We start from the raw sequence: 110,204 nt of genomic DNA, 5'->3' as shown, positions 1-110,204 counted from the left end.
CACCAAAAATCTAAATTCAAATGTCAGGCCAGGCATTGTCTAACAAAAACCAACAGCATGGTTTTAGAGACCAATAGACTGGCATCTGTTCCAGTACCGGTTGGACTCTGTCCTGGGAGTCAGACGAAAGGTTGTTGAAGGCGTAGTGAACCTGAGTCCTCCTACACAACAATATGGCCGCCACACCTGCAGGACAAAGCACACACACACGAGCATGTGATAGACTCACCTATGAAAGTTAGGCTGAAACCGTGTGCGTACCTGTGTGTAAATATGTGTACCAGTGGAGGCTCCTCAGAGGATGAAGAGGACTATTCACCTCCTCAGTGAATTTCATAAAAATAAAAAGTTATCCTTCATCCTTTAGATAAAACTACACTAAATATCACACATTGTTTTGCGATGAAGTTCTACAGTAGTCTCAGCGGCACTCTGTAGGGTAGCACCATGGTGTAGACGGAGGACAGCTAGTTTCCGTCCCCCTCTGGGTACATTGACTCCAACACAAAACCTAGGAGGCTCTGGGTACTCACCCCCGTCTATAGACTTACACAGTAATTATGACAACTTCCGGAGGATGTCCTTCAACCTATCAGAGCTCCCCAATCAAAGGATCAAAGAATGCATCTAGTACTGCAAGAATAAACTACAGCTAGCTAGGACTGCAGTGGCTAAAATGTGGTGAGTAGTTGACTCAAAGCGAGAGTCAACGACCAGCAACACGTGCCAGTATTGTGGAAAAACTCAATAATTATACCCATTCCTAAAGCATCTAATTCCCTCTGGGCTGAATGACTACCGCCCTGTCGCCTTGACATCCTTAGCAATGCAATGCCTTGAGAAAATTGTGAAAAGTCATGTTCTCAGCGCCACCCAGAAGCTCCTCCATCCGTTTCAGTTTTTATTGGTCACATACGCAGATGTTATTACGGGTGTTGCGAAATGCTTGTACTTCGAGCTCCGACAGTGCAATAATATATATCAAGTAATATCTAACAGTTTGACAACATAAACCCAAAATACACATACATCTAAATAAGGAATGGATTAAGAATATATACATACATATATTTCAGAGCGGCATTGGACTAAGATACAGTGGTATAGTATAAAGTACAGTATATACATATGAGATGGGTGATGCAATATTTACAAACAATTAAAGTGACTAAGATACCGTAGAATAGTATGGAGTACAGTTAACACATGTGAGATGAGTAATGCTAGATACTGAAACATTATTAAAGTGGCTAGTGATCCATTTCTAAAAGTGGCCAGTGATTCCTAATCTACGTCTATTTGTCTACATTTTTCTGATGTGCTAGTGATGGTTGTTTAGCCATCTGATAGCCTTGAGATAGAAGCTGTTTTTCAGTCTCTTGGTCCCAGCTTTGATGCACCTGTACTGACCTTGCCTTCTGGATGATAGCGGGGTGAACAGGCAGTGACTCGGGTGGTTGATGTGCTTGTGTCACGCCCTGACCTTAGAGATCCTTTTTATGTCTCTATTTTGGTTTGGTCAGGGCGTGAGTTGGGGTGGGTGTTTTATGTTTTGGCCGGGTAGGGTTCTCACACAGGGACAGCTGTCTATCGTTATCTCTGATTGAGAATCATACTTAGGCTGCTCTTTTTCCCACCTGTGTTTGTGGGATGTTGACTTTGTTTAGGGCACATAGCCTTTAGCTTAACGGTTTATTTGTAGTTTTTATTGTTTTGTTCGGCGTCATCTTAAATAATGAATATGTACGCTCACCACGCTGCACCTTGGTCTTCCTTCTTCAACATCCATAACACCTTGATGATCTTTTTGGCCTTCCTATGGCATAGGGTGCTGTAGTTGTCCAAGAGGGTGGGAACTTTGCCCCCAGTAATGTGTTGGGCAGACCGCATCACCCTCTGGAGAGCTTTGCGGTTGTGGGCGGTGCAATTGCCGTACCAGGGGGTGATACAGCCCGACAGGATGCTCTCAATTGTGCATCTGTAAAAGTTTGAGGGGTTTAGGTGTTAAGCCAAATTTCTTTAGCCTCCTGATGTCATGCTGGTGAATGAGGACCCAAAAGCGACTTGGCGAAAACAGAGTATTTAATCCAGAATAAACTTTACAAAACAAAAAGCATAATACTACACGTAAAGACGAGAACAGACTGGAGACTTTAGAACCTCCTGAGGTTGAACCTAGCAGACTCAGACACCTGCTCACCACGCAGCATCTGAGGGAAACACGACACGACAGGGCAAAACATAGACACAGCACGGTGAATTATAAATGGATCCGACAGGACAGGAACGGAAAACAAGGGAAGAAATAGGGACTCTAATCAGGGGACAAAATAAGGAACAGGTGTGGGAAGACTAAATGATTGATTAGGGGAATAGGAACAGCTGGACCGAACCTAATAAGACCAGCAGGGGAAACGAACAGAAGGGAAAGCAAAATGACAAGACAATATTTGACACCTGAGGTTGAAGTTCACCACACTGTCTATGTGGGTGGACCCCTCTGCTATTTCCTGAAGTTCACGATCATCTCTTTAGTTTTGTTGATGTTGAGTGAGAGGTTATTTTCCTGGCACCACACTGTGATCAAGGATTTCTATAGGCAAAACTGCTTCTCCAATCTTCATACTGTACTGTCTTTGGTTCTAGGTCGATTTTCAACCATTTTGAATGAAGTGCCGTTTGGAAGCCAAATGATGCGGCATTTTTAATCAAGCAATCAATCAATCAAACCTAGAGAAACCTAGAGAGGACGCAGGCTATGAGCGGTGGCCAGTCCTCTTCTGGCTGTGCCAGGTGGAGATTATAACAGTACATGGCCAATATGTTCAAACATTCATAGATAACCAGCAGGGTCAGATAATAATAATCACAGTGGTTGTAGAGGGTGCAACAGGTCAGCACCAGTAAATGTCAGTTAGCTTTTCATAGCCAATCATTCAGAGTTAGAGATAACTGGTGCGGTAGAGAGATAGTCCAAAACACCAGGTCTGGGACAAGGTAACACGTCCGGTGAACAGGTCAGGGTTCCATAGCCACAGGCAGAACAGTTGAAACTGGAGCAGCAGTACGACCAGGTGGACTGGGGACAGCAAGGAGTCATCAGGCCAGGTAGTCCTGAGAAAGTCCTGAGAAAGAGAGAGAGAAAGAAAGAGAAAGAGAGAAAAAAAGAGAATTTGTGTCATGCGGGTGAAAGAGGACCCAAAAGCGACTTAACAGAAACAGAGTTTATTCAAGTCCAAACAGAAAACGACAAATCCTGAATCCTTAACAGGAAATGTCCAAACAGGGAATAACAGAAATCCTCTAATCTGTAGAGGGGAATAACAGGAGAAGCGGCCACAGACTGCAGGTCGCTTCGGGTAGGCGCAGGCCGTAGCTGACAGAGACACCTGCTCACACGCAGCATCTGATGAAGGCAAAAAACACGACAGGACAGGGCGATACACAATCACAGCACGGTGAATTCTAAACAAGGAACCGACAGGACAGGAACGGAACACAAAGGAAGAAATAGGGACTCTAATCAGGGAAAGGATCGGGAACAGGTGTGGGAAGACTAAATGATGATTAGGGGAATAGGAACAGCTGGGAGCAGGAACAACGATAGAGAGAAGAGAGAGCGAGAGAGTGAGAGAGGGAGGGGGAGAGAGAGGGATAGAAAGAGGGAAAGAACCTAATAAGACCAGCAGAGGGAAACGAATAGAATGGGGAGCACAGGGACAAGACATGATAATAAATGACAAACATGACAGTACCCCCCCACTCACCGAGCGCCTCCTTCGAGGAGGAATCCTGGCGGCAACGGAGGAAATCATCGATGAGTGAACGGTCCAGCACGTCCCGAGACGGAACCCAACTCCTCTCCTCAGGACCGTAACCCTCCCAATCCACTAAGTATTGGTGACCCCGTCCCGAGAACGCATGTCCATGATCTTATGTACCTTGTAAATAGGTGCGCTCTCGACAAGGACGGGAGGGGGAGGGAAGACGAACGGGGGTGCGAAGAAAGGGCTTAACACAGGAGACATGGAAGACAGGATGGACGCGACGAAGATGTCGCGGGATCGCACAGCGACAGGATTGACGACCTGGGAGACACGGAACTCTTACGAAGCTGTCGTAAGAGGAAGGTTGCGAGTGGAAAGCCACACTCTCTGGCCGCAACAATACCTTGGACTCTTAATCCTGCGTTTATTGGCGGCTCTCACAGTCTTCCCCGCAGACAAAGGCAGACCGGTAATGAAGTCTAAGGCGATGTGAGACCATGGTCGAGAAGGAATGGGGAGCGGTCTGAGACGACCGGCAGGAGGAGAGTTACCCGACTTAGTCTGCGCGCAGTCCGAACAAGCAGCCACGAAACGGCGCGTGTCACGCTCCTGAGTCGGCCACCAAAAGCGCTGGCGAATAGACGCAAGAGTGCCTCGAACACCGGGATGACCAGCTAACTTGGCAGAGTGAGCCCACTGAAGAACAGCCAGACGAGTGGAAACAGGAACGAAAAGGAGGTTACTAGGACAAGCGCGCGGCGACGCAGTGTGCGTGAGTGCTTGCTTAACCTGTCTTTCAATTCCCCAGACTGTTAACCCGACAACACGCCCATAAGGAAGAATCCCTCGGGATCAGTAGAAGCCACAGAAGAACTAAACAGACGGGATAAGGCATCAGGCTTGGTGTTCTTGCTACCCGGACGGTAAGAAATCACAAACTCGAAACGAGCGAAAAACAACGCCCAACGAGCTTGACGGGCATTAAGTCGTTTGGCAGAACGGATGTACTCAAGGTTCTTATGGTCTGTCCAAACGACAAAAGGAACGGTCGCCCCCTCCAACCACTGTCGCCATTCGCCCAGGGCTAAGCGGATGAGCAGTTCACGGTTACCCACATCATAGTTGCGCTCAGATGGCGACAGGCGATGAGAAAAATAAGCGCAAGGATGAACCTTATCGTCAGACTGGAAGCGCTGGGATAGAATGGCTCCCACGCCTACCTCTGAAGCGTCAACCTCGACAATGAATTGTCTAGTGACGTCAGAGTAACGAGGATAGGAGCGGACGTAAAACGTTCTTTTAGAAGATCAAAAGCTCCCTGGGCGGAACCGGACCACTTAAAACACGTCTTGACAGAAGTAAGAGCTGTGAGAGGGGCAGCAACTTGACCGAAAACAATGAAACGCCGATAGAAATTAGCGAAACCTAAAAAGCGCTGCAACTCGACACGTGACCTTGAACGGGCCAATCACTGACAGCTTGAACCTTAGCGGAATCCATCTGAATGCCTTCAGCGGAAATAACGGAACCGAGAAAAGTAACGGAGGAGACATGAAAAGAGCACTTCTCAGCCTTTACGTAGAGACAATTCTCTAAAAGGCGCTGTAGAACACGTCGAACGTGCTGAACATGAATCTCGAGTGACGGAGAAAAATCAGGATATCGTCAAGATAGACAAAAACAAAGATGTTCAGCATGTCTCTCAGAACATCATAACTAATGCCTGAAAAACAGCTGGCGCATTGGCGAGACCGAACGGCAGAACCCGGTACTCAAAATGCCCTAACGGAGTGTTAAACGTTTTCCACTCGTCCCCCTCTCTGATGCGCACGAGATGGTAAGCGTTACGAAGGTCCAACTTAGTAAAGCACCTGGCTCCCTGCAGAATCTCGAAGGCTGATGACATAAGGGGAAGCGGATAAATTCTTAACCGTTATGTCATTCAGCCTCGATAATCCACGCAGGGCGCAGAGACCGTCCTTCTTCTTAACAAAAAAGAACCCCGCCCCGGCCGGAGAAGAAGAAGGCACTATGGTACCGGCGTCAAGAGACACAGACAAATAATCCTCGAGAGCCTTACGTTCGGGAGCCGACAGAGAGTATAGTCTACCTCGAGGAGGAGTGGTCCCCGGAAGGAGATCAATACTACAATCATACGACCGGTGAGGAGGAAGGGAGTTGGCTCGGGACCGACTGAAGACCGTGCGCAGATCATGATATTCCTCCGGCACTCCTGTCAAATCGCCAGGTTCCTCCTGAGAAGTAGGGACAGAAGAAACGGGAGGGATGGCAGACATTAAACACTTCACATGACAAGAAACGTTCCAGGATAGGATAGAATTACTAGACCAATTAATAGAAGGATTATGACATACTAGCCAGGGATGACCCAAAACAACAGGTGTAAACGGTGAACGGAAAATCAAAAAGAAATATTCTCACTGTGGTTACCAGATACTGTGAGAGTTAAAGGTAGTGTCTCAAATTTGATACTGGGAAGATGACTACCATCTAAGGCAAACATGGGCGTAGGCTTGTCTAACGGTCTGAAAGGAATGTTATGTTTCCGAACCCATGCTTCGTCCATGAAACAACCCTCAGCCCCAGAGTCAATCAAGGCACTGCATGTAGCACCCGAACCGGTCCAGCGTAGATGGACCGACATAGTAGTACAAGATCTAGATGAAGAGACCTGAGTAGTAGCGCTCACCAGTAGCCCTCCGCTTACTGATGGGCTCTGGCCTCTTACTGGACATGAATTAACAAAATGTCCAGCAACTCCGCAATAGAGGCACAGGCGGTTGGTGATCCTCCGTTCCCTCTCCTTAGTCGAGATGCGAATCCCTCCCAGCTGCATGGGCTCAGTCTCAAAGCCAGAGGAGGGAGATGGTTGCGATGCGGAGCAGGGAAACACCGTTGATGCGAGCTCTCTTCCACGAGCCCGGTGACGAAGATCTACCCGTCGTTCTATGCGGATGGCGAGAGCAATCAAAGAGTCCACATCTGAAGGAACCTCCCGGGAGAGAATCTCATCCTTAACCACTGCGTGGAGTCCCTCCAGAAAACGAGCGAGCAGCGCCGGCTCGTTCCACTCACTAGAGGCAGCAAGAGTGCGAAACTCAATAGAATAATCCGTTATGGACCGTTCACCTTGGCATAAGGAAGCCAGGGCCCTAGAAGCCTCCCTACCAAAAACTGAACGGTCAAAAACCCGAATCATCTCCTCTTTAAAGTTCTGGAACTTGTTAGAGCAATCAGCCCTTGCCTCCCAGATAGCTGTGCCCCATTCTCGAGCCCGGCCAGTAAGGAGTGAAATGACGTAAGCAACCCGAGCTCTCTCTCTAGAGTATGTGTTGGGTTGGAGAGAGAACACAATCTCACACTGCGTGAGAAAGGAGCGGCACTCAGTGGGCTGCCCGGAGTAGCAAGGTGGGTTATTAACCCTAGGTTCTGGAGGCTCGGCAGGCCAGGAAGTAACAGGTGGCACGAGACAGACTCTGGAACTGTCCAGAGAGGTCGGAAACCTGAGCGGCCAGGTTCTCCACGGCATGGCGAGCAGCAGACAATTCCTGCTCGTGTCTGCCGAGCATGGCTCCTTGGATCTTGACGGCAGTGTAACGAGCGTCTGAAGTCGCTGGGTCCATTCCTTGGTCGGTTCCTTCTGTCATGCGGGTGAAAGAGGACCCAAAAAGCGACTTAACAGAAACAGAGTTTATTCAAGTCCAAACAGAAAACGACAAATCCTGAATCCTTAACAGGAAATGTCCAAACAGGGAATAACAGAAATCCTCTAGTCTGTAGAGGGGAATAACAGGAGAAGCGGCCACAGACTGCAGGTCGCTTCGGGTAGGCGCAAGCTGACAGAGACACCTGCTCACACGCAGCATCTGATGAAGGCAAAAAACACGACAGGACAGGGCGATACACAATCACAGCACGGTGAATTCTAAACAAGGAACCGACAGGACAGGAACGGAACACAAAGGAAGAAATAGGGACTCTAATCAGGGGAAAGGATCGGGAACAGGTGTGGGAAGACTAAATGATGATTAGGGGAATAGGAACAGCTGGGAGCAGGAACGGAACGATAGAGAGAAGAGAGAGCGAGAGAGTGAGAGAGGGAGGGGGAGAGAGAGGGATAGAAAGAGGGAAAGAACCTAATAAGACCAGCAGAGGGAAACGAATAGAATGGGGAGCACAGGGACAAGACATGATAATAAATGACAAACATGACAATTTGAGGGAGAATAATTTGAGAATAATCAAATGTGCTTGCCTGCATCGTTTCAGGGGTCCAGCAAAAACTGCAGGATCGTCATTGACTGTACTGACATAGAAGTTGCTAATCAAAGTCAGATGGATCTACAGAAACAAACCTACTCTGTGTACCGCTCAATGCACTACTTCAAGCTACTCATGGGTGTTGCACCGAATGTGATGATAACATACTGCAGTGATCTGTATCTGTCGGACAAAGCCATTGTCCAGAAGTCAAGGTTTGAGAAGATCTTCAAGTCTGGAGACGTGATCTTGGCAGACAAAGGCTTCTTGATCCAGAGCTTGATGCCTGCAGGAGTCACTATAAACATTCCCCCATTCCTGAACCACAGAGGGTTCACAGACAGTGAAATACATCTCACAAAAGACATAGCAAGAAACAAGATCCATGTTGAGAGGGCAAATGCTTGACAAAAATAGTCAGAAATCCTGAGATCCTTATGTTGTTATAATAATGTGCTGGTGCAGACTTGCTGTGCACTTGTAAACCTCCAAGACCGACTCATCAGAGAAGTAGCTGTTGATTGGGAAACAAGAACAAACAATGAGGCATGAGGATGGGTGTTGAGGGACCACTAGTCACATTGTCCAATGTGGGTTTGCGTTATAAACAATGAGTTCTCTGTCCAGATAAAGAAGTTGATACAGCATTGAAACAGACCAACCACTGACCAAATGTCTCTTTATTTTCCAGTCCAACAGGAGTGCGTCCCTCTGGTGATCCGAGCACAAGCATCCAGTTGTAGAGATTACAGCAGATCGAGCCTGTGGATGGACAGGTCAGTATCTCATCAAATGTGATACAATATTGTGTAGAACAGTGAATTTCAAGATATATCTGTGCAGTATGTTTATCATTAGGGATGCACAATATATCGGTAAGCATATCAGAATCGGCCGATATTAGCTAAAACCGCCAACGTCGGCAACACCCCAATGTCTAGTTTAACGCCGATGTGCAAAACCCATGTCAAAGCTAACGTGCATACCTAAATAACGTAGGTAGATGATGTGAGGATGCCACAAAAAAATACAACGCTACACTTGCAACAAAAAATTGTCTAACATAAATCATGTAGCAGATATAGGATATGGTAGAAAAAGTAGGTGGCCTTTTTTGTAACTACAGGCTGGAGATATGTATGACAATGTAATGAGACGGACACTTTTTACATTATGCAGGTTTATCCAATCAAATAGCATAACCTAAATGGCGCCCAATCAAATAAAAATGCTTTGTCCTGTTAACAACAAACAACATATCCTTAAAACAGGACAGGTCAAAGTAAAATGGACAATATGGAATGGACAATCACAACTGTTGTCCAGGAGTTTCACCCCCATTGTTATGATCAGTGGTTTCCATCAAGTCCATCAATTTTTGATAAGCTGACCATTGCGAAAAAAACTAAAAAACTAAAACTAATTTTAACTAAAAACTAAAATTTCCCGCTGTGTAAACACATTGCAAAGAGGCTCACAATACCTCCTGATGACGTTGGGTAGCTGATATTCCGAGCTTAAATAGACAAATTGATCCACATTTTTGCAGACATGGTAGGCTACACCCCAGTAAGTTCGAGCCAATGTCTTTTGGACATATTTTTGGGGTTCTTGATTTCCTCATCCACAGACATTGGTTTTTGGTCTAGTCTAGACAAAATCTGAGCCAATCATAGATGTCTATCTTTGGTTCAGATTTGGTGCGGTCCAGACCAGCCTTGATTTCAACGTCCACGGACATAGATTTTTTTTGTCCGGTCCAGATCATATCTGAACCAATCATAGACGTCTATGTTTGGTTCAGATTTTGTCCAGTCTGGACCAGCCTGGATTTGGCCCAAACATAAACGTCTATAAATTGAGCGTTTCAAATTTGATTCAGAACCAAAAATTTACCTGATTTTCAACATCTGGAAAATACGCTCTTTCAACGTCCTGGAAAAAAGAAATATTTTAAATATATGGAAAATACATATTTTCATTTTTCATCAGTTTAACCTGATTTCAATATCCAGAAAAATCACATGACAGAGCCAGGTTCCCTGATCTGTCAAACGTGAAGTAGTATGATTCTGTGTTTTTCCATGTAAAAGCGATTGCTTTTGATAAAAACGCTTTATCTGCCTTCCCAATGAAAACTATTTCGAAAATTAAATAATTTATTTTATGGATAATAGATAATATAATAATAATATATGCCATTTAGCAGACGCTTTTATCCAAAGCGACTTACAGTCATGTGTGCATACATTCTACGTATGGGTTAGATCTTGTATGAGTCTGGATGATACACCATGGTGCCTTATAAACAAAATGATTGAGCGGCACAAATTACTATTCAAGAGTGGCAGGGGGAAAATGGCGGAATTGGATGAACAATTCAAATCAAGCAGCATGTCAAACAAAGTTGGTGAAGATGAATGTTGTGAATGGACAACAGTAGTGGAGGATACTTGTATGAATGATAATGACCTCTTGTTGGGATGTGTATGTTGAGTAAGGATGCATATGTGGGAGACCCCTTTGAGGTGTCAAATGGTGAAGTATAGGCTGGGAAAAGTGGAGTCTGTCAGAGTGTCCAGGAGTGGTCTTATTTTGAGTAATTGTATTTCTGAAGAAAAGAAGAATATTGCAGTTAGCCTCAAAAGAATCCGGACAACAGAAGTTTTGTGTTTTGAGCTTCGGAGTAGAGCACCAGTCAAATGAGTCCTTTCCGGGGTGACAACAGATATTCAGGTTGAATCCCTGAAGAGAATTCCCGGTGTGATTGGTGCCCCGTATCTGACCCGCTGGGTAAATGGAGAAAAATAAGAAAGTCTGTCAGTGTTGTGTGTATAGGTGGCAGGGAAGTCAGGCGCAGGAGAATCATACTGAGTGTAATGGAGTTATTTAATAACAATAAACGAAACATACGCCAAACACTAAATGTAACAATAAACAAAGTGGGTACGGGTACGAGGACCCGTCACGCACGAACACAACACTGAATAAAAACAATCTCTGACAAAGACATGAGGGGAAACAGAGGGTTAAATACACAACAGGTAATGAATGGGATTGAAACCAGGTGTGTAGGAAGACGAGCCAAAACCAATGAAAAAAAATGATTAATGATGGCTAGAAGACCGGTGACGTTGACCCCTGAGCACCACCCGAACAAGGAGAGGCTTCGACTTCGGTAGAAGTCGTGACAGTCAGTCCTGTTGTTTTTTTGATGAAGAGCAAATACCTATGCATGTGAAGCTTGGTTATGTAAGATACGCTGTAAGAGCTTTTGTCTCCAAGCCATTGCAGTGTAAGAATTGTAATGTATTTGGCCATGTTTCAAGTGTGTGCAGACGGACAGAGTTTATTGAAGAACGGTGAGTAGAAGGACTACGGTGTTGCAATTGGCGTGGGGATCAATCGAATCTCCTATGCGGAAGCAATTCAAATAATTGAGAAAACAAGTGACGATAGTGAAGATATGGTAGTGGACGCATCACAGCCTGTATTAAATGTTTGCTGCTAGGAAAAAGGTGGATTTTGTGGCATTCATTGACACAGTTATAAACTGTACGGCACAAGTCTCAAAGAAATCGAAGTAACTGAACGTTATTGTGGCTGCTGCAGAAATTCTTTGGGGACTCAGAGGCAGGACTTGCAGAGAGATCTGCGTCACAAATAGAACTGACTTCTATTTTACAGGCTGTCTACACCGCTCGCGTTGCATCTGCGTTGCCAAGAGCTAAAATAGAAGTCAGTTATATTTGTGATGCAGATCACGCTGCTAGTCCTGCCTCTCCCATCTCCTCATTGGTTTATAGAAGCAGGTACCCATGTTGGTGACTGAAAGACGAACGAGGTCAGTGGCGGTAATGCACCTAATTTATGAAAGTTGCCAATCGCAATATAAAGTCTAGAGAAGAAAAAGCCTAGAAGATCTCAATGTTTATATCCCAGGACAAATTAGCTAGCAACAGCAAGCTAGCTAAATTGGACATATTAGCTGGCAAGTGCAAGCTAGCTAAATAGCCATAAATGTTTAATGCTTTTCGACCTGTCCCCAAATGAATGTAAATGGTTCAGAGTTTGTTTTGATATTTTAACCTGTTTGGTGTAAGGGGAAAAATAAATGTATGCACGATGGTGCACGCACAGCCGGTTTGGGTTCCGTGTTAGCCCACGGCCCACGGCTCGTTGGTGCGAGCAAGCAGTGTTGGTGCAATAATTGAATAATATATAGATTTCTAAATTTATTTTGTGACGCAAGCGTCACGTGCGTTGCAAAAGTCAGTAGTTGTAGTCAGCCTGTTACAGTCGACTACTCTCTACAATGTCTTCAGCCCAACTCTCCCATATGTCATTGAACTTTTACTGCTTGTATCTCGTAATCCAATCACTTCAATGCAAGAACTGAAACCCCATTGTCATTTGTTAATTAAAATAACTCAACCCCTGCACACAAACCCCATTGGCTATTTGCAACCATTTAAAATCTAAACTCATTAACACATACATTTGTCAATACACCACATTTTGGTATTTTGTTCCATTTTTGCGAATCCTGTCTCCATCCCGGACAGTAGGCGGCGGAGCGCATATTCCATCTCACACACACAAAAATGTTTTATATATATATATACACCATAGAAGAAAAAGAGTGTGTGTGTGTGTGTGTGTGTGTGTGTGTGTGTGTGTGTGTGTGTGTGTGTGTGTGTGTGTGTGTGTGTGTGTGTGTGTGTGTGTGTGTGTGTGTGTGTGTGTGTGTGTTTACGCCGCGTTGAAATTTGCTGAACACATCAAATTAATAGGAGAGATCTAGCTGAGAATTGTTCCTCGCTATTGAGTTTTATAACGTGAACATCCTGCGGGTTGTCGGACAAGGAAGATGTCAGATCCCACGGTGGCTGATACTCGCCGGTTAAATTCAAAACCTCAGGACCTGACGGATGCTTATGGTCCCCCCAGCAATTTTCTTGAAATGGATGTTTATGACCCCCAAACTGTTGGAGTCGGGCGGAACCGTTTCACAACGTACGAAGTCCGTATGCGGGTAGGTTATTATAGCTAGAAGTCTGTCGTCACGACATTGTTAGCTAGCTGAACATGTTTGTAGCTTTTGCTAAGGTTAGATGGATGAAAATCGAGGCCCAGGACTTGTTCTGGCCTACTAGCTAGTTAGCTTTGTGAGCTAAGGAAGTGTTTAAAATTGCACGTCAGGGAGCCTTTTTAAGCGAAGATGGGTTAGCTAGCTTGCTAGCTAGCGTTTACTTGATGGCTGTCTATTGACGAGAATATATAATTTTATTGTTTTTGTTTTCAATAAATGCAGACAAACCTGCCGATTTTTAAGTTGAAGGATTCTACTGTGCGAAGAAGATACAGTGACTTTGAGTGGCTGAAGAATGAGTTGGAGCGAGACAGTAAGGTGAGTGAAAGATTGTAGCTATGGCCTGCCTGATTAATCAGACTGTGATACACAAATTAATTTGAGGGGTGGCCTCCACCAATTTCTGTTTTTAGCTCTTGCCATAGGTTGTGATTCAGATCTGGACTTTACGCTGACCACTCCAGAACAGTCCAGCGTTTCTTTCTGAATATTTCCAAGGTTCTGTTGATGTGTCTTTGGGTTGTTGTCCTGATGGAAGACCCGCAACCTTCAACAGCGACAGTTTTTGGACACTTGGTTGGACATTGCACTCCTTGACACATTGATAATCTGATGATTTAATGATGCCTCCTCAGTACCAGAGACAGCAAAGCAACCTCGCAAACCTCTCCCATGTTTGATTGTAGGGAGGGTGTTCTTTTCTTTGAATGGTTCATTTGGTAAACATAGGAAGACCCCACTGCTGAAGGAGACCCGAGGAAGCCTGATTGAAGAAAAAATATGAACCAAAATTACAGCTCTTTGGCAATACAGATCAGCGCTGTGTTAACTGACGACCAAATGAAGCATTCCATGAAAAGAACGCCCTCCCTACAATCAAACATGGGAGAGGTTTGATAATGCTATGGGTTTGTTTGGGGTTGGTTGTTTTGCTGTCTCTCGTACTGGGGGCCTTAAGGGTGTGAAATCAGCTGATTATCATGTTTTGAAGTCCAATGTTCAACCCAGTGTCCAAAAACTGGGTCTCCATTGAAGGTTTTGAGTCTTCCAGCAGGACAATGACCCCAAAACACACACCAAAAACCCCCAGGGATGGTTCAAGAAGAGATGTTGGACTATTCTGGAGTGGCCAACAACAGCTTTGAAATTTAGGCTTACAAGTGTTTTGACAATGCAACGGCTGAAGATGTGTTTCCCAAAATGCCACGAAGAAAAAGCGTTGTTGAGGCATTTGATACTGATAGGATTGAAAGAAAGCCAGCTCTGCTCTCAAATCCACTTTCTCCATTCAAAACCTACCTTCGCATTAGAATTGTTCCACAATAGTGATTGATCAGCTCCTAGAGTCCGATTCAGACTTAAGGAGTGTACACCTTTCCTACGCACTTCTCAGTAGCTGGTATTCAGACTTACCTTACGCAGGTGCGTGATGGGCTTTGCAGGCGTGGTTGCCTTGCGTGCGCTGAGTACATAAAATCAACCGCTGAAAACCTTCCCACTTGCTGGCCAACAGATTCTCATGGAGTTCATTCGAGTTTCCAGTACATTTATCTAAAGCCACCCTTTTCAATTTGGTGATCCTTTAATTATAATTTTCTCGACAAATTGATTACTATATGGAGAGAACGTGCATATTCGTCTACTTTTCAGGACCAATTTGGTTGTTAAAAAATAAATTAAAAATATATTATTTAGGGTTAGGAAGTATTTATATGAATAATAAAAAACTGGTTTGAAAAGCCTTTACACACTAAATATATTGGTGAATCAAAAATAGTGGTTTGATTCATCCAGAGTTGCCGTATTCAATTTTTCAATCATGGCACAATGAGAGGTGAGAAAAGTGTACAACAGGGCTTGCTTGAGCAGTAGTCTTATACATCTACCCTAATCTTCATTAGTCATGGAACTGTTGTCAACGGTCCAGTCGTTGTGTGCCAGATTCAGGTTTAAACTGTTATGTTTGGTGTGCGTTCCATAATGATTCAAATTGGCTACATGTCCCAAATAAGTACACAACTTTGTAATACATCAGCCTAATATGATCCACTATTGCTATCGATCCTCAGGAACAACCACACGAACGTGACGGAGGAAAGAAAGGTTAACTAACAATGGAATGGAATGATGGAAAATGTAAGGAAACTAACACTAGTTGTGACAGTTATAAATATATGCAAATAACCAATTTTCCCTCATTTTCTTGGAGGCACAGAGCAAATTTGAGGTTTTGTGAGCGGAAACTTGAACATTGTGAGAATTTTCTGCAACTTCCAGTGTGTGTTTACAGTGAACACTGAGGCTGTACCCTTACAGTTTAGACAGTATTCAATAGGCTATTGTAGCTATTTGAGCATAATGAATGCCTACAAACAAAACCAATGGAGCAAATCACATAACACCTTCACATGGAAATAACTTTTGATTTCTATGATATAGCCTACAGTAGTTTGACATTAATTCAATTATTTTTTTACTTGGTCTGTAACACCATGGGCCAAATAGGTGACTGTAAATTGTATTGTGTTGTATGATGCAAGACACCACTTTATAAAATGAATTATTAATATTATTATTCAGAGAATTAGACAATGTAGACTACCCTTCTGCCTATTGGCTTATTTGCATATTCCAGCCTGTCTGAAAATACAACACTGACCCTTTAATTAAGATCTAAGCTTTTTACCTGACTTTTCAAAGACAGCTTGAATTGTAACCTACTTGTTTTGTGTTCTTGTAGGAAGCAGTAACTTCCCATTGCTGACCTATACTTATCTATAACTGGGCGAATAACTCGCTAACTAGCAAAGAATATCAACAAATGTGCACACGCACGGCTCTGCACTCTTAAACTAATCCGAAAAGCACATTCACTTGTGGGTTATTGAAAGACAGCTCGTGGGTTACCCCCGCAAATAGAATTCTTCTGTTGTGCTCTGCCTACAAGAAAATCAGACTCAATCTTGCGAAGTTGGGTTTGGTTTGTTGCAATGAAAAGGGGCTGATATAATGTTGATTCGTTCACAGAAAAGACATTGATCTATATTGTGCAAACAAATGGGGCAAACGCTTTGAATTTCAATCTCTTGCGTCTCTGCGCGGCATGGCATTTCTTCTGAGCGGCAGTCCTGGAGGAAGTATGCGGCCGCTCACACGCTCAGCTTAGAGGGGACATTGGGTATAACGGACGTTGGCTACCGACTTAGGCTTGGACGGTATCCAGATGTTCATGCTGTCCTTCGCTCATCCTGGGATTTACAGTATTACCGGCAGAGCACACAAGGGGGTGCTAAAAATGCAAGAAAAGCCCATTGGGCCTCTATTACCAGAATTTGAACAAAATTGCCATAAACTAATAGCGAAATCACATAAATCGCAAAATGCTAACATGCGAAAAATGAACAAATCCAGCTCATAAAGGGGTACAAGCTAGGCTTGTAACAACCTCGGTGAGTGTGGACATTTTATGAGCAAAATTGTGCAAATGAACAGAGTTGTGATGTATGCTTTTCTGAAGGAAGAGCAGCATGTGTACACTGAGTAGAGTGGAGGAGAAAGAAAATGCTAATAGGAAGCACACAGGAAAAATGGCAATTACTGAACTTATCCAGAGCTCTTTGATTTCTGCCAGAAGTCCATTATAAGATATCTGATGGCTAACATTTAGTAGTGAATTGCATACACATGTAACTTCATCACCTCGTGTGCCTCTCAACAGACTCGTCAATTTAAAAAAAAAAGAGCTCTTTGGACTCACCAGCTCTCACTTTCTCCCATTGTGCTATTTACAAATGTGACTGGCTCAACTGTTCTTGAGAAGTACGTATGGTAAGCTTCATTATGTAAAATAATTTGCTGGGTAAAATCTAAGAATGCAATCTGCTTTACTCCTAAGGTATTGCACAAGTTGACTGCAGGTATTAACTTAAGTATCCAAAAATATATAAATGCAACATGCAACAATTTCAATTGAGTTAAAGTTCATATAAGGAAATCAGTCAATTGAAATACATTTATTAGGCCCAAATCTATGGATTTCACATGACTGGGCAGGGGCGCAACCATGGGTGGGTCGGGGATGACATAAGCCAATTGGAAGGAGTTTTTCCCTCCTCAGTTTCATCAGCTGTCCAGGTGGCTGGTCTCAGACGATCCCACAGGCGAAGAAACCGGATGTGGAGGTCCTGGGCTGATGAGGTTGGTTGGACTTACTGCCAAATTCTCTAAAACAACGTATGGTAAAGAAATGAACATTCAATTCTCTGGCAACAGCTCTGGTGGACATTCCTGCAGTCAGCATGCCAATTGGATGGTCCCTCAACCTGAGACAACTGTGGCATTGTTGTGTGACAACTGCACATTTTAGAGTTATTTTTATTGTCCCCAGCACAAGGTGCATCTGTGTAATAATCATGCTGTTTAATCCGTTTCTTGATATGCCACACCTGTCATGTGGATTAATTATCTTGGCAAAGGAGAAATTGTCACTAACAGGGATGTAAACATTTCAGGGATTTTTTTTTTCCTGCTCGTGAAACACGGGACCAACATTATACATGTTGTGTTTATCTTTGTTCAGTATAACAACATTTTTTTGGGGTTGTTTTACGAGTGGTCTGAGGCAGTCGGTAAATAACAAGGATTTTCAAGTGAAACTTTAGTAACGAAGGTTTTGGGAAGCTACTCAGCATTCTAACTATGACCTAAGCCATAAGATGCTTTTAGGAAATCGGCCGTGATCTGAATCACATCTAAAACCTATGGCAAGATCTGAAAACAGCAGTTGGTGGAGGACACTGTAAAACATTGAAGAATTAGAGCAGTTTGCTGCTAAAAGTGGGCCAAAGCAGCAAACTCAATGATGGCTACAATGAGTTATCTTGGCCAAAGGCTGTGCAACCAAGTAAAAGCTCCATGGTGCCAATTTTGTCCATGCCATTTTGTTTTAATTTTAAAAATTCAAATTTAACTTAAGTTGACAAAAATACAATTATTTTGCAATGTTAAATCCGATTACAGGATGTGGTGACCCTTTTTTATTTTTTTTTATTTTTTAAACTTATTTTAGAAAAGAAAGGTGGATCTATTTAAGAAAAGTGCCAGGGTGCCAATATATTTGGCCTCAACTATATCTACACTACACAATAGGATTTTACTCCATGGTGATGTCTCCATAAGTTAGGCTAAATGCATTTAGCTAGAGCAATAATTAATGAACCATGATTAAGTGAATCTGCTATGTCCTAAATGCATTGCTATTGATTTTCTTCCCCCAGATTGTAGTGCCTCCCTTGCCTGGGAAGGCACTGAAGAGACAGCTACCTTTCCGTGGGGATGAAGGCATTTTTGAAGATGCTTTCATTGAAGAGCGGCGTGTGGGTCTTGAGCAGTTCATCAACAGGTGGCCCTCAATTTATTAAACATTACAGGTGTAATGATGTGAAATAACCTGCATCAACTTGAAGTTTTTTTTGTGGCAGATTTGAAATGGGCTTCTGCTGGTGTGGGTCATTTAAAATGCATTCATTTCTAGACACCATTTTTGAACTGCACATAAATTATTTTTAATGAATTAATGTCTTTATATATTTTTTTCTAGAATTGCAGGTCACCCTCTGGCCCAAAACGAGCGCTGTCTTCACATGTTTTTGCAGGACGAGAGCATCGACCGCAACTACGTTCCCGGAAAGGTACGTCTGTAGGGTTTGGAGTTGGGGTTGACAATGTGGTGTGGAAATGACTGCTTTCTATTCTTGACCCTCTGCTCTGCTCTTTCGTTGTTGTTTATACACAGAGCTCTTTTGCCATTCACTTTTATTTGATATTTTGTATATAATATTGTGTAGGAATATATACAGTGCCTTCGGAAAGTATTCAGACTGACTTTTTCCACATTTTTCTAACAGCCTTATTCTAAAATTCCTCTTTGCCTTGATCCTGATTAGTCTCTCGGTCCCTCCCGCTGAAAAACATCTCCACTGCATGATGCTACCACAACCATGCTTCATCATAGGGATTGTGCCAGGTTTCCTCCAGATGTGACGCTTGGCATTCAGGCCAGAGTTCAATCTTGGTTTCATCAGACCAGAGAATGTTGTTTCTCATGGTCTGACAGTCTGTTTCTTTTGGTAAACTCCAAGCAAGCTGTCATTTGCCTTTTACAGAGGAGTGGCATCTGTCTGGCCACTCTACCACAAATGCCTGTTTGCTACAGGGTGCTGCAGAGATGGTTGTCCTTCTGGAAGTTTCTCCCATCTCCACAGAGGAGCTCTGTTGAGTGACCATCGGGTTCTTGGTTACCTCCCTGACCAAAGCCATTCTCCCCTGATTGCTCAGTTTGGCCGGGTGGTTCCAAACTTCTTCCATTTAAGAATGAGGGAGTCCACTGTGTTCTTGGGGACCTTCAATGCTGCAGAAATGTTTTGGTACCCTCCCCCAGATCTGTGCCTCAACGCAATCCTGTCTCTGAGCTCTATGGACAATTCCTTCGACCTCACGGCTTGGTTTTTGCTCTGACCATGTACTGTCAACTGTGGGACCTTATGTAGACCGCTGTGTGCCTTTCCAAATCATGTTCAATCAATTGAATTTACCACAGGTTGACTCCAATCAAGTTGTAGAAACATCTCAAGGATGATCAATGGAAACCAAATGTACCTGAGATCAATTTCAAGTCTCATAGCAAAGGGTTTGAATACTTATGTAAATAAAAATGTAAACATGTTTATGCTTTGTCATTATGGGGTATTGTGTGTGCTGTAGCTTGCTGAGGAGTTTTTATTTAATCCGTTCGAATAAGGCTGTAACGTAACAAAATGTGGGAAATTAAGGGGTCTGAATACTTTCCTGAAGGCACTGTATGCTAAGTTATGTAGTGAGTTTACTGATTTAAATGTATTCTCTCTCTCTTATGCAGGTATGAATGAAGTAAGTTTGACTTTTTTTGACACTCTAAAATCTCTTCGAAGTTTTAGAACATAGCATGGACACAATCATTAGTTTAAAAAAAGGTGGACCCCCTTATCCCGGGGGGCTAAAGGTCCCGAAGCGTCTGCACATGTGCAGGATTCTCTATTTACACAGCTTCTCTGCTCTACTCGTAGAGAACAAGCTTCTCTTGCAAATGGTGATTGTTCAATGAAGTTAGATCAAAGGGGAATCCGTATCTGCAACATCACGTTATGATAGTATTGTACATAACAGAATCGAATATGATAGCATAGTTTAATGTTACCGTAAGACACAAATTACTGCATTTCTTATGAGATTGTAAGGTGATTGTGCGAATGGTCACTTTTTTTCCCCGTCTTTTTATGTGGCCACAGCTCAACAGTGCGCGCCACTGGGCAAAATGTAGACTGCAGTTTATTAACGTCATCGCCTCAGTTTGCTCACCGCACATACCAGTAATTGAAACAACACTGTACATAACCAAGAAGATCTTATATTATGGATATAATGCATATTCCCATGAAACTGATTGAGATCCAGTGGTTGGTATGCAGATGCTGCATGGACATTTCACCAGTCAAAACTTTTTAAGAATTATAATTCAAGATTGACAGTGAGAAATGTGAAGGGATGGTAACCACAAAAAAAGAATATTCGTAAAGAAACACAGAACATGATACGGATCTTTTCAGGGGGGCAGAACAGGACAGTTGCCTACGAATCCGCAGTCTCGGGGCCCCCTCGACAAACAAAAAAGAAACGAGTCGGACCTGACACTTTGAGGATAAAGCATTTCACCATTTTTGCAACATCTCTTTCAGTAATGGAAAGACCATCTGATCATGGCACGCAATTGTTTGGACTCCAGATCCAGTAATCCAGAGGCAAGACGTGCCGAACGCAGACCAGGACTCGTCTGTTTTATCACCTCTGCCTGATTAAGCATACCGCACCCTATCCCCGTCGTGGTCGCAACCACCTTTGACAGCTGCTTGCGTCACTCTCTAATGCCTTGTACTGTATACAAAAAGTATATTCTGCTAGTTGCCCCAGCAACAATGGTGCATGTCCCTCTGCAGCACTGTATTGGGGCTGTTTACTCCAAGAACACTAAATGGGGGGTGTGACAGGGAAGTTGGTGCATTGTTGGAGATGTATAAAAATACATGAGAAATAGTGTTATCCCATCTTAAGTATTCAATCATCATGTCTCTGTCCCTTCATACCCACAGTGACCAACATTGTTCTTCCAATTGTATGTTTCCCATCTCTGATGGATGTCAGTAAATGATACCTTCCAAAGTTAAGCAAAACAACTATTTTAAATGGGAGATTTACTTCCTGTAGCATGACATTCCATGTTTCTTTGCACGTCAACATGCTCTTAGTGTGATTTTTTTTTTTTTTTTTTTTGTATTATGAATTTTTTCTTTCTGTAACTTTGCCTTGAGCTCTGCATAAGTTGTCTTCAGTCTGCTTATGGAATGTCAGGTAATCAAACCACTGTGAAAACAAGGGGCTGATCAATAATCCACACATTTGTATTGATAAAGCTTTCAGCATGAAGTTTATTGACCCAAAGTATTCTTTAAATTGCTTTCTGTCATGTCTTTTACCTCTTCATCATTATGTACATTTAATCATGCAGATTTCAGTTTTCATATAAACTGCCTTGTTTGTACTATCAATAAAATCTCTGCCTGCTGTGCCATGTCCAAAACAGTCTTTTCAAATGAATTTCAGGGGATTGTATATGGTTCTCATTTGTATCTTGTATGTTTTATTTTTTTCTTTTTATTTTTTAACTTTGTTAAAGTTGAACCTCTTCAATTTAATTTAGTAGCGTACTCCAGGAATCGACAGGATTAACAGGGAGGGGAATGTAGTCAGGTGGATTAAATGTACCCCAAAAATAGCTTTTGATGTGTGCCTTGACCTGTAAAGTGCATGGTTCAAAAATAACAAGACACAATTTTCCCAAATAACCGTCTGTTAAGTTTTAATTGAAAGTAGCATTAAGACGAGTAGGATTTTCCACTCCTTTGTAGCCACCCGCATATGCAGTGGTCACTTAGTTACATTAGCAGGGTATAAAATGTGGGTGGAGGAAATGATCTGCAAAGGGCTGTTCATGAACAACTGTTAATAGGAATCAGGGATTGACATTAAAGTCTGAAATGCACTTGCCCATTGGGCAAGTCAAGGGTATTTTGGGGGGGGGGGGCTGACTGAAGATTATAATCACTGGCCCAAAAATGTAAAAATATATATATAATCTCAGGCTCAATTTGCCTGTCTTTCACTTAAACAATGGGTAAGAACCATTGTGTCTTGTCATTTTTAGGCTATTGGAATTCTTTGCAGTTTGGTTGTTTCCATTATTCTTTTTAAATCACCTGCCCAATGGGGAAACTTCAGAGCAGGTTCAACTTGCTTGACTTCAGTTCACTTGCCCCAGGCATTAGGACAACCCTTAATGTCAAGCCCTGGCCCTGGGAATGCCAGGGTTACAAACACAACACACTTTTTCATTCGAACATGCATTCATGTCCCCATGTCAAATGTCTTGGACTATAGTGCTATACAAAAATGATAATGTATGTGTGGTCATCTGGTTGTGAAGTAAAGTTTAGCTTTTGCAGAACCCATGACGAAAACTAGAGTGCACATTTGATGCCAATCGAGACTGACTCAGAATATCTACTGAAGGCAAAAACCCACAAGGCTGTCTTTGATCTCCAGGCCTTGTCCTGTTCAATGAAAGCAGACAGAATGGATGAGCTGTATGGGACAGCAGTGAGATTAGCAGTGTTATGTTAATGGTGCAGATGCAGATACAATCCCAGAATGTAAGGCTGTAGCCTGGTTTTCAGCGGTGACGCTTGTTTTATTTAGGGAGACATGCAGTTTTGTTAGCTTGATAAAGTGGAAGTTAATTGAAAGAGCAACTCCATGCTGGCCTGAAGGGAGGCAGATGTCACTGAGCAAGGACAATAGGTTGGGTATTACCCAAAGTTAAAGGGCAATTCCGCCACTTTTCAACCTCATATTCATTATCTCAAGCATAATACCCGTGTCTACATAATATGAAAAAGGCAAGACAGAAGGTCCTAATTACTGCTTCTCTGTAACCACGTTTCCATCCAGTTTTTATGCCAGTAAAATCATAGCGAAAACTGAAAATATATCTGTGATTGAAACAGGACGCTTCGTTATTTAAAAAAAAATGCAGACAGATAATTTGTTAGTTCGACATGATGGGATATTTTTGGGTCGGTAAAATTAATTATGCGAGAAATGGCAGTGGAAGCACCTTTTATGTGCAAATATTTCTATGATAACCATATCGAAGTAAACTTGGAGTCACGTGACTCGGGAAAAGATGCAGGTTATCAGGCTACAGATAAAATAACTTGAACTTCACAGGGTTGTGAAAAGTGCACGTTAATCTTGATGCGGGGCGGCAGGGTAGCCTAGTGGTTAGAGCGTTGGACTAGTAACTGGAAGTTTGCAAGTTCAACCCCCCGAGCTGACAAGGTACAAATCTGCCGTTTTGAACAGGCAGTTAACCCTTGGCCGTCATTGAAAATAAGAATAGGTTTTTAACTGACTTGCCTAGTTAAATAAAGGTAAAATAAAAAAATGCTCCTTTCCAATAAATATCTATCAATGCTTGACTGACGTTTCATAAATAAAAATATTCTCGTTTTTAGGCTACACATAATAATCTCATCATGTAGATTAGTCTACCTGCACTGTTTGGCTAGAGTGCAAATGCCAAGACCATACATAGTAGGTACGTTTGCTATTCAACGCAACAGTTTTCGTGACAAAACTGTCCGTGGAGTTAAAAATGTGATTGAAACACATTGATCTTTAGATTATTATTTGGAACATGAGCAAAAAAAATACATTTTGTGTGAACTAAATCATAATGCAGTGAAGTCCGTTTGGTGGAAACATCACCAAATATTTTCTTTAGGAATGTAGTTAATTAAAAATAGTAAAAAATAGAAATGGTAAAGTACAGATACCCCAAAAACTACTTAAGTAGTACTTTCAAATATTTTTACTAAGGTACTTTACACCACTGGTCGACGCTGATATTGTGATGGGGAGATAATGAAAATGAGTTTGAAAAATATTAGAGTTGACCTTTCAACTCAAAATATTACAGTAGAAAGAATAATTGTGTTTTCTTCTTTCCTATCATGGTCTGATTGGTGGGAGTAATATACCTCTCCTGTTGTGGAGTTTGCATGCCAGTGAGATTTCAGGACTGGGAAGGGCATATGTCATACCATTAGTATAGCCTCATTAAACATATGGTCATTGCACATCTAACACTCCAGACAATGGCATTGAGTGCAGAGATGAAGAAGAACAATCCCCCCCCCCCTTCTATTAATCCGGTTGACAAAGCTACAGCGGATATAGTGAAAAGCCCTTGGAGCTAGCGCAGTTGCTGGAGTGAAAGATCTTAAAAGGGGAATGATATGCACTCACACGCACAACACAACGGACTTGAAAGGGCATAATGACTGCGGACACCTTTCCTGGATTTGTAGTAGAATTTCTCTGAATTCTGCTTTTAAAAAACAAAGTAAAGATCAAAGTGTGGGTCTATCTCAATCATTTTCAAAAAAACTTCCTCTCCCTGTTGCATTTCCTTCATTTGAACCGACGCGAAAGGAGTCGAGAAATTTATGCGTAATTGCGTTTCGCCTCGTATGTTTTAAGATCAGTGCAATTGGTGGCGGGGAAGCGAATCGAGGAAGCCACTGTAGTACATTGGAGATGCAACCTGGAATACATGAATGGTTTGCGCCACCCGACATAGGCGAGGGTTGTTTATACTACGAACATCTACGTCACTGTGTCCGCCCTGTTAACCAAAAAAACCGACACAAGAACTAAGGAACGCGGGTTGTTTCATCAGCGAACGTGAAGTCAACTGTATTTGGTCGTGTTGTCGAGCCTTCGAACATTCCAAAGTCAACCCAAAGGTAAAGTAACAAACACCACACATTTTTTAAATTGTACTGAAAAGTATGTGCTTACGTTTCGATGTGGTGGTCCATGTGTAGAGACTCCGTAGTCTTTTACTCGCGCTCATTCTGACGTAATCATACCCTCGTGTGTTGTCAGAAACACTTAACTTTAGCAAACTATTATAACGATATTCCCTTTTAAAACCGTACATTACTGGTTACGTATTTTAGGGGTTAGAATAGTCATTAGGCTGTTTATTTTGAAATAAATAGGTAGATGGGTACCTAAGGTTTTCCAACAAACGTTAGTTAACAATACCATTGCTCGCGAGGCGGTTGTTTTTAGCGGGGAACGTTAATTTAGCCAGTTAGCATATTGGCATTTAACGGTAGCCAGCTAGGTAACGTTATAATCGAATATGTGCTGTGTAAACTACTAGTTCGTTGCAGCATCGTGGATTTATATTGTCGGGTGTAAAAACTGCCGCGTGCAATCATTCATTGTTTTACTTGCTAGCTACCAAACAAAGTCCTCGGTCAACTAGTTCAATTTACTTTGCTAGCTAACGTTAGTTAGATAATGTTATCTAGCTATAACTATCGTCAGGTAGAAATGTACACATCAGCGAACTGTAGGCATGCATGTGTTCAACCTGTAAACTTTATCTTAACAGTGGTAAAGGAACTGGTTTGTTAACTAATCACAAAAACGTTCATAATATACCAGTCTAGCTAGACAATAGACGGGTCCTTGGCTTGACTACTGCAGCTAACCGCATTATTTTTTAAACATGTTGCATCAGCTATTGCATCAGCTTGAGTACGCTAGCTAGCAGGATTTTATAGTTGCTGCTGTTAACTAGCCACAACTAGCAAAAAATGTGTTGCACGTCACATTCACCCTCAGGACTCCTGGTCTCTGTGTTGAAAGTTGTTCGCCCTCAGACTCATGTCAGACGGTTGTTCATGGATCGCCAGCCCAATATGTACTCTTAAAGGAATATAAACTTTACCGCCTTACTTAGTAATTGTTACATGTGCAGGTTGGTCGTCATGCAGAGGAACATTTTTGTTTTATTGTAAGGGGGATTGAATGCATTTATTTGGTCACCCTAGTATTCTAAGCTGATGGATGGAAATACAAATTTGCTGGGACATTTTCTGAAATGTTCAGGGGCAAATTTGCCCCGAGCTCTGTGTAGACTGGTCATGGCAGAGGCATTGGACATTGAGGAAGAAGGAAGGGATCGTGTTGGCTCTGTTCCAGTGGCTTGAAGTTCACTCATAGCAGTAGTCCTTTTTTAACTAGAAAACGGATTGCACCATAGCGTCAAACAGCTAGACAACCATTGACTGTCTGTGATGCATGAAGTATGCCGCCCATCACATCGCTCCAAGGGTGACCTCGCCCACTGAGATTAATATGCTGGTGCAGAGTGCCCTTTCAGCATTCTCAAGTATCCACTCCCCCAATGAACATCTGAAAAAGCATATAAAAGGGGCAAGAAACACCATGTGTAGGTGTTCAAATAATTTCCTTTTCTGCTTAACGTTTAATATATGGTAATTGTACCCACAAATTGCATGGTGAGCCAGTTTGTCAAATGATTCCACCTGGTCATGAAGTCAGCAGTCATTAGTTGAACATAAAATGCAGGGCTGGAGTAAAGCTGTCATTTTGAGGCGTTTTCAAATCTGGTTATGTTATACAGTGCACCCATTAATTGATATGCTTTTTACAGTGAACATTGTTGAAGATTATAGCAGTGGTGCCTGGACTTTGCAAACTGTTTTGCAAGCCTGTCGAGGACAAGTGACAGGCAGAACCACCCGTATCACTCACGTTCTCTGTCACACACTCCAGGACTGAGAGGTGCAAGAACGCTCTTTTTAGGAACCAGTAAATTGTGGCGTGATTTCGGCGTAGTGCATCTTTAAGATATTTGGGCTCAAAACACGAGGAGACTGTGAAATAACTTATTTATTGAATAACATCTCATTAGTCTATTGCACTTTACTAAAGCACTGCGAATTACTTTACAAGAATATACATGTTTTTTTTCTATTGCATGCCACCAACTGAGTAACGTAGTGGCACCCGTCTAAATAATGTCAAGGGTCTGGGTCGGATTGGATATGATTGTTATCTCTGGTATGTATTACTTTAACTGACTTGTCCGGAAGGGCCTGTACGGATCTGAACACGATAATTTTTGCTGCTGCTCTTTCTTTTCATGAGTGGGGTGTGGAACGTGTAGTTTGTTGTTGGCCAATCATAAGTCATCAAAGTGGCAATAGTCTACCGTCATAGAGCCTCCATGTGTGGCCAAAGTAAGGAGATATCTAATCAATGGAAGATTGAATGAAAAATTAAAGGAGAAGGATATGCTGAGAGCGAACAGGCTGCTACTTAATTTTTTGAATGGAGTTATTTGTAATTGTAGGATGACAGCGCACAATTTTAAAATATATATATTTTTAAACTTGGGGGGGAGAATACTTTCTTGCCATAGCTCTGACTGGCTTTAAACATTCGCTTGTCTGAGGTGTCGGACTAGAAAACAGTTGCTATCAGATTTGACCGCTGTGGTTGGTCGCTCAAAATTATGGGATGGGGCTTAGCATAGGCTAAATTTTGGGGAGGTGCTACCTAAATTGCTCAAATCTCAATTTAAGATACTGACTTTATGACAAATTGTGCTATTTACACTTTGTAGTAAATTCTTACACTGGTTTTGACTGTCAATGTAACATCGGTCATTTTGAAGCAGAGAAGTAGGTTTTTGAGGTCAGCTGCCTTTTAATAAATCTAATCTTAATTGTGTGTAATTATTTGTCTAAATTTGGTCCATATCCATGTATTTCAGTGTCTAATGCTAGGTTTCCATCCAATTCGGCAACATATTTTCATTCAAATGGTCTCAAACAAGTGCTATGTTCCCACCAAATGGACTTATTGCAGATACAAATCAGTGGGCGATTACAGTGCACACAATATACCTTTTCACTTAAGTTTTTATGTACTGAATAAACATCTAAAGTTCAATGTGTTTACATCGCATTTTCAACTCTCGATAGTTTTGTCACAAAACTGTTGCGCCAAATAGCAAATGTCCCTACTCTGGTCTTGGCACATGTGCTCTAGCCACCAGCTTGCATTGTGGGTAGGCAAGTCTACATGATGACATCATCAGTTTGGATAAGTGAGAATGTTTTTATTTGTCAAGCATCACTTGTCAAGTCTCCAGATTCAGACCCTCAATATTTCTTGGAAAGGAGCATCAAGATCGCCATGCACTTTCACCACCCTGTGAACTTCCTCATAAGTTATTTAATCTCTAGCCTAATAAACTGCATGGTTTTCTAAGTCGCTCTGGGAGGACCACACACCATATCATTGCGTGACTCTACGACCATTTCTTTCATGATTTAATTGTACAGACAAAAGATCCCACCATGTCAAATGAACATATTGTACCAAAACAACATCCTATTTCAGTCATAGCTGTTGTGATTTATTATTTTATAAGGTTTGACATAACTGGATGGAAACTGCCACGAGGGAATAAAAATAAACGTGATCCTACCTACCAGTGAGCAGGAACACTAACCAATAACGGAATCCACTCTTTCCACTTTATAGAGTATCATAAGTTAGCTAACGATGAGGGCCTAGGTCTTAACTTTTGTTTATTTCATATGCTATCATAAAGCCTAGGAAGCTTAGGACACCCTGATAACAAACTAGGCTAATCATAATACCGTATCGTGATGGCAGAGTTGAGGCTAGACAGTGAGTAAAAAAAAAAAAAAAGTGCTTTGTGTGGAGTGAGCAACAGTCTGTAATGAGATTCAGAGCTAAGATAATCCTCTTAGTCTGTTGCAGCATGTGCTTTGGAAAAGCTCAGTGAGGCAAATAATATACAGTATCTGCGGAAGCTTCCGCTGGGTGGTTACTTGTGTGCTGGAAGTCCTAGTTAAAAAGCCTTATAACATACACCTAAATCTAATCTTTATGGTATTAGGTAGCAATACCATGGCTCTCTTGTCCCCCTGCAGCAGAGGTGAGCAAATATTTGGAACATCGAATCGCAATCAAATTACAATATCGAATCTTGATACATTTCGTATCGGCACCTAAATATTGTGATAATATCGTATTGTGATGTCCCTGGCAATTTCCAGCCCAAGTATTAGGCAATTAGACTAGGCCTAGTTTTTAATGCTTTTTAAGTGGTTGAAGTACTCCTACCCATTGTATACTATAGCCTACCTATTACAGTAAAAGAGTCCCATTAAACCCTTTGGAGCCTCCAGGCCAACGAGCATGCCTGATTTGAGCATCCAGGTGGTAAATTAGAGGAGCTGCGTGTTGGTGTCTTCACAACCTGGTCTGAAGTTGCCGCTGTTTCACAGAGGCCAGCCACCCCTCGTGAAGACCACAAGGAAAAGATTAGCCTAGTTGGTCTAGGTGACGCAGGGTGGCCTACCTCCAGAGCTTACTGTGTGGGCAGAACAGACTAAACCTCTCAGGCGCCGCACATTAATCGCAGGCAGGGGGACTCCCAGAAGTGAACCTTTCCCAGGGCTGGAGATGATGCCTGCCCTGCCCGCCGGCCTCCTAAAACAGCTAATGCAAATCTTTAGGAGAGCAGACCCTGTATGCGGTTTCAGTCTTGCCTAACTATTCCGTTGTTCAATCATAATCCCTGGAGAGCACAGCCATGGTGTGTTTAAAGAAATACATTTGTTTTATTTTATTTTTTAAACACTGGTTTAAGTTACAAGGTGGATATGCCAAGCCCATGCAGACTTCAGTAAGGAAGCCATTGTGCATGTCTAAGTGCAGGATGGAATGTAGTTGGTTGCACCATTATGATCCAATCACGGACGCTAGCCCAGGCTGACTGCCCGATCAAACCAGCGTTGACTATTTTCCCTGTAGACAGTTTGACAGTGACAACAATGCCTGATACATGAAAGTTATTTTTGAACCGTTTTAATTTCCTGTTACCTTCAGAGACCAGGGGATATGTTTATTTTATACTGACATTCCTCCTTTTTTTGTTCTGTGTTTGCAAATTGTTTTCTCAATAACCTTCCGGTGATTGTGCAGTGTCCTATGGATAACAACGTAGAATGGGCCGAAAACATTTATTATTATAGGTGTTAAGAGGCTAAGCTACACCTCCAAGTCACCAACCTTTTGTGGAGTGTTTGGTGTGCTGCTGAAGAGGCAGTGTCTCAGATATCTCGAATAAGCAGTAGCCATGATGACCTTACGGTTGGTCGGGACAGGGACCAGACGTTCTGTGCAACGTGCTTAATGTCAACATGGAGCTGTGTGGACAGCTGCCGCCAGTTAGACAAGGTCATGTGACCAGAGCCTCCGATGCTTATGAGGTGGTTGTGTGTGAGTGTCCCTGCAGTCTGGCACCTGCACAGATAGCGATGCTGTCTGTCCTTGAGCTGAAGGGGGCTGGGGTTTGTTGTAACTGGTGCTATCAGTATTAGTCAGCGATGCCTCTAGTGATGCCAAAACGCTACGTCGCTGATGTGAATGCTATGATTTTGTTGTCGTTAACACGAGATTGCTGAGCAAAAGTTTTGCTTGAAATGTTGTGCTGTTGTCACTACTTTTTTTATGTGGGACTTGCTAGATGTAATAGAATGTGGGATAACAATTTGAAGACTTGTTATAACACTTGAGTTGTGGCGTGTTTCTGCTAGTGTAGGGCCAATCTACTGCCTAGCTCTTGGAGGAAGGCAAATGAACCATGTGAACTTAGATGAACCAGATGTTTCATATCTATCTAGGCTAAATGCCAAGTGGTTGTATCACTTAATTTGGTTTTGAATTGTAACTCTGTATTTTGACATGATGTGGGCCTCTATTCAAGATAGTCTATTGCGTACTACCATGTAATAAACTACACAATGATTGTTTCTGATGACTAAAGGTGGTCGGAATGTGGGCAATTCCATGGTAATGGAATTTCGCCGAGACTCAGATTGTTCACTTTGAAACGTATGCCAAACCACCATTTTGATTTCAAAGTTGAACAAATCATCGCGCTCTATGGACAAGGACTACTTTTAAAAATTATTGTGTTTTTTTTAAATAAATGTACACGCATTTTACACAAACACATTTTATAAGAAGAACTGCAGGTATAAAGTTTGCTAGCAGAATACAACCAAGGGAGATTTTACTGTAATTCTGTTACCAAAGTTTGCAAAAGTTGTTAAACTTTTGGTTTGGCATACATTTTTAAAGTGAAGAATCTGAGTCATTGGGAATTTCCCATGTCTTTTAAAATTGTAGTCCTCCAGTAAGGTTATTAGTGAATAGCGAGGCACAGAGAGATTGGTGTTCACTATCGTGTCTGCTTATCGAAGCTCTCTACCGGTCAGGTCATGTTTAGAAACATTTTTTACAAAGCACTATTGAAGGTGGAGAAATGTAATTCTGGGAAGACTAGCAGCATGCTGTTCCTTAGAAGAATGTGGTTTGCTTGTCTGGAAACCTGCAGGAGGGGAATTAAAACATTACTGGAATTACCCGAGTAGGAGGAACCAATACGAGTGTGGCACCATACAGAAATGTAACGTATCAACTTGACTAAATACGCACATGAGAGCTAATCGGTCAGTTCGATATCCCAGAGACGGTTGGTTTGCAAACAAGGGATCCGCACGAAACAAAGTAAAGCAACAACAGCTAGCTTAAACTTTCGCCTAATCTGCTTCCCTTCTGTTTGATCATAGGAACTCTCCTGCTCCGTCTTAACTCTTCGCCACTCTGAACAGTCAACCCCTTCAGCTTTGCAGCTCCCTCCGCAGACGCGACCATGGTAGACAAGATGGCCTCCTTTGGCCGGATCTTGTTGCGACGCAGGGTACTGGACTGCTCTGATGAGGGGAGCCGATTCGCCCGCTGCCTCTCCACACTGGACCTGGTGGCCCTGGGGGTGGGCTCTACGCTAGGGGCAGGGGTGTACGTCCTAGCTGGTGAGGTAGCCAGGGAGAAGGCTGGTCCTGCCATCGTGCTCTGCTTCCTCATCGCTGCACTCTCCTCCATGCTGGCCGGACTCTGTTACGCCGAGTTTGGCGCCCGCGTACCCAAGACTGGTTCGGCGTACCTGTACAGCTACGTGACGGTTGGCGAGATCTGGGCTTTTATCACGGGGTGGAACCTCATCCTCTCCTATGTCCTCGGTGAGTTTGTAGATTGGAAATTGCTTCTGTTTTCAAATGCTTTTGCGTTGAGCCACAATGTTCACTGTGGTTAGTCTCTAGTCTGCCTTATCCTCTTGAGTTTGGTCAACGGTTTCCATGACTTTAACTTCTTCTTCTTCATGGTCCTTTTTTAGGTACAGCCAGTGTGGCCCGAGCCTGGAGCTCTAATTTCGATAGCCTGGTGGAGCAGAGGATATCAGACTTCTTCAGGTCGTCCATGGCCATGAGCGCCCCGGGGGGGGTGCTGGCTGAATACCCGGACCTGTTTGCGCTCATCCTCGTGCTCTTATTAACCGGTGAGGACTTCAGTCAACTAAAATGTATAGTGCTGGGGGGGCAACACATAAGTTATAGCCTCATTGTAAAAGCTTGCATGTAATGTACATGTACCTAATGCGACTTGATTTGTGTCTCGTAATGCCATACTGTTGCTTCTTCCAGGGCTGCTGGCGTTTGGAGTGAGTGAGTCGGCTCTGGTGAATAAGATCTTCACAGGGGTCAACCTGGTGGTGCTGGGCTTCGTCATCGTCTCAGGCTTTGTGAAGGGAGACACAGTTAACTGGAACCTTACTTTGGAGGACTTTAACAACGCCAGTAACACCAACATGTCCAGCTTATCCAAAGAGTGAGTCCTCCAATACAGATTAATACCGGCTGAGATTTAGCCAGAGATTCCATTATAGGGCACTACCATTGACTAAATCATGCTTTCATGTGTCTAGCTGTGTTTTAATCTCTGCATTTGGCTTCAGAAATAAAACCATATAGTTGACGCGTCTCCCTGCCGCCTCTATGTCCCTCAGGGTTGTGGATAAGACGTTTGGCACTGGTGGTTTTGCTCCTTTTGGCATCCGTGGCATTCTGTCTGGTGCTGCCACGTGTTTCTATGCCTTTGTGGGGTTTGACTGCATCGCCACTACAAGTGAGTTATTTACTGTGCTCCAAAGCTAAACATTAGATAGGACCACGTTGTTTGTTCTCAGTAGATTGAGCGCTCACTTACATGCCACTTAATCAAAATGTAACTTTTTTTTGAATATGGTGGCTAATTTTCGCTAAATAGTTGGAATGTATAGCTGGTTGTTACTCTTATAGTTCCAGGCAAATAAATGTTGTGCCTTGCCCCCCCCCCCCAGGCGAAGAGGCTAAGAACCCAACTCGCTCCATCCCTGTGGGCATTGTGGCCTCTCTGCTCATTTGTTTCTTCGCCTACTTCGGGGTGTCTGCAGCCCTCACACTCATGATGCCCTACTACCTGCTGGATACCAAGAGCCCCCTGCCAAAGGCCTTCATCCACGTAGGCTGGCCTGCTGCTCACTACATCGTGGCTGTGGGCTCCCTCTGTGCTCTCTCCACCAGGTCAGTTAGGCCGATAGACCGCACTATGGCTACTGTTCTGTAGCTCCCTTGTCTTCTACACTCCTCAGTACTTGGTGTTCTTGTCAAGCTATCAAATGCACTCCCTTTGTTATGTGTGTGTGTGTATATAATGTTGGTTTTGTTGTCCTCCTAGCCTGCTTGGGTCCATGTTCCCCATGCCGAGGGTTATCTACGCCATGGCAGAGGATGGGCTCCTGTTCCGTGGCCTGTCCCGCATGAACACGCGTACCAAGACGCCCCTGATGGCCACCATCGTCTCTGGCTGTGTGGCATGTGAGTTCAGCCCTCCACCCTCTGTTCATTCATCTGGTTCTGCTCTACTACCTCTGGGTTCCACTGTAGTCAACTCCTGCTGTTATGTTTTTGTTTATGTATGAAACTATGAATGTGCAGCAGGAGGGAAGCCTGTCGAAATAGACCCTTTGATCAGTGGAATGCTTTTTAGAAGTGTTTTTCTTTTCTCTTTTCTTCATTGTTTTTGAATGCCAGAATAACTAGAGTAAATAACCAACTGAGAGGATGTGGATTGTGTTTTCTATAGTATGTATGATGGTAATGCTCATTGTCCCCTCTCCCTGTAGCTCTGATGGCCTTCCTCTTTGACCTGGCTGCCCTGGTTGACCTCATGTCCATAGGGACACTGCTGGCCTACTCACTAGTGGCCATCTGTGTGCTCATCCTCAGGTGGGTGACGACTTGTACCGCTTTTTCTTTTAAATATACTATAATGCCTAACACTGCATTTTTTTTGGTATTGAAATTATGATTTGTCTCCAATTATGGGATTTGCTAATGGTGTTTGACATTCTCAGTGCGATTACATCTCATGGTCCAGGAAACTGACCTGTTCTTCCCTCCTGTCCGTGTGTGTCCAGGTACCAGCCAGGCACCCTGAGCTCGTCCAGTCAGAGTGAGAAGCTGGTGGAGCTGGTGGGAGGGGAGAAGGTGGCCGTGTCCGGGCGAGACAGCGGTGACGAGGACGGCCTGGATCTGGAGGACCGACCCCTCCGGGAGAAGTTCACCCCCCGCCGCCTCCTCTTCCCCAGTGGGAATCTACCCACTAAGATCTCTGGGAACATCGTCTATGCCACCACGGCCATTATATGTGAGTGACGCCTCTTCTCTTATGGCGTTGTAATGCAGTTGACCACGGGTTGTTTTCAAAGCGGCTCTTTTTAGAGAAAGCACATTTTGATTCTCTCTTCGTCCTCTCTAGCGGTGCTCATCACTGTGCTGTGTGTGGTGTTGGCGGGGAAGCTGGATGAGTTGATCGAGGTTCAGCCTGTGTGGGTCACAGTGTGTGTAGTACTGGCCTTGCTCTGTGCCCTTTGTGTCGTCATCATCTGGAGGCAACCCGAGAGCAAGGAAGCTCTCACCTTCAAGGTTAGTTTCTGGATACTGCAGTGTTTGTTCACGGCTTATAACCAATTCATAATACAACTTGTACGCAGTAAAACAACTCACGTGTTTCACCCCCCCCCCCAGGTGCCCTTGTTGCCTTGGCTGCCTCTGTTCAGTGTCTTCGTCAACATCTACCTCATGATGCAGCTGGACCTGGCTACGTGGTGCCGCTTTGCTGTTTGGATGGGCATTGGTAAGTTAGATTACATTATACAGAGTAGGAAATGCTTCTAAATTCACTATCGAATCACATGTTAATCACGGAATCAGCTGTAGTGGAAACCGTCTGCCCCATGGTCAATGTAATTGCAGTACATATTCTGCTGTTCTATCGCACGTGCAATGATGCTGGGGGGGTGGGGACTGTTTGTTTGTAACTTTGTAATATCACAAACCTATGTGACAGATTCACAATTTTAAACATTCCCTCTTTAAGTCAGTCAACTTAATTCCTCTCTCTTTCTCCTTCCCTCAGGATTTGCGATCTACTTCTGCTACGGGATCTGGCACAGCAGCGAGGCAGTCAACAGCACCCCCCGGAAATACGAGCCTGCCCTCCAGACCAAGAAGAAGCCCATCTACCTGGGGAGAGACGAGAGTGAGGCGGAGGGAATGAGCCCCTGAACGGCTAGGGGCTGGAAGAAACCCCACACGGTATACCACTGAAGGGAAGGCAGACAATTCAACTGACACTGCAATGTGTGTCTCTAGATTGGTTACCTTTCATTTTTGGGAGATCTGTCTTACACTTTATTGGACAGTTGATGAGTAATACTTTCAACACTTAAAGTTGCTATTAACATTACTAGTGATTTTTAAAAAATGTATTTATTAACCGTTAGTCTCTTGCTAGTTGGTGGCCGTGCCTCCAATCGTTAGCCCCCCCCCCCAGGGCCTCCAGCAGCAATATGCTGTACAGGATCTGTTGGTTAGGGCCATATGTATTACTGGGCACCAGTGTGTCTGTGGGGTTTACAGTCGTGGCCAGGGTCTCCGTAGACTTGTTAACCGTGCCGAGGCCCAATGTGGGCATTTTGTTTTTGGGATGACTGTCGTAGATGAGCTGTCCTCCACCTGCCAAAGAGCAACCGATTTAACAGTAGTACCTTGTGCACCTAGTTGCAGAAATTAGAATTTTTGTTGTTGGTGTCAGCTTCTTCAGTAAGCTGCATGAGATAGAAATATCACCATGGAGACCTCAAACTACATATCCTATAATGTTAAAGGCATTTATGAACAATCTGTTGCCGGTGATTCTTTCTGTCGTACAGGTTTTCTTCGAATGTATGGTAAAAATAGTCAAAGTAATGATGTATGTTATCATTTTCATGGTGATGTAAGTCCCTGTGTTACTTGCCTCAGGTCCATCCAAAGAATTGACTGAGGTAAAAATCAACCTTTTGGAGGGTGATAACGCATCCCAGCACCTCTGCACTGTCTCCTGAATAATCTTTAATTTCGGTATCATCATTGGGGCTGTTCTGTACTCTTGTAAACCCCTTTTATATGCATTTCTATTTATCTCTGGAGTTTTGATTGACACATTTGAGCTACCCTTTTTATATGTAAATACTTGAGTTTGAGATCTCTGCCTCGATTGCTTGAGCTGTCTACAGACGTAGATTTAACTGTCAAACAAAGAAATGACCCGCGTGATCTAGACGATGCGCTGTATTGAGTCTTTTTTTTAAAGGCAGCGATTTTAATCCTGGTCAGCTATTACCACTAATATTACTTTAGTTGTAGCTTCTTGTGAACCTATTTTCACAAACATTTTTAGTTTCCATTGAAACTTGTTCTTGGCAGCTTGGCTGTCGAGTTTGCATCATTTTAGTCATCTATTTTCCTGCTCTGCCCTTCAACTGACTTTAATCGAGTAATGTGCTTTTTATAGATGTTTTGTGTTCTTTACATGTACTCTTGATTACCCTCTTGCTTTTGTGTTACTGTATATAGCAAAACTTGCTTCACCAAATAATTGACAGGTCTACTTGTGAATCTATTTGTTAATAGTCACTAGTTGTGGTGCTGCTTGACCAAATTACATTTAGCTTTGGAGACACTGGTTCAAGAACATGAGTATGACCAGCAAAAACTGGTCTCTAAATTTGAACTTTATTTGCTGATCTCCAAAGACCCTGGAGATGGCGAGGATAATTGATAGATATGGTATTGTAGTACAGTAATAACTGTAGATAATCACTGTAGATGTACAGTGTGTATAGCTGTATTTTTATTAGCAGAATGCTGTATATTATACAAATGGATATGTTTTATAGTTGTGCTTCTTGGCATTACATTTAACATCATTTCTTGAGGGTTTGTTAGACATCTCCAAAAGAAACCGTTTCCTAAAAATGCCTACCACCTCAAAGATCCCACTGGCTGGTAAACCAAGACACAGGTTTTATCTTCGGTTTTATATACTGTAAATACATTGCATGACCAAAAATATGTAGACACCAGCTTGTCAATCATCTCGGTCCACAATCATGGGCATTAATATGTAGATGCCCCCCCCCCCTTTGCTGATATAAAAGCCTCTACTCTTCTGGGAAGGGTCTCCACCAGATGTTAGAACATAGCTGTGGGGATTTGCTTCTATTCAGCCATGAGCATTAGTGAGATCAGGCACTGATGTTTGGCAATTAGGCCTAGCTCGAAGTTGGCGTTCCAATTCATCCCAAAGGTGTTCGATGGGGTTTAGGGCAGGCCTCTTTGCAGGCCAGTCAAGTTCTTCCACACCAATCTCGACAAACCATTTCTGTATGGAACTCGCTTTATGCACGGTGTGCATTGTCATGCTGAAACAGGAAAGGGCCTTCCCCAAACTTGCCACAGTTGGACGCACAGGACCGTCTAGTGTCATTGTATTCTGTAGCATTGATTTCCCTTCACTGGAACTAAGGGGCCTAGCCCAAACCAGAAAAAAATGCCCCCGACCAGTATTCCTCATCCACGAAACTTTACAGTTGGCACTATGCATTCAGGCAGGTAGCCTTCTCCTGGCGTCCAGATTTGTTTGTCGGACTGCCAGATGGTGACGGGTGATTCATCACTCCAGAGAACGCTTTTCTACTGCTCTAGGGTCCAATGGTGGCGAGCTTTACACCGCTCCAGCTGACGCATGGTATTGTGCGTGGTGATCTTAGGCTTTTGTGCGGCTGCTCGGGAATTGAAATCTATTTCATGATTCTCCTGACAGTTACTGTGCTGACGTTGCTTTCAGAGGCAGTTTGTAACCCTGTATTGAGTGCAATCCTAGAACAGACTATTTTTACGTGCTTCAGCACTCACCGGTCCCGTTCTGTAAGCTTTTGTTGCCTACTACTTCACGGCTGAGGTGTTCCTGTAGATGATTCCACTTCACAATAACAACACTTACAGTGGACTGGGGCAGCTCTAATGGCAGAAATTTGACAAACTGACTTGTTGGACAGGTGACATCCTATTACGGTGCCACGTTGAAAGTCACTGAGCTCTTCAGTAAGGCCATTCTACTGCCAATCTTTTGTCTATAGAGATTGCATGGCTGTGTGCTTGATGTTATACACCTGTCAGCATGGGAGTGGCTATAATAGACAAAGCCACTATTTTTGAAGGGGTGTCCACATACTTTTGTGTAATTGCCTGTACAAATGAGCTGTATTTTCATTGTTCTTTTCTAAATAAAATGGTTAATTATCAATTCTATGCCTTTTTGATTCTCAAGAATAAATGGAATTGTTTTAGAAAATTCATAATCCTATCAAGCGGGGGAGGGAATACATCCATAAAACAAATTGCTCTCATCTACAGATCCACAACTTTTGAATGTTGCATGTACAGGTAACTGCCAGAAGAGTTTCAATGTGCCATGAAGGGATGGGAAACCATGTACATTGTTTTTAAACATTTATTGATGGTCCCTAAATAGCCCCATTGAGATACCCAATGTGCCATGGTCAGTGCTTCAAATGAATGATTACTTGGGTGCTGCCAGATGTGGGCAGGATTGAAATAACCCAAGGAAAATGTACGTACCCTTCCTGTTACATACCCTTATTTCGTAAAATTATCTTGCAAATTACGTTTTGAAAGAGACTGACTTTGACTCAAGTTATCCTATTTACACTTCGTAGTCAATTTTGACACTAGAATAACCAGAATAAACTCGTATTGATGCCACAGGCCATTTTCAAACTTTTTTTTTTGTTCAGTCGCTCTTAATTTGTTTCATGTGATGAATATGATGTGTTCAGATTCTCCTGGCCTTGGTCTGTGCCCTTTTGTGTCATCTGGAGGCAACCTGAAAGCAAGGAAGCCCTCACCTTCAGGGTTTGTTTCTGAATACTTATTGAAGGTGTAAACAACAGGTGCAGTGTTTATTCATTGGTTTTCAACCTTGTCACAGTTTTTTATAATTCAGCTAGATATGCAGTAAAATGATGACTTGTGTTCTCTCTCCTTTCTAGGTGCCCCTGCTGCCTTGGCTTCCTCTGTTTAGTGTCTTTGTCAAAATCTACCTTATGACGCAGCCAGTGGTGTAAAGTACTTAAGTTAAAATACTTTAAAGTGAAAACAGCAGCTACTCGGCCTCCGACCACAAGGCACTACAGAGGGTAATGTTTACAGCCCAGTGCATCACTGGGGCTGAGTTTCCTGCTATCCAGAACTAGGCGGTGTCAGAGAAGGCCCTACAAATTGTCAGACTCCAGCCACCCTAATCAGACTGTTCTCTGCTAATAATGTACTTTTTACTCCATACAGTTTCCCTGACACCCAAAAGTACTTGTTACATTCTGAATGCTTAGCAGGACAGAAAAATATCCCTGGTCATCCCAACTGCCTCTGATCTGGCGGACACACCAAACACATTCTTCATTTGAAAATGTCTGAGTTTTGGAGCGTGCCCCTGGCTATCCGTAAATTTAATAACTTGAAAATGGTGCGGTCTGGTTTGCTTAAATCAAGAGATCTGAATACTTTCCAAAGGTACTGTAAAAGTATAAATAATTTCAAATTCCTTATACTTATACAGTACCTTTGGAAAGTATTCAGACCTCTTGATCTCCCCCCACACACATTTTGATATGTTATAGCTGTATTCTAAAATGTATTAAATATTTTTTCCTCAGAAATCTACACACACTACCCCATAATGACAAAGCGAGGGAAAAAGGGTTTTATACATTTTTGCAGATTTATTCAACTTAAAAAAACAGAAACCGTATTTAAGTATTCAGACCCTTTGCTATGAGACTTGAAATTGAGCTCAGGTGCATCCTGTTTCCATGGATCATCCTTGAGATGTTTCTACAACCTGATTGGAGTCCACTGGTGGTAAATTCAAATGATTGGACATGATTTGGAAAGGCATACACCTGTCTATTTAAGGTCCCACAGTTGTCAGAGCAAAAAGCTAGCTATGAGGTCGATGGAATTGTCCGTAGAGCTCCGAGACAGGATTGTGTCAAGGCACAGATATGGGGAAGGGTACCAGAAGGACAACCATCTCTGTAGCACTCTGCACCAAACAGGCATTTATGGTAGAGTGGCCAGACAGATGCCACTCCTCAGTAAAAGGCAAATGACAGCTTGCTTGGAGTTTGCCAAAAGAAACCTAGACTCTCAGACCATGAGAAACAAGATTCTCTGGTCTGATGAAACCAAGATTGAACTCTTTATCATGAATGCCAAGTGTCATGTCTGGAGGAAACCTGGCACCATCTCTACGGTGAAGCATGGTGGTGGCAGAATCATGCTGTGGGGATGTTTTTCAGTGGCAGGGACTGGGAGACTAGTCAGGATTGAGGGAAAGATGAACAGAGCAATATGCAGAGAGATCCTTGATGAAAACCTGCTCCAGAGCACTGAGGACCTCAGACTGGGGCGAAGGTTTTACCTTCCAACATAACAACGACCCTAAGCACACAGCCATGACAACGCAGCAGTGGCTTCGGGAAAGTCTGAATGTCCTTGAGTAGCCCAGCCAGAGCCCGGACTTGAACCCGATCTAACATCCTTGGAGAGATCTGAAAATACCTGTGCAGCGATCCTCCCCATCCAACCTTACAGAGCTTGAGAGGATCTGCAGAGAACAATTGGAGAAACTCCCCAAATAGGTGTACCAAGCTTGTAGTGTCATACCCAAGAAGACTCAAGGATGTAATCGCTGCCAAAGGTGCTTCAACAAAGTGCTGTGTAAAGGGTCTGAATACTTGTGTAAATTTAATATTTCCCATTTTTATTACATTTACATTTAAGTCATTTAGCAGACGCTCTTATCCAGAGCGACTTATTCTTAATACATTTGCAAAAATGTATTAAACTGTTTTTGCTTTTTCATTATGGGGTATTGTGTAGAGTGATCTATTATTTTTTTTAATCAATTTCAGAATAAGGCTGTGATAAAATATGGAAAAAGTCAAGGGGTCTGAATACTTTTCCCGAACACACTACTTTTGATACCTAATTATATTTTAGCAATTACATTTACTTTTGACACTTAAGTATATCTAAAACCACTTTTTCTATTAGACCTTTACTCAAGTAGTATTTTACTGGGTGACTCACATTTACTTGAGTAATTTTCCATCTTTAATTTTACAATTGGGTACTTTTTCCACCGCTGGATGCAGCTGGACATGGCTACATGGTGCTGCTTCGCTGTGTGCATGGGCGATGATGATTAAGATTAAATTATATACACATTCAATAGGAATTCTTTCTAGATCCACAGTAGAATCCCGTGTTTTTGTCACCCTGTATTTGAACCATATGTGTCTTTAACTTTTAATGTTGCGCCTTGTGATTGTTACCGTCTAACCATTTACAAGGCCAACTCTTTCGTGTGTGCTGCCCTCTTGTGTTTATATATGGCATTGCAGCATTACACTAATGGAGACTACAAACGGATGTTTTCGTATCAAGTGTTCACAATTTAATAGGGAGTTAGTTCATAGTATCTTTGTGGTACAAATAGATACATCACCGACATTACATTAATTTAGTCTCCATGTGTCTGACCTGCTTGTATATCCAGTTTCACTTACGGAATATCAAATTCTTTCAACTGCTTGTTGAATAAACAGTATGTTTTTTTCCAGGCTGGGGGAATATCTAAGTCATTGGGGTTATAAGTGTGCATGCAGAGGTAACTAACACTGAACACATGTATTTTGGATGGGCATCATAGAGCATTGGTAATACTGACCATGCCTTTGCTGAGATTAAATGTTTATTCCTTACAAGCATGAGACATCAAACCTGCCCCTTCTATGCACCCCAAACCTATACAACGCTAAAGGAACATGGCTTTATGTTTGTTTCAAATAACATTTACAAGTCACATGAAATGAATTGGAAATCCATCTTTGCTTTGACTAGAGATATAAGTCGCCATTTCAAACGGCCACATGACGTTGTGCAGGTAAACTCCGTCATCCAGAGCCTCCGGTGTCTAGCAGAGATCATGAACTACGGAGAGCTGTCTGTCTGAATGTTCTCTCGACATACCCTATATTACAGTCAGTCAGTGGTTTAGAAAGAAACATGACGGTTGTTTGGCGCCAGTGCTGTGATTGTAAAATGAGCAACTGATCTGGTACCTGGCTTAAGCAGAGAATGGAGACAGGAGTCCATTCAACAACAGACTGCAATGTGTCTGGCACATGTAGGCTCAATAAGCATGTAGGGTATTTAGGTTCCGGATGACAATAAAAGGTTGCGGACGTTCATTTCTCATATACCTCCTTTCATATGATACATGGGTATGACTTCAGTGAAAGTGGGGGAAACCAAAACTCTCTTAATACCCGGAACAGAGCAACACCCATTTCAAAGCCTTCTCACTTTCCACTCCAGTTACTGTATGATACATCCTACAAATATTGAAACATATGGCATTTTCTCCCCATATTGTGAGAAAGTAAAACTGGAATTCTATCATGCCAATATTACCCTTCATGTTCTAGACATAAATACACCCAGTACACTCTGGCTATTTACAATATGTTATATCAGAAATCCATTAAGACACTTGTAATTCTTTGGAAAATCAAATGTAAAATGGGTGAAATGCAACTATACACGTGCGGCAATAAACAACCCTCTTGTTCAACACATTGTGAGCGTTTGGAGGACGGTAAAAATGAATGAATGCATGTTGTAGCGTTCCTTTAGAGCAAATGGTTAGTTTCTCGGTGCATAGATACTTTGAACCCAGGAGGCTCCTGATTATTGCTCTCAGACATGGTCTGCTTGCAGAAATATGGACATGGGGGCCCTTGAAGCAAAGAGGTGTATAGCTTACCGAAAAGTTTTAATAAGGTGGGTGGAAACTGGCATTGAGGAAGAAAACTGCGAAGGAGGTACTAAGGGTTGAGGTTGGAAGTCTTAATGGTTAGATAAAGCACATGGCTGAGTCTAATACACTGTCAAAAAAAATAAAAAAGGTGGGAAGATGCTGTTGTTCTGCAGTGCATTTACTGATTGTAATGATAACAAATTACACTTTGGTTCATTCAACCTATTCTATAAAATTTCCCTGAAATCAAATAACAAATTTGACAATCCAAAATATTATTGAATGAAAGTTCTAAATTGCTTTCAACACCTCATGAGCGAGCGCATGTGCATTGAAGAGCGGTGGGGCAATGTAGCGGCGGCAGCCTATCAAAAGCGCTGGAGGTATAGCTTATTGGGGGGCGTGGCTTTCAGTTAGTTATTTTTGCCCACCTTTGAGAGTAAATGTCGTTCCTGTTATTGTGGTCTATTGTATCTGTTATTCAAACTCGTACACTGACAGCATCTGTAATGATACTTGCATGAGTGCATATGGTACTAAAGAGCCTGTTAAGATTTCTATGTTAAGGTAGCTAATTCTTGATTATGATATTGTGGCTACTAAATGTATAAAGAATATGTTTGGAAACATTATTTCAAGCTATCGAACCAACTTAATTTCTTGATTTACAGGGAATTGATTTAATTGGATTTGGATAGGTAATTCCAAATTAAAAAGTGAACTTGGAACAATATGAAACAAATTGGTTACATTTACATGAAATATGAATTTGTATTTGTTATTTATTAGGTTTAACCGAAAGGGGGAAAGTAAGTTAAGTTAAAAAATACATTGCAACTTCAAATATAGGTTTGGTAATAATGAAATAAAACTGTCGTCATTGAATCATATACAGTCGTATGAAAACGTTTGGGCACCCCTCTGAGGCTGCATAATAATTTACTCTGTCGTCACAGAAAATGATCACAGTGGCATGCCATTCATTTTCTAATAAAAGCTGAGTACTGGGGTATTGTCCAGACAAAGATTTTTAGTGTAGCAATAATGTGGGCACCCTTGTCATTCTGTTGATTTGAATACCTGTAACTACTTAGCACTGATTAATTGGAACACACCATTGGTTTGGTGAGCTCATTAAGCCTTGAATTTCATAGACAAGTGCATCCAATCATGAGAAAAGGTATTTAAGTTGGCCAATTGCAAGTGGTTGTTCTCTTTGACTCTCCTCTGAAGAGTGGCAACATGGGGGCCTCAAAACAACTCTCAAATGACCTGAAAACAAAGATTGTTCAACATTATGGTTTAGAGGAAGGCAAAAAAAAAGCTATTGCAGAGATTTAAGCTGTCAGTGTCCACTGTGAGGAACATAGTGAGGAAATCTACCTTTGACTCATTCCTCTCTGCCTCCTTCTTTCCACTCCTCTCCTCTTTTGACCTCACCCTCTCACCTTCCCCCCCTACTCACAAGGCAGGCAATACGCTCGACCTCATCTTTACTAGATGCTGTTCTTCCACTAACCTCATTGCAACTCCCCTCCAAGTCTCCGACCACTACCTTGTATCCTTTTCCCTCTCGCTCTCATCCAACACCTCCCACACTGCCCCTACTCGGATGGTATCGCGCCGTCCCAACCTTCGCTCTCTCTCCCCCGCTACTCTCTCCTCTTCCATCCTATCATCTCTTCCCTCCGCTCAAACCTTCTCCAACCTATCTCCTGATTCTGCCTCCTCAACCCTCCTCTCCACCCTCTCTGCATCCTTTGACTCTCTATGTCCCCTATCCTCCAGGCCGGCTCGGTCCTCCCCTCCCGCTCCGTGGCTCGATGACTCATGGCGAGCTCACAGAACAGGGCTCCGGGCAGCCGAGCGGAAATGGAGGAAAACTCGCCTCCCTGCGGACCTGGCATCCTTTCACTCCCTCCTCTCTACATTTTCCTCCTCTGTCTCTGCTGCTAAAGCCACTTTCTACCACGCTAAATTCCAAGCATCTGCCTCTAACCCTAAGAAGCTCTTTGCCACCTTCTCCTCCCTCCTGAATCCTCCTCCCCCTCCCCCCCCTCCTCTCTCTCTGCAGACGACTTCGTCAACCATTTTGAAAAGAAGGTCGACGACATCCGATCCTCGTTTGCTAAGTCAAACGACACCGCTGGTTCTGCTCACTGCCCTACCCTTTGCTCTGACCTCTTTCTCCCCTCTCTCTCCAGATGAAATCTCGCGTCTTGTGACGGCCGGCCGCCCAACAACCTGCCCGCTTGACCCTATCCCCTCCCCTCTTCTCAAGACCATTTCCGGAGACCTTCTCCCTTACCTCACCTCGCTCATCAACTCATCCCTGACCGCTGGCTACGTCCCTTCCGTCTTCAAGAGAGCGAGAGTTGCACCCCTTCTGAAAAAACCTACACTCGATCCCTCCGATGTCAACAATTACAGACCAGTATCCCTTCTATCTTTTCTCTCCAAAACTCTTGAACGTGCCGTCCTTGGCCAGCTCTCCCGCTATCTCTCTCTGAATGACCTTCTTGATCCAAATCAGTCAGGTTTCAAGACTAGTCATTCAACTGAGACTGCTCTCCTCTGTATCACGGAGGCGCTCCGCACTGCTAAAGCTAACTCTCTCTCCTCTGCTCTCATCCTTCTAGATCTATCGGCTGCCTTCGATACTGTGAACCATCAGATCCTCCTCTCCACCCTCTCCGAGTTGGGCATCTCCGGCGCGGCCCACGCTTGGATTGCGTCCTACCTGACAGGTCGCTCCTACCAGGTGGCGTGGCGAGAATCTGTCTCCTCACCACGCGCTCTCACCACTGGTGTCCCCCAGGGCTCTGTTCTAGGCCCTCTCCTATTCTCGCTATACACCAAGTCACTTGGCTCTGTCATAACCTCACATGGTCTCTCCTATCATTGCTATGCAGACGACACACAACTAATCTTCTCCTTTCCCCCTTCTGATGACCAGGTGGCGAATCGCATCTCTGCATGTCTGGCAGACATATCAGTGTGGATGACGGATCACCACCTCAAGCTGAACCTCGGCAAGACGGAGCTGCTCTTCCTCCCGGGGAAGGACTGCCCGTTCCATGATCTCGCCATCACGGTTGACAACTCCATTGTGTCCTCCTCCCAGAGCGCTAAGAACCTTGGTGTGATCCTGGACAACACCCTGTCGTTCTCAACCAACATCAAGGCGGTGGCCAGTTCCTGTAGGTTCATGCTCTACAACATCCGCAGAGTACGACCCTGCCTCACACAGGAAGCGGCGCAGGTCCTAATCCAGGCACTTGTCATCTCCCGTCTGGACTACTGCAACTCGCTGTTGGCTGGGCTCCCTGCCTGTGCCATTAAACCCCTTCAACTCATCCAGAACGCCGCAGCCCGTCTGGTGTTCAACCTTCCCAAGTTCTCTCACGTCACCCCGCTCCTCCGTTCTCTCCACTGGCTTCCAGTTGAAGCTCGCATCCGCTACAAGACCATGGTGCTTGCCTACGGAGCTGTGAGGGGAACGGCACCTCAGTACCTCCAGGCTCTGATCAGGCCCTACACCCAAACAAGGGCACTGCGTTCATCCACCTCTGGCCTGCTCGCCTCCCTACCACTGAGGAAGTACAGCTCCCGCTCAGCCCAGTCAAAACTGTTCGCTGCTCTGGCCCCCCCAATGGTGGAACAAACTCCCTCACGACGCCAGGACAGCGGAGTCAATCACCACCTTCCGGAGACACCTGAAACCCCACCTCTTTAAGGAATACCTAGGATAGGATAAGTATTCCCTCTCACCCCCCCCCCCCCCTTAAGATTTAGATGCACTATTGTAAAGTGACTGTTCCACTGGATGTCATAAGGTGAATGCACCAATTTGTAAGTCGCTCTGGATAAGAGCGTCTGCTAAATGACTTAAATGTAAATGTAAATGTAAATGGAAGACCACAGGCACAGTTCTTGTTAAGGCCAGAAGTGGCAGGCCAAGTAAAATATCGAAGAGGCAAAGGCGAAGGATGGTGAGAACGGTCAAAAACAGCCCACAGACCACCTCCAAAGACCTACAACATCATCTTGCTGCAGATGGTGTCGCTGTGCATCGTTCAACAATTCAGCGCACTTTGCACAAGGAGAAGCTGTATGGGAGAGTGATGCGGAAGAAGCCTTTTCTGCACACACGCCACAAACAGAGTCTCGTGAGGTATGCAAACGCACATTTGGACAAGCCAGCTTCCTTTTGGAATAAGGTGCTGTGGACTGATGAAACAAAGATTGATTTATTTGGTCATAACAAGGGACGTTATGCATGGCGGCAAACGAACACAGCGTTCCAAGAAAAACACTTGCCGCCCACAGTAAAAATTTGGTGGTGGTTCCATCATGCTGTGGGGCTGTGGCCAGTGCCAATACTGGGAATCTTGTTAAAGTTGAGGGTCGCATGGATTCCACTCAATATCAGCAGATTGTTGGGAATAATATTGAAGAATCAGTCACAAAGTTGAAGTTACGCCGGGACCGGATATTTCAACAAGACAACGACCCAAAACACTGCTCAAAATCTACCAGGGCATTTATGCAGAGGAACAAGTACAATGTTCTGGAATGGCCATCCCAGACCTGAATATCATTGAGAATCTGTGGGATGATTTGAAGCGGGCTGTCCATGCTCGGCAACCATCAAACCTAACTGAACTGGAGATATTTTGTAAGGAGGAATGGTCCATAATACCCTCATCCAGAATCCATACACTCATTAGAGGCTATGGGAAGCGTCTAGAGGCTGTTATTTTAGCAAAAGGAGGCTCTACTAAATATTGATGTGATTTTTCTATTGGGGTGCCCAAATTTATGCACCTGTCTAATTTTGTTTTGATGCATATTGCACATTTTCTGTTTAATCCAATAAACCTAATTTCACTACTGAAATATTACTGTGTCCATCAGTTATTTGATAGATCAAAATGAAATTGCTGATCCTAACACCCAATTATTTATAAATGGAAATTGTCAGGGGTGCCCAAACTTTTTCATACGACTGTATTTGGTTTCAACAAATGTGTTGTTTTTCAATTGAGAAACCCTAACTTAGTTACTTGTAACCAGTTGGAGTAAAAAAAGTCATTTAAAAAAAAGTAGTTTTTTTTTTTTTTTTTTTTTTTACAGTGTAGGGCGGGAAGAAATATCGGACATGTTGCGTTATGCAGAATGTTGCTTATAATCGTGTTAAAACTACAAGCATACGACCATACAGTATGGAGGTCTTAAGACACCAAAGGCAAACAACCCTAGTGCAGCCGACCCCATTTAAAGCTTCAGTGTTCATCAGGAGGCATATGGGTAGATGTCAATGTTTAAGGGTTGCGCGTACAGTTTAAGCCAACGGAGTACATAAAACGGCTTTCTCACGAGACACATTCTCTGTAATGATTATGATCGATGGACAGGGTAACTAAAAGGGGTGATATGTTGTACATCGACCTTCTGTCACCAACTGTGCATTTAATATGAGCAACGAGGACGCAAACCGCAATAAAAAAATTGATGTTAGGCATTTCACAGTGCATACCCACACTCAACGGTACACATTCCCTGTGGATACTCATATAGAAACACAGTTGGCAACTGAATCGGTACACATAAACTTTGGTTCCATCTTATCTATGATCAAAGGGATGGTGGCAATGATGTGTTCCTTAGGTTGTTCATGTGTCTGGTGGTGCCATCGGTCTCACAAACTAAAGCAGAGGAGGCATTGCACACTACAGTGTGCCATTCCCCGCATGCTCACGCAGTGCTAATACAACATATGTGAATTGGATCTTTCCATAGAGAGGGTTTAAAGAGAAGAGCTAGATTTGGTGTCCCCTTGTATTGCACACACCAGCCAGAAACAGACTGGAGAGGTTAGGTGTCCTCTCCGAAAGTTGTGTGAGCGCTCCAGACTCCAGGACAGACTTGTAAAGTTTGAGGTGTGTTCCTTCCGTAAGGGCATAACTACAGAGAGGATAATCTCACCATAAAGCAGGGCATTTCTTTTCTTTCAAGTGCATCTAACAGGTAAGACAGAGGCGAGGAAGGTTACTTTGGCAATTGGGTCGTTTCACCATTTCGGTGCCTTTTGAGAAATGTAACTTGGTACATTTTTAGAGGAGGGGGGGTGGTTTCACCTAATTTTAACATTCTGTCATAATGTGACTGCACATGTTCAATTTCATTAAAAAAAAAGTTTTCCCATTACTATAGCAATGGCCTATTAAGTGCCAAATAGGGTTGACCATAGCAGGGTTGACCATAACAGGGTTGATGATTTCATCTGAAATGGAAGGGGCAATGGAAGCTTGTTGTGTGCACAGGGATTGGCAATTGAATGCGAGCTTCACCCCCACCCCCCCAAAACAAATATATATATTTCTAGCCTGTCTATCTATGTGACAGGGTTGATGTGTTGTGCTCGACCCGCTCAGTTTTCCACCACAAAACACCAGAAAATGGCCCAAAATTGTAGAACCAGCTCACCTGCTTTTACTCTATGATTTCACTATTAGGATGTTCAATGTTTCTTTAAAAGAAATATATATATTAAAAGGAATAGCTTCACCAATATTAAAACGGGAGTTCAGTTGACCTTAAAATGAGGGACGGACATAAACACTAATCACATGAAATGAATAATAATCTTCAGAAATAACTTTGCAAAGTAACAACAACAAAAATTTACTTTGAGAAATGTCGGGATTAAGTGGGTTAAAATCCTAGAAGAGACACGGGGTTGAGAGAAGGACATGTCAAAATGCAACAAGCTATTCAAATTCAATATTGGGGCACAATTTCTACTTAAAATATCCAAGGGACACAAAAGGCACTCTTTTCATGGAACGACCCAAATCGCTTTGTCCATTTTTGCTCCAGTGGTAGACTAGAGCTGATATGGCCTTCCAGTATTCAGGATCGGAGTGAGAGAGCCAAATAAATGCCAGGTGATAAGACAGGGAGCTAATGGGTCATAATGTTACAGGAATACATGAGCTGAGCGAGGGGGGGGGGGGTAAAGCCGACTAGACAGACAGGACATTCAGCAGAGGCACCGGCGGTCACTCTTGGTGACCTCTTCTGAGGAGTGCACCACATTTGGCACAAAGCCACTTTTCACCCCCTCCCAACCCTCCTGGATGTTGATGTCACCTCTCTTCACGAGCTCAAAGATGTCCTGCGTTAGCTCAGTGAAGGCCTTTTCAACGTTGATGGCGTCGCGAGCCGATGTTTCCACATAGCGCATGCCATAGGCACCTGCCAGCTTCTCAGCCTCCTGCTGGCTCACCTGCCTCTGGGACTCCAGGTCACACTTGTGACCCACCAACAGGAAGACGATACTGTGAGGTTGGACATGACTGCGGGCCTCCTCCAGCCACTCATGCACATTCTGGAAGGAGCGACGGTTGGTGAGGTCAAACAGCAGTAGCCCACCAACAGAGTTGCGGTAGTAGGCCCTGGTAATAGACCTAGAGAGGGTTGAGGGGGTTAAGCAAAGAAGAGAGAGAGAGGAAAGACATTGTAAATATACTTATTGAGAAGTGGGGGAATGGAAAAACAAAGGATGTGTCAGGGAAGTGGTGAGGTTCAAACATCAAGACAAGGAAAGGCTCCGAGATGAATAATACAGAGATCAAAATACTATATTGTTATAACAATACTATTGACAGATGACTATCAACAACAACAAAAAACGTGATTTATTGAAAGACAAATGATTTCGTCTTTACAATGGAAGATTTTAAAAAGTAAAATACAATCTAAAAACGTAACCTGAATCGCTCTTGTCCAGCAGTGTCCCAGATTTGAAGTTTAATGCGTTTCCCTGGCTCTATCTCCACTAGCCTTGAGAAGAAGTCTACACCGACTGTGGGGTCGGACACCTGCGCAAAGCGTCCCTCGGTGAATCGCCGGATCAGGCACGACTTTCCTACTGTCGAGTCCCCAATGACGATGAGTCGAAACTGGTACAGCCATATTGCTTCCATATCTCACAGAATCTATGGCACAAAAAAACGAATAGTAAATGGTCTATAATCAAGTAGACTAGCTTAAATCTAGACTCCTTCGTATCTACAGTACATTAATGATCGCCTATATACCCACTGATTCTTGAATAATATCACTTAAACAGTATATTTCTCATGAGCTTAGTTCAACTGGTGTAAGCTTCCACTGGGCACAGACGTCAATTCAACGTATATTCGTTGAAATGACGTGGAAACAACATTGATTCACCAATGTGTGTCCAGTGGGTTGTTTTACTCCAATGTTTTGTTTGACTCCAATTTTTGTAAACATTGTTTACAAAGTGTTATCCTTATCGGCCTATTTTTTTAATGTAGTTCTGTGATGGGCCTGACAATTTTTTCGCGGCCTATTCGTGATGATGTGTGCGCAACATCCAAAATCGACATGAGTGGTGCTAAGAACTATTACATTTAGAATTTCAATAGCCTACTGCGGACGGACTAATTGCGTATTCTTGAAAAACAGTAGTCTGCCTGCCCTAGCCTACATTACAATGAGGGAGAGGCCGCTCCTCTTTCCAGTGTAAATGCACAGACAGCTCTTGCAAAAGAACACTTGTGTATTCAGCTCCCATAGAAACACCGTTGGTTCTTAACTCGTATATTCAGCTCTCATAGAAACACCTTTGGTGCAAAGCCAATCAAGTGCAATAACATAGATGTTTTAATTACAAACTAAATTAAAAGGGCAGTTATGCACATTTTTATAGACAAACAATAGGCTACATATTGAATACTCATTTCACCCGTGTCAAAATTTGGAAACGTGTTCGGTCTGGGCTACATAAGTCTGACATTTTACAATAAGCCATCTTAATTTAAAACACATTCAACTGATCTTCTTTCCGTCCTTCATAGATTGAGTTACAACGGTCTTCTCTATGGCAATGCCATATTAATCCATAATAAACACAACATCGGCATGTAGGTCTACAACCTTATGTTAAATTACCTTGTTGGATGGGCGATCAACGCCTGGCAATAGCAAACCCCATGATCTTGAGAAATATTTTCTCTCGAAGATGCTCTCTGAAACAGTGATCCCAGGAGGCCTAGCCAAACACCAAGGAGTAATCCGCAAATAGGCCTTGTCCTAGGCTATCATTTTATTTCATTCTACACTGAGATGTGTTACTATACTGCCGAGTTTCATGTGAAATAGGCTAATGGCCGTCTTTAAAACTTGTCGATGGTTTCATTTTATGGTAATTCCATGTTTAAAGATGGAGAGATATTTTTTGAAAATCCGCTGATGAAATGGCAGTAACAACAGCATCACATAGCGCGACTCATCCCTCATCAGCACCATTACCGTAAGAACAGAGACAGCAACGCAGAAAAAATGTCTCCGCAATTACGCGCTGCTCTCAATAGAGGGTGCTACACCGGGTGCTATAAAGGGACATTTAAATGTTGGTATTTTTTTCGTAGATTAGATTCGGGTTATCTTTGTGGGCTACTGTGTAACCTAATGTCCCCAAATGATTAAATAGCTTGTGCGCAAATCCTGCTCTGAAGTAGACCTACAGTAGGCTATTGCAGGGTAGAAGATAATGGGTGTGGCTGAGTCTTGACAGCTTTCAAATGTTTTGGTATCATGACATCATGTAGCAAACTGGTCTCGAAGCGACTGGAGGGAGAGAAACTCATTGCTGGGGTGTTAGAGCTATGGAGTAGACTTTCTTTTGAGGAGAAAGTTGGCCTATGCTGAAAATATTATAAGATTAAAAATTAACATTTCGTGTTGGCTACGGTGGATGGAATCAAATTGGATTACATCATTTGCTTGACTTCATCCTTTGGATATGAAGGCATAATTCCGTATGGGTGCACGGTGACATACGCCTACAGTCAACATTCAATGTTCTATATGGAAACACTTGAAATAATGTAGGCTGTAGTTGGAACGGAATTAGTATTAAATCATAATCTGTCTTTTAGAAAGCCATCATCACTGGCAAATAGTGAATCCTGTGGTGGTGCGTTTTGAATGGGCTGTTGTACAAAGTCAGACCATGCCGCATGAGCATTTGTTCAAAGTTCTCGTTATAGGCGACCTTGGGGTCGGGAAAACGTCAATCATCAAGCGTTATGTCCATCAGATCTTTTCTCAACATTATCGCGCAACTATTGGTGTCGATTTTGCGCTCAAAGTTCTGCACTGGGACAGTGACAAAGTTATACGACTACAGCTTTGGGATATTGCCGGTATGTCTTAACCAGTCCATTTGACTTTGATATTTTACTTTGATATTTGACGTTATATTGTAATACCAGTGGTTTGGACGATTCGTCAGACTTTATTCATGTTTAGCATTTTGGGTAAAATCACATTGATGTTTTCAACAACTCAACAGGCTTATCAATGAATTAACACACTTTTATGAGACTTATATTTGGTTTTATCCATAGATAGCCAATGTTACATTAATCATCCTAATGAATAGTGTATAGTATTTCTCCCTATGGTATTTTATGTGCACTGTGGAGGAATGTTGTCTTGTGTTGGGCTCAGCTGGTGTCATGCTCATATTAGAGAGTCACATGAGCACTGCAGTTATTGCCAGAAGTCTCTCTCTCTCTCTCTCTCTCTCTCTCTCTCTCTCTCTCTCTCTCTCTCTCTTTCCCTCTCTCTCTCTCTCTCTCTCTCTCTCTCTCTCTCTCTCTCTCTCTCTCTCTCTCTCTCTCTCTCTCTCTCTCTCTCTCTCTCTCTCTCTCTCTCTCTCTCTCTCTCTCTCTCTCTCTCTCTCTCTCTCTCTCTCTCTCTCTCTCTCTCTCTCTCTCTCTCTCTCTCTCTCTCTCTCTCTCTCTCTCTCTCTCTCTCTCTCTCTCTCTCTCTCTCTCTATGAAAAACCTGACCTCTCTTTTGGATATGAAAAACCTGACCAGTTTTTGGATTGTGCCAAGTCATAATGCAATATAATTAGATAGTTAAATACACATCGTTCAAGTATAGATAGACCAGTGCTGTGTTCCTCTGACTCTGATGTGTGCTGTTCTTGTATTTGTTTGTCCCAGGACAAGAACGCTATGGAAATATGACTCGTGTGTATTATCGGGAGGCCGTGGGAGCTCTGGTGGTGTTCGACGTGACCCGCGCCTCCACATTTGATGCCGTGCTCAAGTGGAAGGACGATCTGGACTCTAAGGTCACCCTGAGTCATGGCAAACCTGTCCCAGCTGTGCTGCTGGCCAACAAGTCCGATCAAGTCTGCTCCCAGCAGCCCAGACTGGACACATTCTGCCGGGAAAATGGATTTGTGGGATGGTTTGAGACCTCAGCCAAGGTGAGGAAGAAAGATGCTGAAGCTACTGTACTGTAGTCATAGCTTCTCCCAACTGACACATGTGGGCTGCTTCATGGCTGGCTAGAGAGTCTAGGGTTGCCCTAAAAGACATCATGTCTGATCACTTGGAGTGTGTGTGCGCATGTGACAGAGAAGCATCACAATCTCAATGATTCTAAATACATTCCACCGACTCCTGCTGGGTAATTTTTTGGCTGCTAATATTTGACAGTTGTGCCCCTATGGAAGATCACTATGTAGTATGGTATCTCTCATTTTTGGGGCTCCCGAGTGTCGCAGCAGTCTAGGGCACTGCATCTCAGTGCAAGAGGTGTCACTACAGTCCCTGGTTTGAATCCAGGTTGCATCATATCCGGCCTCGACTGGGCGGTGCACAATTGGCCCAGCGTCGTCCGGGTTTGGCAGGGGTAGGCCGTGATTATAAATACGAACTTGTTCCTAACTGACTTGCCTAGTTAAATAATAAGGTTAAATAATAAAAAAACAAATGAAATTATAAAGAGCATACGTTTGACAACAGCCTTTGATTGTCAGCTTGGGTTACTTTAAAGTGTTCAATGAAATGCAATCACACTCGGCTGAATAATACATGAGATCAGTTGGAATGAAATGTTAGTATACCCTGGGGTGTAAGGACTACAGGCTAATTAGCCGAGGGGAATGTGAACAGGAACGTGTGAAATGGTCCAGAAGGCTGTGAAAGGTGTGTTCTCTTCTCACAGACTCAACCTGAGATGAAGGGGACACTCACAGCCACTCTCTAATGAGTTACTCAGTTGGGTGTGAAGGCTGATTGGGTGAATATGTCACTGGGGCCTACCCAACTGGTAGCTTACATGCATTTATTTTTTATTATTTTACCTTTATTTATTTAGGCAAGTCAGGTAAGAACAAATGCTCATTTTCAATGACAACCTAGGAACAGTGGGTTAACTGCCTGTTCAGGGGTAGAACGACAGATTTGTACCTTGTCAGCTCGGGGGTTTGTACTTGCAACCTTCCGGTTACTATTCCAACGCTCTAACCACTAGGCTACCCTGCCGCCCCATAATAATGATAGAAGATTAGCAACATCCTTCTGCCTGAGGTAAGAGGATTTTGAATCCTGAGCCGATCTGGCCAGGGAATACTTCCCATCTGAGATCATTCTAAGATCTATTTGTCATTTAGCTGTACATGATTGTGTCTTCTGTTTCATCTTGTAGGAGAGCACTAACATTGAAGCGGCAGCGAGATGTCTGGTTGAACATATCCTGGCCAATGAAGAGAGTACAGTCTTGGATTCAGACCCAGATGTGCAGGTTCTGCCTGGGTTCAACAGCAGTGTTAAAGAAAGAGTTCGCTGTGGATCATGTAACAAATTCTGACCCATCAAAGAGAATGGAGAAAGAGGAAGATCTTCAAGGGTCTGTACGTGTCTCTCTGTAGTCTGTCGGACCGGTCCAATTAAAGAACATCTTCAAAAGAAGCTGAGAGGGGCCATGGGAGAAAATATGTTATGAGAGAGATGTGGTGTATTTCTCTATGTGGATTTATGATCATGTTTGTGTGAGAAATTGTAAAATAATAATATAATGAGTGGAACATTTATCTTTTCACAAGAAATACATTGTTGTAACTTCTTGGTGTGAACATTTACGTTTACATTTACGTTTACATTTACGAACCACCTCTCTACATTGTGAAAGCAGGGCTCCAACTCATTTCAGTCCCTCAGACAAGAAAATGACAAAGCTGAGAATATCAGCAACGAGATGACACACATTATGACGTCTACGGTTGTATAACCAAGGATGTATGACTGTGTGATATAAAGATGTCGTTTGATTGACATCAGTCTGATACAAAAGGGGTTTTTCTGTTTACAGGAGAGGGACAACACTGCCACAGTGCCTTGGTGTACCTATAATGTACATGCAGTGTAGGCCTATAGCTTTAACTTCATTAAAATGGCTTTGGTGTGGGGTTCAGCAGAGTTGTCTTGTACATTTTTGTAGCCTATTTTGACCATGTCAGTTGTCCAACATAGCATGTTAATGCAACATTGTTACTATGTCATTATATTATTCCTACACAGGTATAAAATGATAGCATTGATGTCAGTTTTCCTCTCATTCTAATCTGCATCCTCCACCATGAGTTGATCACAGGACCAGGCTGGACCAGAAAGGGAGGAGAACCAGTGAATTTCAAACCTTTTCATACAGTCGGTAGCCTATAAAAGGCATATACATCCTGTACAGCATTTTTAAAATAGAGGAAGACATCTCAATGCCAAATCTGACTCATATTAGGGATTTTATCTCACTTGCAGGCCGAGTAGAGTCACATTTGGGACAATATGCCTAAACATTACATGTACTGTATGTCCTACATTCCTATAGAGAGCTGCAGGAAACTAAGAAGCTGGTGCTTTGTGAAAGGTTGTTGTTATAGTCCAATGACAATGGTATTAACATCAATAGCATACTAACCCAGGGGGTTGTCTTCAGATGTGTCTGGATCTGATTGGACAGTACTGCAGAGTCGGACAGATTCCATCCACTTCAAATCAAGAAGCAGCTGCCTAATATTCAGTTGCGGTGTTCCGCTTTAAGATGCCCTCCCCGGACCCTTTCTGTGTTGCCCAATCAACCCCTTTCTAAGTCACCTGATTCATAGGCTACACTGCCATTTTACACATGAAGTTTAAGTGAGAAAAAAAATGAATAACCCAACAAAAAAAACATTTGTAAAAAGATTAAATGCATTCCGAATAAACCATATGGAGCACGTCAATTAAAGGACATGGAAAAACGAGGAGGAGTCACTGCTACAAGAACTCGACACGAACAGAGGGGAGCTTGAGAGAAAATACATTCATATGCTATTTTGTAACGTCTTCAAAATTAGTCTAGCCCCAATCATAACCAGAGAGAACGTCGCGTGATCACCGGCCGAGGATTGGTAGGCTAACTAATCAATGATTGTCTCTCTCCTGATGCTCAATTGTATTCATGCAGGCTACTGTTGCGGCTGTACACTCTAACCGGAATCACCATTGGAAAGCTATTACGCGGATATATTGTAGCATCTCGACCTCCGAACGAATCATTCTGAGCTGATATTGGTGTGGGTCGTTTGGTTTAGGTTTTTGTATTTGTATTTGTGTGGACAATTGGATTGCCATTTCCTTGACTGAATGTAGCCGTCAATTTTATTTGGCCGCCGTATGAATTCTCCCATCGGATTCCCGTCAGTGTACGTTTTTGTTTTCAGACGGGCAGTTTGTTTAGAGGGCACCCTCTCTATCATAACTGAAGACGATTTGATTTCTGATTCCCCAATCACTGCTTTTGGAATATGTCTGGACAGTCTATCACGGATCGGATCGCTGCGGCTCAGCACAGCATGACCGGATCCGCTATAAGCAAAGCCGTCTGCAAGGCCACGACGCATGAAGTCAGCGGACCCAAGAAGAAACACCTTGACTGTAGGTTAAGTACACCACCAGTGCACCGCCGTTGCTACATATTAGCGGCAAAGGCATTGGTTACATTGAATATTCAAGACGACCTTTTATTTGTCGTTATGTACATCATGTTTGGTATGGCCAAGGGTTTATCGAAATGATTCTATTGGGCTATGAATAATTGCGCATCATAGGCTTCAACGGCTCAGTAGTCAATCATTATCATACAGTGTCATTATCCTACGGTAGTCGATCGTGTTGTAGCCTGAACACGATGAGACAAATATATTATTATTACTGAGTGTCATACAAGAAAATCAATCAATCAAATGTATTTAGAAAGCCCTTTTTACATCAGCAGATGTCAGAAAGTGCTGTACAGAGCGAGACTCATCCTAAAACCCCAAACAGCAAGCAAATCAGATGCAAATGCCCACATAGCCTACTACACTTTGTTCATCATTGTATGCAGTAATACTTTTGTAAATGTCCCCTTTTTATAGGCTATGAAAATGTTCATGGCAGCGTAGGTTTAAAGAAGCACAATTGGAGTCAGTCTACCTATTGCAAACCATTTCTTAATTTCCTACTGAGTTCTAGATGAAAATGTGTCTAATTTAGGATTACTACCTTTAGTATATTGTGGTGTATGTAGCCTTTGAGTTTTCTCAGCCACTTCAGTTTGTGATGAGCTCGTGTCCATGGGTCATTCATATTTATTCAGTGGCAGCAGTGTCATAGACCATCTTGAGCTCAACGTGTGTGTTGATCTGTGTGAGGGAATGTGGAACTGGAGCAATTATTGGGTTGAAAGTGTTTTCTCCAAGTTTAACTACTGGTGGTTAGGTGGCTTTATACCCAAATGATGACATGACACAGTCAACATTGTGCCCAAGTCAATCAATTAAGATCAATCAGTCTGGTTCTGGGCTGCAACAAATGCCATAGACCCAGAGGAATGTTTTAACCGTACAATTCTTTGCCCAACCTTTATCCAAAGTAATCCAATTGTGAACATTTTAGTCACCTTAGAGTCACGCAGAGTGGAATGACATAAGCTAAAATCTTGTAGTCATATAAAACTGCCATTTCTCTGAGTGGCATTTGGGAAGACTTTCAAATGTGATTTTAAAAATGTGGTACCCGACTGCAATTTAGTTATTTAAAGAGTGTAATTCCTCTGGATTATCCCGGACGCCTTGATATTCCGTTTATGTTTCCTTTTATGTTCTCTTTTAAGGTTTAGCATAAGCTTAGACTCCTCCTACAGTGAAATGTCTTGAAGGACTGACGACGCAATCATACGAGGTTCATTTTGTTTGACTGTCTTATTTACAATCAGATTTCCAATTTGAAATGTTAATTGCAGGCTTAGTCGCTGTAATTTAAGGCCTAATAAATGAGAGTTAATTCACTAGTAAAAGAATGTCTCTCTTTGAAGGGTGTGAGGGGGCCGAGCAGAGATTCCAACTGCTGCTAGGAATTTTCAGCATGACAATATGTTTTCACTTACACTTGTATTCAGCCTCGACGCGCCAGCTTTGCCCTTGTGTGGGTGCAAGCAAGCTGGGTAGTGCTAGGTATCAGCAGCCTATCCGGGGGGGGTCCTAGCTCATCGACGTCGCAGAGTGTTTGCATGAAGTTCAGCTTCCCCGACTCTGGTCCCACCCTGTTCATGTCTGTCGCCCAGCAGGCTCGCGTCGTCAAAATGGGCCTCCGCCCACTTCGCTTCCATTGGGAATGAATGGTTTCCCGTAGTTTCATCGCCCACGTCGAACTGTGTGCGAGTTGATCAGCCTCAGTGTAGAGTACAGCACTTCTTAAGCACTGTCACATTTTCTCCAATGTCACCATTCTGTGTCGTCGGCAGACCTGATCCACTGCACCAACGAGCTGAACGTGAGTGTTCCCCACCTGGCTGACACGTTGTTTGAGAGGACGGCCAACAACAGCTGGGTGGTGGTGTTCAAGGCCCTCATCACCACGCACCACCTCATGATGTACGGCAACGAGGTGAGTCACCCGCTGACAGACTGGCTTCACTGTTAAAAGTGGTCCTCTTGTCGCTCAGCTGGCGGAGCATGGCGCTCGTAGCGCCAGAACAGTGGGTTCAATTCACGGGACCACCCGTACAAAGAAAATGTATGCACGCACGACTGTAAATCACTTTGGATAAAATAATCTGTTAGATGGGTTGCAGTGTATTATTAGATGTTATTCACTGATTTTAATCTTTCTTCTTACTGTTTATGACCACGCTGCCTCTCTCTCTCTCTCTCTCTCTCTCTCTCTCTCTCTCTCTCTCTCTCTCTTTGTTTCACCAGCGATTAATCCAGTATCTGGCGTCCAGAAACACACTTTTTAACCTGAACAACTTCTTGGATAAGGGAGCATTACAAGGTACTGTTGGGAATTTGTCCGTGGGAAGCAATTCCACGCCACAATGTACATAAGTCACAGGTACAAAACAACCTATAGAAACGTGCAATGCATGAACAAAAAATGCCCCAGTTCAAACTGTCGTTCTGAATGCGTTGCAGAGGTTTGGCTCTGTAAGCCACCAGCTAGAACTTACACGCATAGTAATACAAGTGCTCCCTCTCTGCCAGGTTATGACATGTCAACGTTCATCAGACGCTACAGCAGGTATCTGAATGAGAAGGCCATGTCCTACAGACTGGTGGCTGTGGACTTCACCAAGATGAAGAGAGGGTAAGATGTCCTGTTTGTGGCTAGTGTGGAACACCTCCCCTGTGTCACACTAAGATGCACCAGTAAGCTACATCAGTGGAGGCGGGTCTTAAATAGAGTCACGGTAACTCCGCTCAACTGGCCAACTCATTTCAGCAGACACTTTGGAAATGGTGTGCCTTTTATATTGAGTTTCAGCACGATTGACACGGAGATGCTTTATCTGTTCGTGTTTTGTCCGTTGCTTGCCCTGTTAAAGCGGTCCTCCGTGCCTCTTGTCGACAGGGTCGACGGTGTGATGCGCACCATGACGGTTGAGAAGCTGATCAAGACTCTACCGATTATTCAGAATCAGCTGGATGCACTGCTGGATTTTCAGGTAGGCTGCAGGGGTCCATGGTTTTGGCGTTGGTGGTCCTTAAATGAACACGGGCAACGTGATGACCGTGAGCTGTCTGCATGAACTCTCAATGTGTGGTCTCTCGATCTGTTGTTTTCCCAGGCTAACTCTAACGAACTGACCAATGGCGTCATCAACAGCGCCTTCATGCTGCTCTTCAAAGACTCCATCCGCCTCTTTGCCGCGTACAATGAAGGAGTCATCAACATGCTGGGTAAGTACACTCTATATCTGTTAGATAACTATGGTACCACTATGCTGTTTGTAAGTGTACGCTATATAAAATAAATAGCCCAAGTCTTTTTTTTTCTTTTTTTCAGTTAACCTATCTTCTTCTTTTTTGTATCCTAAAGAGAAATATTTTGATATGAAGAAGAACCAATGCAAAGACGCCCTGGAGATTTATAAGACGTTTCTGAACAGAATGACCAAGCTGTCAGAGTTTCTCAAAGTTGCAGAGGTAATGTTTTCCCTTTTCCACTTGTTTTGAGGAAAGGAAGGTGTCAGATAGATCCAGCAAGAAGGTGGGGCTCTTCTCCCGGACCTCTGCTCCTCTCCCCCTTTCTCTCTCTCGCTCTCTCTGTTGCCGTGTGGTGGAGGCTAATGCTGGTCATGAATGCAGAGGTTAGCCTATTAGTGAGCCTGAAAAGCTCAAGGTGAAGGCCCCTCCATGTGCTGCCTGTTCTGATGCCTGCGTTGCATGTCTTAGCAAGAGGTCCCCCCCCCCTTACTCTTTCCTTCCCTTTCTCTCTTTTCCAATGATGAATGTCTGCTGTTATCCACGTAAAGTACTACTCGCAATTCACAAGGCCCTATTGCAAAGATAATCCGTATCTCTCTGTAGTTTTCTCGTGCATTCTTTTATTGAAAGGCGTTCTTGCTGTCTTTACTGATTTGGTAACTATTTGGAGGAAGGTTTGGGGTGATGGGGGTGTGTTTCTATCCAAAAATGGACTAACGTTGACTTTAAGGGCCCATTTCATTTACTCGTCTAACAATGTGTTTGTCATTTGTTCCCCAGCCTTTTTGTTGTTGTTGTTCAAAGTCAACATTAGTTGTGTGTTGCTGTTGTTTTGGATGTTTCTCACCTTGCAGTCACATGAGTATTACAGCCCAATGTACCCGGCACACCTGTCAGTGGCATTTCAGTGTGTAAACATTCATTTCAAACCCAAGTCTTCAGATCCTGTGCGTGAGTACGTTTGTGTGTGAGTGCGTGTGTGGGCATGCCAATTCCCCTGCCTGTTGTCTTTTTGTTGTTTTGTTTCTAGTCACTGCATGGAGTAATGGATTCTTTGGTTTGATTCTTCTTTCTCCCTCCTCCACACACCTACCCCTCCCCCTTTTGTTATTCTGTGGTTGTGTTCGTTTGTTTATTATGTTTGGTTTTTGTTTGCCCCCCCCCCCTTTTTTTTGTGACACAGCAAGTTGGAATTGATCAGGGTGACATCCCCGATCTCACACAGGTCAGTGGTGCATTTCATCTCAATATCTCCCATGTAGCTCCATTCTGAACGCTCCCATTCCCTACTCACCCTACAGGCTTCCAACCGCCCCCTCCTTTTCTACCTGATTTTACCTCCCTCTCTCTGAGCTCTAGGGTAGAGAGGGCCTACTTCCAAAAAATGGGTTCCTAATATGTGAACCTTGGATTCTGCTGCCCCATATTTAGTTTCCTCATTTTGGAGATTGTGCAAAACACCGTCTTATGTCTTTCGGCAGATTTTTAGGTAGACCGATCCTTTATGTCTTTACTTAGACTTGAGTCTTTTGTATAGTTGAGTCGCTTGTGTAGTTGAGTCGCAGTTTTCGAAAGTTAACCCACAAAAAAAACATATTTATTTTGTTTGATTTTGAAATGGCGCTGAAAAGTCAGGCACCTCTTCAGCCTCTGTCCTAATGAATATGGGCGTATGGTGCTTGTGTCAGGCCCATATAAGCCTTTTGTATGTTAAGGGACGACATCTCTTGATAGAGTTCTTGATTTCTCTCGCAGTTTAACTTTGCGTTGCTTCAAAATGAACACCATTTGTTATCTCTCTTTTTCCCGGAAAATAGCTGTGGGGAGAGCAGTGAATGGTTTCTACCGAATAGGTTTCTGCAAATATTACTTGAATGGTATACACAATGCAATCCTAAGCACTTGCGTAACATCTGACGTGATGCTACAAACACTGGTTGAAGCTTTCTTCAATGACACTAATGGTGTTTCCCTCCACAATAAACACGAACAAATGTTTCTGTCAATTATGTCATGTTTGCAGTGCTTATGAAGGTCCTCTGTATCCCTGTTCAACTAAATAGTAACCCATGTCTTTACTGAGCTGTAGATTTTTTTTCTTTTTTTTCTTTCTGCTTATTTGAAACTTTTAGTATATTCTAGATTTCTCAGAAGGATATCCAGAATTCTCATTATTCTCTCTTATTCCCCCCCAAAATAAGTATATGGAAATTCTTATTTTTGCAAGTTACTGCACGTGTTAAGATTGCATTCTGTAATGAAATGCAGATGTTGGGTTGAAACATGGGTATCACGTGTGGGGAATTGAATTCACTGATCCTTGGTTTATTTAACCATCATTTTGTATGTCTTTATAAAATACAAAGTTCATTTCCCAAGTGCGTGTACCTCATTTTCATCAGACGTTTTGCCTTTCTGTGAGTTAACTCGTTTCGGCTTCCAAACCTTTTTGAACTAGACACTAAAGCTAATGACCAAATTTGACCGTCTGCTAGTAGAATTTCTACGCTAACCTGTAAAATACATTTATGAAATTTGATATTCACGAATGAATAGTTACCCAAATGATTATAGGAAACGGAATCCAGTGGTTAACTCACAATTTATGCACTGGGATGTGTGTGTGTGTGAGAGCATTTATACACACCTGTGAATGGGCTTCTAAGCTCCTTTCCATATGCCAACAGACGATGTGATGTGTTCTGAACCCCACAGGAGCCGACACACTGTACAAGTAACCTCCCAGGCCTGTGTACTTGCTTGCATGAGAGAGGACTGATCTGTGCATGTCTGGCTTGGAGCCAAACCTAATTATACCAGATGTATTGTCTTACGTAAAATACCTGCAAATATGGAGACTAGACTGAACATGAATAAAGCTTAGGACAATGTGCCACTTGGCCGCTGTGTGTGTGTGTGTGTGCGGGCGCTTGTGTCTGTGCGCTTGCGCCGGTGCCAAATGTCTGTGTGCCTGTACGCAAGTGTATGCAAATGCAGTGTGTGTGTGTGCGCACGCGTGATTGTTTTCCCAATTGTTCTACACAGTGCTATCCTCACTTGGTGCATTAATGTTTCCCCATGCCCCCCCCCCCTCCAGGCCCCTAGCAGCCTCCTGGAAGCTTTGGAGCAGCATTTGGCCTCTCTAGAGGGGAGGAAAATCAAGGAGCTCTCCACAGCCACCAGGTAACCAACAAACAGACACACGCGCACACAAAGATGCTGATGTTTCAGGCTTTGTGTCTGAAAGAGGCATTTAGACTGAAGCAGGCATTTCAGAACATTTGTCACTCAGTAAAGCTTTGTTGGGTATGAGGACGAATGTGCAAATGATGCTGTGCCAGTGTTCCACCCTTAGCTAGTATGTCATCTGGACTACAACGGCAATGCGGCCTCATTTATCCTGGATTTGGGAGTGTTTTAATGTGTTTGTGTCAGACCTGTCTACTATATGACAATTACGGCACGCAAGAGTCAGAAACGTTCGGCAAAAAAAGAAAAATAATTATTCATCAGTGGTCAGTCCCAGAATGGCCTTGTGTGACAGTGAAGTGTACGTGGTGGTCACTGATAAGCGCTGTGTGGTCTCTCCAGAGCTAACACCTTGTCCAGTGCTGTGTCGTCACTGTCCAGCACTGGAATCTCCCTCAGCCGCATGGACGAGAAGGAGGACGAGAACAGGCTCAAGGTCAGACAGGGTCACTGTACAGCAACTTCTCATTACAATGTCGATGCGCTACTGTATGAATGAGTCTGAATATATATTATTTTCTCAACCCTGTTGTACTGTCACTTTTTTGCGGCTTGACTTGATGTGTTTGTCCCGGGCAGGACGAGGGAGCCAAGGTGATTGACGCGCAGACGCCGACCGTCTCTCCCAGCTCCCAGTCAGTGGGCAGTGCCAACGGCAGCAGTGGGGTCACAGACCTCTTCTCCAACTCATCTGTTGTATCCGTTACAAATAAGTAAGGCAGACCCTACGGTCTGATAATCCTTGTGCTTGAGTTAATACCTGTGGGTATATTTCACACAGGTTGTTCAGTTTGTATAATGTAACCTGTATGTATCTGATTTTAAAATGGCAGGTGGTTAAATCACTTCACAGTATATTAGTTGGGTTGTTAGTGGAAAGGATCTGTGAGCCACGTTAAAATGGATGGCTGAATGGCAGTGTTCCAAGTGGTTGGTCCTGGCCGCTGTAACTCTCTTCCTCTCTGCCCTGTGGCCTGAAGGGGTCTGCTCTGCTATGATTTTTATCTCTGTCTCTCTCTGCTCTTGTTTCCCCAGCGTGCCAAATCTCACCAGTGACTTGTTCAACCTCCAGCCCACCTTCAACCCGAATATCCAGACCACACACACTGTGCCGTCTAACAACAACGCCTGGGGAGGTGAGGGACACAAAAACACATACTGACACACACACACACACACACACACACACACACACACACACACACACACACACAGTATACTCTTGAAGACTAGTATTGTATTTAAAATGAAGGCAGATACATTGAGCATATTGTGATGGACAGAAATCAGTCACTGCAGGACATAAATAAGATATTAATTGATGTCAACCAAAACCTTTATTAGAAGAAATTAAATGTCCAGTTGTGTCCCAATGCAATTTTTTCCTCTCCTCTTCCCTGCTACGATACCTATCCCTGCTGGATGCCCTCTCTCTCTCTGATTGGTGAGTCAATATGGCTTGTAATCACTCTACTGGACAGCTGACAGGACTGAAATAGCATTACAATATGCCTGGGGCTAGGGTTATTGCCTGTAGCCTGATTCGCTCTCTCCCTGTGTAACCTGCAGCCTGTTTCTCTCTGACCTGAGACTGACTTTGACTCGCTCTCTCAGTGTGACCCAGGGAGTGCTGAGTGATTAACCATTTTTGTTTGTTAGGGTTATTAACCAGACCTGCCAACATGCAAGCATTTAGCGTACCAACTAAGCAATTCTCTGTCCATGAGATCGGAGTGAAAAGTATGCAGCAATGAATATGGCCTGATTAAAATAATATAAATTTATATTTTAATAAAAACATAAATCCACTGAGTATATCTAACATCCCGATTCTCGAGCTGCAACACACATGTACAGAGTTTGTGTCAACGGACATGGAGATTAATACATCCTTATTCGTCTTAGCTACCCCGTGTCTGCCTCTCCTGTTTGTTGTGATGCTGAGTTTGCCGACTGTCAGCTGTAGGTAAACACATGGCCAAATCCCTTTTCGATTCCGTGTGTTGTGGAAAGGTAGACACTGATTGTTTCAAGCTAAAGTTAGCGAATGGTGGACATTCAGTGGGCTCTAAAGTGCCAGCAGTTCACTCGCATTTGCTAGTGAAAGAAAATCGATACAAATACGACAATACCTGGTCGCATTTGTGCGAGTGTGATATACATTTTAATTCTGCGTCCCGTTAGTTGCATTTTCCACAACATTACGAGGATCACGCAATCGGATAGACTGTAATTATGATCCACGTCACAAAAATGCATTATAAAAGTATAATCAAAAATAAATTAAATGGAGTCGGAAGTTTAGAAGACTGCGAGATGATGCCTACCCAATGAGTGTCCGGTATTAGCTATAGAGGCAATGCTTTTAAAAATGCACTTGCACTAGAATTACAAGTTGAATCTCCAATTTGCCGCACGCGTCTGGTACTCTAAAAAGTTGGACAGGGTTGGCAGGTCTGTTAAACAACTAATTGACCGATGTCAGTACTATTACTTGAATTCCATTGAGTTGTGTTTTATTTGTGAGCCCAGTGTGCGGTTTCTCTAGAGAGAAATCAAATCATTCCCGAGAGAAATAATGTCAAGAACTACGTGCGGCGCTGGGATGAAGGGAGTTGTAGTTTTCACGAAGCAAATATTCAATTTATTTCATTGTCAAAGTGTGGTAATTAACGACAATTGCCATAATCCATTGCGCTTGTCGTTTCCGGCTCAGACAGAGACTGATACACTTTTCCGCCTGGTAAATTAGGATTCACACAGACCGCATGAGAGAGGAATGTACACAACACAACGACAGCGAGGAATAGAGACAGTTCGTGAAAGTATGCGTTATCTACCTTGAATAACTAGTCAAATGATTTAGTCAGACAGCTCTGCAGCATACATAGGCAGGCTAGCCTAGCTAAATACCCCACATCCGATGATGCAACCTTAAAATCGATACATTTAAGATTTTGAAATCAACAAAGGACCTTCAATCAATTACAATTTCTCGTCAAAAGAAAATAAAACCAATCAAGACATTTACTCAATACAATTGTATATTTCAAATGATCTTCCTCAAACATTTGTATATCGTCCCATACAATAATCTGTACTCTTAATTTTTTGTTCCTAATTTTGGCTACCCCACTGCAGTTGGGGTCGTGACCCCTACTTTGAATACCACTGTGTTAGATGGGCTGGCTGGCTGCTACTTCCTAAACCGACATGATGTTCTGAATAAAAAATATTAGTCATGAAAATGAAGTAATATACAGAACGGAAATATTGTATTATTTCATAGCAACTTTTCTATTGATGCCTACCCAATGTGGACATGCCAGAGACTGAAATATTTTCAATGTTTTGGCAATTGAATGTTCACTATTTTGGGGTTTGGAATTTCCAGTAAAAAGCTCTACAATAATTTGTTATTTAATTTCCTTGATTCCTTTTTTAAATAATCAAACCGAAACCGAACCGACTTCAAAAAGCACTAATCACTCCGCATTAGCCAGACCTGTCTCTCGCTCCCTGTGAGACCCGGAGCCTGTCTCTCGCTCCCTGTGAGACCCGGAGCCTGTCTCTCGCTCCCTGTGAGACCCGGAGCCTGTCTCTCGCTCCCTGTGAGACCCGGAGCCTGTCTCTCGCTCCCTGTGAGACCCGGAGCCTGTCTCTCGCTCCCTGTGAGACCCGGAGCCTGTCTCTCGCTCCCTGTGAGACCCGGAGCCTGTCTCTCGCTCCCTGTGAGACCCGGAGCCTGTCTCTCGCTCCCTGTGAGACCCGGAGCCTGTCTCTCGCTCCCTGTGAGACCCGGAGCCTGTCTCTCGCTCCCTGTGAGACCCGGAGCCTGTCTCTCGCTCCCTGTGAGACCCGGAGCCTGACTCTCGCTCCCTGTATGGCTCTGTCCTCAGGTTTGGGGCTCCCAGGGGACCTGTTGAAGCCAGCTCAGCCCACACACATCCACAGCCCTGGGATACCACTGCAATCTGGGGGGAAGATGATGCCCACTGACCTGGACTCCTCCTTAGCCAACCTTGTTGGCAGTGAGTCTCTCTTTCCCCCCCTATTTTACATGTAGCTTTGCATATTATAACATTTTTCACTAGTTATAAAATGGTCATACACAGTAATGCTCTGTAACTGCATCTGAACATGTAACATCTTAATCGCTCATATTCCAGACTTGCAGTTCGGAGGAACACCAGCCAAAAAGTGAGTATATGATATTTTAAAAGGAGCTGAGAGCACCTACAGTAATATATTTGGATGTAGCTATTCATCCGAGCATTTATGAATCCTGATCTAATCTGTCTTGCTCTAATGCTGTGGCTGTATTTGAACCCTGTTTGTCCATCAGGCCAGAGCCCCAGTGGGCCCAGCTGGTAGAGAAGAAGCCCACAGGAGGGACTCACTGGCAGTCCAAAACCATGTGCACCAGCCCCAACTGGAACCATCATGCCCCCATGGCTCCTCAACCTATGCCCATACCACAAATGGTGAGACATACACGCCTGGTCACGCTCACCAAATATAATACTGAGAACAAGCCAGCAATGCAGAAGGTAGTGTACTTTTTCCCTTATGAAATCTAGTAGCACACATTAGAAAACCCCATGATCGTCTGAAAATCACATCTTCGAAAAATGGAAGTGGTTATTGCGGCTCTTCCACAGGCGCTGGTGATTCTCATTTGCCCTCTTGTCTATTTGAATTTGTTTGCACTCTAATTATTTGTCTCTCCTCTTCTCATTTCGCGTTTCATCTGTCTTCTCTTGTAAAATTCCCACTGAATTATCCACCATCCATTCCTATCTCCATTTTGCCTCGTTTCCTCAACCCTGCTGCAGAATGGAATGATCTATACTGGCTATGTAAGTACGTGACTCTCTGTAGAGGGAGTCGCTGCATTCTTCCACAAGTCAATTTCTCAGTGTGCTCTACTGGTCTTTCATTTTTCCGTTCCGCCCTTTCTCTCCGTAAGGCTCCGGCTCCAGTGGCTTTTCCTATGACGACACCTCAAGTGCCTGTTTATGGAATGGTAAGGAATGATCTGCACCCGTGGTACAGTACCCAGGTCTAACAGTCGAATCAAATTGTATTTGTCGTCACACGTCAAATACAACAGGCGTAGTAGACCTTGCCCTGAAATGCTTACTTACACGCCCTGAAGCCCTTAACCAAGAAATAGAGTTAAGAGAACATTTACTGAAAAAACTCAAGGAAGAAATTAAATAAAACGTCACACAATATAAAAGAACAATTTCAATATAAGGTCTGGTCTAAGGGGGGGGGGGGGATCTGTACACCAAGACCATTGATACCCAGTTTACATTTCATCTCTCTCTCTCCCTGTTGGAGATGCCTCCTCATCAGATGGGGCAGATGGGTGGAGTCCCTATGATGGCACCACAGCACATGATGTACAACCAACCTGTACTTCGGCACACCAATCCATTCGCTCCCATGCCAGGAGCCCAGGTAATCCCACTGTCCACTCCCCAACCACTTCTGGCATGTGAATCATGAGTCAAGGCATCAGTTCCTAAGTATGTTAATCATAATTGTAATGCTAACTGTTTGATACTTAATTTGTCAATGCTAACTACTGTTTGTTTACCACTAGGTTCTGGAATGATTTAAGATCTTGTTACTATGAAACCTTTGGTATTACAGTATCTGTTTTTTTTATTTATTTTACTGCGATATTTGTAATCCAGTCTCGAGCCTTTTTAAAACTAGACGGATATTATTAAACCGTAACAGGCTTATTTTCCTATGCAGATGCACTTCATGTAGGACTGGGAGCATCTTACCATGACAGTAAAAGCAGAGAGACGAACCAATCCAGAACCAAATGCAACGCGAGGTGGAAGAGAGAAAGGAGCAGAAGACTGTGGTGGAGACCGACCGGTGATGTGTTGGTGTCGGTGCTCTTTCAGTGGCCTCCCTGTGGGATGGAACCTCTGTTACATTCTGCATCATGGCTGATATAAGAGTCCCATACAAGTCCCCGCTCACATTCATTCTGTATTTGATTTGCTCATTTGAATGGGTATCGTTCCGACCTGTTTGAGCTCATGCTGTGACGACAGCCCCCCCCCCCCCATCCGTCAGTGTCAATGGACATCTCTTTCTCTGATAGTTTGCACGCACTTTAATCAAATGTGAACTTTGCCACGGGTGTACATACTCATTGTCCAATTAGGATCTCATTCAAACCACTACAACACTCCTACGTCTTTTCTCCCCAATGTTCATGTCAGAGTTGCGGTAGCTACCGTTTTCATGCGTTTCAATCGGTGTTCACCAAACATTTTGGAGTCGACTCGTATTCATTCCATTTTTTTGTTTTTGTTTCACAACCTGTTATAGTATTGGATAAATGGCTTGGAGACACATGGTTTGTGTACGTGTGTGTGTGCATGTACAGTATATCTGTCTGTGTGTTCATTTGCGGTGCACTCTGATCTAAATGTACAACCGCTATTGTGTCATGTTTTCTTCGGTTCCTGTGAAAGCCATGATCTGTGTGGCGAGGGCTGCCCACTGTGCTCTTGTTCTTAAACGGTGTGCTCCATGCCAACATAGACCTACGGTGTACTCCTATGAAAGAAGTGAAGGCGGCCCACTCATTTCATACGGGAACCGTCGTAGGTCATGACACGGTTCTGCCTCTGCCGTGCCACCCGTTGTTCGCTCTGCTCGGTGCTATTTGAGTTTAAATACGTGATCCATGTTCCTTTAGCCACCACAACGGAGCATGGAATTTCCCGCCATTGCGTTTCGATTGCTTTTTGAAACAGATACACTGTCCTTGTAACGGTCCTACCAGTCTTGTACCCCCCCCCCATGTCGGTGAGTAAACGTTGGGAGAGTGTTCTTTGTGTTTCTTCTCGTATCGCTCCAGGTCGATGCCCAATGAGTTGTCGCATGTGTCATTGTTGTGTTTCTGAGTGGCAGTGTGTTTGCGGTGCAGCTCCCCACCAACCCCTGGAGAATGTTGTTGAGGAGCTCGTTTCTGAGAGACTGCTTCGCGAGACAGTGAAACTGACAATCGCTCCAGTAAGTCAGCAGCTATCTGCCACACTCCAACTCCAGCCCCAGAGAGAGCCCAGAGAGAGCCCTAGCTTGCTGTCCTGGACATTTATTTTTGTTTGCCAGAGGGCAGAGGACAAGCGAAGAGGAAAGTAGAGAGATCTGTAAATGTGATCGAGGGTCATGTCTGTCCAGAAACTCCCCGGTGTGCGTAACTGTGACAGACAGACGACATATATAGCACAAACCCTGGAGGGGGGCGAGCGTTTTACTGCACAAAACTAAAACCATTGCTGGGATGTACAGTCAAAGGGGCTGGGGGAAATCCTTGTTTTTCTATTTATTGTGTTTCTATATTTCCATGCCCTTCCCGGTGAGATAAACAGGGTAGTGTTCCTCAACGAGGCCTCCCAGCTTCTGGTCCTCCGAGGTCAGTGGGGGTCACTGAAGCCATCCAGGCCATCTGGTAGTGTCTATTTAGCCATGAGTAGTAGAGTGTCGTAACGTGTCTCAATACAAGTCGGTCGTCTGTTAGATTTGCTATAGAGCCTCTCATTCTGCTAATCATGGGCTCTGTCAAGACTACCGCATTCCGATGCCCTGTGACCGGCTTACATTTTGTAGATGTTCTTTGAAACGTAATTCTGTCTCAATGTCACCTGTGTCAATTGAATGCTTTTTATGCAAGTTCACGCTGTCCCATAGACCAATTCTGACTGTTACGCTGTCCTCTGTATGTAACCTTGTATGTTTTTTGACATGTGCTCTCTCTGTAAGTGATGGCCCCATTGGGAGACGGGGGTTGTTTATTGCCGTGTCTGTGGTGCGGGTCATTGTGCTTGGCGGTGTCATGGGGTGTACGTCTGTGATGTTTGTGTATATCTTGATGAGGGATGGGGGTGGGGGTGGGGGGGGTGTGTGTGTGTTAGGTTCAACAGTATCACAACTGGTCTACCAAGAGTGTCTTCATTGTGGCAGTGGACACTGTCCTCTCCGTAACAGGAACATTTTGCACCAAAGTCATCAAGCGCAGCTTTTTCTCCGCGGTCACATTGCTGATATCCAATTTGGAGGGATTTGATTTCAGCGACAAGTCTCCTTCTTGCATGATTAGTGTTGTCTTTTTCTATTGACTTGTGTGCCCGGTAAAGAGCATGATCATATGTGAAATTTCACTTGCCGGTGTGTTTGCAAATGTTTAGGAATTTCTCCATGAGATTTTGACTTGCCTCTTTTACATTAGCGTTCATAAATGTGTCCCACCAGATATAACTGTCCTTTTTTTTTTTTTTTTTTGCATTTGAAATGCAATTCAAAGCTCCTATCAAATACCTATTCAGTTACGAGACCACACGTTTTGTGAAACATGAATATAAATGCTATGCATCACCTAGCTAGCTAGACATTCAGGTCTTGTAAACCCCTCCTTGTTAAAACGTTGCTATTTTCAATACATTTTGTTGAGCGCTTGCTCTTTTTCCTTCCGAGTTTTTAGGATTTCTCCAAGTATGTTCAGTCTTGTCCCTCTTCCATTGGATCACGTCATTCTCTGCCAATATTGGTCATCTTCCTTTGCGCTTGCAGTGGAAAATCTGTCTCCCTGATCTTTTAGCCACTGAAGGATGTCAACGTGCATTGTCACTTTTTGCCCGATGTACTCTGGCGATGTATAATGTACATTTATGCATATTTAACAATGAGCACAGTATACCTATCTGTTGGTTACTGTGTTCTACTCCATATTGCCCATCTGAATTTTTTTTTTTTCCCCTTGTGATGAAACGAAGCATTGTCCAGGATGTCCTGTTTTTTGGAAGTGAGGCTCCATACCTCTTTGTTGTTGATTACATCAAATGGATTGATAACACAATACACTGTATTGTCAATGCTAAATTACATTGTTATAAACAATTGGTTTTTCTTTTTAAATGCAGAGGTTGTTGTTTTTGGAAGACAATTGAATAAAATGTCATATGTTGCTCAGGTTATGTCGTTATTCTGCAGCGGTCCTCATCGTCCTGCTCATTGTATCCTTCTGTACCTTTCATCACTTGGATGGAGATATATATATATATATAATATATTATATATATATAATATATATATATATATATATACAGGTAATCACCTTGACAGCGAATATCGGCAGGTTAAAGCATCATTCATACTCGTGAATAATTGTCAGATTGCATCATGCCCGTTGGCTATGAGAGAGCCTTGAAGCACTGTCACTCACAAAGTGTACAAGATGAAGATTGCCACTATGCTGTATTAATCAAAGATCCATACAGTACACTTGTCACATCACAATAGGAAATTATCATTTTCAAAAGCAGCACTACCACTAGTGTTGCGACAACCGCTCACTCTTGACATAGAATCACTGCACCATCTTTATGGTAAGAAATATCTACCTGCTGTAGATAACAAGTCTGGAAACCTAGCTTCATTAATATTTCTGAGAAAAATCTGCCATATCAGAGGAAGTTAGTATTTAAAATACTGGGATCCCTCACAGGGATTTGTTCATGTCAGGCACAGGCTTGCTGGGATATATCAAAACAAATTAAACTCCATGATGAAAAGGTCAGGTGACTAGATAAAAATCAGCCTTTCTCAGGCTCTGAGCCCTACTACAGTATGTGTTGCTGTTAGCTAATTGGAGAGCACAGACGAAGAGAAGCTCATTGGATGGCACATGCACCGCTTGGCAAGAAGTCCTGGGCGTAGGTGCACACAGCTTTGCAGAGGTAGGTCATAGTGCCGTAGCGGCCACTAGGGGCGCTGTCATACAGCAGCCTGCAGATCCCATTGGAGTGATCTTTCTCCAGAAGGGTGTCGTCAGCCCCCAGCACTTTCTGCAGAAGAGGGGAATATGGACACAATGTAAGGATGACATTGCAAAGACAATGTGCTATTTAATGTCCTTTAACATGTGGTGGTTTACAGGAAATGTAACTGAATAGTATTAAATACATGAATAGTAAATGTAACTGAATAACAAGCACAATGAACAATGTAAAATAAACATGTTCCACTGTGAAAATCAATGCTGAAAGAACAGCGGTCTGTTTCGCCAGCAGAGGTGAGACTACCGTATGGCCACTGACTGACCTGGTCGTGGTAGAACATTTCACTGGCCATGTGGACTATCTTATCTACATGGATGACACTGCCGATGCTCTCCAGCTCCACCTCGGCCAACAGGGTGAGCACCATTATGGCCTCCACTAGCAGCTGGCGGTACTCTGGCCGGGGCACGCGATTCAGCACCGTCTCCACGTGCACCGCAAACTTGATCTCACCGGGGGTCATCTGTGATCAACAACCCCCCCAGGGGAGGTGGATAGGAAATAGTGCATCATGTTGTGTGATATTGAACAAATCTGGTTCAGAGGTGAGCATGTGCTTGAATGAGTACAGGAAGGTGAAATTATTTAGATGAAGGAGTAACGTGAAGTTGATGTGGCTCAGCCTGGAGATCTTTTAGGGCGTACCTCTCTGGTGGTTGACGCTGGGAGAATGCACCCCACAATAGATAGACCGTCACACTGAAAAATAAAGTAGGGCAATTACATCTATGAACCAGGTAGAAACAAGTTTCACGGATGCTAATTATACATGTACCAGCTAGAACAAAGTGTTTGGACTACTGTGCAAAGAGTACCAGCACCTGTCGCCCACAGCATCTCACCTTCTGGAGGATGGACCAGACCTTCTGGTAAAAGCCAACAGGGACTCTGTTGAGGGCTCCGTCTAGACGTCTCCTACGTAACCACTGGCCATGGCGGTTGTCTCTCACCGCCATCTTTTCTGTAGCGCTCTGCAACGACTCGATGGATGGGAGTCTGTACCGCTGGAGCACACCAGGGGAAAACAAACACTTATAGTTAAGCTTTCTCTTCATTGTTAGATAGTATAAAACCTCTTGAGTTTATCACATAATACATATTTGTGGTATTGTATTCCCAGAAGTTATGTACAGTACCAGTCAAAAGTTTGGACACACCTACTCAATCAAGTTTTTAATTATATATATATATATATATATATATATATATATATATATATATATATATATATATATATATATATATTTTTTTTTTTACTATTTTCTACATTGTAGAATAATTGTGAAGACATTAAAGCTATGAAATAACACATGGAATCATGTCGTAACCTATAATATTTTCCAAAGTAACCACACTTTGCTTTGATGACAGCTTTGCATACTTTTCTCTTGATGACAGCTTTGCATACTTTTCTCTTGATGACAGCTTTGCATTCTCTCAAGCAGCTCCATGAGGAATGCTTTTCCAACAGTTTTGAAGGGGTTCCCACATGTGCTGAGCACTTGTTGGCTGCTTTTCCTTCACTCTGCGGTCCAACTCATTCCAAACCATCTCAATTGGGTTGATGTCGGGTGATTCTGGAGGCCAGGTCATCTGATGCAGCACTCCATCACTCACCTTCTTGTTCAAAAAGCCCTAAACACAGCCTGGAGGTGTGTTTTGGGTCATTGTTCTGTTGAAAATAAATGATAGTCCCACAAAGTGCAAACCAGATGGGATGGTGTATCGCTGCCGAATGCTGTGGTAGTCATGCTGGTTAAGTGTGCCTTGAATTCTAAATAAATCACAGACAGTGTCGCCAGCAAAGCACCCCCACACCACCTCCTCCATGCTTCACGGTGGGAACCACACATGTGGAGATCATCCATTCACCTACTCTGTGTCTCACGGCGGTTGGAACCAAAAATCGCAAATTTGGACTCGTCAGACCAAATGACAGATTTCCACTGGTCTAATGTCCATTGTATTACATGATTCCATATGTGTTATTTCATAGGTTTGATGTCCTCACTATTATTCCGCAATGTAAAAATAAAGAAAAACCCTTGAATTGTCATGACTCCCGCCGAAGTCGGCCCCTCTCCTTGTACGGGTGCGCGACGTCACCGGCTTTCTAGCCATCGCCACTCCATTTATCCATTTGTTTTGTCTTGTTCCCTGCACACCTGCACACTTTTCATTCCCCAATCACACTACATTTATTTATTCCTCTGGTCCCCCTCATGTCTTTGTACGCGATTGTTTTGTGTTACGTGTCTATGTTGACGCGCTTTACTGGTATGCGTTTATTCCGTGTTCTATTTCACGAGGTATGTCATTGTGTTTATACAGTATTACTGTGACTGTTTGCGCGTTTTCACTTTTGCATTGGCTGGAGGTTGACGCAGTGACGTCCTTCTGTTGGTTTCTCCTGCCTCAATAAAGTGTGCGCCTGTTCACAACTCTCTGCTCTCCTGCACCTGACTCCGCTCCCAGTACGCACGCCATTGCCATGAATGAGAAGGTGTGTCCAAACCTTTGTCTGAGAACGGAAGGATCAAATGCTTTATTATTGAAATATTGAAAAAATACAGACAGAAAAAGACAAACGGCATGATTTGAAGTACTGTACATATTCATATATACAGTAAGGTCCAAAATATTGGAACCCTTGATAAAGATGAGCAAAAAACATGGTATACAATAAATAATACAAATACTGAGCTATATTGCTGGTAAAAAAAGGGAAATTATATTATTTTATACTAACATAATTGCTCAGAGAAAGAGATTCTGTTCAACAGGTAATTTAAAAAATGGGTCCAAATTATTGGCACCCCTGTTTTGAGTATTATAGAATGAACCCGCTTCGTGAGGATAAAGACACAAAGTCTTTTTCTAAAATGTTTTATGAGATTGGAGAACACATTGGGAGGGATCTCAGACCGTTCCTCCATTTAGAATCTTTCCAGATCCTTGACGTCCTTCGACCACAAAAATCAACATTTCGCAATTGCCATCTGTCTCCGGACTTGAAGCCCATTGAAAACCTCTGGTTTATGTTAAGAGAATGGAAGGGTCAAATGCTATATTATTAAAATATAGAAAAAAATAGACAGAAAAAGACAAACAACATGATCTGAAGTTAGATGGGGCAGAGTATTACAAGCATTAGAAACATCAGGCTTCCTGTTAAGGCAAGGGCTGATTTCAAGGTTTTACTGCTAACCTACAAAGCATTACATGGGCTTGCTCCTACCTATCTTTCTGATTTGGCCCTGCCGTACATACCTACACGTACGTTACAGTCACAAGACGCAGGCCTCCTAATTGTCCCTAGAATTTCTAAGAAAACAGCTGGAGGCAGGGCTTTCTCCTATAGAGCTCCATTTCTATGGAATGGTCTGCCTACCCATGTGAGAGACGCAGACTCGGTCTCAACCTTTAAATCTTTACTGAAGACTCATCTCTTCAGTGGGTCATATGATTGAGTGTAGTCTGGCCCAGGAGTGTGAAGGTGAACGGAAAGGCTCTGGAGCAACAAACCGCCTTTGCTGTCTCTGCCTGGTCGGTTCCCCTCTTTCCACTGGGATTCTCTGCCTCTAACCCTATTACAGGGGCTGAGTCACTGGCTTACTGGTGCTCTTTCATGCTGTCCCTAGCAGGGGTGCGTCACTTGAGTGAGTTGAGTCACTAACGTGATCTTCCTGTCTGGGTTGGCGCTCCCCCCCCTTGGGTTGTGCCGTGGCGGAGATCTTTGTGGGCTATACTCGGCCTTGTCTTAGGATGGTAAGTTGGTGGTTGAAGATATCCCTCTAGTGGTGTGGGGGCTGTGCTTTGGCAAAGTGGGTGGGGTTATAATCCTTCCTGTTTGGCCCTGTTCGGGGGTATCGTCGGATGTGGCCACAGTGTCTCCTGACCCCTTCTGTCTCAGCCTCCAGTATTTATGCTGCAGTAGTTTGTGTCGGGGGGCTAGGGTCAGTTTGTTATATCTGGAGTACTTCTCCTGTCTTATCCAGTGTCCTGTGTGAATTTAAGTATGCTCTTTCTAATTCTCTCTCTCTCGGAGGACCTGAGCCCTAGGACCATGCCTCAGGACTACCTGGCATGATGACTCCTTGCTGTCCCCAGTCCACCTGGCCGTGCTGCTGCTCCAGTTTCAACTGTTCTGCTTGCGGCTTTGGAATCCTGACCTGTTCACCGGACAGGTAGCACACCTGTCGCAGACCTGCTGTTTTCAACTCTCTAGAGACAGCAGGAGCGTTAGAGATACTCTTAATGATCGGCTATGAAAAGCCAACTGACATTTATTCCTGAGGTGCTGACTTGCTGCACCCTTGACAACTACTGTGATTATTATTATTTGACCATGCTGGTCATTTATGAACATTTGAACATCCTGGCCATGTTCTGTTATAATCTCCACCCGACACAGCCAGAAGAGAACTGGCCACCCCTCATAGCCTGGTTCCTCTCTAGGTTTCGACCTTTGTAGGGAGTTTTTCCTAGCCACCGTGTTTCTACACCTGCATTGCTTGCTGTTTGGGGTTTTAGGCTGGGTTTCTGTACAGCACTTTGAGATATCAGCTGATGTAAGAAGGGCTATATAAATACATTTGATTTGATGATCATTGGGTGTGGATACTGTCGGAAGATGTGGGTCTGAGCAAGTGTGATGTCATCAATGTATGTAAATGTTAAGTTGTCTTTTGCTTTTGCTTATGTAAAAAATTCCACCCTGTGATTTGACTCGAGGAGGGCAAGTCCATAAGTGCCGGCGAAGGATATCAAGGATCTGGAAAGATTCTGTATGGAGGAATAATCCAAGATCCCTCCCAACGTGTTCTATAATCTCATAAAACATTTTAGAAAAAGGCTCAGTGCCATCATCCTCGCAAAGTATTGAAAACAAAATCTCTTTACCTGAGCAATTGTATTAGTATAAAATAATATATATGATTTTTTACATACAATATAGCTCAGTATTTGCATTGTATAATTTACAGTCTTTTTTTGCGCATCTTTATAAAAGGGTGGCAATCATTTTAGACCTGGCATCTACTGCCATACCCCGTTCAAAGGCACTTAAACATTTTGTCTTGCCCATTCACCCTCTGAATGGCACACGTGCACAATTCATGTCTCAATGGTCTCACGGCATCTACACTGATTTGAAGTGGATTGAACAGGTGACATCAGTAAGGGATGACAGCTTTCACCTGGACTCACCTGGTCAGTCTTGTCACGGAAAGAGCAGGTGTTCCTAATGTTTTGTACACTCCGTGTATATGCACACGTGTACATGTGCATGCTCAATCTCTACTTTCTGTACTCACTGACCCAAGCCACTCACCCCTGATTCAATGTTCTCGATGTCAAGGGAATGCACGGATAAGGACTGCAAAAAACACAAGGTAAAAAAGGCAAATCGATCAGCGGGCACATTAGTACGCCCTCAATGGTATGTCTGTATTGATTACGTAGATCACCATGCAGTTGGAGGCTGTTGGATCTCTGTCATGTTTACCGTTTCTGTATGCAGTCATACATAACACAGTATAGTGTCCTCACCAGCTTCCTCACTTTACTCTGATGTTTGCTTCCGCCCACACGCTTAGAGTTAGGCGAAATATCCTGGATGGCAATGGAGTCTGTACCTGTTGCACCCGGACGCACTGCAAATATACAGTGGGAAACAATGATCCACTTAAAATAAAGAACACCACAGACAAAATGGCTACTTGACAAAATACAAGTAGGATGAAACGGAGAAAACGTACGTGCTGGATTTTGAGCAGCCCTCCGGTAAAGCTACTAATATCAACGATGATCGAAGCCATTGTCACTCACCACTCTTCATCAGGCCAAACTCTTTCCCACTGAGAATGTGGTGCAGGAGGTTCTTTAGCTCTGAAGGGCTCATGTTCATCAGGCACTCCGTGGCCTCCTCGCCTGGAACACGCACAGAGAACACACACTTATTTCTACATGTTCCCTCCTCTGACCTTACATCTCAAAGACACACATCACCTATAAATGATAGAAATGGTTGCTTTAAAAATGTGTCCGACTGTCTGCAAACGTCTAATGTAGTGATGCCATCGTATACTGTATAACATAATGGAAGGAACCATCACTAAGATCAATCTGAAGGTTGTAACATCTGACCCTAGCATTCGTGCTATGTCAGCGCACCAGAGCAGTTGAGAGACTGGGCCAGCTCAGTAGCCATGACCTGGATGATCAGTCCGATCCTGAGACGGAACATCTCACTGAAGAGTTTTGGCTGGGTGCGGATACACATTGCCAGGAACACCATAATCTCCTGCAGGGGGAAAACAAACACCAGCTTACAGCACGCTGAGGCACAAATCAATACTCAACATACCGCTGGGACTAGTAGTCACCATTACATTCAGAATTATAATTTGAATATCTGAGCCACGGGCGTTCATATCGTCCTTACCTGAGTGAGAATGGCGATGGTCAGATTATTTTCACTGGCCACATCAATTAGCTTTGCCAGCTTGTCAGGGGGCATGGGGCTAGGTGGATACAATGACAACATCACTCACAAAGCAGAGCTTGTTTCTGTCTTGTCTCCATTTGGTCTCTTTCTAAAAATATATGCTGAATACTGTCATGAGGGTGCCGGGTGTGTGAAGGATTGAGGACAGTGAGCTCACGCTGAAATGGTCTTCTCCCTTGGCTCAGGGGGGAGACCCACTGTCAGGTGCTTCTGGTGGGCCAGCAGATCTGAACAGGCCTGTCAACAAAGCAAAAAAAAAACACCTAAAGTTCAGAGGTCAAAAAAACATTGGAATGGTATATCTGATCACCTGAGACGTGGCACTACCTTCCTCTCATTTAAGAACTTTGGATTTGATCAACCATGCATGTTGGCTAACCTAAATAACAGTGCATGAATCAACATGAGTAAGGAGGATAAACCGTTATGAACGGATTTGAAATGTGTCTGTGGTTCTGCGGCTAATTTCCGACACCAAGTTCAAGTGTAACCAGTCCTATCAATGGTGTGGTGTGACAGTGAGATGGGCAGTGAGTGGATAGATACCTCATCCAGCTCCTCCACTTTCTTCCGGAGCATGCCAGAGATCATGCGGACGAGGCCCCAGTGTTTCAGGTTCCCAGCCTTGTCGTACAGACTGCTCAGCAGCCGTCTAACAGTGGAGCCTTTACCGTGCAGCTTAGTGTCCCAGTCCATACCCCTGACACACACACGCACACACAGACAAACACAAATCAGCCCTCCTCTACAAAATCTACCTAGCTAGTATGAACCAGCAAAACCAACCACTCATTAGGTATCGGGAATTTGTGGTTTAGAATGGGTCCTTACTTGTCTTTGAAGAAAATGTAGAGGATGTCGGCCTGATCCTGAAGGTTGTGGGTCTGCTTTAGCACCTGCACCAGGGCCTGGTAGTCTATAGCTCCAGTCGTGTCCCTGGGCAGATTCATCTGGGCTGGAGGTGTGGCATTGGAGCCCTGAGAGACAGAGACACGGGGCACAACTCAGTGTTGTGTGGATACAACATCACACTGGTTAACAATCCGCAGACATGACATTCACAAGGTACAATGCCATACCCTGCCATCCACATCCACCAGGTGGAGGTTTGGCTGACGGGAGCGAAACAGTTTAGTTGGGAGGTACATGTGCACGTCTGTGGAGGGAGAGGTCAGAGGAACATTGTCATGATACCCAGATGGTGACCGTGTGTGTGTGTGTGTGTGTGTGTGTGTGGTTTATCTGAAATACATTTCAAGAAAATAACAACAAAAAAAGTCCTCCACAAAACGACAGATAGTATAGAGTAGAAGGCACGTGGCTCACTGTGGATGTCGAGTTCCCGTGCTTTGTGCACCAGTGAGACCATCTCACGGGTCTTTCTGGCCAACGCCCGGAAGCGGTTCAGACCGCCTTTATGGGAGCTGATCTTTTCGCTGTGTTTCGGTATGGACAGCAACTGGTCCAGATACTGAGCCAGGTCATCCACCTCTGAAAAGAGTGGGACACACGCGCACGCACGCACAGGTAAATGACCTTTCAAGGAATCTATAAGTATGCTTACAAAATGAGCGACACGTGCAGCCAGCCAGTACACTGTCAGTTAGCCGACTTGTTATCAGTCAGCTACGAAGACTCCAGTAATATACAGAAGAAATGTCAAATGTAAGAAAAAAAGGTCACAGACAACCAGGAATTCAGTTTCCTTTACGAGATGGTAGGGAGATTTTAAGATGGTTAGTTGTGTGGGAATTGACAACAGAGTAAGGAAGTAACAATCAAAACAGGCATTGTTGTATTGACAAGGGTTTACGTCAATGTGAGAATAGCTAAACCTATTTTCTTCTGACATTTGTTTTGCTAGAGATGAACTTTAGGATCTTGTGATGTTTTGCCTGAGACAAACGTCATTTTCCTAGGCTTTACCCACTCTAGCCCATCTCCCTAACATCATTACACTATCAGGCCATGCACAGCTTCAACAGCATTGTAACCACACAGACACCGTTGTCATGGTGACCACTGTAGTCACCACGCTGCTCACCATCATCCATGAAGGACAGTTGAGAGCAACAGGAAGTATTCATGAACTTGGACAGTTTCCCTGTCTGAACCCTGCATGAGGAGGGGAAGAGCAACCAACGTCATTAGGTGTGCTTGCTGAAAGCAAGAACGACTTTGAAAATCCGACAATTACTCGTATTATAATTTGCTTTCCGCTGCCACGTGTAGTGCCAAAACTGTAAAAGCTACCAACACCAAAACAACATTAAAGTGTGCTGGCTGACTGTCTTCAGTGTGCTTGAAAACAACTTTTTGATGCTACTTACAGTTTTCACACGACAACCGTATTTGCATAACTCCCAATGGATTTCAATGTTCATTGGTTAGAAACGTAAAAATTCCGGTCATAACTGGTCTTTAACCGTTTAAGCTACAAACGCCATTCTAACTTGAAAACTAGAATAGGGTGCTTGTATTCAGCTTTATAGGTATACTTCTTGAACTCTAACCATTTTCAATTAGCATAAAAGCTCCATAGGCTTCAATGGAAAATATTTTGATTTGTCGGCGTCGTGTCCACATTTACCATTGAAGTCTATGGAGCTTTTATGCAAATGTAAAATGGTTATAGTTTCAAAAGTATACATACAGTAGTATCAACACACTTTTGACAAGCAATGTAAGTTGTGTAGGTCTGCATATTTTAGAATTGGTTTAGTGTTTTTAACCATAAACAGTTCAAGAACAATGTTTAAATGTGCTGAATTAATCACAATTGATTGCTTGTCAAAATTATTTTTATACTGATTATACTTTTTCAACTACAACCATTTTATATTAGTATAAACTCTCCATAGGCTACAATAGGATGGATTTGGATTTTCCCCTGCTCTTGAACCATTTATGCTGCATACTCCAAAGCAACATATTGACCCAATTTATAAAGTATTGTTGATATTATTTGTGCTTTTTAAACTATATCCATTCAACACTTGCGTAAAAGCTCCGTAGACTTCAAAGGTAAATGTTAGATTCGCCACTGCTCTTGATCCGTTTCAACGACAAACACCAACCCAACGTTGAAATGTGCAGAGACCGACTCAACTTAGATTGCTCCACTACAGCTTTTTGCTTTAACTCACACTTCATAACCTATAAAGCGCGGTGCGTCGCCATTTATTTCAATGGCGGAATAAAGGCTTCAACATTCTAAACTGAAATCATGTCCACAGAACATTCAGAACGTTCAAACTATAAAACATTGTTCAGAGCTTAAGTACTCACTCTAGCCGACTATACTAGCTCACTATAATAACTCCACACTTTACCAACCACCCTAAAATAACTCACTATAACATACACATAGCCTACGAAAGCCCTATTACTACAAATCCCTACACCACTACTTTCTGCCGTCACTAACAATGTTTCACAACCATTAAATACCTCCAGACCACACAGACACACATTTCCCTTTAGGAAATGTCCTTTTATGATTTTGACTCTGACGTTGATCATTCTAATAGGCCAGTCGGTGGAACTCAATCCCGCGATCTAATTAGCCATTCTTCTATCAGGAACACCTCACCTTGCTCCGCCGTAGTAACCATCCTGCAGTTTTCTCAGAACGGCTAGTACTGCAGGGTCCAGCTCTTTCTGGTCATCAGCTGAAATAGAGTTCCAGAGAGTGGATTGTCAGGAGGACGTTACGTACGGTATACTATTTGATTAGGCTGCAAAGTCATGATGGGGCGGTGGTCAGGTCAAGTGACTTACTGAGCATATTGGATGAGATGGGGAAGGAGACCGTTGGACAGCCGGTAATTCTCCAGCGGGAAGCCAGGTAGGAAAGGTCATTGCGCAGCATCTCCAATATCATGTGGTTGTCCAACGCCAAGTAGAATTCCTGATGATCAATGAACTGGACATAACAAGAGAGACAGGGAGATGTCCGTGTTGAGTGTAATCAACAGCTGGTAGCTAACACACAACATGTCCTGACAGGGCTTCATCTCACCTGAGGGGTGAAGGAGAAGACAGTGTCGCGGATGATGTAGAATTTTGATGTCCCCAGAGTGCCAATGCGTCTGTATGGTCTCCCAGTGAGGCCTAGTCTCTGGTTGCGACCTGCATGGCCAACACGATGAATCGTTTTTGGGACAATCATGGCATACATTATATTTGTAAACCTGGCTTACACATCACAGAAATGGGCTCTTAAAGCCAAGGAGTTAAATTAACATCATAAACAACAAAAGCTATTAGCACAAGCATTAGGCTGTGTCTTTATCCTTTTAATTCATCTGTAGGTGTAGTGTTCAGTTCACCTAGCCTTGCATAGATGTGGCTCAACACCCTGGAGGGTTGGACTCTGATAGGATGGATGTCCTCCAAGGTATCAGCATCTATCCCTTCTTTCATCAACAGATGTTTGATGTGGTCCGTCTCAGCTAAGATGGACACTGAAAGCAAATCAGACAAGAACACTTCAATTTTGTCTAGTTTGAAGGAACCTCAAGGGCTAAAGGAGTCTCTCGTTTATTATAGTCATTTAAAACAATTAACACCAATAGAATGTATTATTTCAATCACTGTAGCAGATTTATGAGACTCGGTTAGGCACAATCTCTTCCAAATGGCATCTTTTGTACTGCAATTTATCACAGTCACCTACTGTACACATGAATACAAATATGTGTATTCTCCTACTGAGGTCAATATCTTTTCTTCTTCCCGACTGCCTGATGTAATCATCTTACCTTGAACCACAACATCAGGTTTGGATACAGTGGAAAACCGTCTGTTCAGAGGATCAATCTCTCCTGGGGCTAAAAAACCCTACAAAATAAGGACATGGAAATCAATTGAGAATTTGTCAGTTTCCGTTGTATACATTTATCCGAAATAACCAAATACTCTCCCTTCTGGCTATTGGGAAAAAAAATCCATAGTGCTATTTCAAAATGTATGTAGCAAGGTAAGCGAGCCTGAATAAAATGAACAAACTTGCAAACAAGGAAAGACATAGGACTATCCGTACCAAACTTGAACGTGTATTTCCAGGCACTAGCATTTCACCCCAATCAAAATGGCATGCTCATACTCCAATATTTTACAATAAGACCTGGTTGGCGCCCCCCCTTGGGTTTGTGCCGTGGGGAAGATCTTCGTGGGCTATACTCCGCCTTGTCTCAGGATGGTAAGTTGGTGGTTGAAAATATCTCTCTAGTGGTGTGGGGGCTGTGCTTTGGCAAAGTGGGTGGGCTTATATCCTGCCTGGTTGGCCCTGTCTGGGTATAGTCAGACGGCGTCACAGTGTCTCCTGACCCCTCATGTCTCAGACGCCAATAATTATGCTGCAATAGTTCATGTGTCGGGGGGCTAGGGTCAGTCTTCTATCTGGAGTATTTCTCCTGTCTTATCCGTTGTCCTGTGTGAATTTAAGTGGGCTCCCTCTAATTCTCTCTCTTTCTCTCGGAGGACCTGAGCCCTTGGACCATGCCTCGGGACTACCTGGCCCGACTCCTTGAGGTCCCCAGTCCACCTGGTCGTGCTGCTGCTCCATTTACAACTGTTCTGCCTGCGGCTATGGAGCCCTGACCTGTTCACTGGACGTGCTGCCTTGCTGTTTTCGACTCTCTCTCTCTCTACACCGCACCTGCTGTCTCTAACTCTGAATGATCGGCTATAAAAAGCCACCTGACATTTACTGCTGAGGTGCTGCCCTGTTGCACCCTCTACAACCACTGCGATTACTTTTATTTGACCATGCTGGTCATCTATGAAGTTTAGAACATCTTGGCCATGTACTGTTATAATCTCCACCCGTCACAGCCAGAAGAGAATTGGTCAATCCTCAGAGCCTGGTTCCTCTCTAGGTTTCTTCCTAGGTTCCTGCCTTTCTAGGGAGTTTTTCCTAGCCACCGTGCTTCTACATCTGCATTGCTCGCTGTTTGAGATTTTAGGCTGGGTTTCTGTATAGCACTTTGTGACATCGGCCGATGTTAAAAGGGCTTTATAAATACATTTGATTGTTTGATTTGCACCCCCCCCCCCCCCCCCAGTGGTCCAAATGTGGAATATGTACCCTTGCTGATATCATGGACAGTAATGGCTTGAGAAAATTCCAAGATTTGAAAGACATACACATTACCAGGCAACTTCTTTTTCCTGTATTTACAATTTAGATCAGCTATGCTGGGCTATGGAGTCCCTTGGGAAACCCAACTACCGAATAGGCTTTATAAATAAATGATCAAAAAATACATTAACATTTGTTCACAGACTGTATTTAACAGCAAGGAAACATTTTACGATGAGATTGGCCCCAACTGTTCACTTTGTCCCCTAAATAAGGTAGGCACATTCCTCCATATGACGTGGGACTGACCTGCAGTCGAATGCTTCTGGGGCAAAGTTACTAAATTAATTTTGACGTGTATGAATATAAATATTCAATGCTTTGCATCTATTATGTTACTTAACGATGATAGCTTCTTGAATCTCTCAGTCAATCAGAGACGATTACTGCTGGTAGGCAGCACAGCTGTGAAAAACGTTGGCTCTTAGATGGTAATCACATCACTCACTCCCAAGTCACCAGTGGATACAGTTACTATTAGAAGCTCTAACATCAGAATTATCAACAGAGCGAATGAATGGTGCTTGTCAAGGAACAACTGAGGCCTGGACAAATATACTTGACTCTGTAAATAATCATCTCAGCTAAATCCCAACCCATACAAAGAAACAATTCACAAAGGCCAACACATACGTACAAACAACATTCTGTATAGACACTGAGTGTACAAAACATTAAAAATACCTGCTCTTTCCATCACATAGACTGACCAGGTGAATCCAGGTGAAAGCTGTGACCCCTTATTGATGTCACTTGTTTAATCTACTTCAAATCAATGTAGATGAAAGGGAGGAGACGGGTTAAAGAAAGATTGTTAAGCCTTGAGACAATTGAGAATGTGTACCATTCACCTTCTGACTGACAAGCAACCCTCGGGAGGTGGGAAAGGGTGCAAAACATGGTTTCCGGGAGTGGGAGGTGGGGGTTGGATGGAGACACATTGGCTGGGTGGGGTTCGGGGAATGGAACACTGAATTTAGTATTAAAATCTGTATACATTTCTTAAAAACACTTTTTTCATTTTTTTTGGGCAGCCTACGGGTACAGGTTTTTATAAACTTTGAATTTTAAATGGACCATTAACCCCTCCAACACAAAAATAACTAAACAAATAAAACTTTGGCCTCAAAGAAAGGAAATAACCGCTGAGAGTCACAAGGGCATTACGTACAATATAACGCAACAATAATCATGTTGATCATAGTAGTTCATGGCATTAAGATTTCAATGAACTCTACATTTTGTTTGGGTACTTGTAAACACCTCATAAATTCAAGGAGAAACAATGATACATTTTCAACAGTAATGAACATTCTTGACTAACCCTGTGTAGTGTAATTAAAAGGAAAGCCGGGTAACACTTTATTAGTCTAGTCTAGTATAGTCTAGTCTATAGATGCACTACAGATGGACATACTGCCAACCAACTTGACAAGCAACTGCTTGCTAAGGTTACAGTTAGGGTTGGGCTTAGAATAAGGGTTAAGGTTCAGATTAGGGTTTGGGTGAGGGTTAAGTTTAAGCTTAGAATAAGGGTTAAGGTTCGGACTAGGGTTTGGGTGAGGGTTAAGTTTAAGCTTAGAATAAGGGTTAAAGTTCTGACTAGGGTTTGGGTGAGGGTTAAGTTTAAGCTTAGAATAAGGGTTAAGGTTCGGACTAGGGTTTGGGTGAGGGTTAAGTTTAAGCTTAGAATAAGGGTTAAGGTTCGGACTAGGGTTTGGGTGAGGGTTAAGTTTAAGCTTAGAATAAGGGTTAAGGTTCGGACTAGGGTTTGGGTGAGGGTTAAGTTTAAGCTTAGAATAAGGGTTAAGGTTCGGACTAGGGTTTGGGTGAGGGTTAAGTTTAAGCTTACAATAAGGGTTAAGGTTATGGTTAGGGTTAGAGCTAGGGTTAGTAGATAGTCTGTAGAGCATCTACAGATGGACTATCCCAATAAAGTGTTACCGAAAGCAGTGAATAGATTGACTTACATCAGCCATCAGGTTTCCCAGTATGTACAGAGACTGTCCCCACATCAGAGGTAACTTGCCCATGGGAACTCTCTCTACAGAATGGGGATTCTCATACTCCTCGTCTACCTGTATAAAAACACACAGTACTAATTTTACCTGCTGTATATTCTAAGTGGACTCAGTTATTATGATAATGAATGTAGTTGGGGGTGGCCCTCACCTTGTCTGCAGGGACACTATAGAGCTCAGGCACCAGGCTAAGGCCATCCTTCTGTTTGATCATAATAGCCTCCAGGGCATCTCTGTATTCTTGCACCTGATGACACAGGGCAAACTCTTGATCACAACAGAACCCACACACGAGACCGAATGGACGCGGTCTCCGAATGGAGCCATTACCCGCTGGCCATTGTATGTCCGCATCCCCCCTGACTGACCTGCTCAGGGCTGTTGATGAAGATCCCATCCAGAATGAGGTAAGTCCAGAAAAGTGGCCACTCACATTCAATATTCTCAAAGAGCTTCAGCTCAGATGACTCATAATATATGCGACTGGGGTCCTGGAGTTCACATGAACATGTATAGAATATATCAAAATTACACAAAGGAATCCGTTCATCAGTTGACGGTGGAATAAGGCTGTGGGGGTAGATATCTTGGCCAGTCAGAAAAAGGAGGCAAAACATAAATATGCAATATCATTTTCACCTCTTTGGGGGTTTTGTGTCCATCTCTGAGGAACCTGCAGCATCCATATCTCCCCTAAGAGGAAAGATAGAGAGACAGCTAGTGACACATCAACCATATGGGCTGTGCTCTCATGCTACAGTCGTCATTACAGTGTTCTGCTCTAACAGACAGAGAATATCGGCACACCGCACTGACCGGCCCTGTCATCACCTTCCTATTCCAATACACCACACGTTTCACCACACTCTCCTCGGCAGTTAATACCAGACTATTAAAAGGCTAATATTTAACACAAAATGTTTAATAGATCAACTCCAAACAAGGACAGCACTGAATGTAACAGTAGAGGACAACCTCACCTGCAACTTGGAAATGATTTCCTCCTTTGTCATATTAACGATGTCAATGTCTTCCACAGCGAACGCTGGGTACGAGATAATGGACAGAACCCCGGCATCCACCTCTTTGGATGTGGAAGCTCTTGGCAACATGGAACTAAGGATAGACTGACCATATAAAAAAGGGAGAGAGAAAGGGGGGAGGGAGAGAGTAATGTCTTCTTCAAAGACTTGAGAAAGTGAGTGTGAACATGTCGCTGGGAGCTTGGGCTCCTGTCCTCGCTCTATGGCCATCCTAAGGCTTACCGTGCAGCGCTGAATATCGTCAGCTAACGCATGGACTACCGATTCATGACCCCCCTTGGCGCCAAACAGATTGAGGCCATCCAGGGCCTCAAGTGCAGCCTACAGACACACATGGGAAAATAGATGGCTGTTGTCAATATGACAATCCCTTTGTCAGTGTGCACACATTACTATGACACTGAAATAATACCCATTGGTATCACCCACAGTAAAAGGTCGCATTTATTATAAGTTGCTAGTTGATGAAAAGACGGAAGGGCAAACATAATTGGCTGAGTGTTATTGGCGTCCGTGATTTGTGCTATCAACAAGCGTTCCATAAGTATAAGTCAACAGACATTGACATTCAGTACATGTGGCGTAAAAGACAACTTACTTTTGCCATGCCGATTGAGCTGACGTTGATCTCCGGAATCCCCTGGTTTGTCTTGTCCCCACGTTCCCACATGCCAAAATCCTGGGAAAATCAACACAAATCAAACTGATAAACAGCTGGTTCATACTTCTAGATCAAAGACACGTGGCTACCGTAGCACTCTGCAAATACACTGAACGTCAACATCATGTCCAATTTTCTTTTTAAATATATATATTTTCTTTACATACTGCCACTTTATACGCAGCCTCGATGTAGAACATAAGATTCTGGATGATGTCCACCTCATCCCGAGTGTAGACGATGTGAAGGCCTGCCAATGACAGCAGACAGGATTGAAAAACAATTTTTGAATGTTTATCTTCAGTTCACATATCATTTCAAAATATGCATTCAGGTCTTTGTAATGTAATATACTTGTCAAAAACAAAATGTAGAGATTAATAAATGCATTTCTATAGATTCCAAAATCATTTCATAGGTTAAGTCCATATGTTGCGTGCTTATCCCGGACTGCATCTATTAAGGTTGCAGCAATGCTGGAGTGTTGTTCAGCAATGTTCCTCCAATTGGGAACCATATACACACACCAACATAGAAATATAATAGCTAGAAACCCCCCCCCAATTCACACCCTGAACTAAAACACCATAGAGAACCCCGAGGGCTCTCTATGGTCAGGGCGTGCCACTGTTTATGTCTATGTACTGTATATTGTATTCCAGGTTCCTGCTGAACTTACAGTGCCTTCTGAAAGTTTTCACAACCCCTTTCCCACATTTTGTTGTGTTACAAAGTGGGATTAAAATGTATTTAATTGTCATTTTTGGTCAACCATCTACACAAAATCCTCTGTAATGTCAAAGTGGGAGAAAAAACTATAACATTTATAAATAAATAAAGCATCTATATATCTTGATTAGATAAGTATTCACCTGTAGCGATTGTTGTTGGGAGAAGGAGAAGAGGACCAAAGTGCAGTGTGGTACGTATTCATAATACATTTAATAAAGATGAACACTCGAACAAAAACAACAAACCGACAAACGAACAGTTCCGCAAGGTGCAACAAAAACACTAAACAGAAAATACCTACCCACAACCCATAGTGGGAAAACAGGCTGCCTAAGTATGGCTCTCAATCAGAGACAACGAGCGACAGCTGCCTCTGATTGGGAACCATACCAGGCCAAACACAGAAATACAAAACCAATACAAAACCTAGAATACACAACATAGAATGCCCACCCCAACCAACTCACGCCTTGACCAAACTAACGGGCGGCTCCGGCAGCTCCCGATTGACGGGCGGCTCCTGCAGCTCCCGACTGACAGGCGGCTCCGGCAGCTCCCGACTGACGGGCGGCTCCGGCAGCAACTGACTGACGGGCGGCTCTGGCAGCTCCCGACTGACGGGTGGCTCCGGCAGCTCCCGACTGACGGGCGGCTCCGGCAGCTCCCGACTGACGGGCGGTTCCGGCAGCAACTGACTGACGGGCGGCTCCGGCAGCTCCCTACTGACGGGCGGCTCCGGCAGCTCCCTACTGACGGGCGGCTCCGGCAGCTCCCTACTGACGGGCGGCTCCGGCAGCTCCCTACTGACGGGCGGCTCCGGCAGCTCCTGACAGACGGGCGGCTCCGGCAGCTCCTGACAGACAGGCGGCTCCGGCAGATCCTGACAGACGGAGGAACCTGGAGGGAGGAGACGGAGAGACAGCCTGGTGCGTGGGGCTGCCACAGGACCCACCAGGCTGGGGAGACCTACAGGAGGCCTGGTGCGTGGAGGAGGCACCGGATGGACCGGGCTGTGGGGGATCACTGGAGCTCTGGTGCGCAGCCTTGGCACCACTCCTCCAGGCTGGATGACCACTTTAGCCCAGACCCTCCAGAGTGCAGGCACAGGTTGAACCGGGCTGTGGGTGAGCACTGGAGATCTGGTCCATACCACTCGCACCTCTCCCTTAGGCACAATACCCACATTTGACCGGCACGGGCGGAGCATAGTACACAGTACACAGAGCCGGCACAGGATACCCTGGGCTGAAAAGGCGTACCGGAGACCAAACACGCTGGGCCGGCACAATACACCCTGGCTGGATGCCCACTCTCGCATGGCACTTGCGGGTGGCTGGCCAATAGCGCACCGGGCTATGAGCACTTCCTGTGACACCGTGCACTTGACTGCATAACACGGTGCCTGACCAGTACTGCGCTTCTTCCGGTAAGCATGGGGAGTTGGCTCAGGTCTATCGTCTGACTCCACCAGTCTCCCCGTGTGGCTGCCTCTCGTGCCTGTTGCGCTGCCTTACCTCATATTGCCGCCGCTCAGCTTTCGCTGCCTCCAGTTCTTCCTTGGGACGGCGATATTCCCCAGCCTGTGCCCAGGGTCCCTTGCCTTCCAATATCTCCTAATATGAGTCCAGGAGTCCAGAACCCTCTGCTCCTGGTTACCACGATGCTTGGTCCGGTTGTGGTGCGTAGTTCTTTAACGATTGTCATTGGGAGAAGGAGAAGAGGACCAAAGTGCAGCGTGGTACATATTCATAATACTTTTAATAAAGATGAACACTCAAACAAAAACAACAAACCGACAAACGAACAGTTCTGCAAGGTGCAACAAAAACACTAAACAGAAAATACCTACCCACAACCCATAGTGGGAAAACAGGCTGCCTAAGTATGGTTCTCAATCAGAGACTACGAGTGACAGCTGCCTCTGATTGAGAACCATACCAGGCCAAACACAGAAATACAAAACATAGAATACACAACATAGAATGCCCACCCCAACTCACGCCCTGACCAAACTAAAACAGAGACATAAAAAAGGAACTAAGGTCAGGACGTGACATCATCCCCCTTATACTCCCCTACATGTTAGAAACACTTTAAAGCTGTGAGTGTTTTGGGGGTAAGTCCATTATTCTTTTGAAAATTCTTTAAGCCCTGTCAATGTTACTCAGTGATATCTTGTGTTGGAACAGAATGCTTCGTATTCAGGACAAAAAGTTAATTGCTTTGCCAAAGTTTGTGCAGTGTTACTTAAGTGCCTTGTGTTATGCAGGTGAATGAGGACCCAAAAGCGACTTGGCGAAAACAGAGTTTTTAATCCAGTAAAGTTACTTTACAAACAAAAGGCATAATACTACTCGTAATGACGAGAACAGACTGGAGACTTGATCAAGAACTGCAGGTTGCCTCGGGAAGGCACTTGAACGTAGCAGACTCAGACACCTGCTCACCACGCAGCATCTGAGGGAAACACGACACGACAGGGCAATACATAGACACAGCACGGTGAACAATAGACAAGGATCCGACAGGACAGGAACGGAAAACAAGGGAAGAAATAGGGACTCTAATCAGGGGAAAAGATAAGGAACAGGTGTGGGAAGACTAAATGATGATTAGGGGAATAGGAACAGCTGGGAGCAGGAACGGAACGATAGAGAGAGGAGAGAGAGGGAGGGGGAGAGAGAGGGATAGAAAAAGGGAACGAACCTAATAAGACCAGCAGGGGGAAACGAACAGAAGGGAAAGCATAATGACAAGACAATCTAAGACAAAACATGACAGTACCCCCACTCACCGAGCGCCTCCTGGCGCACTCGAGGAGGAATCCTGGCGGCAACGGAGGAAATCATCAATAAGTGAACGGTCCAGCACGTCCCGAGACGGAACCCAACTCCTCTCCTCAGGACCGTAACCCTCCCAATCCACTAAGTATTGGTGACCCCGTCCCCGAGAACGCATGTCCATGATCTTACGTACCTTGTAAATAGGTGCGCTCTCGACAAGGACGGGAGGGGGGAGGGAAGACGAACGGGGGTGCGAAGAAAGGGCTTGACACAGGAGACATGGAAGACAGGATGGACGCGACGAAGATGTCGCGGAAGAAGCAGTCGCACAGCGACAGGATTGACGACCTGGGAGACACGGAACGGACCAATGAACCGCGGAGTCAACTTACGAGAAGCTGTCGTAAGAGGAAGGTTGCGAGTGGAAAGCCACACTCTCTGGCCGCAACAATACCTTGGACTCTTAATCCTGCGTTTATTGGCGGCTCTCACAGTCTGTGCCCTGTAACGGCAAAGTGCAGACCTCACCCTCCTCCAGGTGCGCTCACAACGTTGGACAAACGCTTGAGCGGAGGGAACGCTGGACTCGGCAAGCTGGGATGAGAACAGAGGAGGCTGGTAACCCAGACTACTCTGAAACGGAGATAACCCGGTAGCAGACGAAGGAAGCGAGTTGTGAGCGTATTCTGCCCAGGGGAGCTGTTCTGCCCAAGACGCAGGGTTTCTGAAAGAAAGGCTGCGTAGTATGCGACCAATCGTCTGATTGGCCCTCTCTGCTTGACCGTTAGACTGGGGATGAAACCCGGAAGAGAGCCTGACGGACGCACCAATCAAACGACAGAACTCCCTCCAAAACTGTGACGTGAATTGCGGGCCTCTGTCTGAAACGGCGTCTAACGGGAGGCCATGAATTCTGAACACATTCTCGATGATGATTTGTGCCGTCTCCTTAGCGGAAGGAAGTTTAGCGAGGGGAATGAAATGTGCCGCCTTAGAGAACCTATCGACAACCGTAAGAATCACAGTCTTCCCCGCAGACAAAGGCAGACCGGTAATGAAGTCTAGGGCGATGTGAGACCATGGTCGAGAAGGAATGGGGAGCGGTCTGAGACGACCGGCAGGAGGAGAGTTACCCGACTTAGTCTGCGCGCAGTCCGAACAAGCAGCCACGAAACGGCGCGTGTCACGCTCCTGAGTCGGCCACCAAAAGCGCTGGCGAATAGACGCAAGAGTGCCTCGAACACCGGGATGACCAGCTAACTTGGCAGAGTGAGCCCACTGAAGAACAGCCAGACGAGTGGAAACAGGAACGAAAAGGAGGTTACTAGGACAAGCGCGCGGCGACGCAGTGTGCGTGAGTGCTTGCTTAACCTGTCTTTCAATTCCCCAGACTGTCAACCCGACAACACGCCCATAAGGAAGAATCCCCTCGGGATCAGTAGAAGCCACAGAAGAACTAAACAGACGGGATAAGGCATCAGGCTTGGTGTTTTTGCTACCCGGACGGTAAGAAATCACAAACTCGAAACGAGCGAAAAACAACGCCCAACGAGCTTGACGGGCATTAAGTCGTTTGGCAGAACGGATGTACTCAAGGTTCTTATGGTCTGTCCAAACGACAAAAGGAACGGTCGCCCCCTCCAACCACTGTCGCCATTCGCCTAGGGCTAAGCGGATGGCGAGCAGTTCACGGTTACCCACATCATAGTTGCGCTCAGATGGCGACAGGCGATGAGAAAAATAAGCGCAAGGATGAACCTTATCGTCAGACTGGAAGCGCTGGGATAGAATGGCTCCCACGCCTACCTCTGAAGCGTCAACCTCGACAATGAATTGTCTAGTGACGTCAGGAGTAACGAGGATAGGAGCGGACGTAAAACGTTCTTTTAGAAGATCAAAAGCTCCCTGGGCGGAACCGGACCACTTAAAACACGTCTTGACAGAAGTAAGAGCTGTGAGAGGGGCAGCAACTTGACCGAAATTACGAATGAAACGCCGATAGAAATTAGCGAAACCTAAAAAGCGCTGCAACTCGACACGTGACCTTGGAACGGGCCAATCACTGACAGCTTGGACCTTAGCGGAATCCATCTGAATGCCTTCAGCGGAAATAACGGAACCGAGAAAAGTAACGGAGGAGACATGAAAAGAGCACTTCTCAGCCTTTACGTAGAGACAATTCGCTAAAAGGCGCTGTAGAACACGTCGAACGTGCTGAACATGAATCTCGAGTGACGGTGAAAAAATCAGGATATCGTCAAGATAGACAAAAACAAAGATGTTCAGCATGTCTCTCAGAACATCATTAACTAATGCCTGAAAAACAGCTGGCGCATTGGCGAGACCAAACGGCAGAACCCGGTACTCAAAATGCCCTAACGGAGTGTTAAACGCCGTTTTCCACTCGTCCTCCTCTCTGATGCGCACGAGATGGTAAGCGTTACGAAGGTCCAACTTAGTAAAGCACCTGGCTCCCTGCAGAATCTCGAAGGCTGATGACATAAGGGGAAGCGGATAACGATTCTTAACCGTTATGTCATTCAGCCCTCGATAATCCACGCAGGGGCGCAGAGTACCGTCCTTCTTCTTAACAAAAAGAACCCCGCCCCGGCCGGAGAGGAAGAAGGCACTATGGTACCGGCGTCAAGAGACACAGATAAATAATCCTCGAGAGCCTTACGTTCGGGAGCCGACAGAGAGTATAGTCTACCCCGAGGAGGAGTGGTCCCCGGAAGGAGATCAATACTACAATCATACGACCGGTGAGGAGGAAGGGAGTTGGCTCGGGACCGACTGAAGACCGTGCGCAGATCATGATATTCCTCCGGCACTCCTGTCAAATCGCCAGGTTCCTCCTGAGAAGTGGGGACAGAAGAAATGGGAGGGATGGCAGACATTAAACACTTCACATGACAAGAAACGTTCCAGGATAGGATAGAATTACTAGACCAATTAATAGAAGGATTATGACATACTAGCCAGGGATGACCCAAAACAACAGGTGTAAAAGGTGAACGAAAAATCAAAAAAGAAATAGTCTCACTGTGGTTACCAGATACTGTGAGAGTTAAAGGTAGTGTCTCAAATCTGATACTGGGAAGATGACTACCATCTAAGGCAAACATGGGCGTAGGCTTGTCTAACTGTCTGAAAGGAATGTCATGTTTCCGAGCCCATGCTTCGTCCATGAAACAACCCTCAGCCCCAGAGTCAATCAAGGCACTGCATGTAGCACCCGAACCGGTCCAGCGTAGATGGACCGACATAGTAGTACAGGATCTAGATGAAGAGACCTGAGTAGTAGCGCTCACCAGTAGCCCTCCGCTTACTGATGAGCTCTGGCCTTTTACTGGACATGAATTGACAAAATGTCCATCAAATCCGCAATAGAGGCACAGGCGGTTGGTGATCCTCCGTTCCCTCTCCTTGGTCGAGATGCGAATACCTCCCAGCTGCATGGGCTCAGTCTCTGAGCCAGAGGAGGGAGATGGTTGCGATGCGGAGCAGGGAAACACCGTTGACGCGAGCTCTCTTACTAGAGTATGTGTTGGGTTGGAGAGAGAACACAATATCACACTGGGTGAGAAAGGAGCGGCACTCCGTGGGCTGCCCGGAGTAGCAAGGTGGGTTATTAACCCTAGGTTCCGGAGGCTCGGCAGGCCAGGAAGTAACAGGTGGCACGAGACGAAGACTCTGGAACTGTCCAGAGAGGTCGGAAACCTGAGCGGCCAGGTTCTCCACGGCATGGCGAGCAGCAGACAATTCCTGCTCGTGTCTGCCGAGCATGGCTCCTTGGATCTCGACGGCAGTGTTACGAGCATCTGTAGTCGCTGGGTCCATTCCTTGGTCGGATCCTTCTGTTATGCAGGTGAATGAGGACCCAAAAGCGACTTGGCGAAAACAGAGTTTTTAATCCAGTAAAGTTACTTTACAAACAAAAGGCATAATACTACTCGTAATGACGAGAACAGACTGGAGACTTGATCAAGAACTGCAGGTTGCCTCGGGAAGGCACTTGAACGTAGCAGACTCAGACACCTGCTCACCACGCAGCATCTGAGGGAAACACGACACGACAGGGCAATACATAGACACAGCACGGTGAACAATAGACAAGGATCCGACAGGACAGGAACGGAAAACAAGGGAAGAAATAGGGACTCTAATCAGGGGAAAAGATAAGGAACAGGTGTGGGAAGACTAAATGATGATTAGGGGAATAGGAACAGCTGGGAGCAGGAACGGAACGATAGAGAGAGGAGAGAGAGGGAGGGGGAGAGAGAGGGATAGAAAAAGGGAACGAACCTAATAAGACCAGCAGGGGGAAACGAACAGAAGGGAAAGCATAATGACAAGACAATCTAAGACAAAACATGACACCTTGCTGCAGACAAGATGCAAGTTTTGGAATATTTGTATTCTATACAGACTTCCTTCTTTTTCACTCTGTCATTTATTGTGGAGTAGCTAGAATGTTGTTGATCCTCAGTTTTCTCATATCACAACCATTAAACTCTGTAACTGTTTTAAAATCACCATTGGCCTTGGTGAACTCCCTGAGCAGATTCCTTCCTCTCTGGAAACTGAGTTAGGAAGGACCAATAGCTTCATCTCTCAGATCAGTCATCCCTCAGGGCCTCTATGCTGCCACTTATTGATATGTCATCTCAGTGCATCTCAGGAAAAGTGGGGTTTTTGAAATGAGTTGGCTTTCAAAAGGAACCATATAAGGAGAAGTGGGCATTTTAAAAGTAGTCTTTTAACCCTAGAAGCTCTGAAATTACATATCTACTAGAACCGCCATGACTAGATATTTCAATTATTATTATTTCAAATTTTCAGTAATAAATAATACATTGTAAAATTTATTCATTTTTAATAAGTTAATGTAGCTAACGTAAGCTAGCAACAATGAAAACAAACAACATATTGAGTGGCACCTTTTGAAACCCATACTTCTCCTTATATGGTTCTTCTCGAAACCCCCACTTTCCTGAGAGATTACATATCAGTGGGTGGCAGCGTAGAGACCCGAAGGGTTCTGAGAGATGATGTTGCAGCTGGACCCCTCTCGGAAGGACGCCTGTATCTTTTTCTTGTGACTAGGTGTATTGATACACCATCCAAATGAATAACTTCATCATGCTCAGAGGGACATTCAGCATCTGCTTTTTTTACATTTATTTACAGAACCACCAATCATTGCCTTTCTTTCCAAGGCATTGAAAAACATCCCTGATCTTTGTGCTTGAAGCTGTGCTTGAAATTCACGACTCGATTCAGGCACCTTACAGATAATTGTATGCGTGTGGTAGAGATGGGGTGGTCATAAAAATGTCAACCACTATTATTGTCCACAGAATGAGTCCATGGAACTTATTATGTGATTTGTTAAAGGGATACTTTGGGACTTTCTCAGAGAGATGAACTTGTGGATACCATTTGTATGTCTATGTGTCCAGTATGAATGAAGCTAATAGGTAGTTTCGCAAGCTAATGCTAACTAGCATATCTGCTAACAATAGTTTTTGGAGATTGAGAGTTTTTCAGTGTTATTTGTTGGGTCCAATCAAAATCATGCTTGACTTAGTAAGGCTTTCTCATCGCAATGTTGCAATGGGGTAGAAAATCAATACCACGCCCAGGGCAAGGTTTCCCAAAACCATTGTAGCATTGCAACCTGGTCTCAGAGCAGGAGCACTAAAATCATCTTTCGTCCATTTAGTTTCAATGGAATTAAGATGATCATAGTGCTCATAACGCTTTTGAGAAACCCAGCACAGGTCATTCACCAGTCATCTCTCTGTCCTCCAATTGTTTTCCAATCTGGCAGCAACCTGATGGCACAAACTCCCGGTAGAAAAATGGGCTACGTTCGGAGCCACTTTGCTTATTGTGTTGATTCAAACAAGACCAAATGTCACGTTTCTACGGGAGAAACGTTGACAGGGGAAAAAAATACTATCAACCTCAAGAGACACCTGAAAGCGCATCATTCCAACATATACGCTCAGGTAATAACAGATTGATAAGACTACTTAGTTAGCTTGCTGCAACCTATCAGACCACTACTTATGACAGAACTTTGATTACAATAGCTATAGTATGTCAAGGGGAAGGGCTCCAGTCTGCGATCATTTACTCCCATTTAGTTCGCTTTTGACTTGGCTGTGAGTCAAATTTCCCATTGGTTGCATTAGTGTGAGCTGAACATCCATTACATGGTGACCTCGCTCAAAACCTCCTATTTTTTCGGGGGGGGGGGGTTGGTCAAACAGTAAACTACATTATCATCATGAGTCCTGTAATGAACGTGTCTGCCCTGGCCCTGGGCCTGTTTCGCTGCTGCTGTGATGAGCGGGCTTATGATGTGCGCTCCGGGAGAGGAAAAAGGCTTTTGATTCTCGAACATTTCAAAAGCAATTGGGAGAAATCCATAGCTTTTGAAGAAACTACTTGAATCATTTGTAATGATAATTGACAGTGGCTTACAGTCCTTACAAAAGCTCCACAGCACACGACAGCTCGAGGAGAGAATACTACAACGCGCGCAAACTCATATTTATTTAAAAAGAAACAAATGTGAGCTAATTAGTTGTTGAGAGGAAAGGAACATGTTTGATTTAATATTGAGCTTAATGGCAACTATTTTACAACTGGGATTTGTTATATGGCTTTTAGACAGGAAATTGCAAGTACATTGCAAGTACATATAGAGTTGCAGGGTACAACTGCATCGTTTGTTTTTAGGACATTGCATTTACTGTTAGATTAATACATGACTACTAGCAGTGGGTAATATATTTAGTGTTAGAGATCTAGCTTATGTGTTTTGAGTTACCCCCCCCTCTCTCACTCCCCCTTTCTTTATGAGATATGTTATGCAGACACATATGCTGGTAGGACAAGGCTATGTATGTTTGTGCACATGAAAGTCAGTGATGTATGCTTACTATAGGTTAATGAGGCAATACAAATGTAACTAAAAACAAAAGGGCACTTCGTTGACTAAAATAGCCCACTGTTTTCGAAATGTTGACAATAACTACACTAAATCATTATTCAACTGACAAAAATGTGACTAAGACTAAACTAAATCTACAAAATGAACACTGGAACATTGACCAACAGAGCATCTTTGAATAGCCCTCTTGGTGTACACCTAATAACAACAAACAAGTGTTTTTTTTAAATGTTTTAATCTTCTGTATATAAAGTGTAATATTGGGATGTAAACCCAAACTTAAACACATTTAACTCAATATCTGACATGGGGCAGGTGTCTTCTTCAATTTGAACCAAACGAATGTGTGTGTGGTGTATACTTTTGATACCATGAAGATTTGTAAGACTACCCAAAAACACCCTGTGTGACCCGGTTTTAGCCCATTGTGACGCAGGGGGTGGACACTATTTGCCAGCTTACACTATTTGGCTTGACAGGAACCTGACATTTTCAATATCTTTGGGTGCAAATCAGGGGAGAATGACTGCCCCCTGTATTGAAACCACAGAAGTTCAAGGCCAACCGCAGTACTGCAGGCATCGTTAGCCGAAAACAGGATACACAATTATAGTGAATGGAAAAATGGCAATCTTTGTGCAGTCCATTCTGTTTTTCACGTGTTTTGTATCATATTTATACAACAGCTGAAGAAACTAACACTTTAAAAGTGTGAAAATGTTATGTGATATGTAATGGTTGCTGGTTGAATATGCAATCTACACAGGACTTTCGCATCAGCAGGTTTTCCATGAGTGAAATTTTGGCTTGCCAGGTGACATTACCAGGTGGTATAAGTTAATAGACCAATAACAAAGAGCATTCGAAACCTCTCTGCCAAACAGCTAATTTCCAGGTTACATATCCCTCCCATTAGGCCCCAATATGTTGGTGGATTGATCCACATTGTGGTTAATGCACTGCTTTGGCGCCCTACCCCTCCCCACTCAGATCAGTCCCAGACAGTCTTGCAAAATTACTGCTAGAATCCGTTTTTGGGGCTAAAATCTATTTTTGGAACTTTTTGACCATTTTAATGCGAAACTATGACAGCAAGGTACTTAATCGTTACCCAGAAACTATTTGATATTGATATGTTTTTGTTTGTTTCTGCACTGGGCCTTTAAATGCCGGAGGGGGGGAGACCCCCAGACCCTGTGCTGAAATGCGTCCACGCCATTGCTAAAATCATGCCGATGCCACTGGGGCACACAGTGGAGTATGAGTTTACCTGATGCAGTCATCTGGGCCAGGAAGAGCAGGAATATGGAGGTGGCATCCACCTGCAGGTGACCCCACTCATCGTCTCCCACCACCGTGGCAGTTGTCTGGGAATCATACTTGGCGTGCAGGCAGTCAGATTTGTTCTTGCTGTATTTAAACTTCTCCACTTTGTCAATCTGAGAAAAATGGAACAACCACAAACACCAGGACTTAAGACCAGTTCATTTGAGGTCAATAAAATAAAATAAATGCAGTTTGTAGGCTAATCTTAAAAGAGAAGCCACAGGTCATATTCTGTCATCTGTGTACAGTATGTTGATCTATTGACATGTTTATTTCAAACAGTGACCTTTCCTTTGATTTCCTTTGCTCGATTAGAAATGAACCACCACAGCATGCAAGCTGAAGTGTGATTAAACTCTTTCCATGACCCACATTACAACTGTGAATGGCACAATCCTTGCCTGCATACCTGCCTCATCATACACTGCAGCAGGCTCCTCATGAGTTTAACGACATTCTGTGGAGAGATAGAGGGAGAGATAGTCAGCACCCAGTCTCAACCATGACCTTCAACCTCCCCCATCAGCCAGCAGAATCAGAGTAACCTGAAACCCGTCCCAAGCGTAATGGCCTGCCCCCTGGCATTTCCATGTGGGAACAGACACACACACTGACCTACCATGGGCCGGACCAATTTAGGTCTATTTACAGCTGCTAAATCCCTATGCCAAGGACAGACGTGAAGATAATTATAGGGGTTACTGTCAGCCAGGTATTAGAAAATATATACTTGCGTTACTCCCATTCAAACTTTTTTTAAACAATACTGGTTTGAGACAGACAGGTAACTGGAAGGGCCCTCCCACCTGTTCCAGCTCGTAGGCCTTTGCCTTGTCCTCATCTCGGTCAGCATTCTTGCGGTAGGCCAGGCTGAGGGCCCACACAGACAGGATGCCGTAAACATTGTCCCGGACCCAGGCATGGTGGTTCTCCGGGTCCCCTGGGAGAAGCCCCGTCACCGGATCCTGGTCATAAGAGGAACATAGCATCACATTCAGTAACACTGGACATACACAGATACATGGTGATTACATACATACATACATACATACATACATACATACATACATACATACATACATACATACATACATACATACATACATACATACATACATACATACATACATACATACATACATACATACATACATACATACATACATACATACATACATACATACATACATACATACTGAACATGAATGTTTACACACAATATCACCCATGTGTAAGCATTCACATGCAATTATAATAATAATCAAACTAATAGTAATCATTGACATTTTATTTCTTCCTATAATTTCAATTGATTGTAAATCAAAATCCACTATCATTTACACACAATCAGCCAGTCATAGTGAATGAATTCTAACCACCGTTTATGTTGACTGATGTGACAAATTATGAATTGTTCCAACAGGCAAGCAGTGCAGTTTAAAATACAAATTATATTTGTAAATTGTTATTTCAGTTTCTGTTTGGTAGTTAGTAATTAGGCCTAGCGGGGCCTCAGATTTCCGTCATATGGATTCTGGAGAGGTCGTTTTTTAGATTAGTGTAGAACCTCAATAAAAATTAATTTTGGAGTTGGAGTCCTTTTAAAAAGTCCCTAGAACTGAGCCTCTCATTCTGTCTACATAGAAATGATCCCAGGGAATACCCCAGACCCACTAAGCAAGGGGACTGGAATTGGTCAAACTAGCAATTTAATATACTTACAAAATTCTTTCCCTAAAAGCATGGTCATTACTTTTTTATATGAAAGGGGAGGTTAACTTGGCCCCAGGCAATCGATCGGAGATTGACTTAAAGACAGCTCTACTCAAATACTATATATATATATTTTTTTTCATTAGTCCATTGTTGATACAGTCCCAAAATGTTTTGCATGTCCGCAGTCAAGTTTTCAAGATATTGGACTTTCTAGAAGCAAAGTGTCATCGATCACATCCTCATGAGGCCAATATCTTGAAAACTTGACTGCTGTCATGCAAACACATTTTGGGACTGCATCAACAGTTGACTAATGAAAAACAAGACCAAAAGATAGTTTTTTTAGAGGAGTTTCCCTTTAAGTGTCAGTCATGGGATTATTATTTTTTGCTTTACATGATCTGAACATGGGTAAATAAGTAGGCTACTACACATACAGCACATCAAGGGTAACCTATTGTCATAAATAGGCCCACAGTGCACTCACCTGGTGACGTAGTATTGTTTTCGTAACCATCCGCGCATAATTGTCGAGTTTCACCCCAGAGTTACTACGGCTCCTCATGATGTTGCTTGATGTTTTGCTTGAATTTCAGCCCTCAAACCTCGCTGACATTCTCTCTAATACAGCTTGTTATGTAGTTGCACCATCGGATGAGAACATGAGAGGGAAGCAAATGTCAAAGTCTAGGAGGGTGGGTTCTGCTCACAGTATCTGTTACACTGCCCATGGCTGCTCACAGACCAGTTGGTCTGTATTTTCTGTGTGCAGTAGGCCTATACCCAGTGTACAGTTGACTAGCATCTTCTAAAGAACAACGTAACAATGTCAATAGATGGAGTTGTCATAAACTATAACATCAAGTTAAATATCAAGTTATTAATGCTAAGTTATAAAGTTTTGAAAGTGTGTATATATATATATATATATAAAAATATATATATACACAAATAAAGCTATAACCAAAAACTCTGCAAAATGTGGAAATATATATTCCATCAATATGAGCAGTCAATGTGACACGTCTGCTCCTCCACTCCGGCAGACACCGCCAGAGTACTAACCACCGGTCCTGGGATTCATCATTACGCACACCTGGAACTCATCATTACGCGCACCTGTGAATCATTATGATTCACACCTGGACTTCATTACCTTCATCTTTTCCTCCCCTTTTCCTCCCCTTTATATGTCACTCTCCCAGGTTCACTTACCAGATGGTATTGTTCTTGTGTATCGGTGGTCTGCATTATGTTAGTGGCGTGTTCTTGGTTTTATTGTTTTATTAAAACATTTCACCTGCTTCTGACTTCACTGCTGCATCATTACAGAATACCAACTAAAAATATGGAAGCAGCAGGACAACCGGACATCTCCCAGACGATCAATGAACAAGGCGACCTTCTTTGTCAACACCATGATCAACTGGGGATGGCCATGGAAGAGATTCTCCGCAGTCTACAACGTCTCAACAGTGGAGGATATTCTAGAGCCAGTCTACCCAACGAGTCAGGCCATTCAGCAACCCGCTCAGGTGGGAGCTCCCACCACCGAGAAGTCTAAGGTTGCCACGGTTATTTCTCTGTTGACTGGACGGGCATTGGAATGGCCTACGGCCGTCTAGGTCAGGGGTATCTTGAGTCTTATGAGGGGTTTGTGGCTCTGTTTTAATTGTATTTTCGATCATCCAGCGGCGGGCGGAGAGGGAGGTGAGCTTCTGCTTCAGCTCCAGCAGGGGAATCAGACGGCTGCTGAGTATGCGCTTACCTTCTGGACAGTAGCAGCTTCCGGTGGATGGAATGAGCCGGCGCTCAGCTCTTTATTTAGAAGAGGTCTGCGAGAGGAGGTCCAGACGGAACTGGCCTGCCGAGATAACAACCTCACACTAACTGTCTGGTTAACCTCCTCTGGGAGCGTTGGCATCTACATCGCTTCGCTCCCTCCTTTGGCGAGTGTCTGGGCTCAGAGCCTGAACTCATGGCGGTAGGGGTCACACGTCTTCCCACGGTGGAACGACGCAGCTGGGGCTCTGTCTGTACTGTGGCCAGGGAGGGCACAAGCGCCAGCGTTGTCCATTACTTCAGAATCTGGGATCCACTAGAGCAGAGGGATGATCATGTGATGTTACATCACCTGGACCAGGAGTGAGTATTCCATCTACTGCTCTTTCTGTTCGACTCTTTTAGGTACCCATCACTCTGGCTGACTGTCCCTCATGCCCTGTGTCTACAGCTTTAGTGGATTCCGACGCCACAGAACTTTATGGATCAGACCCTTGCCTCTCTCAATATTACTACCTACCTGCTCTACTCTCAATCAAATGTATTTATAAAGCCCTTCTTACATCAGCTGATGTCAAAGTGCTGAACAGAAACCCAGCCTAACCAAACAGCAAGCAATGCAGATGTAAAAGCACGGTGGCTAGGAGAAACTCCCTAGAAAGTCCAGAACCTAGGAACTCAAGCAGCTCTGCGGGGCCCAGTTCTTCACCAAACTGGACCTGCGGAGTGCCTACAATCTCATTCGTATCCGGGAGGGGGATGAGTGGGATATGGCGTTCGGTACAATGTCTGGTCACTATGAGTACTTGGTTATGCCCTTTGGCTTAGCCAATGCTCCATCAGTGTTCCAGGCATTCGTCAACGATGTGTTCAGGCTCTGACGTCAGGTGACTGTGTACATCGACGACATCCTGATCTTCTCAACCAACCTGGAGGATCACATCACTCCTGTTCGAGCAGTCCTGAAACGCCTCTTGTCTAACCACCTGTTCGTCAAAGGCGGAGAAGTGCCAATTACATCAGAGGGCTGTCTCCTTGGGCTACCAAATCAGCCCGCAGGGAGTGCGGATGGAGGACAAGGTAGATACGGTAAGACCAGGCCCAACCACCAAGGGGTTACAACGGTTTCTGGGGTTTGCCAACTTTTACTGCCGCTTCATCAGCAATTTCAGTACCGTCGCTGCCCCTCTCACCTAGGTTGCTTTGCTCTCCAGCAGCCGACAAGGCCTTTCGTTTCCTCAAGGGGCGTTTCACCTCCGCCCGCCTGCTAAAACACCCGGATCCCACACTACCTTTTGTGGTTGAGGTCGACTCATCGGAGGTGGGTGTGGAGGCAGTTTTGTCAAAGACAGGGGGATACATTAAAATTTGTATCCAAGAAACTGTCCCCCGCAGAGAGGAAGTACATTGGCCATCGTGAGCTCTTGGTGGTGAAGTTGGCATCAGGAGTGGTGACACTGGCTGGAGGGTACCAAGGAACCACTTGTCATCCTCACGACCATTGGAACTTTGAGTACATACGGACAGGGAGGAGAACGAATAGGCGCCAGGCCAGGTGGGCCCTCTTCACCAGGTTCGACTTCCCGCTAACCTATCGCCCAGGTTCTAAGAATATCAAAGCCGATGCCCTGTCCCATATCTACGATTCGGGAGAGGCTCCTGTCCAGAGGGCACCCATAATCTCATCCTCCCGAGCCGTGAGTCCAGTGGTTTGGGACGTAGATGTGGACATCCGCCAGGCTCTAGCGGGAGCCTGCACCCCGGAATTGTCCTTCCGTGCACAGCTACGTTCCCACAGGGATAAGGGATCGGCTGCTGACCTGGGCACACAGCTGTTGTCTCTGGACATCCAGGTAGTTCTTGCCCCATCCATTCCATCACTGAGAAATACTTGTGGCCCACCTTGGTGCAAGATGTTATGCGGTATGTCAACTCCTGTTCCGTGTGTGCTCAAACCAAGTCCCCCTGGAATCTCCTGCCGCTTCCCGTGCCTCAGCGACCTTGGTCCCATCTGTCATTGACTTTGTTACTGATCTTCCCCCTTCTGATGGTTTCACCACCATTCTGGTGGTGGAGTGATTCTCCAAGTCATGTAGTTTAATCCCTCTTCCTGGTTTTCTCACTCCTCTCCAGGTCACTGAGGCACTCTTCTAGCAGGTCTTACGGTAGAGGACATTGTCTCAGAACGTGGCTCACAATTCACATCCCGAGTATGGCGGACCTTCTTGGAGAAGCTCGGGGTCACGGTTAGCCTCATATCCATGTATCGGCCTCAGTCTAACAGGCAGGTGGAGAGGATGAATCAGGAGCTGGGGAGGTTCCTGAGGAGTCACTGTCAGGACTGGCAGGGTGAGTGGGCACGTTTCCTTCCTTGGGCAGAGTACGCCTACAACTCTCTACGTCACTCCACTTGGTTGACCCCCTTCAAGTGTGTTGGGTTTCCAGCCGGACCTGGACCCCGGGCCAGACCACGGCTCCTGCGGTAGATTAGTGGTTCCGGCACCCGGAGGAGGTGTGGAACAATGCGCATGTGAGATTCCAGCACGCTGTCAATTGTCAGGAGCAAGCAGACCGTCACCGCAGTAAGACCCCTGTGTTCCATCCTGGGGATTGCGTCTGGCCCTCTACCATGAACCTCTCACTCCGTCTGCCCTGCAAGAAACTGAGCCCCCGGTTTGTGGGTCCATTCAAGGTTCTCCGGAGGGTCAATGAGGTGACATACAGGTTACAATTACCCAGTCAATACCATATCTCACCCTCTTTTCATGTCTCCCTTCTCAGGCCGGTGGTTCCTGGTCCCCTAGCTGACGCTGTCCCCCACGAACCCCCCCTCCCATCGAGGGGAGCCCGCTGTACTCTCAGATCCCTACTGGACTCCCAACGTTGTGGGGGTCGGCTCCAGTATCTGGTGGACCGGGAGGGGTATGGCCCAGAAGAGCGGTGTTTGGTTCCGGTGGAGGACATTCTGGACCCCAACATCTGTGATTTCCACCTGCGCTGACCGACCCGCTCCTCGTCCTTGGGGTCATCCCCCTGGTCAGCGTCGTCCTGCGGCTGGAGCCGCACGTCAGAGGGGGGGTACTGTCACATCTGATCCTGCTCCTCCCCTCCATTGGGATGGCATAGCCAGAGTACTAACCACCGGTCCTGAGATTCACCATTATGCGCACCTGGACTCCATTGCCTTCATCTTTTCCCCCCCTTTATGTCACTCTCCCAGGTTCACTTGTGTATCTGCCTTATGTTATTGTCTTTCTTGGTTTTGTTTTATTAAAACGTTTCACCTGCTTCCAACTCACCGCCCCAACACAATGAATAAACAACAAGATTAAAATTAGCAGAAGCTTTTTATTTTTGGAGCTTTTAATTTGTCTTCTCTCGTTTAACAAGGTGGGCAGGCAGAGTACATTGACCTCTCTACACTCTCCTCTTATGAAAATATTTCACCATTGCATTAATTTGTGAGCAAATCTTTGGTGTGCTATTTAAATTAAATAAAAGTGTATTTTGCCTCTTGATAATAGCATTTCTTGCTTACACCCTTTTCAGTTAACATTGCATACTACATATTACAAGTAAACACTATAGGATTGTTATACTGTACATGGACATTTATGCAATGTTGACTGGTGATCATTGTTTCAGGCTCTTGATGTAGTATTATACAACACATACAAATGTAAGTTAAAGTGCTTTTGATGTACATGTGAGTTGACTATACCTTAAACCGAGAACCACTCCATTGAATGTTTAAATCCCTGGCCTACATTAAAACAGTTTGCACTCTAAGCTTCACCATGTCTTTGAAGTTTCCCAACAGGTTTGTTGAATGTATGAAGGCATTAGTAAGTCTTCTCTGATTGGGGAGAAATTTCGGGCTCCACTT

The 110,204-nt window shown here is 44.0% G+C and overlaps 6 protein-coding genes across 24 annotated transcripts; 4 read left to right on the top strand and 2 right to left on the bottom strand.

Annotated features, from left to right (window-relative positions):
- Positions 1 to 12,740: 12,740 nt before the first annotated feature.
- On the top strand, positions 12,741 to 21,797 carry LOC124006067 (sorting nexin-12-like). 4 transcript variants are annotated; one of them, XM_046315811.1, is made up of 6 exons: positions 12,742 to 13,083; positions 13,363 to 13,458; positions 18,417 to 18,541; positions 18,740 to 18,830; positions 20,057 to 20,067; positions 20,466 to 21,797. In XM_046315811.1, the coding sequence occupies exons 1-5, from the start codon at positions 12,919 to 12,921 to the stop codon at positions 20,060 to 20,062; spliced, it is 483 nt and encodes a 160-aa protein (XP_046171767.1). In that variant the 5' UTR covers positions 12,742 to 12,918; the 3' UTR covers positions 20,063 to 20,067; positions 20,466 to 21,797. The 4 variants fall into 4 exon arrangements, with proteins under 4 accessions (XP_046171745.1, XP_046171767.1, XP_046171756.1 ...); XM_046315800.1 differs by having other exon boundaries at positions 12,743 to 13,083; positions 20,913 to 21,797; XM_046315789.1 differs by lacking the exons at positions 20,057 to 20,067; positions 20,466 to 21,797 and adding an exon at positions 19,086 to 19,239 and having other exon boundaries at positions 12,741 to 13,083.
- Positions 21,798 to 24,598: 2,801 nt separating this feature from the next.
- LOC124006062 (cationic amino acid transporter 3-like) lies at positions 24,599 to 38,790 on the top strand. The gene is made up of 12 exons (XM_046315776.1): positions 24,599 to 25,097; positions 31,851 to 32,300; positions 32,456 to 32,617; positions 32,763 to 32,946; positions 33,125 to 33,243; positions 33,458 to 33,680; positions 33,835 to 33,974; positions 34,283 to 34,385; positions 34,577 to 34,806; positions 34,918 to 35,084; positions 35,187 to 35,295; positions 35,578 to 38,790. The coding sequence occupies exons 2-12, from the start codon at positions 31,934 to 31,936 to the stop codon at positions 35,724 to 35,726; spliced, it is 1,953 nt and encodes a 650-aa protein (XP_046171732.1). The 5' UTR covers positions 24,599 to 25,097; positions 31,851 to 31,933; the 3' UTR covers positions 35,727 to 38,790.
- An 8,400-nt stretch (positions 38,791 to 47,190) lies between these two features.
- LOC124006060 (ras-related protein Rab-39B) lies at positions 47,191 to 59,828 on the bottom strand. Of its 2 annotated transcripts, none has more exons than XM_046315744.1 (3): positions 59,695 to 59,828; positions 51,166 to 51,392; positions 47,191 to 50,861 (listed from the first exon to the last, which is right to left on the bottom strand). In XM_046315744.1, exons 2-3 carry the CDS (start codon positions 51,378 to 51,380, stop codon positions 50,435 to 50,437), a joined length of 642 nt encoding a protein of 213 aa, XP_046171700.1. In that variant the 5' UTR covers positions 51,381 to 51,392; positions 59,695 to 59,828; the 3' UTR covers positions 47,191 to 50,434. The 2 variants fall into 2 exon arrangements, with proteins under 2 accessions (XP_046171700.1, XP_046171689.1); XM_046315733.1 differs by lacking the exon at positions 59,695 to 59,828 and adding an exon at positions 52,375 to 52,715.
- rab38c (RAB38c, member of RAS oncogene family) lies at positions 53,051 to 56,700 on the top strand. Its single transcript, XM_046315760.1, has 3 exons — positions 53,051 to 53,630; positions 54,441 to 54,709; positions 55,936 to 56,700. Exons 1-3 carry the CDS (start codon positions 53,438 to 53,440, stop codon positions 56,095 to 56,097), a joined length of 624 nt encoding a protein of 207 aa, XP_046171716.1. The 5' UTR covers positions 53,051 to 53,437; the 3' UTR covers positions 56,098 to 56,700.
- LOC124005976 (phosphatidylinositol-binding clathrin assembly protein-like) lies at positions 57,372 to 73,763 on the top strand. Of its 15 annotated transcripts, XM_046315632.1 has the most exons (20): positions 57,374 to 57,676; positions 57,989 to 58,202; positions 60,052 to 60,194; positions 60,506 to 60,581; positions 60,791 to 60,893; positions 61,158 to 61,251; positions 61,375 to 61,486; positions 61,626 to 61,732; positions 62,697 to 62,738; positions 64,611 to 64,696; positions 65,105 to 65,198; positions 65,342 to 65,475; positions 65,798 to 65,898; positions 68,662 to 68,793; positions 68,932 to 68,962; positions 69,108 to 69,246; positions 69,598 to 69,621; positions 69,732 to 69,788; positions 70,106 to 70,228; positions 70,514 to 73,763. In XM_046315632.1, exons 2-20 carry the CDS (start codon positions 58,073 to 58,075, stop codon positions 70,544 to 70,546), a joined length of 1,761 nt encoding a protein of 586 aa, XP_046171588.1. In that variant the 5' UTR covers positions 57,374 to 57,676; positions 57,989 to 58,072; the 3' UTR covers positions 70,547 to 73,763. The 15 variants fall into 15 exon arrangements, with proteins under 15 accessions (XP_046171604.1, XP_046171675.1, XP_046171633.1 ...); XM_046315648.1 differs by having other exon boundaries at positions 57,372 to 58,202; positions 68,677 to 68,793; XM_046315677.1 differs by having other exon boundaries at positions 57,373 to 58,202; positions 65,123 to 65,198.
- A 273-nt stretch (positions 73,764 to 74,036) lies between these two features.
- LOC124005969 (phosphorylase b kinase regulatory subunit alpha, skeletal muscle isoform-like) lies at positions 74,037 to 105,202 on the bottom strand. The gene is made up of 32 exons (XM_046315615.1): positions 105,024 to 105,202; positions 103,627 to 103,785; positions 103,230 to 103,277; positions 102,765 to 102,933; positions 91,183 to 91,265; positions 90,953 to 91,033; positions 90,577 to 90,675; positions 90,292 to 90,438; positions 89,951 to 90,004; positions 89,680 to 89,802; positions 89,463 to 89,558; positions 89,261 to 89,368; positions 85,909 to 85,987; positions 85,477 to 85,611; positions 85,167 to 85,276; positions 84,926 to 85,070; positions 84,738 to 84,816; positions 83,190 to 83,260; positions 82,472 to 82,636; positions 82,225 to 82,301; positions 81,977 to 82,122; positions 81,692 to 81,845; positions 81,303 to 81,382; positions 81,083 to 81,161; positions 80,812 to 80,941; positions 80,467 to 80,568; positions 80,188 to 80,291; positions 79,970 to 80,014; positions 75,480 to 75,641; positions 75,283 to 75,336; positions 74,900 to 75,100; positions 74,037 to 74,643 (listed from the first exon to the last, which is right to left on the bottom strand). The coding sequence occupies exons 1-32, from the start codon at positions 105,099 to 105,101 to the stop codon at positions 74,470 to 74,472; spliced, it is 3,537 nt and encodes a 1,178-aa protein (XP_046171571.1). The 5' UTR covers positions 105,102 to 105,202; the 3' UTR covers positions 74,037 to 74,469.
- Positions 105,203 to 110,204: the final 5,002 nt, after the last annotated feature.

The sequence above is a fragment of the Oncorhynchus gorbuscha genome, linkage group LG02 (genome assembly GCF_021184085.1).
Source record: "Oncorhynchus gorbuscha isolate QuinsamMale2020 ecotype Even-year linkage group LG02, OgorEven_v1.0, whole genome shotgun sequence".
In the NCBI taxonomy this organism is placed as follows: Eukaryota; Metazoa; Chordata; class Actinopteri; order Salmoniformes; family Salmonidae; genus Oncorhynchus; species Oncorhynchus gorbuscha.
This window is presented reverse-complemented; position numbering and strand designations above follow the sequence as displayed.

What these genes read in the sequence shown, in the direction of transcription:
- LOC124006067 (XM_046315789.1), top strand. Translation starts at nt 12,919, where the DNA reads ATGTCAGATCCCACGGTGGCTGATACTCGCCGGTTAAATTCAAAACCT. An exon ending in CGTACGAAGTCCGTATGCGG is followed by an intron (nt 13,084 to 13,362) that starts GTAGGTTATTAT and finishes CAATAAATGCAG; the next exon opens with ACAAACCTGCCGATTTTTAA. An exon ending in CTTGAGCAGTTCATCAACAG is followed by an intron (nt 18,542 to 18,739) that starts GTGGCCCTCAAT and finishes ATTTTTTTCTAG; the next exon opens with AATTGCAGGTCACCCTCTGG.
- LOC124006062 (XM_046315776.1), top strand. Translation starts at nt 31,934, where the DNA reads ATGGTAGACAAGATGGCCTCCTTTGGCCGGATCTTGTTGCGACGCAGG. An exon ending in CATCCTCTCCTATGTCCTCG is followed by an intron (nt 32,301 to 32,455) that starts GTGAGTTTGTAG and finishes GTCCTTTTTTAG; the next exon opens with GTACAGCCAGTGTGGCCCGA. An exon ending in CGTCTCTGGCTGTGTGGCAT is followed by an intron (nt 33,975 to 34,282) that starts GTGAGTTCAGCC and finishes CTCTCCCTGTAG; the next exon opens with CTCTGATGGCCTTCCTCTTT.
- LOC124006060 (XM_046315744.1), bottom strand. Translation starts at nt 51,380, where the DNA reads ATGGAAGCAATATGGCTGTACCAGTTTCGACTCATCGTCATTGGGGAC. An exon ending in GCTGGACAAGAGCGATTCAG is followed by an intron (nt 50,862 to 51,165) that starts GTTACGTTTTTA and finishes AACCCTCTCTAG; the next exon opens with GTCTATTACCAGGGCCTACT.
- rab38c (XM_046315760.1), top strand. Translation starts at nt 53,438, where the DNA reads ATGCCGCATGAGCATTTGTTCAAAGTTCTCGTTATAGGCGACCTTGGG. An exon ending in ACAGCTTTGGGATATTGCCG is followed by an intron (nt 53,631 to 54,440) that starts GTATGTCTTAAC and finishes TGTTTGTCCCAG; the next exon opens with GACAAGAACGCTATGGAAAT. An exon ending in GGTTTGAGACCTCAGCCAAG is followed by an intron (nt 54,710 to 55,935) that starts GTGAGGAAGAAA and finishes TTCATCTTGTAG; the next exon opens with GAGAGCACTAACATTGAAGC.
- LOC124005976 (XM_046315632.1), top strand. Translation starts at nt 58,073, where the DNA reads ATGTCTGGACAGTCTATCACGGATCGGATCGCTGCGGCTCAGCACAGC. An exon ending in TCATGATGTACGGCAACGAG is followed by an intron (nt 60,195 to 60,505) that starts GTGAGTCACCCG and finishes TTGTTTCACCAG; the next exon opens with CGATTAATCCAGTATCTGGC. An exon ending in GTTGTATCCGTTACAAATAA is followed by an intron (nt 65,476 to 65,797) that starts GTAAGGCAGACC and finishes TTGTTTCCCCAG; the next exon opens with CGTGCCAAATCTCACCAGTG.
- LOC124005969 (XM_046315615.1), bottom strand. Translation starts at nt 105,101, where the DNA reads ATGAGGAGCCGTAGTAACTCTGGGGTGAAACTCGACAATTATGCGCGG. An exon ending in TCTTCTCCTTCACCCCTCAG is followed by an intron (nt 85,071 to 85,166) that starts GTGAGATGAAGC and finishes TGTTATGTCCAG; the next exon opens with TTCATTGATCATCAGGAATT. An exon ending in TACATTTTCTTCAAAGACAA is followed by an intron (nt 81,846 to 81,976) that starts GTAAGGACCCAT and finishes TGTGTGTGTCAG; the next exon opens with GGGTATGGACTGGGACACTA.